This window comes from Salmo trutta, chromosome 13, assembly GCF_901001165.1.
Source record: "Salmo trutta chromosome 13, fSalTru1.1, whole genome shotgun sequence".
In the NCBI taxonomy this organism is placed as follows: Eukaryota; Metazoa; Chordata; class Actinopteri; order Salmoniformes; family Salmonidae; genus Salmo; species Salmo trutta.
Window position 1 is genome coordinate 61,684,235 of NC_042969.1, and position 144,179 is coordinate 61,828,413.

The 144,179-nt window shown below is 43.8% G+C and overlaps 3 protein-coding genes and 1 non-coding gene across 7 annotated transcripts in view; 2 read left to right on the top strand and 2 right to left on the bottom strand.

Moving 5' to 3' along the window:
* Positions 1-11,018: 11,018 nt before the first annotated feature.
* LOC115206252 (periostin-like) lies at positions 11,019-42,437 on the bottom strand. 3 transcript variants are annotated; one of them, XM_029772997.1, is made up of 23 exons: positions 42,240-42,437; positions 41,632-41,730; positions 30,060-30,124; positions 29,454-29,611; positions 29,018-29,182; positions 28,567-28,725; positions 28,208-28,349; positions 23,607-23,819; positions 23,126-23,260; positions 20,479-20,627; positions 19,869-20,005; positions 19,079-19,209; positions 18,672-18,802; positions 15,937-16,039; positions 14,451-14,518; positions 14,128-14,173; positions 13,991-14,023; positions 12,732-12,787; positions 12,479-12,575; positions 12,093-12,155; positions 11,708-11,794; positions 11,432-11,470; positions 11,019-11,235 (listed from the first exon to the last, which is right to left on the bottom strand). In XM_029772997.1, the coding sequence occupies exons 1-23, from the start codon at positions 42,356-42,358 to the stop codon at positions 11,192-11,194; spliced, it is 2,439 nt and encodes an 812-aa protein (XP_029628857.1). In that variant the 5' UTR covers positions 42,359-42,437; the 3' UTR covers positions 11,019-11,191. The 3 variants fall into 3 exon arrangements, with proteins under 3 accessions (XP_029628857.1, XP_029628855.1, XP_029628856.1); XM_029772995.1 differs by having other exon boundaries at positions 12,693-12,787; positions 42,240-42,435; XM_029772996.1 differs by having other exon boundaries at positions 12,693-12,787; positions 28,567-28,713; positions 42,240-42,432.
* A 9,349-nt stretch (positions 42,438-51,786) lies between these two features.
* On the bottom strand, positions 51,787-77,512 carry LOC115206808 (short transient receptor potential channel 4-like). The gene is made up of 16 exons (XM_029774001.1): positions 77,062-77,512; positions 74,170-74,357; positions 73,508-73,726; positions 66,888-67,028; positions 66,491-66,667; positions 65,900-66,100; positions 60,999-61,184; positions 60,698-60,848; positions 58,482-58,621; positions 56,447-56,590; positions 55,954-56,126; positions 55,306-55,501; positions 54,389-54,583; positions 53,546-53,587; positions 53,051-53,140; positions 51,787-52,859 (listed from the first exon to the last, which is right to left on the bottom strand). The coding sequence occupies exons 2-16, from the start codon at positions 74,326-74,328 to the stop codon at positions 52,266-52,268; spliced, it is 2,808 nt and encodes a 935-aa protein (XP_029629861.1). The 5' UTR covers positions 74,329-74,357; positions 77,062-77,512; the 3' UTR covers positions 51,787-52,265.
* Positions 77,513-113,352: 35,840 nt separating this feature from the next.
* Positions 113,353-144,179, top strand: part of LOC115206253 (FRAS1-related extracellular matrix protein 2) — a 120,510-nt gene continuing 89,683 nt past the window's right edge. For both annotated transcript variants that reach the window (XM_029772998.1, XM_029772999.1), the window contains exons 1-4: positions 113,353-117,581; positions 117,825-118,074; positions 118,178-118,877; positions 120,772-120,861. In XM_029772998.1, the coding sequence (XP_029628858.1) occupies positions 113,506-117,581; positions 117,825-118,074; positions 118,178-118,877; positions 120,772-120,861 (5,116 nt within the window). In that variant the 5' untranslated portion in view covers positions 113,353-113,505. The remainder of the gene's footprint in view (positions 117,582-117,824; positions 118,075-118,177; positions 118,878-120,771; positions 120,862-144,179) is intronic.
* Positions 120,387-120,461, top strand: trnaa-cgc (transfer RNA alanine (anticodon CGC)). The gene has a single exon. It is a non-coding gene; the product is annotated as a tRNA-Ala (tRNA).

Consider the following 144,179-nt stretch of genomic DNA (forward strand, 5'->3'; position numbering starts at 1 on the left):
GCTGTGCACACATTTTGACCAGGACCCATAAGGCTTTAGTCAAAAGTAGGGCACTATATAGGGAATAGAATGTAATTTGGGATGCAATCAGTGTCTCAGTGGGTGTGCATCTAAAGATCCTAGTGTCAGGACTCTAGTCTGGCATAGCAGTACACTCTTAGTTTCAACAGAGTTCTGTGGCAGTCCTCTAGAAGAACCATTTTTGGTTCCAAGTACAGTAGAAGCCTTTTTGATTCCAGGTAAAGCTATTTTGGGTTCCATGTGGAAAGGGTTCTACATCAGAGGAGGCTGGTGGAAGGAGCTATAGGAGGACAGGCTCATTGTATTGACATAAATGGAATAAATGGAATGGAGGCAAACAGGGTTTACAGTGGAGAGGGATGGGGGAAAGAGGGGAATAGTCCTGTCAGTGGAATAAGAAATACTGTAATACAACGGAAAAAGGCCTTTACTGCAGTACATATTATGACATGTGGTAGTTGCTGATGGTCTCCATTAAGACAACAAAGACTGAGACACTGAAATTATGGAAAAGATCCTGCCAATGATAGCTCTTGCAGGACGGTTCCATACGAGTATGGGCATATAGACCAGTTGACTCTGAGGTTATAATACAACACTTCAGTGGTACTGTAGTCCTCAGCTGCAGGGAGATGTAATCACGGAACTTGCCTCTGCAAGTGTGCATGTCAATCTGTTGTTAATTAACTTGAACTGAACTGAAACTCTTTTCAGGTTGATAAAAAAATAACTGTCTTAGAGTCAACATGAGAACCTGAAGAAGCTGTACAAGAAACGCATTGTTCCTTGATGCAGAGCAGAGGAAAAATGAAAGATAAATATACCTAAAGTAAACTATTTTCAGGTTGAGAAATAAACAACTGCTGTACAGTAAACAAACGAACCTGAAGAAGTGAAGCGAGTTGTTCATTGATGCACTGCAAATGAAAAAGAAATAGAATAAAGAATAGGAGATGGTCGGTTGTCTGTCTTGTGTCAGGTTTTTACACTTGTTTTTGGATGGGAGATTGTGTCAGGGCTCCTTCCTATTGTGACTTCCCTGTCTCTGTAATGTCAAATCAAATCAAATGTTATTAGTCAGATGTGCCGAATACAATACATTGAAATGCTTACTTACAAGCCCCTAACCAACAATGCAGTTTAAAAAATATGAATAAGAAAAATAAATAAAATAAAGAAATGGAACAAATACTTAAAGAGCAGCAGTCAGGCTATATACAGGGGGGGGGGCACCAGTTAGTCAAGGTAATTAAGGTAATATGTACGTGTAGGAAGAGTTATTAAAGTGACTATGCATAGATAATAACAGAGAGTAGCAGCAGCCTGAAAGGGGGGGGGGCGCAAGAGTCTCATGGCTTGGGGGTAGAAGCTGTTTAGAAGCCTCTTGGACCTAGACTTGGCGCTCCGGTATTGCTTGCCATGCGGTAGCAGAGAGAACAGTCTATGACTTGGGTGGCTGGAGTCTTTGACCATTTTTAGGGCTTTCCTCTGATACAGCCTGGTATAGAGGTCCTGGATGGCAGGAAGCTTGGCCCCAATGATGTACTGGGCCATACGCACTACCCTCTGTAGTGCCTTGCGGTCGGAGGCCAAGCAGTTGCCATACCAGTCAGTGATGCAACCAGTTAGGATGCTCTCGATGGTGCTGCTGTAGAACCTTTTGAGGATCTGAGGACCCATGCCAAATCTTTTCAGTCTCCTGAGGGGGAATAGGTGTTGTCGTGCCCTCTTCATGACTGTCTTGGTGTGCTTGAACCATGTTAGTTTGATGGTGATGTGGACACCAAGGAACTCGAAGCTCTCAATCTGCTCCACTACAGCTCCGTCGATGAGAATGGGGGCGTGCTCTGTCCTTCTTTTTCTGTAGTCCACAATCATCTCCTTTGTCTTGTTCACGTTGAGGGAGAGGTTGTTGTCCTGGCATCACACGGCTCCTCCCTATAGGCTGTCTCGTCATTGTCGGTGATCAGGCCTACCATTGTTGTGTCATCGGCAAACTTAATGATGGTGTTAGAGTTGTGCCTGGCCGTTCAGTCATGAGTAAACAGAGAATACAGGAGGGGACTGAGCACGCACCCCTGAGGGGCCCCTGTGTTGAGGATCAGCATGGCAGATGTGTTGTTACCTACCCTTACCACCTGGGGGCGGCCCGTCAGGAAGTCCAGGATCCAGTTGCAGAGGGAGGTGTTTAGTCCCAGGGTCCTTAGCTTATTGATGAGCTTTGAGGGCACTATGGTGTTGACCGCTGAGCTGTAGTCAATTAATAGCATTCTCACATAGTTGTGAAATGGCAATTTGTACTGCAATAGAGATTGCATCATCTGTGGATCTGTTAGGGCAGTATGCAAATTGGAGTGGGCCTAGGGTTTCTGGGATAATAGTGCTGATGTGAGCCATGACCAGCCTTTCAAAGCACTTCATGGCTACACACGTGAGTGCTACGTGTCGGTAGTCATTTAGGCAGGTTACCTTAGTGTTCTTGGGCTCAGGGACTACGGGGGTCTGCTTAAAACATGTTGGTATTACAGCCTCGGACAGGGAGAGGTTGAAAATGTCAGTGAAGACACTTACAAGTTGGTCAGCGCAAGCTTGCAGTACACACCCTGTTAATCCGTCTGGGCCCTGCATCCTTGTGAATGTTGACCTGTTTAAAGGTCTTACTCACATCGGCTGCGGAGAGCGTGATCACACAGTCGTCCGGAACAGCTGGTGCTCTTATGCATGTTTCAGTGTCATTTGCCTTGAAGCGAGATTTGAAGTAGTTTAGCTCGTCTGTTAGGCTCGTGTCACTGGGCAGCTCTCGGCTGTGCTTCCCATACCAGTCTCTGTGAGTCACACTGTCCTACAGCATAACTTTAAATATAAATGGTATCTTTTCAGCCCCAGTATGCAAAAGCAGGCCCAGACTTACCTTCTTCACTGACAGTTGAACAGTCTCTAAGATGGATGTGCTTATTTTCTGCAGTTGGAAATGAGGTGCTGCATCGTTTTCCTTGGTATGGGTTTAAAGATCATAATTCAAAATGAGAACCAGCACAAAGAAAAACAGATTACAGTTGGAAAGCAACCACTGTAAACAGAATTTTCTTTTTTCAAAGATGCGCTATGCAGAAATCGCTCAGCCATTTCCTGGTTGCGAAAATTCAGTTTATGCATTGTGTAGAGAATAATTGTACCATCTAAACTGTTCTAAAATATATTTTCCATAACCAAAAATATTGTCTTATCAGCTCTTTGAAGCTGGTGTACAAAACCGAAAGTAAAAGATGCAGAAACTAAACTTAAGACTGGGAAGCATAGAAATAGTGCACATAGAACAGCTCTACCGTTTCTTAGACTTGCTTTCAATGAGAATGACAGGGGGTGTGATATGGAATATGTAATTGCATTAGACTCGTAGAAAAAAACACTTTATCTAGGACTTGTGGGTACAGACGAAGAACCCTTTTCGAACCCCTTTTTATAAAAGAGTATAGGATCCAGTAAAATGAACTATTGGTGTGACTGTTGAACTTAACAGCCATAAACACTGGTTTATGGGGTTGTACACTATCACTGCAGCCAGATAAGAATATAAGAACCTCCTGATCTGATCTATATTTCTGCCAGATCAATGTATCTCCTTTTCTGGGATCAGATGGTTGTGGTTATAGTCTGGATGGAAGCAGATAGTTGACGTACCAATCATATAGCAAGTACACTATGACCCTTCAAACACTCACAAGGTAAATTTAATTCTGGACCTCGAGGCCAGTACTACTTCTGATTGTCATCCTTCACCTCTAATCAAGGACTGATTTAGAACTGGGACAGCAGGTGAGTGCAATTAATTATCATGTGGAATAGAAAACCCGCAGTAATCTGGACCTCCAGGCTTGGATTTAATTACCCCTGCTCTAAACCATACGTTTCACATCATTGTCTTATAATACCACCACCTTAAACCCCCATCATACCATCATATGTGTTTGTATAGTGTAATAACATCAAACTAATGTTGTATCATAGTATTTTAACTCCTGAATGGACTTCACTAGCTAAAGCTCTGGCCCTGTGTGTCTAGCTGTCATGTGTAACACTGTATTTTAACATGTACGTCATCGGATAATCTTTTGTGCATCCCAAATTGAACCCTACTCCCTACATAGTGCACTACTTTTGACCAGAGCCATTTGGGCCTTGGTCAAAAGTAGTGCACTATGTAGGGAATATTGTGCCATTTGGAATACAGATTTCTTCTCACTGTAGCGATTCCCAACATTTTGGTTTTGTTAAGCTAAGAACATATGGAGATACTTCCCATCCAGAGAATTGGAACATTCAGCAGAGTGCAAATTAGGGGGTGGGCGGCTGAATGAGTCATGAGTCCTCCTAAATGCAACAAAGTCAACATTTTGGGGGGTCTCTAAATAATGTTAATTTAACGATTCTCCTGTTTGTTTAAAATGCAATTTGTACTGCTACGTAGGTAAATATGAAAATAAAGTTTCTTCCAAATTAAACTAGCTCCCGTCCCGTCCCGTCCCGTCCCGTCCCGTCCCGTCCCGTCTACTCCCCTTCCTCCCCTCCGGCGTTCGACATCGCCGGTATACTAACCACCGGTCCTGGGATCCATCATTATATGCACACCTGGCATTAATCATTACGCGCACCTGCACATCATTAGGCACACCTGGACTCCATTACCTCATATATTACCTCCCTTATGTCTGGCACTCCCTTAGGTTCTTTCCCCAGTCAGTATTGTTTATGTGTTTCATGTCTATACGCTACTCATGTTTGTTATATTGTTCGATATTCTGTTTATTATTAAACTCACCACCTGCACTTGCTTTCCCGACTCCCAGTGTATACGTTACAGAATACTGACTCAAACAATGGAAGCAGCAGGAACACAGAATGTCTCCCAGACAGTCAACGAACAGGGATACCTTCTGCATCAACATCATGACCAGCTGGTACAACTGGGGACAGCTATGGAAGAGGTTCTTCGCAGTGTGCAACGTCTCGAACATACCCGGAAGGCGTAGCCGTCAACTAGCGGAGGATACTCTACAACCAGCCGACCCAGTGAGCCAGCACAACAGCCCATTCAGCAACCCGATGTGGTCAGAATGCCCGTTTGTCCCTCCCGGATAAATATGATGGTACCCCATCTAAATGCCGTGGCTTCCTACTTCAGTGCTCCCTCTACTTTACACACCAGATAGGAGCCCCCACCACCGAGAGGTCCAAGGTTGCCACAGTTAATTCTCTGCTGACTGGGCGGGCGTTGGAATGGGCCACGGCCGTCTGGGAGCGAGGAGAAGAACTAGATTCATATGAGGGGTTCATGGCTCTGTTCAAGTGCATCGATCATCCCCCAGAGGGCAGAGAGGGAGGTGAGAACTTACTTAATTACGACAGGGGGACCAGACGGTTGCCAAGTACACGTTCACCTGCTGGACAATAGCAGCATCCAGTGGATGGAATGAGCCGGTGCTTCGTACGCTATTCAGAAGAGGTCTGCGTAAGGAGGTCCAGACGGAATTGGCCTGTCAAGATGACAATCTCTCCTTGGACGCACTCATTGCGATGGCCATCTGTCTGGATAACCTACTTCGGGAGTGTCGGTATTCTCATCGCTTCTCTCCCTCAGTGAACACTCTGGCTCAAAGCCTGAACCCATGGAGGTAGGGGTCACACACCTCCCCGTGGCGGAGCGACACAGATAGTGACAGCTGAGGCTCTGTCTGTATTGTGGTCAAGGAGGGCTCCAGCGGTGTCCGGCACTTCCCAATCCGGGATTCACAAGAGCAGAGGGACGGTCACGTGTTTTTCCACCTCCTGGGGTAGGAGTGAGTATTCCATCTTCAACACTTTCTGCTAAACTCTTTTTGGTGTCCATTACACTAGTTGACTGTCCCTCATGTACTGTTTCTACAGCGTTAGTGGATTCCGGTGCCAAGGGGAACTTTATTGACCAGACCCTTGCCTCCTCTCTTAACATCATCTCATACCCGCTCTCTTCTCCTTTCCCAGTTCAACTCCTCGATAGTCGGCCATTAGGATCCGGAACCACCACACACATCACCCAACCCCTCACCCTCACCGTAGAATCCATTCATCAGGAGAACATACCCTTCATCACCAGTTCCCAAGATCATCCTCAGCCTTTCTAGGCTTCAACGCCATAACACCAAACCATCTTATGGTTGAGGATGAGAATCACAGACTGGTCACACGAATAACGGAGGACCTGCTTCCCCATCCCCTGTGGTTCCATGTCGGTTGAGAGTCCTATAGTTGCCCTTCAGCCCAACATCCCGGAGGTATACCAGGACCTGCAGGAGGTTTTCTTCAAGACCTGCGCCACCTGTCTTCCTCCTCATCGCCCCTGGGACTGTGCCATTGACCTGCTGGTAGGGTCTGCGCAGATGAATCTACCCTCTGTCGGTGGCCGAGACCCAGGCCATGGAGGATTACATCCAAGAGGCGCTCCAACAAGGTTTCATCCGCACGTCCACTTCTCCTGCATCGGCAGGAGGGATGGAGGGTTGCGTCCATGTATTGATTAGAAGACTCAATAAAATCACCACAAAGTACCGTTACCCTCTCCCGTTGGTGCCAGCAGCCATAAAACAGCTCCGCAGGGCCCATTTCTTTACCAAACTGGACCTGCGGAGTGCATACAATCTCATCCGCATCCGGGAAGGGGATGAATGGAAGACGGCTTTTAGCACAATGTCTGGTAACTACGAGCACTTGGTGATGCCGTTTGGTTTAGCCAATGCTCCGTCAGTATTCCAGGCATTCGTTAACGAGGTGTTCAGGGACACGCTCGGATGCCAGGTGGTCATGTATATCGATGACATCCTGGTCTACTCGGCTACCCTGGAGGATCACATCACTCACGTTCGAGCAATCCTGGAACGCTTCCTGGCTAACCACCTGTTTGTCAAGGCTGAGAAGTGTCAATTTCATCAGAAGGCCGTCTCCTTCTTAGGCTACCAAATTAGCCCGCAGGGAGTGAGGATAGACGACAAGAAGGTAGATGCGGTTAGGTCATGGCCAGTCCCAATCACCCTAAAGGGGTTACAATGGTTTTTGTGGTTTGCCAACTTCTACCGCCGTTTCATCAGGAACTTCAGCTCCGTCGCCGCCCCTCTCACCTCTCTCAAGGGTGGTCCCCGTAGGTTAGTATGGAGCCCAGCAGCTGGGGCCTTCCGTGTACTCAAGGGACATTTCACCTCCGCCCCATTGCTCAAACACCCAAATCCCACGATATCCTGGTGGAGGTGGAGGTGGAGGTGGAGGTGGACGCGGATGCTGGAGGTGGAGGTGGACGCTTCAGAGGTGGGCGGGGGGGGGGGGGCAGTTCTGTCTCAACGACAGGGTAATCCAAAGAACTTGTATCAGTGTGCATATTACTCTAAGAAACTGTCCCCTGCAGAGAAGAATTAAGATGTCGGTGATCAAGAGCTCCTGGCGGTGAAGTTGGAATTAGAGGAGTGGAGACACTGGCTGGAGGGTGCCAAGGAACCATTCGTCATCCTCGCTGACTATCGGAACATGGAGTACATACTGACAGCGAGGAGGCTGAATCCGCGCCAAGCAAGGTGGGCCCTTTTCTTCACAAGGTTTGAGTTCACGCTGACCTATTATCCAGGTTAAAAAAACACCAAGGCCAATGCCCTGTCCCGTCTCTACGATTCGGGTGATGGTCCTGTCCAGCATGCACCTATAATCCCATCCTCCCGAGTCGTAGCTTCTGTGGTCTGGGACGTTGATGTGGACATTTGTCAGGCTCTGGAGAGGGAGCCTGCACCCTCTAACTAGCTATTTCTCACACAACCCAATCCATCTCTGAGAAGTACTGGTGGCCCACCGTGGCACAGGATGTCACTCGCTAAGTCAACTCCTGTTCCATATATGCCCAAACCAAATCCTCCTGGAACGCTCCAGCAGGGAAACTCTTTCCCCTTCCCGTGCCTCAGCATCCCTGGTCCCACCTATACATTGACTTTGTTACTGATCACCCCTCCTCTGCTAGTTTCACAACCATTTTGGTGGTTGTGGATAGATTTTCAAAATCCTTTCGTTTTAATCTCTCTTTCTGGTCTCCCTGCTGCTCTCTAGGTGGCTGAGGCACTATTCCAGCAGGTCTTCCAGCATTATGGCCTTCCAGAGGACGTTGTCTCCGACAGTGGCCCCCAATTCACATCATGGGTATGGAGAGCCTTTATGGAGAAGCTCGGTGTCACGGTCAGCCTCATTTCCAGGTATAGGCCTCCAGTCCAACGGGCAGGTGGAGAGGATGAACCAGGAGGTGGGGAGGTTCCTGAGGAGTCACTGTCAAGACCTGCGGGGAGAGTGGGCTTGATTCCTTCCATGGGCGGAGTACGCCCAGAACTCGCTTCATCACTCCTCCACTGGGTTGATCCCCTTCCAGTGTGTTCTGGATTTCCAACCGGCCCTGGCTCCGTGGAACCCGAGCCAGACCGAAGCTCCTGCGGTTGATGAGTGGTTCAGGCGTGCAGAAGAAGTGTGGAGCGACTCTCACGTGAGACTCCAGCGCACCATCCACTGTCAAAAGGAGCAGGCAGACCGCCACCGCAGTGAGACCCCTGTGTACCACCCTGGGAATTGTGTCTGGCTTTCTACCAGGAACCTCCCACTCCGCCTGCCCTGCAAAAAGCTGAGTTCCCGGTTTGTGGGGCCGTTCAAGGTTCACAAGAGGGTCAACAAGGTGACGTATTGGTTACAGCTTCCCAGTGACTACTGTTACTCACCTTCTTTTCAGGTCTCCCTTCTCAGGTCGATGCTGTCCCCCACAACACGCCTCCAACCCCCCGGACATCGAGGGGGTCCGGCCTAAGCCGTCAGATCTCTACTGGACTCCCGAAGTCGTGGGGGTCAGCGCATGTACCTGATGGACTGGGAGGGGTATGGCCCAGAGTAGCAATGTTGGGTTCCAGTGGAGCACATTCTGGATCCCAACATCATCTGTGATTTCCACATTTGCCACCCGGACCGGCCCGCTCCTCGTCCTCGGGGTTTTCGACGTCGCCGGTATACTAATCACTGGTCCTGGGATCCATCATTACGCACAACTGGCATGAATTATTACATGCACCTGCACGTCATCATCAGGCACACCTGGACTCCATTTCCTCCCCTATATTTGGCAGTCCCCAGTCAATATTGTTTGTGTTTCATGTCTATACACTACTCGTGTTTGTTATATTGTTCGATGTTCCATTTATTATTAAACTCACCACCTGCACTTGCTCTCTGACTCCCAGCGTATACATTACAATAGTCCCCTATCTCAGGCCCTTTTTAGTTGCCCAACTTTTTTTCTACAAAAAAGGTCCTTTTGTCAGTCAGCAAGATACATCAATTGATTTAGTCTAGAAGAGTATAGACAATCGCTGAATGTCATTACATTTTTTGGTGTTTAGTAACCATGTCTATTTCCATTCATCAAATGGTGTGGAAAAAGTCTGACATTCTGGGATTTTTTTTGACTGGACCTCCTATGCATGGCATTTTTTAATGGACTTAAGAGTAAATATGTAATTTAACAGTATTTTTTATTTATTACATTTTAATTTGGGCATGAACACAACCAGTCATGATGTTTTAATCTTATAGTCAAACAAATCGCTTAAGGTAGTCTACCTGTGCATGTTTGTCCACTCCAAAAACATTACAGCATCCAAACAGTGCACGGTGATTTGTTTGACAATAAGATAAAATCATCACGACTGGTTGTGTTCATGACAAATTAAAAGGTAATAAAAAATAAATTACATGTCTTTACAATTAGGCCCATAAGAAATGTCATGCAAGCGCGTGCACACATAGGAGGTCAAGTGCCCCAAAAAATTGAGACCCCGACAATCATGGTATAATTCGCACTCTGACCTTTGACATTTACTTTAGATTTGACTTAATTCTCACTTTAGGAGTTTCTCTTTAGATGGAGCTAGGTTAAAGCGTAACAACTGACACATTTAAAAGGACACAGATTGACATTTGTAGCATTGTCAGACTCTTTTATAGATTTTAGGAGATCTTAAAAACAGACCCCCTCCCCAAACAACTAGCGTTATACAAAAACATTGAATTCATTAAGTTGGCAGGGAGCCAGTAGACACGTGCACAAATTAGATTGCTATCATACATCTTCTCCTCAAATTGGGTAAATGTGATTCTAAAATCTAACTTGAATTGAATTCCTTATATCGATGAACTACTAACAAGTTTTTCAACAAGTTTTTCTCATTTACATTTACGTCATTTAGCAGACACTCTTATCCAGAGCGGCTTACAAACTGGTGCATTCACCTTATGATATCCAGTGGAACAACCACTATACATCTATATCTTTTTTGGGGGGCGGGAGGGGGGGGGGGGGGGGAGTAGAAGGATTACTTTATCCTGGCGTATTATGCACTTCATATCCAAGAATATACTTTATTAAAAAAGGTTTGAAAACTGCAGTAAAAAAAGCTATTGAGAATATGTGAAAAGTTAAGTTTGTCAGAGTGTTGCACATTTGAAACTTCTAAAAGCAAAGACATGCTCAATATCTGAATGGTTAGCTAGGTAGAATAACAGACAGTCAGACAGAAAAAGAGAGCAAACACACTACTGTGAAATTCAGATCAGAGCTGAAATTACATCTGGTAGAAAAATATAAACATTTGCAGAAATTAAGTTACAGTCAGAAAACAGCAATCACATTTTATTTTTTATTATTTTAATTTTTATGTGAGCACCACAAACTCGATATCATGCAGAGGTAAATTACAAAATCTTCCTAAAAATCCTGTTGTATCACCTCAACCAATGATCAAGGCTTCCAATAGATTGGTTTCAAAGATAATTTTACTACCCCTGGCTAGCTTCTAATCTTTCATCTCTAATATACACCGAAAACCCACAAATATGCGTACCTTATTTACATATATTGATGGCTTTTAGTTATCTTTAGATACATGCATCAATGATTTTTGTTTTGTTTAGCAAATGGCTTTACTGGTCTCACTAAGTTCAAGTTCTGTATGTCTACACACTGCATCCTTTGGAGTGTAGAGCTTTTATGAGAGACCATTCATTGACATTATCTCTGTTGTTCCTCTCTGGTTGCCGGTGCATCTTCAGTCACCTGGTCTGTCCATGTTTATGCTCTTTGTTCCTCTGGTCTGACTCTCCTCCTGGCACCAGCTAGGAACAGAGACAACAGAAAGATCCTCATACACTCAAAATAATAGAAATAAAGTTCAAGTCAATGTTAAATGATAGGTGGTCATTCTATTTCTATGGTCGCAATTACAGCTCCTCATAGGATGACATTACCCATCATTTGAATCCCCCAACACGGTCAAACATTATGTTATGTTATCAAGGAATTATGTATTACCTGGAATTTTCCTGCCAGTTACTCGTCTCGGGCTTCCCTCTGTAAAGACAAATTTATACCTCAGTCATTATAGAACCTTATAGACCCAAATGTTGGTCACTACAGAACCTTAAAGAACCTAAACCATAGTCATTATAGAACCCTACAGAACCAAACCTCTGTCACAATAGAACCCTACAGAATCCAAACTCCAGTCACAACAGAAACCATATCTGAATCACTACAGATCCTTACAGAACCCAGTGAGGATGAGTAGGGTTTAGATGTGTCTCTTACCTTGGATGAACTTGGTGATTTTTTCAGAGTCCATGTCGAGCATTGAGGGGTTTCCCTCGATGGTGGTGATACGGGAGAAGTCAGCACCTACAGGACGGAGACAGGGATGTTACTGTATATGTCACAGATGGGATTATTATGTATTCTAACGAAACAAGCAATTATGTTGGACAATTGACTAATTCTGCCGACTATGCCAAATATCACAAGGTGGAAATGTAACAGTTAGTTTGAATCCTGTTTGTCAGTCTCTCAACCCAGATTCTAACAGAACCTGTCACATGTCTACCCAGTGACATGCATATATGTGATTTTCAATTAAACATTGCATTATTTCCTCTATATTACGTTGTCTATCTACAACCAAAGGGGTGATGTTACTGACCACCCAGCTCAATGTTGGAGACACCACTGCTGGAGCCACTGCTGCTGGCCGAGTACTGAGGACCTGTGGATGACAACATATTGAAACATTACATCAGTCTTCACATAGAAACATAATGTTTTCACAGAGTGGCAGATGTAAGAGTCATGATCCAGCGGTGACGTAGAGTAAAGGGAATTCAGTACAACACATTAACATCTGTAGACCTGTGTCTCACCTCAGCAACCCAAACATTCACTTCTTTGTTTCATATAGTGCATCATCACACCGTATAGCAACTATAGACCAAAACAGGTTGATTTTACTACATGTTAATATGTACCCAGAGTTCTTCAGACCTCATGGACAGGAGTCAAGAAAGACCCGTGTGCCTGTGAGGTACATACCTGAGACCACTCTGGTAACTTTGGTGACCTTGGGCTCTCCCTCGATGACTCTAGTGACCTTGGTGAACTTTGGCTCGCCTTCAATGACTCTAGTCACCTAATAATCATAATCGAATATTAGATTTATATGACGCTTTTCCCGATGCTCAACGTGATTTGGTGGTTACATGGGTGGATACAACAATTGAAACATGGTTTGTTACATTGGTGTTACCTTGGTGATGGTAGGCTGTCCCTCAATCACTCTGGTCACCTTGGTGATGGTAGGTTCCCTTTCAATAACCCTAGTCACATGGGTCACATCAGGCGCTTTAGAAAGAGAGAGAGGACAACAAGTTTGACAACTGGAATAAATAACAACAAAAGCATCATTGAAGAACATGACGTTTAAACGGCAAACTTGTAAGATCTGAAGGTCCAAATGAACGTAAAAACTCCAGACTCCATGAACTACAGACATGTAGTGTGTCAGTGGTTCCTCTACTCCTTGATTAAAATATTGTAGTTTATAGTTTTTATCAAATTAGACTGAAGCCCAACCTTTCACTGGCTTTAAAAGAATTCATATGACAGGAATATATTGCATAATCAAAGGACACGTGGATATGTGCTTTGCAGATACGTTCCGAGTAAAGGCTTTCTCCAAGACATCAGTTTTCCCCTTAGAGAAGCAAATTCCTCTTTCAGAATCTTGACTGGAGATAATTGCATAAACAGTAACTTGAACTTCTGTGCATATTTCTCTTTCACATCAAGAATTAACCTTATAAGTCAAATCCCAATAAAGAACGGTTATTTTAACCAGAACAGATAAAACCTTGCCAGGTGTCTGCTGCTATGGCAAGTCTTCTCTTGTTGCTGTCTGTACTGTAATTATCTGAACAACCACAATGGTTTTTCCTCTTGGACATGGATCAGAATCTCATTGAAGATAGAGATCCTCCTTATCTGAACTGTGCCAACTATTCTATCAACTCTTGTAGCACAATGTCTTCAAGTCTTTCCAAGACTACCCATCATATATCATGTAAAATGAATATACACTGAGTGTACAAAACAATAGGAACACCTGCTCTTTCCATGACATAGACGAACCAGGTGAATCCAGGTGAAACCTATGATCCCTTATTGATGTCACGTGTTAAATCCACTTCAATCAGTGTAGATGAAGGGGAGGAGACAGCCACCAATTTGAGTGTGTCAAGAACTGCAACGCTGCTGGGTTTTTCACGCTCAACAGTTTCCCATGTGTATCAAAAATGGTCCACCACCCAAAAGACATTCAGCCAAATTGATATAACTGTGGGAGTCACCATGGGCCAGCGTCCCTGTTGAATGCTTTCGACACCTTTTAAAGTTCATGCACTGATGAATTGAGGCTGTTCTGAGGGAAAAAGGGGTGCAACTCAATATTAGGATGGGTGTTCCTAATGTTTTGTACACTCAGTGTACTACGCAATGCTAAGATTTATGCATGAAGGATGTTGTTTTGATCCTTTAACTGTAACTTACCTGACTCAATGACGCGTGTGATGATCGTTCTCTCTGAAGGAAACAGAAAACACACAGCAGTTAACAAAGTTACAAATAGTTGCAACGCAAAAAGGTACAGCAGACATCTAGACTTGGACTGATACAGTTGTACTCACTCATGAATGTGAGGGGGATTTCCTTATAGCTGTATCCTGACACGAACTGTGAATGAATAGAAAGAAGGATTAGAGGCTGTAAACCATATTATTGTAGGTCTGTGTACACATCGTTCTGCTCAAGTCCAATGCAGACGGCAACTTTGAATCTTCAGATGCACTGCCTGGGGCTCATGAAGGAAGGAGACATATCTGCCTCTATTATGTGGTAGGTACTGTATTTGTTCAAGGCTTTACATAGTGTCTTGTCATCTTAAGGTCATTTTGTAACAAACACTTAGACGTTAATCTCATCTTGCTATCTCAGGGTTCTGGTACAGTACCTTGATCTCCATGTACTTGATGAGTCTTCTCAACAGCCCCAGAAGGTCAGAGTTTCCAGCAGGCAGCTCTACAGGACAATACAGTACAGGGTGTTAGACATACTGGTAACACTTTATACTAGGGTATATACTGTACAGTCCGGCACAGTACAGGGTGTTAAACATACTGGTAACACTTTATACTAGGGTACATACAGCACAGCACAGTACAGGGTGTTAAACATACTGGTAACACTTTATACTAGGGTACATAAAGGTTACTGCCAAAATAATGGAAACACTTTGAGGAAATGAGGGATACAAGATATATTGAAAGCAGGTGCTTATACGCAGGTGTGGTTCCTGAGTTAATTAAGAAATTAACATACCATCATGTATGTAGGGTCATGTATAAAAATGCTGGGCAGGCCATTATTTTGGCCAATATTTTGGCTACCATGGCTTTGCCCCCATAGGATGACAATGCCCCCATCCACAGGGCACAAGTGATCACTGAATTATTTGATGAGCATGAAAACAATGTAAACCATATGGTATGGTTTACATGGCATAAAACCATGTTTGGGCTCGTGGTGGCCTAGCACCCTACACTTTATGTTGGCGTTTCCTTTATTTTGGCTGTTACCTCTAAATACTGGTAACACTTTATGTTAGCGTATATACAGCACAGCACAGGGTGTTAGATGTACAGGTAACACTTTACATTAGCGTACATACAGCACAGCACAGGGTGTTAGATGTACAGGTAACACTTTACATTAGCGTACATACAGCACAGCACAGGGTGTTAGATGTACAGGTAACACTTTATGTTAGCGTATATATAGCACAGCACAGGGTGTTAGATGTACAGGTAACACTTTACATTAGCGTACATACAGCACAGCACAGGGTGTTAGATGTACAGGTAACACTTTACATTAGCGTACATACAGCACAGCACAGGGTGTTAGATGTACAGGTAACACTTTACATTAGCGTACATACAGCACAGCACAGGGTGTTAGATGTACAGGTAACACTTTACATTAGCGTACATACAGCACAGCACAGGGTGTTAGACGTACAGGTAACACTTTACATTAGCGTACATACAGCACAGCACAGGGTGTTAGACGTACAGGTAACACTTTACATTAGCGTACATACAGCACAGCACAGGGTGTTAGACGTACAGGTAACACTTTACATTAGCGTACATACAGCACAGCACAGGGTGTTAGATGTACAGGTAACACTTTACATTAGCGTACATACAGCACAGCACAGGGTGTTAGACGTACAGGTAACACTTTACATTAGCGTACATACAGCACAGCACAGGGTGTTAGACGTACTGAACCATTTAGCACTGCTAAATATATATAATATATCAAGAAATGATTCCCTGCACAGTGTGTCTCTCAACACATGACAATATAATCAGGGTATATTTTGTTTCTCCAACAGAGGAGCTGGCAGTCAGAGAGGTTTGAGTCAGTCTTACCTCCGGGGTAGAGGAGGGTTTTGACAAAGTGAATGACTCCGTTAGTGGCCATGATATCATTTTCAGGGACCTCAATAGTGTTCACTGTGATTGTGTTGTTAGCCTGGAGGAGAGGAGTAGAGAGGATTAAGATCCAAACACTGATGGGATGATTACACATAAGACAACCACAATGAGATGAGTTATGAGTACAAGCTGGTAATGCGCCATATGTTTCTCAATTAGGTTGGCATTTACTTTTTCCACATTTTGTTACGTTACAGTTTTCTAAAACGGATTAAAGGCATTTTTTTCCCTCATCAATCTACACAAAATACCCCATAATGACAGTGCGAAAACAGGTTTTTAGAAGTTTTTGCAAATGTATTTAAAATGAAAACAGAAATACCTTATTTACATAAGTATTCATTCAGACCCTTCGCTATGACACTCGAAATTGAGCTCAGGTTTATCCTGTTTCCATTGACCATCCTTGAGATGTTTCTATAACTTGATTGGAGCCCACCTGTGGTAAATTCAAGTGATTGGACATGATTTGGAAAGGCAATCACCTGTCTACAGTATTTCAGGTCCCACAGTTGACAACGCATGTCAGAGCAAAAACCAAGCCATGAAGTTGAAGAAATTGTCCGTAGAGCTTCGAGACAGGATGGTGTCGAGGCACAGATCTGGGGAAGGGTAGCAAAAACTGCAGCATTGAAGGTCCCCAAGAACACAGTGGCCTCCATCATTAAGTTTGGATCACCAAGACTCTACCTAGAGCTGGCCACTCTGCCAAACTGAGCATTTGGGGGAGAAGGGCCTTGGTCAGGAAGGTGACCAAGAACCTGATGGTCACTCTGACAGAGCTCCAGAGTTTCTCTGTGGACCTTCCAGAAGGACAACCATCCCTGCAGCACTCCACCAATCAGGCCTTTATGGTAGAGTGGCCAGACGGAAGCCACTCATCAGTAAAAGTCACATGACAGCCTGCTTGGAGTTTGCCAAAAAGCACCTAAAGGACTCTTAGGCGATGAGAAAGAAGATTCTCTGGTCTGATGAAAACAAGATTGAACTCTTTGGCCTGAATGCCAAGGGTCACGTCTGGAGGAAACCAGACACTGCTCAACACCTGGCCAATACCACCCCTACGGTGAAGCATGGTGGTGGCAGCATCATGCTGTGGGGATGTTTTTCAGCGGCAGGGATTGGGAGACTAGTCAGGATCGAGGGAAAGACGAACGGAGCAAAGTACAGAGAGATCCTTGATGAAAACCTGCTCCAGAGCACTCAGGAAATCAGACTGGGGCGAAGGTTCACCTTTCAACAGGACAACAACCCTAAGCACACAGCCAAGGCAATGCAGGAGTGGCTTTGGGACAAGTCTCTGAATGTCCTTGAGTGGCCCAGCCAGAGACCGGACTTGAACCCGATCGAACATCTCTGGAGAGACCTCAAAATAGCTGTGCAGCGACGCTCCCCATCCAATCTGACAGAGCTTGAGAAGATCGAGACTGTAATCGGCGCCAAAGGTACTTCAACAAAGTACTGAGTAAAGGGTCTGAATACTTACGTAAATGTGATATTTCCATTTTTTAATATAAATTTGAGGTATTGTTTGTGGACTGGTGTGGAAATAAAACAATTTAATCAATTTTAGAATAAGGCTTTAACCTAACAAAATGTTGAAAAAGTGAAGGGTTCTGAATACTTTCTAAATGTAGTTAAGCTACAGAACATTTGCAACACTTTGCAGTAACCTGGTGGTAGTTGAACTAAATTCAAATCTAGGTAGTGTTTTCAGTAGTTAATTACTTTTTCACCATGTAGCGGTGTAGCTAACTACTGGAACTACTAACACACTACTTTTTTGGCAAAAATAAAATATGGATGATGTAGGCAAGAATTTACTTACGTTTTTGCCATTAGACATGCCTAAATTAAGCATGCTGTTAACATAAGGTCAAAGTAATGTGTTCTTGCAATTTGTAGTCTATGACATTTCAGATTTACATATGATAATTTATCACAGAGAAGTTTGGATATAGTGAACTACTTTTACAAGGTAGCTTTAGTTCAGTAAACTATATTTCTTAAGGGTAGCTTTAGTGTAGCTTAACTCCTGTAAAGTAATTGGTAGCAGTGGAATGCAACTGTCTGTTGTTGGGTAAAATGTAATCTAAACTAAATCATGAATATTCTGCACTACAAACATCCAGGGACCTCACATGGCTTTCTGCTTTATTTTAAGAAAGGAAATGTTTTTATGATCTTAAAATATGACCCTAAGGACACTGCTGTAATACAACTTAAAAGCTAAGAATAAAATTAACCCAAAATTAAAATAGTAAATTCCTTTGCAAAATTCTAAGTCTTGTCAGAATGCTGAATTATGTTGGGGAAGTTGTCTCTGGGAAAGTTCATCCAACAAATATGGTTCCTGTTTCTTACTCATCAGATTAATGTTATTTTAGACATCCTCTTTTCCCAAACACGTTTAAGTGTTATATATGTGTTCCAAGAAGTAAAAGTTAGCCATAATTCCTAGTTTAAACGTTTGTTCACATTGTCGATGACAAAGGATTGCGGTAGTTAGTAATACTGAGTGGATCAGGATGAGAGTCTCTTGATTCACTGTAAAAACATTATATAATCTCTTCAGGATCTTTGTGATACTTGCTTGGTTTTGTTGCAGCCATGATGCCATGATTTCTTATATTTACAGCCCTGTTGAGTGTTGAGAGGTTTGGACTCACATGCAGCACTCGGAGGTTGTTTCCCTGCAGAGACTTGAGGAGGTTGGTCACCCCAGTCTCCAAACCTCCGCCGATGAACACTCCGTTACTGAAGTGGTAGAGCAAGATGGTACGCAGGGCGTTCATATTACCTGGCCAGAACAGACAGGGCTTTAGATGGAAGACTATGGATCCATAGTACATATCGTACATACATCTACCTACTCTAAGTCTTATGGATGTTCCTTTGACATTACAACCTTTAGGAGATAGCTTGTAGCTATGGTAGCTATGGTTAAGGTCAGCAGTTTTTCCTGACCACCACAATGTGGCCTGACAAGAAAACCTCTGGCTATGGTATTTGTTTGAGAGACTGAGACAGACTAACAGGGACGGAGAGAGAGGGAGAGTCTGAGAGATGAACCAACCTCTGAGCAGAGCCATGTCTCTGTCGCTGACACCAGCGAAGGCCTCATCACTGGGAGCGAACAGAGTGTATTCTCCTTCCTGTTTGAGCAGGTCAGTCAGACCAGCCATCTCCATCAGTGACAGGAAGATCCTACAACCAAAACATGATGAAGGAAACAGTTACCTGGCTCTCATGACAACCACTGAGGGTAGATATAACCGGTGCCAGTGTGATAGCTTAGCATATAGAACTCCTTCCTGAACTTGTCTCTGACTGGGCTTTAACCAGGGTTCTCTACCTTGCCAACACATGTGACCGCCCGTACGAACCGATTGAGCTATAGAAAAGGATCCTCTTCAGTGATGAGATCCTTGGTATTATTTAGATAAAAAGATCACTTGCAAGAGGTGTACATGATTTGGAAAGAAGTTGGCCCACTGGTCTGTATAAACTCTTAGAACATTTCCCAGCCTGCTCCCAGGTCTGTATAAATTTGATTGAACTCTGTCTGATTAGTGAGCTCTCTGACTCTCTGGCTATTGGGTTGGCTAAATAACATCCTTTCTCAAGCAGGAGTAGGGGTGAGACAGGATTGTACTCCAAATCCAACACTGTTTAATATACAGTATATTCATGAGTTGGCCACAAAATCGGAACAATCTTAATCTGCCCCTTGATCCTTCCACTAGTCTGATCTCAGCTCTGTATGAGCTTGAGCTAACTTATCTGACTATTTCATTGGCTGAAGCACATACAGATCTGGGACCAGGCTAAAGCGCACACAGTCTATATGTCCACAAGCAGCTTACTTGAATCCTCCGTTGTCAGTGAGGATCTGGAACATGGTGGTCTCAGCTGGCTTCATCAGAGTCCTCATCAGGTGGAGGGCTCCGTTACTGCCCTCCTTGCTGCCGCGCACCAGGCAGGAGTTCTCTATGCACACCGCCTACAGACAGACAGGACACAGGGTATACAGGTTAAAGAACCACTTAAGTGAAAACTTTTTTTATCCTAATAATGTAACTCTAGTCCTAATATCCTAATTTTAGCAAAATGAGAACCTATGTGGGCATTTTGGTATGCTAGCATAAGCACCTAACTAGTTAGCTAGCAAGATAGTTAGCTAGCTAGGCTAATTGGTTCTCCAGCCAGCTAACTTCTGTTTTGAGCATCTTTAAAACTGAAATTTGAGTTGGAACATCTGCTGAAGTCGCCCTTTATAAGACATGGAAATGAATAGTCTACTAGCTACTGAATTAACAGACTCTTAGTCAGTCCAGTAGATGATAGCCAAGTGAAAAGAATATGTGTTGTATGGCAGACATCCATTGTGTTTGACCAGCTGTTCAGAGACAAGAGATGGACTTGCACGCACACACACACACACTCAAACACACACACACACACACAGAGACTCACTGTGCGGTAGATGAAGACTCTGAGGAACTTCCCGGCGATAGTCTCCAGGCGCTGTCCGTTGTACAGCTGTCCCAGAGTGATCTTCTCCTTCAGGATGTGGTTCTCCAGAATCACCTTCAGAAAGCTCTGGTCAATGGCCATCACCTCATCTGGAGGATGAGATATTTCATATAGATACATTGTAAGAGATCAAAAGATGACATTAAATCTGTTTGTAAACAATACGTTTGTAGAAACTAGCCCCAATTCTGCAAAAATGGAGATACAAGTTTTTCCCAGGACCTTCACCTCCACTGGGTGGATGGTATACATGATAAATATATACATGGTAAACTTCTCTATTGAAGAAAACCCAGATGTGTAGGCACCTCGTCTGGAAGGGTGATATACATGGAATATATATATACAGTACAGTATATACTACATGGTTAATAGCATACTTAGATAAACAAAAAGACACAATAAACTACAGCCAAATGCAGGGGATCTTGTGGTATTGGGCAAAACTCAGACGTGTACAGATCAAAAGATTACAATAAATCTGTTTGTAAACAATAACTTTTCTAGGAGCTAGCCCAAATTCCGCAAAAAATGTAGATTAAAGGTTTCCCTAGGACAAAGACGATAAAAAAGTTTAATAGTGATTATTATCGTCATTATGAGTCATAATATAGGTTAATGATGCAGTCTGGTGGTCTAGTCAGTAATTGTAAAACGTCAACCTTATTTTCCAGGAAATCTCCCGGGTTCTGTAGCTTCCCTACAGACAGATTGATCAGCCACATTGTACTAGTATCTGTGTCACGAATTGCACCTTATTCCCTTATTCCCATAGGGCTCTGGTCAAAGGTAGTGCACTACTGTATATAGGGAATAGGGTGCCATTTGGGACACAGACAGTGACTGTTCCAGTCTGCATTACCCGTACCTAATCTACTGATATCCCGTCGGGAGAAGAGCTACCTCCTCCAGAGAGGAAACTATGGCTCTAATAAACGAGGACGTTTTAACAAGTGCTGAGCTGTCTGAGATACAGAGCTGTTCTGTTCTGTTCTGTACCGTACGTCGACAATGGACAAATCATGTAGAGTCTAAATTAGAGAACAATTTAGTGGAGGAATTTATAAGCCGTAACTAAACTATTCCAGCCTGGGACTCTTTCCTTTCCTGCAGCATGCAGCAGGCTAGTGTATCATACTACTGATTAATATACTTCGGTTCAGTTTATCACACATGCGTTACAAATGTTGGATTCAGGTAGGAGATATCTCTCCCCACGCCTTGTGAGGTCTAGAATGTTCCTATGCTGTGTATGTGTGTATGTGTGTGCGCAGTGGTAATTATGTATTCTTTGGGTTTGCACGGCATAAATCTCCAGCTATTAATCATTCCAGCACTCTTCCCTCAGGAGACCAGTTGTCACGTCCTGACCAGTATAAGGGGTTATTTGTTATTCTAGTTTGGTCAGGGCGTGGCAGGGGTGTGTTTGTTTTGTGTTATGGGGTTTTCGGGTATTGTTCTATGTTTTGTCTTTCTATGGTTTTTCTATGTTGTCTATTTCTTTGTTGACCTGGTATGGCTCTCAATCAGGAACAGCTATACATTGTTGTTGCCGATTGGGAGTCATACTTAGGTAGCCCTTTTTTCACCTGTCTTTTGTGGGAAGTTGTTTTTGCATAGCTGTGTTTAGCCTGCAATACTGTGCGTTCGTTCGTTTTCTTGTTTTTGTTGTTAAGTGTTCAATAAAAGTTTAAAATGAGCACTCAACCCGCTGCGCCTTGGTCTAATCCGTACGACACCCGTTACACCAGTATACAGTATGTATAGTATATTGCGCACTAGTGAGTCCGCATGACAGAAAGACTAATGTCACAGTTTGGAACTCAGTGTGCATTACCCACCTGTGAGAAAGAGAAAGAAGGAGAGGATTGATAAAGTGGTGACAGAGGAGCTAAAGAGAAGAAGAGGGGGACTGAAGAGGAGCTAGAGAGAAGAAGAGGGGGACAGAGAGAGGAGCTAGAGAGAGGAAGAGGGGGACAGAGAGAGGAGCTAGAGAGAGGAAGAGGGGAACAGAGAGAAGAGCTAGAGAGAGGAAGAGGGGGACAGAGAGAGGAGCTAGAGAGAGGAAGAGGGGGACAGAGAGAAGAGCTAGAGAGAGGAGCTAGAGAGAGGAAGAGGGGGACAGAGAGAGGAGCTAGAGAGAGGAAGAGGGGGACAGAGAGAAGAGCTAGAGAGAGGAAGAGGGGGACAGAGAGAAGAGCAAGAGAGAGGAAGAGGGGGACAGAGAGAAGAGCTAGAGAGAGGAGCTAGAGAGAAGAAAAGGGGGACAGAGAGAGGAGCTAGAGAGAGGAAGAGGGGGACAGAGAGAGGAGCTAGAGAGAGGAAGAGGGGGACAGAGAGAGGAGCTAGAGAGAGGAAGAGGGGGACAGAGAGAGGAGCTAGAGAGAGGAGCTAGAGAGAGGAAGAGGGGGACAGAGAGAGGAGCTAGAGAGAGGAAGAGGGGAACAGAGAGATAGAGAGGAAAAGGGAGAGACAGAGAGAGAGTTAAGGACCAAGAAAGGAAATAGTTCAGGACGTTCAAGAGTATTTAAGGGGAACGAGGGATGTGTTACAGACAGAATTGAGCGGGGCCATGATGTGTACTCACCAGTGAAGACAGAATTGAGTGGGGCCAGTAGTGTGTATTCTGCCTCAGCTGCCATGGCTGCAGACAGACCTAGTTCTGACACCATGTCACTGAAGGTGGACTGGGAAGGGGTGAGCAGCTCCATCACCTGCTTAGCTTAGAGGACACAGACAACACCATTAAAAGCTTCTCTACCACTGAAAGATCAACACTTCTACACTTATTCAGAGTTTTCAGATTTTATCTTAGTCTTGCCGTCATTGTGTCATTGTTTTCATATATTTGCCTATGTGTATGGTTGACTTGTATAACAGTGTAACAGCAAAGGGAGATTTAAATAAAGGTGTTGTGTATTTTGTGAAACAGTTCATGCCATTTACATTCCAACAAACAAATGCAAATGCAGAAACATAAACTGTGTGTTAGGAGCACAGCTCTGTAATGAAAGCACTATACAAATGACATGTATAATTATTAGGTGGGTCGAGATGGGGGAGCTAACCTGAGTCAGGCATGAGGACCTCGTCGATGAGGTGGATGACTCCATTGGCGGTGACAATGTCTTTCTTCAACACCATTTTGATGCCGTTGACCGTCAGGCTGTCCCCATCACAGCCAATCTCGATGTTGTGGCCTTCCAGGGTCTCAAAAGTCTGGCCGGACATGATGCCCTCTGAACACTGGACAGAGTTCAGCATGTGGAAGTTCAGCAGAGCTGGAGGGAGAGGAGAGGAGAGAGGAGAGGAGAGAGGAGAGGAGAGAGGAGAGGAGAGAGGAGAGGAAAGGAGAGGAGAGAAGAGGAGAGGAGAGGAGAGGAGAGGAGAGGAGAGGAGAGGAGAGGAGAAAAGTGTCAATCGGGCCCACACACTCAGATACTCCTACATACAGTATATCCTTATTGATTAACAGCATTTTCGTTTGGTTGGGTTACTACACTATGGACATGACTGGACCAGCATCCCGGGAAAAGTGATATGTGTTTGACATCATATACTGTACTAGCCAGGCGTCATTTTAATCCTAAATAACATAAAAATCCCCATCAAAACCTGTCAGTTTAAGCTAGAGACATTTTGCATGGGCTCAATCTACTGCATTGCATATATCGGCCATCCACATCTGAGGTGGAAGGTGGCCAAGCTACAGCGGTGTTTGTCAGAGCTACTCATGAGACATCCCGAAAATCGGTCTTCTCATGAATACGTCCCGCCGGACACGTCTGAAGTCGGTAACGCTGATCTGCCAACTTCTGTCTGTAGCGTCTGAACCGTTTGGGCTTCAAACTAGTTTGACCTCACTGTGGAAAGTGGAGACACTCGTTTTGCTCTACATCCTCCACAAGTGTCACAGGGTTCTTCTGAAGGTAACCGATACAAATTAATGGTAGTAGAGGTGCCTATGCATGGGATTATGTCATTTCTAGCATGGCTTCAGAATAGCAAATGAATCACAGGTTACGTCCCAAATGTCAACTTATTCTCCATTAAAGGTCCAATGCAGCCATTTTTATCTCAAAATCGAATAATTTCTGCATAACAATTAAGTAACTTAGTGTGATTGTTTTCAAGCAAGAACTTTGCTAGGACTGTCTGTGAGTGGTTTGAGTGGGGAGGGAAAAACTTAAAATTAGCTGTTATCGGCAGAGAGGTTTGGAACTCTCTTTCTTGTTGGTCTATTAGCTAATTTAGCTAATTTAGCTCTCACCAAAACTTGCAGAAATTTCAGGCGGTCGTTTCAAACAGCTCTAAAGGGTCAGATACATCGAGAAATCTGACTGCCGATAGGTACTTTGCACCTCTGCCCAGTGTCGGCAGTTAACTTTTTGTTGTTCACATAGAACAATTTGAACATCTTGGCCATGTTCTGTTATAATCTCCACCCGGCACAGCCAGAAGAGGACTGGCCATCCCTCATAGCCTGGTTCCTCTCTAGGTTTCTTCCTAGGTTCTGGCCATTCTAGGGAGTTTTTCCTAGACACCGTGCTTCTACACCTGCATTGCTTGCTGTTTGGGGTTTTAGGCTGGGTTTCTGTACAGCACTTTGTGACATCAGCTGATGTAAGAAGGGCTATATAAATAAATTTGATTGATTGATTGATTGAGTTTACCTCTGATTTGCTTCGTTTAAATACTCCAGGCCATAAGGTGGTAGAAGCTTCTTTGGCTTGTACCTGCTGTAAATAATGTAAGACAACTAGCAAGCTGTGCTAATGGGTCATCATTAGTTACCACAGCCACAAAGTCATAAACCCCACCTATTTCTACAATTTCTCTTCGTAAAATGTGATTTTAAACCTAACCCTAACCTTAACCACACTGCTAACCTTATGCCTAACCCTAAACTTAAATAAAGACCAAAAGCAAATGTTTGTTTTCATACATTTTTACAATATAGCCAACAGTAAGAACCGCGCTAATGTTGTTGCTAGCTAGAATTTGTAGTAAGCCCTTGTTGATACTAACCAGATGGCCACAAATAAATTACTAGTGTAGATAGCAACATTGTAAGTAAACCACAATGGATTCATTTTTGAATGAAGCAGCTGCCTGTTAGCTGTCTAGATTCGGTGGAGTAGCTACTGTATGTTGTGCTAAATGGAGATGCTAACCGTTTAGCTAACGTTAGCTAACAAGCGAACTGGCACTGGAAGTATGGGAAAATGGAGAGTGAATTAAAATGATTTCTTCATCATCTTGCTAGATAGCTAGTTTGGTAAAGCATTTAGCGTTGTGTGCATTGTGCTGCACTTACCACCCAATTTGTTTCATATGAAGTGTGTGTGACTGCCTGGCTCAGTTAACAAGCTAAAGCTACTAAGCTAGCTAACTAATGAGCAGGTGCACATTATCAAACTGAACCTAACAAAGGTAAAAGATGTAAAGATTAAAAGAGCATTATCATAATTTCCACATTTTCCAAAATACTGTATATGGAAGTATACAGTCAGTGGACAGTTTATTAGGTGCACCACCCCATTCACGGAAATAGTTTGTTCCTATGGCCGTGGCTTGCTATATGAAGGCATCCAGTTACTGTTCACATGGACATTAGAATGGGAAAAACAAGTGACCTAAGCGACTTGGAGCGTGGTATGATCGTCGGTGCCAGGTGCGCCGGTTCCAGTATCTCAGAAACGGTCTAGGGATTGGAGAGAATGGTGCGACAAACAAACACGCAAATAATGGCGCAGTACAACAGTGATGTGCAGAACGGTATCTCGGAACGCACAACTCGACGGTCCTTGTCACCGATGGGCTATTGCAGACCGAGTTCCACTTCTATCAGCTTAAAACAAGAAGAAGTGGCTCCAGTGGGCACGCGATCATCAACACTGGATAATTGAGGAGTGGAAAAGCATTGCCTGGTCCGGCGAATCCCGGTTCATGTTGCCTCATGCTGATGGCAAAGTCAGGATTTGGCATAAGCAGCATGAGTCCATGACCCCATCGTGCCTGATGTCAATGATACAGGCTGGTGGCGGTAGTGTAATGGTGTGGGGAATGTTTTCCTGGCACATGTTATGTCCCTTGATACAAATTGAACAACTTTTTAGACCCAGTACTAGATGGGTGTAGGTAATAAACTGGCCACTGAGTGTATATAAAACACAGGAAATATTTTTTGGGACTGCACTGGGCCTTTAGGTGCTCAACTTTTGACCAGATCCTTATGGGCCCTGGTCAAAATTAGTGCACTAAATAGGGAATCAAGTGCCATATGGGACGCAGACTATGAAACTCGGGAGACCTGGAGATCCCTTACATCCCTTGGGCCCTGGTGTTGGGAGACTAGTGAGTGCAGGGAGACTGTTTTACTGCTGTGTTTGACTCTGTTTGACTGTGTGTGAAGTGGTGGGATCTCACAGCTCAGGGACGTTAGGGATCATCACCCCACTGCCAACCCTCCTAATGCTCTGAACCTTCTGAACCTTTCCACTGCCAACCCTTCTAATGCTCCGAACCTTCTGAACCTTTCCACTGCCAACCCTTCTAATGCTCTGAACCTTCTGAACCTTTCCACTGCCAACCCTCCTAATGCTCTGAACCTTCTGAACCTTTCCACTGCAAACCCTCCTAATGCTCTGAACCTTCTGAACCTTTCCACTGCCAACCCTTCTAATGCTCTGAACCTTCTGAACCTTTCCACTGCCAACCCTCCTAATGCTCTGAACCTTCTGAACCTTTCCACTGCCAACCCTTCTAATGCTCTGAACCTTCTGAACCTTTCCACTGCCAACCCTCCTAATGCTCTGAACCTTCTGAACCTTTCCACTGCCAACCCTCCTAATCCTCTGAACCTTCTGAACCTTTCCACTGCCAACCCTTCTAATGCTCTCAACCTTCTGAACCTTTCCAGTCCCAACCCTCTGACTGGGATGTGTCCCAAAATGACACCCTATTCTCTATACAGTGCACTACTTTTGACCAGAGCCGTATGAGGTAGGGAATGTAGGGAATGGGTTGCTATTTCGGACACAGGCAGAGCCAGCTGCTTTCTGCTTCCTGCCCTGTGGTGTTTAGCACCATATGAACGACACCTCTTTGGAAATATTTTTGAACAAGTTAGAATATTTTATTATGGGAGTGCCACCCAGACATAAATTATAGTGTGACGGTAAATGTTTAGATTGTAAACTTGTCAAATTATCAAAAAGCTTCACCATATGAAAGTGTATGTCTGAATAGCCATTATTTCGTAGGCCATATGTGATCCAACATCTGAAACAAGAGCTCTTTTCTTTTTTATTACTCACTCCCACAACTGTGGTGAACGCTCAGTTTGCCAACTGCCTGAGGATTACATATCCACAGCACAGACTGTAACTAGTTGGCTCCATTTGTTTTTAGTAGGAAAAAGCGCTTACGTGTAAAAACTCTGCGGTTACTCAGCCCTGCAAACATGGCGAGCGGGAACCATTGAGTTACTTTTCCTGCACCTTCATCTCGTTACACATGGATATGGCCTGAGGTTGGAGATCTATATAAAGTCTCTATGTCTCCCCTCTGCTTTAAAGTACTCTCCTGTGAGCTGCTCTCTGTATTTCTAGAAGGAATTCCAGAGAAGTGATGGAGCTCTGAAGCCTGGCCCAGCGGTTTGGTTTACCTTGGAGGACACCCTTGTCACCCATCAGTCGTTGAAGCACGTCTGAGTCCAGCTTGGCGAAGGCATCGTTGGTGGGGGCGAACAGGGTGTACTGGCCGGGTTGTCCCAGCTTGTCCAGCAGGCCTGAGGCCAGAGCCACTTCCTGTAGGGAGAAAACACATCATATCCTCCATCATATGCTCCATTACTACTGTATGAATCGATAAATCGAAAAAAATAGAATGAAAAAGACGAGATGAGAAGAGAAAAGGAGAAAAGAGGAGAAAAGATATAGATGAAAAAGGTAGGAAAGGAAAGGTAGGAAAGGAAAGGTAGAAAAGGAAAGGTAGAAAAGGGCATAAAGAGAAGAGAAGACTTACACTGAGAGTGGTGAGGTCATCGTCAACCTCGATGACATCCTGGATGGTGTTGCCCACGGCAGTGATGACACGGTCGATGATATGCACCACTCCGTTGGTGGCAACCTGGTTGCCATGGATAATCCTGGCACAGTTCACCGTCACGATCTTCATACATAACAACACACCACATAGGACATGCACAGCACAGTCAGTATCTGCACACAACACACAACAGCATACTGTCCTTAACTCTCCAATGTGCACTCAACACAGCCTTCAACAACTAACTACCTGCACACAATAAAGCCTTAGCTTTCCATGATGGCAACTTTCCTATCTCATGGCATGGAAACCATCAGATTTCCAATACATTCCATGGGCGCTGGTCAAAATAGTGCACTAAAAATGGAGTAGGGTGCCATTTGGGATGCAGAAAGATGATGTTGTGTAGGTCTAGTGGGATGCTCACCCCGTTGGAGTAGTGGTTGATGTAGAGTCCCAGGTCGTTGTACATGGAGTCGACCACCAGGCCGTTCTTCAGGTCTTTGGTCAGCAGGCGTTTGTTAGCCATGTGGTAGTGCAGAGCATTGTACAGCTCAATGTTCACATTGCTCACCAACGCGCTACGCACTTCCTGTTAAAGAAATGCAGAATAGAAAGGCTTAAGATAACATAAATACTTAACATAAAGTGATGACAAAGACTTACAGCAACTGACTGTAGGGTTCAGGTCAATCAACCACACATTCTGGTGTTTATGTTGTAGCTCTTTTAAATGGTCACATTACAAGCACAGAATGGTTTTGGCACTGAAAAAAACTAAAACTATCACTGGTGGATTCAACTGATTATCTGACTTACCTGGAATTTTCCAGATGTAAGAGATAACACTTATCCTGACTTACCTCATCTAACAAGTCCCAGGCATCGTTGCTGGGAGCGAAGAAGGTGTATGACCCAGATCCCTCTATCTCCTCCCTCAGCTTGGAGATGTGAGCGTATTCCTGGGTGGAGATGGCCTTGACCAGGCCCAAGGTACCATACACATTGTCTATAGGGGCCACTGTGGAACAGGGAATAGAAGGTACCATGATGACTACATCCACCTACATACCGGGGATAATCCCAAATGGCATCCTATAACCTATACAATGCACTACTTTTGACCAGAGCCCTAAAGAAGTGCAGTACATAGGGAATAGGGGGCCATTTGGGATGCACACAAGTCTCCTTGAAACAACTCTAACAACCCTAAAGAACCCCCAAAACAGACGGATGAAGCTAAAAGGAAACATGCAGGGGTAGGACGATGTGCCAGCGGAATCTTTATGTTGGTGTGGCGTTGTGACTCGTGAATTTAATGAGAAAACGTAATACCCCTTGTTATGTCTTCGTTGAACCTCTTGTTTAACATTTGAAGTACACTATAACATTAAGTGCACTGCAAAAATACATTGCATATCTTGTACCCTATAACATTACATATACTGTAACCAACTGTAGCTACATACCTGCAGGGCATCCTTTCATTCCGTCCAGCTTCATGTACCCTGGACAGCACTCATACAGCACCGTCCTATAGACAGAGAGACCCAGATAGACTAAGTTCAGAGACATAGACAATGCATCACAGACAGATCACGCATAAACTCATACAGCACCGTCCTACAGACATAGTGACACAGACACGTCATGTTTAGGGACAGATCCCTCATACAGCACCGTCCTACAGACAACACAGGGACACACACGTTAGAGACAGAAAGGAGGGAGAGATGGAGACATCCCACACAGATCACGCTTTAGAGACAGAGACGACACACAGACACAGACACAGACAGACGGACAGGTCACATACCCTATCCTCTGTTTGAATATTCAGAGTCGGGGTACATAAACAGTGATTCCCCACATCCCATGTAATTACAGTGTTCTAGAAGGTCTTTCAGTACATCAGAGCACATCGTATATTTATCCTGGAGTTCATCCTAGTATATTTCAGCTGAATCATCACTAATGTCTTTATTAAAAGGCTGTTTCATGCTCCTGTGTGTGTGTATGTGTGTGTGTGTTCAGATGTTTCCACATGGTCCTCATTATCTGTTTTATTACCCATAAGGCCATGTAGTCCCAGGGCCCAGGCCAGCACGCCTCCAGGGTAACGCTACCACATTGTATGCATACATAAACTATGTCTGCCTCCAGAATGGCACCCTATTCCATATATAATGCACTTTGTAGGGAATAGGGTGCCATTTACCAAGGACCCTGCCCCTTTGCAACTAAACAATTAGTCTCGCCCTCTAGTCCATGATTCAGCCTTGGCTAAGCTCTAAGACATTATGTTTTGTCTCTTGAAGTAGCGCGTTGCAATCAAATCCATAAGCAGTCGGAAACCTTGGTTATGAAATATAACTTTTCAACTCTCGCATTTACCACAAACTATTGAATGGGCTATGTGGAAACTGTAACAGACTAGCTCATTAGAAATGACTTGGGGGGGAAATGATGGGAGGAAATGGCACTGTAATCTTTCATCTAAATCAAACAGCTTTTAAAAGCAATCGTAATCACAGAGACAAAAACACAGAACAGGCCTCATTAGGTTTTCAGAGGATCTTTAATTAAACTCCATGACATTACAACCCAGCTAACAACAAGCATTCCCACAACTTTAAGTCATTAACTAACATTTCCATAGGAACGTTACCATGATATACAAGGAATGTTTCCAAGAGACCATTGCCTTAACCCTCTAGAGCAGCGTTTCCCAAACTCGGTCCTCAGAACCCCAAAGGGAACACGTTTTGGTTTTTGCCCTAACAGTATACAGCTGATTCAAGTGATCAATGCCTGATGATTAGTTGATTATTTGAATCAGCTGTGTATTGCTAGGACAAAATCCTAAACGTGCACCCCTTGGGGTCCCAAGGAGAGAGTTTGTTCTGAAATGTCTGTCCTATATCTGAGAGATACAGTACAAAAAAGATCAGGAAACTATATATACATTTTTTGACCTGTATTCAACCCCTTATTTTAGGCACTAAACTATCTCCATATATATACTGAACAAAAATATAAATGCAAAATACAACTATTTCAAAGGTTTTACTGTTTCAGTTCATATAAAGAAATCAGTCAATTTAAATTAATTCATTAGGCCCTAATCTATGGATTGATTACACATGACTGGGAATATAGATATGCATCTGTTGGTCACAGATACCGTAAAAAAAAAAGGTAGGGGCGTGGATCAGAGCATCCCAAACAAGCTCAATGGGTGACAAGTCTGGTGAGTATACAGGCCATGGAAGAACTGGGACATTTTCAACTACCAGGAATTGTGTACAGATCCTTGCGACATAGGGCCATGCATTATCATGCTAAAACATGAGGTGATGGCGGCAGATGAATGTCACGACAACGTTAACATCAGCAAACCGCTCGCCCTCACGTCGCCATACACATGGTCTGCGGTTGTGAAGCCAGTTTTGTCGTGCCCTCTTCATGACTGTCTTGGTATGTTTGGACCATGATAGTTTGTTGGTGATGTGGAAACCAAGGAACTTGAAACTCACATCAACTTCACATGTTGATACATGTCTCAAAACATCTAACAGCTGTCTGGGTGGACGAGATTACAAAACATCAGAATTTGACACAGTCCATGTGCAGAGGTGTCATATGAATACATGGAATATGTCCCATTTGGCACCCTATTCCCTTTATAGTGCGCTACTTTTGAGCAGGGCCAATAGGGCTCAGGTCAAAAGTAAAGCGCTATGAAAGGAGTAGGGTGCCTTTTGTAATCTCGTCCACCCAGACAGCTGTTAGATGGTTTGAGACTTGTATCAACATGTGAAGTGAAGTTCTGTTATTCTAATTGAATGGGGACAGGACAGGACACAGTAGCTATACATTACTACAAAGAATTATTAAGATATAAAGAGGTGGAAATCCAACCTGCAGCTGTTAGCTATATAAAGGGCCTTACCCTGTAGATCAGCATGTCTGAGTGTGTGTGTGCGTGTTCATGGGTGTGTGTGTGCGAGAGTGAGTGTATCTGTGTGTGTGTGTGTGTGTGTGTGTGTGTGTGTGTGTGTGTTTGTGCACACTTTGAATGTGAGTGAGAGTTACAGTACAGTGAAAGTCTGATTTATCCACTCGGAGAAACCCCAGAGGCCCCGTAACTACTCTCCATCTCTCTCTTTAGTGGTAATCAGCTCCTATAAAGGTATTCAAACTGTAAACAGTACCACATGGGTACCAAGTAGGAATCAAAGTTAAATTAATTTATTATAAGCAGAGCCCTTCCTTGTTTTAATAGACAAAAACCACAGAAGGACACTACTCTGAGTCCTAAATGGCACCCTACTCTATATATTGTGCACTACTTTTGACCAGAGCCCTATGGGCACTGATCAAAAGTAGTGCACTATAAAGGAGAAAGGGTGCCATTTGGGACGCATTCTAGAACCACCTAGCTAGTCCATTTCATAATCCCACACCTCATAAACCATGACATGACTTGTTAAAGCAGAACAAGTATGATTCAATTTGTGCAGAGCCAGAGGTATTGTTGAGAGAGGAGAACTCACAGACATTGCCTTATGATATGCCAGTAAATGCCACAGGGTGTATTCCACTGTTTAAGAATAAGAAATGACTAAAATGTAAAATGTAAGTAAGCCTTTTCTGAGCCAGAGGCAGACGTGAGGCAGTGTGATGTACAAGTACACCATTGGACAGCACGCTATTCCACTGTTTTCAGCTGCAGAAATTCTAAACAGTACAACAAACCAGCAAATGCTGAATATACAAATACAATGATACATGAAGTAGGTTATAGTAGGAGATGGATGTCCAGTTTGAAGTGGACCAGACCTTACATGGTTGTGAAACTGAAATATCTATTGTGGGTTACAGATCTCTGTAGAAAGCTTTATGCTGTATGAACATACGCTGGGCACACACTGGTTGAATCAACGTTGTTTCCAGGATATTTTAACAAAATTAGAAGTTGAATTTACATCTGTGCCCAATGAGCTCACCCTGCATGATGCTGATCCTAGATAACTCACTAACTCCTTTTTGGATGATGGTAGTTGGAGGTTTAGTTTCTTTTTCCAGAGTAATGGTTTTTGAATAATGGTTGCTTGTTGTTCCGTCTTTGGTGGCTTGGAACTTAAGTCCAGCTGTGCTTCTTCATCAGCGGTCCTCCTGGGACGTCTGCAAACCAGAAAAACATTTCCACATGATCTCCAGTGTTCCAGTGGTAGCTGGGTCCATAACAGGACAAGACAGCCTTGTCTAAATCAACAGAGTTTGACTGGAGAGAGAAGGGGTCGAGGGCAGGATGGAGTGAGGTTTACAGTGGCTTGTTTCCTTCATAACGACAGAGAATGAAGCTACAGTGTGGCACCCTATTTTCTATATAATGCACCTCTTTGACCAGGACCCATAGGGACCCATAGGGCTCTGGTCAAAAGTATTGCACTATATAGGACAGATGTATTCAACTCTTACCCTAAGAGGTCTGGAGCCTGCTGGTTTTCTGTTCTACCTGATCATTAATTGCATCCACCTGGTGTCCCAGGTCTAAATCAGTCTCTGATTAGAGGGAAACTATGAAAAAACGCAGTGGAACTGACTTCGAGGTCCAGATTTGAGTTTGAGGGAATAGGGTATGATGCCAGATGAGGAGAGGTCATGGCTCATGGCTCATGGCTCATGGCTGACTGCCATAGTTGCCTTCTTTTGAACTTAGCCCCTGGAAACACAGAGAAGAGAAGAGGAAGAGTGGGGGGACGAGCCAGGCATGAGATCACACATGCCCTGATGAGGCACAGTCAGCAAAACCATCTCCACTCTCCCACGCACATACAGGAGAACCAAGACTCCCTCTGGCCTGGCCCCGGGGTCGGAAACTTCCCTCTGTCTGGTCAGCAGCTCTACTTTAGACTGGAGCTCTCTGTATGTCAGCTAGCCAAACCAATACTACTGTAGTGCTGGCATCTGGTCAATGGAGAAAACTGTGCTGTGTCCAATAAACAGATCATTACCAATGATGTGGCCTATCATTATGAGCAGGGCCAGTTGTTTTGGTTGTTTTTTGTGGGGGGGGGGGGGGGGGGGGTTCTATCCAGCATTATCCGTTAGGTTTGCTGCAGGTAGAAAATGCTAGGAAATGTTCCGCACCTCACATTGCTCAAGCTGATCGTCTCCAACAGACTCGGAGGTTGAAGCTTAAAATGGGTCAATTAGGGGCAGTTTAAGGGGAAAGTCAATGAAACCAACCATGGAAGAATGTTGTAGCGATTTCGGAAGGTAGTCCACACCGGGACTCGAATCCTGATCCAGCGAATGTCAAGCCAACACATTAACAGTTAGGCCAAGAGGTTTGGACCTGTTGGTGTAACAGTTAAGGTGTTGGCTTGACAGTTGCTGGACCCAGGTTCGACAAATACTATTATTTGTCAGGGAATACTATTTGTAGATCAGTGATACATCAGTGATACATCATTTTGCTCAAGCTGATCCTCTCCAAAAGACTCAGAAGTTGTTAAGGGCAGTTTAAGGGGAGAGTCAATGAAACCAACCATGGAAGTATGTTGTAGCGAACACTACTCAGCATCCAGGAGCATAGAACACTACTCAGCATCCAGGAGCATAGCTAGCATAGAACACTACTCAGCATTCAGCAGCATAGCTAGCATAGAACACTACTCAGCATTCAGCAGCATAGCTACATAGAACACTACTCAGCATCCAGGAACATAGAACACTACTCAGTATCCAGGAGCATAGAACACTGCTCAGTATCCAGGAGGATAGCTAGCATAGAACACTATTCAGCATCCAGGAGCATAGAACACTACTCAGTATCCAGGAGCATAGCTAGCATAGAATACTACTCAGCATCCAGGAGCATAGAACACTACTCAGCATCCAGGAGCATAGAACACTACTTAGTATCCAGGAGCATAGAACACTACTCAGCATCCAGGAGCATAGAACACTACTTAGTATCCAGGAGCATAGAACACTACTCAGCATCCAGGAGCATAGAACACTACTCAGCATCCAGGAGCATAGAACACTACTTAGTATCCAGGAGCATAGCACACTACTTAGTATCCAGGAGCATAGAACAGTACTCAGTATCCAGGAGCATAGAACACTACTCAGTATCCAGGAGCATAGAACACTACTCAGTATCCAGGAGCATAGCTAGCATAGAACACTACTCAGTATCCAGGAGCATAGCTAGCATAGAACACTACTCAGCATTCAGCAGCATAGCTACATAGAACACTACTCAGCATCCAGGAACATAGAACACTACTCAGTATCCAGGAGCATAGAACACGACTCAGTATCCAGGAGCATAGAACACTGCTCAGTATCCAGGAGGATAGCTAGCATAGAACACTATTCAGCATCCAGGAGCATAGAACACTACTCAGTATCCAGGAGCATAGCTAGCATAGAATACTACTCAGCATCCAGGAGCATAGCTACATAGAACACTACTCAGCATCCAGGAGCATAGAACACTGCTCAGCATCCAGCAGCATAGCTACATAGAACACTACTCAGCATCCAGCAGCATAGAACACTACTCAGTATCCAGGAGCATAGAACACTACTCAGTATCCAGGAGGATAGCTAGCATAGAACACTACTCAGCATCCAGGAGCATAGAACACTGCTCAGCATCCAGCAGCATAGCTACATAGAACACTACTCAGCATCCAGCAGCATAGAACACTACTCAGTATCCAGGAGCATAGAACACTACTCAGCATCCAGGAGCATAGAACACTGCTCAGCATCCAGGAGCATAGCTACATAGAACACTACTCAGCATCCAAGAGCATAGCACCACCGAACACTACTCAGTATCCAGGAGCATAGCTACATAGAACACTACTCAACATCCAGGAGCATAGCTACATAGAACACTACTCAGTATGCAGGAGTATAAGTACATAGAACACTACTCAGCATCCAGGAGCATAGCTACAGTCGTGGCCAAAAGTTTTGAGAATGACACAAATATACATTTTTACAAAGTCTGCTGCCTCAGTTTGTATGATGGCAATTTGCATATACTCCAGAATGTTATGAAGAATGATCAGATGAATTGCAATTAATTGCAAAGTCCCTATTTGCCATACAAATGAACTGAATCCCTAAAAAACATTTCCACTGCATTTCAGCCCTGCCACAAAAGGACCAGCTGACATCATGTCAATGATTCTCTCGTTAACACAGGTGTGAATGTTGACAAGGACTAGGCTGGAAATCACTCTGTCATGGTGATTGAGTTCGAATAACAGACTGGAAGCTTCAAAAGGAGGGTGGTGCTTGGAATCATTGTTCTTCCTCTGTCAAACATGGTTACCTGCAAGGAAACACGTGCCGTCATCATTGCTTTGCACAAAAAGGGTTTCACAGGCAAGGATATTGCTGCCAGTAAGATTGCACCTAAATCAACCATTTATCGGATCATCAAGAACTTCAAGGAGAGCGGTTCAATTGTTGTGAAGAAGGCTTCAGGGCGCCCAAGAAAGTCCAGCAAGCGCCAGGACCGTCTCCTAAAGTTGATTCAGCTGCGGGATCGGGGCACCACCAGTACAGAGCTTGCTCAGGAATGGCAGCAGGCAGGTGTGGGTGCATCTGTACGCACAGTGAGATGAAGACTTTTGGAGGATGGCCTGGTGTCAAGAATGGCAGCAAAGAAGCCACTTCTCTCCAGGAAAAACATCAGGGACAGACTGATATTCTGCAAAAGGTACAGGGATTGGACTGCTGAGGACTGGAGTAAAGTCATTTTCTCTGATGAATCCCCTTTCCGATTGTTTGGGGCACCCGGAAAAAAGCTTGTCCGGAGAAGACAAGGTGAGCGCTACCATCAGTTCTGTGTCATGCCAACAGTAAAGCATCCTGAGACCATTCATGTGTGGGGTTGCTTCTCAGCCAAGGGAGTGGGCTCACTCACAATTTTGCCTAAGAACACAGCCATGAATATAGAATGGTACCAACACATCCTCCGAGAGCAACTTCTCCCAACAGTTTGGTGACGAACAATGCCTTTTCCAGCATGAATGACACCTTGCCATAAGGCAAAAGTGATAACTAAGTGGCTCGGGGAAGAAAACATCAATATTTTGGGTACATGGCCAGGAAACTCCCCAGACCTTAACCCCATTGAGAACTTGTGGTCAATCCTCAAGAGGTGGGTGGAAAAACAAAACCCCACAAATTCTGACAAACTCCAAGAATTGATTATGCAAGAATGAGCTGCCATCAGTCAGGATGTGGCCCGGAGGTTAATTGACAGCATGCCAGGGCGGATTGCAGAGGTCTTGAAAAAGAAGGGTCAACATTGCAAATATTGACTCTATGCATCAACTTCACATAATTGTCAATAAAAGCCTTTGACAATTATGAAATGCTTGTAATCATACTTCAGGATTCCATAGTAACATCTGACTAAAATATCTAGACACTGAAGCAGCAAACTTTGTGAAAATTAATATTTGTGTCATTCTCAAAACTTTTGGCCACAACTGTACATAGAACACTGCGCAGCATCCAGGAGCATTGCTACATAGAACACTACTCAGCATCCAGGAACATAGCTACATAGAACACTACTCAGCATCCAGGAGCATAGCTACATAGAACACTGCGTAGTGTCCAGGAACATAGCTACATAGAACACTACTCAGCATCCAGGAACATAGCTACATAGAACACTATTACTGCTCATCATCTAATAGTGTAAGTGCATCACCTTGCAACACAACCCAGCAGCAGAGTCCATGCTGTCAAACTGATGATAGGGAACTAGGACATGACCTGAGTCCGGCATGGATCAGAACGTCAATAAGAGAGCTGGAACCATGGGAACCATTCTGTTCTATGATTAGATGTATTTTTTTTGGTAAAACAATCCATACAGTTTAAAACAGTTCAGAAGTAGAAAGAAATAATAGATTTCACATGAAAGTACATTGGAATACACTTTTTTCCAATGTGATCCTTGAAATACTATGTGGTTGTTATAATATGTGGTTGTACTGTGTCTGTTTCGTGTGAGCAGCACTATGTGGGAAACCTCTCTGTACTATGTGGGCTCTGTCTTTTCTGTCTGTACTCAAAGAGTTTCCACTGTTTCAACCTCCAACCAGTAAATATGGCTGACACATTACTGCCCTATCAGAGCCAGGAAACAGCGGTGCACCACTGTGGCGTCCCTACGGCGACCACGCTCACCATACCATAATAACCATCATAACCATAGTAACCAGGACCTTTATAATGTTTGGGATTGTTCATTGATGTAAGAGTTGAAGGCTTGCTTGGGTATAATCTTAAATCTTGTTCCTTTGACATTCATTACTAAACCCTCTGAACTCTCCTTCAGAGTAGTCTTTGTTTCCCAACATACACTAGATGAAGAGATGGTATTTGATGGTCCGTCATCCTCCTAGATTAATCTTGACTGCTGTTCATGTTTATGTTAATTAAACCTATCTTTCTCAACTACTCTCCCCTCTCAAGTTCAAGTTCAGGCATAGTACCATTAAAGGTCTCTTTGTTTCTCAACATGGATGAAGATGATGAGAGGGTATTTGATGGCAGGTCATCCTTATACAGTAGGGGAAAAAAGTATTTGATCCCCTGCTGATTTTGTACGTTTGCCCACTGACAAAGAGGATCAGTCTATAATTTTAATGGTAGGTTTATTTGAACAGTGAGAGACAGAATAACAACAAAAAAATTCAGAAAAACACATGTCAAAAATGTTGCAAAATTGATTTGCATTTTAATGAGGGAAATAAGTATTTGACCCCTCAGCAAAACATGACTTAGTCATTTTATAACATTTTTGACATGCGTTTTTCTGGATTTTTTTTTGTTATTCTGTCTCTCACTGTTAAAATAAACCTACTATTAAAGTTATAGACTGATCATTTCTTTGTAAGTGGGCAAACGTACAAAATCAGCAGGGGATCAACAACTTTTTTCCCCCACTGTACATTAGACCTTCCTCTGATGTTAGTGGCAAAATTAGTCAAAGATAACACAGACCTTTTGTTATCTTTCCTAAAACTCCCTTCTGCGTCCCAAATGGCACCCTGTCCCTATATAGTGGACTCCTTTTGGCTCTGGTCAAAAGTAGTGCACTATATAGGGAACTCCCTGACTGGTTCTAAAGGGTGATCGTAAATCTACACATACTCGTTTAACCCGTACCATAACACATACCCCGTATATCCGTACCATAACACATACCCCGTATAATCCGTACCATAACACATACCCCGTATAATCCGTACCATAACACATACCCCGTATAATCCGTACCATAACACATACCCCGTATAATCCATACCATAACACATCCCCCGTATAATCCGTACCATAACACATCCCCCGTATAATCCATACCATAACACATACCCCGTATAAACCATACCATAACACATCCCCCGTATAATCCGTACCATAACACATCCCCCGTATAATCCGTACCATAACACATCCCCCGTATAATCCATACCATAACACATACCCCGTATAAACCATACCATAACACATACCCCGTATAATCCGTACCATAATACATACCCCGTATAATCCATACCATAACACATACTCCGTATAATCCATTCCATAACACATCCCCCGTATAATCCATACCATAACACATCCTTCGTATAATCCGTACCATAACACATACCCCGTATAATCCGTACCATAACCCCCGTATAATCCATACCATAACACATACCCCATATAATCCATACCATAACACATACCCCGTATAATCCGTACCATAACACATACCCCGTATAATCCATACCATAACACATCCCCCGTATAATCCATACCATAACACATACCCCGTATAATCCATACCATAACACATCCCGCGTATAATCCATACCAAAACACATACCCCGTATAATCCATACCATAACACATACCCCGTATAACTGTACCATAACACATCCTCCGTATAATCCATACCATAACACATCCTCCGTATAATCCATACCATAACACATCCCCCGTATAATCCATACCATAACACATACCCCGTATAATCCATACCATAACACATACCCTGTATAATCCATACCATAACACATCCCCCGTATAATCCGTACCATACCACATACCCTGTATAAACCATACCATAACACATACCCTGTATAATCCATACCATAACACATACCCCGTATAATCCATACCATAACACATCCCCCGTATAATCCATACCATAACACATACCCCGTATAATCCGTACCATAACACATACCCCGTATAATCCGTACCATAACACATACCCCGTATAATCCATACCATAACACATACCCCGTATAATCCATACCATAACACATCCTCCGTATAATCCGTACCATAACACATACACTGTATAATCCGTACCATATCCAACTCTGGAACTGATTCAAAGCCTCACGAAAGGCACATAAATCTGTTACACTGACTTCCAAGTGAGGGAATGTTACCCTTGGCTGTGAACCCACTCTCTGAGGGTGTCTCAGAGGGAGTTGGTATATGGAAGAAAAAAACACATTACCAATTCACACGTGTATTAATACACACTTATACATGTGTGAAAAGGACAAATATAAGCACCCACCAAATTATTATTATTATTATTATTGTTATTATTAAGCTCTGCTCTGAAGTTATGTGGTCCATATGAGTTTCCATGGCACTAGGGATCACCCTGTGTCCATTTGGACATTTCTGTGTGGCGCATGAGACTACATCATTCCTGGGTCCATGTCTGTGTCCCTAATGGCACCCTATTCCTTGTATTGTGCACTACGTTTGACCAGAGCCTTATGACCCCCTATGGACCGAAACTAGTGCACTATATAGGTAATACGGAGCAATTTGGGACACATCCTCTGTGTTCCGTACAGAGGTCCCTAGCAAAGCTCTGACCCTAACCTAGCAGTGTCATATTATTAATCTTTCAACCCAAAGGAAAGAATGTGTCCTGGAGGAACCCCCAAAAAACTAAACGTCACTTACGCTTTCTTTCCACAGATGGCCCCTTGATACCAATTACGACACGTGCTGAAGTACTTCTTCTTGGTCCCCATGGCCTGCTGCAGAGCGCACACGTTGGGTCTAACGGTCGCCAGGGAAACAGAGGAGACAGATGGTTAAATTAACACATTTGGAATATCTAAAGTGTTCCGCACTCAGCATACCATGTAATAAATACTGTATGTCTGTTTGATTCGGACATAGCAATTTACATTAGCTCTTAAATGTTATTTAGTGAACTTTAAAGCATGATTAATTTAGCAATTATGAAATAATCATATTCAGAATTAAAGTCTCTGATATAATTTGTTTCCGTAAATGATCATAAAAGCAGAAAAAGAGTAGCGTTTCAACTCAGCAAAAGTTTGGATTAAAAACAACTTTTGCATGACACATTTATATAGACTGTGTATGCATCAGCATAAATCAGTGAATGCAGATCAAGTCCTTCAGATAATAATAACAGCAATAATAACAATAATAATAACAATAATAATTATACAAATAATGATAGCAATAATAATAATAATTCTACTACTACTACTAATGATAATAATAATAACAATACTAATATAAAATAATAAACTTACCCCTCTTTTCTTGCCCTGACTTTACTGTGGTAGACTATCTTATCATAAGAAGAGGAGTCCGCCACGTCAAAGTTAGACAGGACAAACACAGCAAGGAGAGCTGCAAACAGGATCTTCATGATGATATCCCAGGAAACTCCTCCAGGTACACAGAAACACTGAGAAATGGGAGCAGGCTGGGAGAGGGAACTTATATAGTAGGAGAGACTCACTAGGCTGGCTGGTTGAGGAACTAAGAGGGAGGAATGGAACACACCAAAGCCAGACTCACGCCTGGACCACCCAGCACCCCTCCAAGACCATGTTACGCACTCTACACTAATACTGTGTGGTGCGACACGCTACTATACGGGGAAATAGTTGTAAGATTAATGGAAGGTATTGTCATCATTGAGATTTTTTATTTAGTAATCATTTTGATACTGATAATTTGCTCCCACTTCAGATTTTATACTTTCTGATTCTGTTGAGATTACGTTTAAATGTAAGGAAAAATCAAACAAAAAAATCACAATACAAGCTCATACATATGATATTCATTTATGCCATGGAAAACACCTGTAGAAACCACACTGGCATGTAGAAGACAGAACATACATCCACCGTTCCTTTCTGAAAACAAGTAGCTAGACAGAGAGTTATCTTGTTCTAGTCAGACAAGGTCCAGACAGACATGGTACCATATTGCAGTGTTAGTCACCTCTGTGAACAGGCAGGCACCACTGGAGGCTGTAAGTCATTTTATTCAGAACAGAGCTGGCCTCCAGATTTAGAAAGCCACAAACACACTCTAGATGGGCCTACAGGAGCTGAGTCCTCCAGTGCCAGTCACTGATCTGTGTATCAATTCCTAATTATTAAACCACATAAACAAAACTCACACACTCAAGAGGTAGGAGTGAGAAGGAGTCTGTCAGAAGTAACAGTTTGTGTTTAGCCCCACCTAGTGGACTGAGGGGAGTGTGACATAGAGGAGTCCATGACTATTGGAGAGGATGGGAGAGTGTTGAGGAGAGGACAGGAGAATGTTATGGAGAGGAGATGAGGGGAGGGGAGGAGAAGTGAAGAGAGTGGAGGAGAGGAGAGGGTTCAGAGTGTGGCTGTAAATACCAGAGCCAGATGAACTCTTTAATACACTAAAGATGTTAGGGAAGGAAGCCTCGCTCAGACTCTCTGCCTACACGTGAGAGGAACAAACAATGCCACAAACACACGCCTGTGTCTCATATGTCCATAGAGCCTTTAAAAAATAGAATTCATAATTTAACAAACTCAATTGTTGTGGGAGGCAAATTGGAGAAAATCCCAGTGATGTGTTATCGGCATAAAAAATCCAGATAAACACAACACCCTTCTAAAAAGTTTTTGAGGAAGAGAACCCTCTAGACAATCATGCCAGTGTGTGTGGGTGATATGGGTCAGTTATCATCTAACTTCTAACAGAAGGGAATAAGATAATATATTTCTATGATCTGTTGATTGTTCGCATGTGATTGAAATTTCATTTTCAAATGCGTGAGCTGTGCAACTTTACTGTACCTTTGGAAATGGAGCAATCAAATCAAATTTCTTCTCTGAGCTAATTGAAGAGATGTGTCTGCACAACACAAACCAACTAACAAGTCAATCACTGTGTTGAGCTGCTCCACATGCGCTATGAGAGACAGAGATATGTGAGGTCGGCAGGACCATAGAGATAACCCTACCGTCAGGGAGGGCAGTGTCTCTCTCTCTCTGGTTAGAGGAACAGAACACTCCTACTGTTCACTAGATTCGGCACAAACACCAGAAACTACACAGTACACAGTACACACACCAGAAACTACACAGTAAATGTCCCCTGAACCCTAACTCTTACAGGTTATGACACATGCTGGAGAATGCAAGCAGTTATGTTCAGCCCATAGTCCAAAGTCAAGGTTTCCCAACTCCAATCGCTGTCATTGTCAAGCCAAACATAACAATGAGTGAAAAATAATTTGCATGAGAGCACCACAGACTGACAGTCAGGCTCAGGGTCCCACCACATCTATGGTGATTTGTTACAGTTTATAATCATATTAAACAATCTACAATCAATTCACTCTGCAATCCATAATTAAGTATTTCCATTAGCCAGAGGAACCAGGCAATCTCCCGGAGCAGCATGTCCCTGTTAGATGAGAGAGTAATGACAGTGTTTTAACACCCAGGCTGGTTAACTCATTTAACACATGCAGTGTGACTTTTCTCTGTAAAGGCCAGCAGACTGCTGGAACACTGAGTGCAGGCCAGGCAACAGGCTGTTAGCCAGCCTGCCAGCTTAGTGGAGTCTGCCACTAGCACAGTTAGCGTAGTCAGCTCAGCTTTCCCCATTGAGACCGTGTCTGTGCCTCGATCTTGGTTGGGCAAAATTAAAAATGGCGGTGTTCGCTTCAGTAATCTTACTAGTATAAAGACCTCCTCCATTCCTGCCATTATTGAAAGAGATTGTGATACTTCACATCTCAAAATTGGGTTACTTAATGTTAGATCCCTCACTTCCAAGGCAGTTATAGTCAATGAACTAATCACTGATCATAATCTTGATGTGATTGGCCTGACTGAAACATGGCTTAAGCCTGATGAATTTACTGTGTTAAATGAGGCCTCACCCCCTGGTTACACTAGTGACCAAACCCCCCGTGCATCCGGCAAAGGCGGAGGTGTTGCTAACATTTACGATAGCAAATTTCAATTTACAAAAAAAAATAAAAATGACGTTTTCGTCTTTTGAGCTTCTAGTCATGAAATCTATGCAGCCTACTCAATCACTTTTTATAGCTACTGTTTACAGGCCTCCTGGGCCATATGCAGTGTTCCTTACTGAGTTCCCTGAATTCCTATCGGATCTTGTAGTCATAGCAGATAATATTCTAATTTTTGGTGACTTTAACATTCACATGGAAAAGTCCACAGACCCACTCCAAAAGGCTTTCGGAGCCATCATCGACTCAGTGGGTTTTGTCCAACATGTCTCTGGACCTACTCACTGCCACAGTCATACTCTGGACCTAGTTTTGTCCCATGGAATAAATGTTGTGGATCTTAATGTTTTTCCTCATAATCCTGGATTATCGGACCACCATTTTATTGCGTTTACAATTGCAACAAATAATCTGCTCAGACCCCAACCAAGGAAGATTAAAAGTCGTGCTATAAATTCTCAGACAACCCAAAGATTCCTTGATGCCCTTCCAGACTCCCTCTGCCTACCCAAGGACGTCAGAGGACAAGAATCAGTTAACCACCTAACCGAGGAACTCAATTCAACCTTGCGCAATACCCTAGATGCAGTTGCACCCCTAAAAATTAAAAACATCTGTCATAAGAAACTAGCTCCCTGGTATACAGAAAATACACGAGCTCTGAAGCAAGCTTCCAGAAAATTGGAACGGAAATGGCGCCACACTAAACTGGAAGTCTTCCGACTAGCTTGGAAAGACAGTACCGTGCAGTATCGAAGAGCCCTCACTGCTGCACGATCATCCTATTTTTCCAACTTAATTGAGGAAAATAAGAACAATCCGAAATTTCTTTTTGACACTGTCGCAAAGCTAACTAAAAAGCAGCATTCGCAAATGGAGGATGGCTTTCACTTCAGCAGTAATAAATTTATGAACTTTTTTGAGGAAAAGATCATGATCATTAGAAAGCAAATTACGGACTCCTCTTTAAATCTGGGTATTCCTCCAGGGCTTCATTGTCCAGAGTCTGCACAACTCTGCCAGGACCTTGGCTCAAGGGAGATACTAAAGTGTTTTAGTACTATATCTCTTGACACAATGATGAAAATAATCATGGCCTCCAAACCCTCAAGCTGCATACTGGACCCTATTCCAACTAAACTACTGAAAGAGCTGCTTCCTGTGCTTGGCCCTCCTATGTTGAACATAATAAACGGCTCTCTATCCACCGGATGTGTACCAAGCTCACTAAAAGTGGCAGTAATAAAGCCTCTCTTGAAAAAGCCGAATCTTGACCCAGAAATTATAAAAAACTATCGGCCTATATCGAATCTTCCATTCCTCTCAAAAATTTTAGAAAAAGTTGTTGCGCAGCAACTCACTGCCTTCCTGAAGACAAACAATGTATACGAAACGCTTCAGTCTGGTTTTAGACCCCATCATAGCACTGAGACTGCACTTGTGAAGGTGGTAAATGACCTTTTAATGACGTCAGACCGAGGCTCTGCATCTGTCCTCATGCTCCTAGATCTTAGTGCCGCTTTTGATACCATCGATCACCACATTCTTTTGGAGAGATTGGAAACCCAAATTGGTCTACATGGACAAGTTCTGGCCTGGTTTAGATCTTATCTGTCGGAAAGATATCAGTTTGTCTCTGTGAATGGTTCGTCCTCTGACAAATCAATTGTAAATTTCGGTGTTCCTCAAGGTTCCGTTCTAGGACCACTATTGTTTTCACTATATATTTTACCTCTTGGGGATGTCATTCGAAAACATAATGTTAAATTTCACTGCTATGCGGACGACACACAGCTGTACATTTCAATGAAACATGGTGAAGCCCCAAAATTGCCCTCGCTAGAAGCCTGTGTTTCAGACATAAGGAAGTGGATGGCTGCAAATTTTCTACTTTTAAACTCGGACAAAACAGAGATGCTTGTCCTAGGTCCCAAGAAACAAAGAGATCTTCTGTCGAATCTGACAATTAATCTGGATGGTTGTACAGTCGTCTCAAATAAAACTGTGAAGGACCTCGGCGTTACTCTGGACCCTGATCTCTCTTTTGAAGAACATATCAAGACTGCTTCAAGGACAGCTTTTTTCCATCTACGTAACATTGCAAAAATCAGAAACTTTCTGTCCAAAAATGACGCAGAAAAATTAATCCATGCTTTTGTTACTTCTAGGCTCGACTACTGCAATGATCTACTTTCCGGCTACCCGGATAAAGCACTAAACAAACTTCAGTTAGTGCTAAATACGGCTGCTAGAATCCTGACTAGAACCAAAAAATGTGATCATATTACTCCAGTGCTAGCTTCCCTACACTGGCTTCCTGTTAAGGCAAGGGCTGATTTCAAGGTTTTACTGCTAACCTACAAAGCATTACATGGGCTTGCTCCTACCTATCTTTCCGATTTGGTCCTGCCGTACATACCTACACGTACGCTACGGTCACAAGACGCAGGCCTCCTAATTGTCCCTAGAATTTCTAAGCAAACGGCTGGAGGTAGGGCTTTCTCCTATAGAGCTCCATTTTTATGGAATGGTCTGCCTACCCATGTGAGAGACGCAGACTCAGTCTCAACCTTTAAGTCTTTACTGAAGACTTATCTCTTCAGTAGGTCCTATGATTAAGTATAGTCTGGCCCAGGAGTGTGAAGGTGAACGGAAAGGCTGGAGCAACGAACCGCCCTTGCTGTCTCTGCCTTGTCGGTTCCCCTCTTCCCACTGGGATTCTCTGCCTCTAACCCTTTTACAGGGGCTGAGTCACTGACTTACTGGTGTTCTTCCATGCCGTCCATGGGAGGGGTGCGTCACTTGAGTAGGTTGAGCCACTGACGTGGTCTTCCTGTCTGGGTTGGCGCCCCCCCCCCTTGGGTTGTGCCGTGGCGGACATCTTTGTGGGCTATACTCGGCCTTGTCTTCGGACGGTAAGTTGGTGGTTGTAGATATCCCTCTAGTGGTGTGGGGGCTGTGCTTTGGCAAAGTGGGTGGGGTTATATCCTGCCTGTTTGGCCCTGTCCGGGGGTATCATCGGATGGGGCCACAGTGTCTTCTGATCCCTCCTGTCTCAGCCTCCAGTATTTATGCTGCAGTAGTTTATGTGTCGGGGGGCTAGGGTCAGTCTGTTACATCTGGAGTATTCTCTTGTCTTATCCGGTGTCCTGTGTGAATGTAAATATGCTCTCTCTAATTCTCTCTTTCTTTCTTTCTTTCTTTCTTTCTTTCTCTCGGAGGACCTGAGCCCTAGGACTACCTGGCATGATGACTCCTTGCTGTCCCCAGTCCACCTGGCCATGCTGCTGCTCCAGTTTCAACTGTTCTGCCTGCGGCTACGGAACCCTGACCTGTTCACCGGACGTGCTTGTTGCACCCTCGACAATTACTATGATTATTATTATTTGACCATGCTGGTCATTTACGAACATTTTAACATCTTGACCATGTTCTGTTATAATATCCACCCGGCACAGCCAGAAGAGGACTGGCCACCCCTCATAGCCTGGTTCCTCTCTAGGTTTCTTCCTAGGTTTTTGGCCTTTCTCAGGAGTTTTTCCTAGGGAGTTTTTCCCAGCCACCGTGCTTCTTTCACATGCATTGCTTGCTGTTTGGGGTTTTAGGCTGGGTTTCTGTACAGCACTTTGAGATTTCAGCTGATGTACGAAGGGCTATATAAATAAATTTGATTTGATTTGAGTGACTGGGGAGAGGAGCAGCAGACACATGGGCTATGTCTGACTCTGAAATGGTACCCTATAAAGTGCACTACTTCTGCTCAGCCGTCTGTCTGTGCCCTTAAATCCTTTATGTCTGTCTCCCAAACTATTCCTATCTGTCCTATCATAAAAAACGATACAAAAATATATGTAAGAGGTTCGGGAATATTTTTTACAAAAAAAAGTTTGGTTTTACGACTTTCAACAGGTATCTCAGCCAAGCGAGTGTTCCTCTGTGTGACCTTAACAAGTCTGAAGTAACGAGTCTGAAGTAACCAGTCTGAAGTAGCAGTGAAGTACCTTCATATTAGAAAAGGATTCTTCCAATTCATGTTACCATGGAGACAGAGATCTAATGAGTAGATGAGACACTCCAGCAGGTCTGTAGGTGTGAAGCTGAGAATATCCATGGAAGTGCAAAAGGATGAATGAGGAACAGTGATATGGTGATATATATGTGAGAAAACGCTCACTGTCTGTTGAAAGGATGGTGATACTGACTTCAAATCATTCATGTTAAAAACATATTATGTTTCTTGATTCATGTTGTATAGCCCTCTGGAGCCTGAATGAATGCCAAAAATAAAACACAACATTAGCACTCCCTCAGAAAGTATACATATCTAATCAATTTGCATAATCAGAATAGCAGAACACAATGCAATACTTCACATGTGAATGCAGTAGTATGTCTTTAAGGTTAACAATGGGATGCTGAGAGTCCCAGTATCTTACCTTGAAGGGCAAATCTAGGATTCGAAAAACAACTGTCACACCCTGATCTGTTTCACCTTGTCTTGTGTCTCCCACCAGGCGTCTCCCATACATCCCCTGTGTATTTATACCTGCGTTTTCTGTTTGACTGTTGCCAGTTTGCCTTGTCCCGTTCCTCTTTCTTGTTTTTGTTCTAATCTCCCCGGTTACGACCTGTTTTGCCTGTCTTGACCCTGAGCCTGTGTACCGTCTACGTCTGCCAACTATTACCAGGATAACGAACCCCTGCCTGTCCTCGACCTGCCTTTTGCCTGCGCCTGTATATTCAATAAATCTCTGAGACTTGAACCATCTGCCTCTCGTGTCATCATCTGGATCTCATCCTGACATGATAACAACAAAGTGGTAACTCCACCACTTCTTTTGGTAAACGGCTGAGGGATGGGCCTAAAGAAGAAAACACTCTCAAATTCATAAACAGAGCTATAAAAAGCCCCCCAAAATATGCACAAATGGCTGTACCAATCTCAGATTGCCCCTTTGAGGGTTAACAATGGGATGCTGGGAGCTGAGTTAGTATGCAGTGTTACTGTCAGTACTGAGTCTAGCATCATATGGTAAGAATGTGGGGAATTCCTCACAAAAAGCTAATGAATTGTATTTCACAAGCTAAGCTATGTCAACATTCAGTTGTAGGGGAGAGTTGGGTAAGTTGAGCCATTTTTTCCATTCTGTATCACTCCGTAAAGGGAAATATAGTATTATTTCTAACAAAGATATCTACATATATTTCAGGATGTTGTGTATCCATGGGAATAATCAGAATTCATGTAAACATTACAGTTTTGAAAACATAGCTTGTCTAAAAAAAGTAGTCTCTTGGTACAACTGACACCGGGTATGGGGACTGTGGGACAGGCCTTCAAATGTCTGTACTGAATTAAATATTACCACTACCTTTTTAAACGATGTCTATCTTTAACACAATTACAATCACTTTTTGGTCTTTAAATAATGTTAAACATCTTTTAACACAGGCTTAACACCTAATAAACACTGTAAAGTTGGGACAGTCCCTGTTGTTACATCCTATCCCCGCGATAATGCCTTGGATTACACATGGGAAGAAAACATTTCAATTTGCTCAACTTGCCATTGACTCAACATACCTCATGGTCATTGGCTCAACATACCCCATGGTCATTGGCTCAACATACCCCATGGTATTTGGCTCAACATACCTCATGGTCATTGGCTCAACATACCCCATGGTATTTGGCTCAACATACCCCATGGTATTTGGCTCAACATACCTCATGGTCATTGGCTCAACATACCCCATGGTATTTGGCTCAACATACCTCATGGTCATTGGCTCAACATACCCCATGGTATTTGGCTCAACATACCTCATGGTCATTGGCTTAACATACCTCATGGTCATTGGCTCAACATACCCCATGGTATTTGGCTCAACATACCTCATGGTCATTGGCTCAACATACCTCATGGTCATTGGCTCAACATACCCCATGGTATTTGGCTCAACATACCCCATGGTATTTGGCTCAACATACCTCATGGTCATTGGCTCAACATACCCCATGGTATTTGGCTCAACATACCCCATGGTCATTGGCTCAACATACCCCATGGTATTTGGCTCAACATACCTCATGGTCATTGACTCAACATACCCCATGGTCATTGGCTCAACATACCCCATGGTCATTGGCTCAACATACCCCATGGTATTTGGCTCAACATAACCCATGGTATTTGGCTCAACATACCTCATGGTCATTGGCTCAACATACCTCATGGTCATTGGCTCAACATACCCCATGGTATTTGGCTCAACATACCTCATGGTCATTGGCTCAACATACCTCATGGTCATTGGCTCAACATACCCCATGGTCATTGGCTCAACATACCTCATGGTCATTGACTCAACATACCCCATGGTATTTGGCTCAACATACCTCATGGTCATTGGCTTAACATACCTCATGGTTATTGGCTCAACATACCCCATGGTAATTGGCTCAAACTACCCCAAGGCAAAGATTTTGACTATTAGCCCACACAGCTACTAGGATACACTTAACCTCAAATGATGTATAGAACAATCTTACTATTATCTACTTTGGTTTAGATACAAGCATCATGAAACCTCCAACACAATAAATTAATTTGACTTGGTCAAAAGTAGTGCACTATATAGGAAATAGGGTGCCATTTGGGACATTCCCGAGATGATAGACTAAACAGCATCATTCAAGCTAGTTTTGAATAATTCGCCAAGGTGTGACATTGTACAGATCTACCTGTAAGAATCATTAGTGTTTTCCGTTATGCATTATGACAAGGGATCGTTGTGAAATAGCAGGGGGTGGACTGGAGGAAGCAGCAGAGACAGGGCCTGTTAATAAAATACTGATAGTTCTATCACGTCTAGGGTTACAAAACTCAGGTAACTTTCCCCAAATTCCCAGGTTTTCCAGAAATCCTGATCAGAGAATTACGTCTTATATGCTTGTTTCATATGACACCCTATATCCCCTGGTTCCAGAGCCCTATGTCCCCTGGTTCCAGAGCCCTATGTCCCCTGGTCAAATGTAGTACACTATATAGAGAATAGGGTGCTATTTGGTACACAAACCAAGAAACAGACTTCTAGTCTCCAGGTCTCCGGCTTATACGTTCTAGACCAGAATATATTAAGTCTGAGAGCTGAATTGGTTCTGGAGTCGCAAGACAAGTTACTACACAGGCCTCCATGAAGACGTATCATAATGATACATTCAAGTCGCTTGTGGTCTTTTGAACAGTATTCACTCTATAGTCCTTCTACGTAGCAGTCTCATCCTCAACAGTCTGTTTTAACATGGACCCTTGTCTCTTCTCTCTCCCCTCTCTTCGTTTTCTTCCTTCTCTGTACACGTCCTCTCCCTCGCTCCACCCTGCTCCTCCTTCTCTCCATCACAGTCCAGCTCCTCCAGGTCAGTCTCCCCCATCTCCTCAGACACAGAGTAGAGCCCAAAGTCACAGATGTCTTTCCTGGTCAGTCCGTCTTTGATGGAGGGAGTGGAGGAGGGAGAGGAGATGGAAGTGGAGGAGGTGGGGATGGAGGAGGTGTCAGTGGAGGTCCAAGAGGGTACCACAGAGCCGTTGACCAGTCGGTTCAAGCCCTGAGAGGTGGAAGGGGATGTGGACGAGGAGGTGGAGGAGGGGGCTGACCTCTGCTGAAGCATGGATGTGGTGATGTGAAACATGTTGGTCTTAAGCGTGGCCGGGGGGAACTTGGGGGAGTACTTGAAGGAGTGGTCAGGGTAGACCAGACTGGAGGCCCCTGCCCCTTCACTGGGTTTACTTCCTGCTATAGCCACGCCCCCACCCCCACCCCCAGGCCCCACCTTCCCCTTCATCATCCCCAGGACCTCATACCTAAAGCTGGAGATGTCCTGCTTCAGCTCCTGGGGAAAGAAACATACACACATAAACCTTTTTATCTATATATGACATTTACAGTGGACATTGTACATCATCTATAATTCATTGCCGGAGATAGAAACAATGCTTATTTTTCGTTTGTAGTCCCTGTCTGGTGCTGAATTCAGATAATTTTTTAAAGAAATGTGGAATGTCAGAGGAAACCAAACCTTACCTTAAAGTTCTCCTCAGTCAATCCTTCCTCTGTCTTGGCATCTCTGATCATGGCTGCTACATATCTCTTCACCAGGTTCCTCAAAACCTCCTGAAAACAACACAGTCCACAGGTTGATAGAATCATATCAAATGCATCCACTCCTGGGTTACTAACAACTTCTGTAGATAATACGGAAAACATAATCCTGAGAGTGGACAGGTACAGGGATGCGTCCCAAATGGCATCCTATTCGCTATATGCTGTAGTGCACTACTTTTGACTGGGGCCATAGAGCTCTACTTTTTGATCAGGCCATACAGCTCTACTTTTTGACCGGGCCAGAGAGCTCTACTTTTTCACCGGGACTCTGGTCAAAAGTAGTGCATTATATAGAGAATAGGGTGCCATTTGGGAAACATCGAGTTCAAAATATGTGCATCTACAGAATAAAAAACATTGAAAACTGACACATAATGAATGAGAAATAATCAATTTAAATATAAACATAAATACCTGATACTGGTGGTTTATTCTTACATTTATAGCAGCCCGTCTCTACAAAAGAGGAACATTAACTTACTCCAAAAGCACACCAGGCAGCATGACTAATCAGTTCATGTGATTTCCTTCTTGGTGGAGAGTTGGCCAGCTAGCTCTGTCATCACCTGCCCATTCTCTGTTAAAGGGATAGTTTGGGAGTTGGGCAATGAAACCCTTTATCTTCTTCTCCAGAGTCAGATGAACTCGGGGATACCATTTTAATGTCTCTGGATCCAGTATGAAGGAAGGTAGAGGTTGTTTTGTGGGCCAATGCTAACTAACTGTACGTGAAGACTTGCAGTCTTTGCACTATTCTTTTTCGCCAAACTAGCGCATATACTAGTTAGCATTGGCTTGCGAAAGTACTAGTAACTCTCTTCATACTGGATGCAGAGACATAAAAATGGTTAATTGCCCAAATCCCGAACTATCCCTTTAACTTCTAACTGCTGATGCTATCAGAACAGTTATGTCTCATGACGCACGTCTAACCATTCTGGGAAGAACAGGTCATTTCATTCATGATCATTTGTTGAGAACAACCTTCTGAGGCTAGAGGAGAAGAGAAGAAGTAGAATATTCAACTGTGAACTGTTCAGTAGAGTTCCAGAATTCCGGTAACTTTCCCCAAATTCCCAGGTCTTCCAGAAATCCCAGCTGGATGATTCCCGGAATCAGAGGGGAATAAACATGAAATCCAGGAAATCCAACCAGGATTTCTGGAAAACCTGGGAATTTGGGGGAAATTACTGACATTTTACAACCCTACTGTTCAGTAAAATGATTGTTGATGTAGACTAGAGACTTCATCCTCACCCCTATGGTTCCAAATGTTTCTGTTTTCTTGGCCCTGGTGATCTTGAAGATGTGTTTCCTGATCCAGCAGATGAAGTACCAGATTGACTTGGGGCTAGGGATGATGTTGAACGGAGAAGGCAGAGTCCCTCCCTCTTCAAAGTAACTCATCCACAACTTGGTTCTTGCAAACTTCCACTCAATGTCTGCATGATCCTGAACAGAAACAACACATGATAAGCATCTGAACAAGTGATATGAACAAAACTGTGTGATATAAAATGACCGTAGACAGGTTGTTGGGCTCACAAACAAGTGAATGAATGAATGATTTTGCTTTCCAGTGATATCGTTAGACTCACAGCGATGTGTTGGTATGAGTTGTTCATCATGGCTAGGGTTAGCGTTTGGGTTAAGGTTAGGGTTTCACTCACAGCGATGTGTTGGTATGAGTTGTTCATCATGGCTAGGGTTAGCGTTAGGGTTAAGGTTAGGGTTTCATTCACAGCGATGTGTTGGTATGAGTTGTTCATCATGGCTAGGGTTAGCGTTTGGGTTAAGGTTAGGGTTTCACTCACAGCGATGTGTTGGTATGAGTTGTTCATCATGGCTAGGGTTAGCGTTAGGGTTAAGGTTAGGGTTTCACTCACAGCGATGTGTTGGTATGAGTTGTTCATCATGGCTAGGGTTAGCGTTTGGGTTAAGGTTAGGGTTTCACTCACAGCGATGTGTTGGTATGAGTTGTTCATCATGGCTAGGGTTAGCATTAGGGTTAAGGTTAGGGTTTCACTCACAGCGATGTGTTGGTATGAGTTGTTCATCATGGCTAGGGTTAGCATTAGGGTTAAGTTTAGGGTTTCACTCACAGCGATGTGTTGGTATGAGTTGTTCATCATGGCTAGGGTTAGCATTAGGGTTAAGTTTAGGGTTTCACTCACAGCGATGTGTTGGTATGAGTTGTTCATCATGGCGATCAGCATGTTGAGTAGAACCACCAGAGAGATGACATTATAGGTTCCGAACATGGTGGCCCCTACAAACTCTGTGAACTGGTGGTCTGCCTCCACGTTGGTCACATACAGACTGATCAACCCAAAGACAGACCAGAACAACGACTGGAGTGTCTCAAACAACCTAGAGGAGAGAGCGAGAGATGAGAGGGAGAGAGAGAGAAAGGGATGAAAGAGAGAGCAAGAGAAAGGGATGAAAGCGAGAGAGAGACAGATGAAAGAGAGAGTGAGAGAGAGTGCGAGAGAGAGAGAGAAAGGGATGAGAGAGGGGGGGTTATATTTCTAAATATATAAGGTAAGCAGGATCTACAAGAATAGTCAATATATCATAAAAGGCTGCCATTCCAGTTTTGCCCTAATCCAGCCAATTGGCAAAACATACATATCCATCTAAATTAAAAAAAATGTATGGTTGCAAAATTCCAGTAACTTTCCCCAAATTCCAGAAATTCCTGGTTTTCCTGCTAATTGCCTCCTGATTGCGGGCATTTTGGGAAAGTTACCAGAATTTTTTAACCCTACCAAAACTTAAACATGTTACAAATGAACACATTATAATGCATGGTCTTTACTAACGTTGAGAAAGCGTTGTTCTGTGTTTCGCAGCGGATGCCTTTGCATCCCTTCAGTCCCTCGTCTGTCTCGTAGTAGAAGTAGAGCTGGTTGAGCCCGTTAGCGAAGGCCAAGAGAACCAGGCAGTAGATAAACAGGAACTTAAGGATGTCCAGCAGCATCCTGCCCAGAGAGATCTGGAATAATGAGGATTATCGTCATACTCATCATCATAATCATCATCATAAACGAGAACCTTTCATACAATAAATTGCAGCTCGGTGCTTTACAGATCAGGGGCCATACTGTATGTATCAATCTTCTCAGAGTAGGAATACTGATCTAGGATCAGGTCCCCCCTGACCATGTAATATTATTAATTGTGAATTAAAAGGAACAACTGATCCTAAATCAGCAGTCCTACTCTAAGATGCTTAATACATACTGCTCCTGGACATAATGACAGAAACATAGTATTAAATTACAAATCATGTAAATGTAGTATGATCATCCTGACCTGTAGAGGTCCCAGGTGGGAGTTAGCTGTAAACAGAGAGATGAGGCGGAGGGAGCTGAAGATGTTAGCGATGGCAAACACAGCCTCTGCTACCAAGGTAGGATGCCACATCTGCCATTCGTTCCTGGCCCTGAAGCCACTGTACTGTGGGAGAGAGGGAGAGACAGAGGGGACAGGTCAGTCTACTGTGGGAGAGAGGGAGAGACGGAGGGGACAGGTCAGAGTCTACTGTGGGAGAGAGGGAGACACGGAGGGGACAGGTCAGAGTCTACTGTGGGAGAGAGGGAGACACGGAGGGGACAGGTCAGAGTCTACTGTGGGAGAGAGGGAGAGACGGAGGGGACAGGTCAGAGTCTACTGTGGGAGAGAGGGAGAGACGGAGGGGACAGGTCAGAGTCTACTGTGGGAGAGAGGGAGAGACGGAGGGGACAGGTCAGAGTCTACTGTGGGAGAGAAGGAGAGACACGGAGGGGACAGGTCAGAGTCTACTGTGGGAGAGAGGGAGACACGGAGGGGACAGGTCAGAGTCTACTGTGGGAGAGAGGGAGAGACGGAGGGGACAGGTCAGAGTCTACTGTGGGAGAGAGGGAGAGACAGAGAGGGGAGAGCTCAGAGTCTACTGTGGGAGAGAGGGAGAGACAGAGAGGGGACAGGTCAGAGTCTACTGTGGGAGAGAGGGAGAGACAGAGAGGGGACAGGTCAGAGTCTACTGTGGGAGAGAGGGAGAGACAGAGAGGGGAGAGGTCAGAGTCTACTGTGGGAGAAAGGGAGTGACAGAGAAGGGAGAGGTCAAACTCTACTGTGGGAGAAAGGGAGAGACAGAGAGGGGAGAGGTCAGAGTCTACTGTGGGAGAGAGGGAGAGACAGAGAGGGGAGAGGTCAGAGTCTACTGTGGGAGAGAGGGAGAGACAGAGAGGGGAGAGGTCAGAGTCTACTGTGAGAGAGAGGGAGTGACAGAGAGGGGAGAGGTCAGAGTCTACTGTGGGAGAGAGGGAGAGACGGAGGGGACAGGTCAGAGTCTACTGTGGGAGAGAGGGAGAGACGGAGGGGACAGGTCAGAGTCTACTGTGGGAGAGAGGGAGACACGGAGGGGACAGGTCAGAGTCTACTGTGGGAGAGAGGGAGAGACAGAGAGGGGAGAGGTCAGAGTCTACTGTGAGAGAGAGGGAGAGACAAAGAGGGGAGAGGTCAGAGTCTACTGTGGGAGAGAGAGAGAGACAGAGAGGGGAGAGGTCAGAGTCTACTGTGAGAGAGAGGGAGAGACAGAGAGGGGAGAGGTCAGAGTCTACTGTGGGAGAGAGGGAGAGACAGAGAGGGGAGAGGTCAGAGACTACTGTGGGAGAGAGGGAGAGACAGAGAGGGGAGAGGTCAGAGTCTACTGTGGGAGAGAGGGAGTGACAGAGACGGGAGAGGTCAGAGTCTACTGTGGGAGAGAGGGAGTGACAGAGAGGGGAGAGGTCAGAGTCTACTGTGGGAGAGAGGGAGTGACAGAGAGGGGACAGGTCAGAGTCTACTGTGGGAGAGAGGGAGAGACGGAGGGGACAGGTCAGAGTCTACTGTGGGAGAGAGGGAGACACGGAGGGGACAGGTCAGAGTCTACTGTGGGAGAGAGGGAGAGACGGAGGGGACAGGTCAGAGTCTACTGTGGGAGAGAGGGAGAGACGGAGGGGACAGGTCAGAGTCTACTGTGGGAGAGAGGGAGAGACAGAGAGGGGAGAGGTCAGAGTCTACTGTGAGAGAGAGGGAGAGACAAAGAGGGGAGAGGTCAGAGTCTACTGTGGGAGAGAGGGAGTGACAGAGAGAGGAGAGGTCAGAGTCTACTGTGGGAGAGAGGGAGTGACAGAGAGGGGAGAGGTCAGAGTCTACTGTGGGAGAGAGGGAGAGACAGAGAGGGGAGAGGTCAGAGTCTACTGTGGGAGAGAGGGAGTGACAGAGAGGGGAGAGGTCAGAGTCTACTGTGGGAGAGAGGGAGAGACAGAGAGGGGAGAGGTCAGAGTCTACTGTGAGAGAGTACACAACAACCATTATACAGTACCTTGACATAGGCAACGATCTTCAGAGAAATGGTAGCCAGGTACAGAGAGTTCATAACAAAGTCCATGAGATTCCACCAGTCATGGATATAGTCCTGGAATCCTCCATCCCACATCTGTTTAATCTCTGTCCAGATGAAGCCTATAGGACAGAGAACAGACCAGCAGGGTTAATTATGTCCCAAATGGCATCCTATCCATTGCAAAGTGCATTACTTTTGACCAGAGCCCTATGTAACTCACCCTATTCCCTAAATAGTGCACTACTTTTGACGAGGGTCAATTGAGGCCTGGTCTAAAGTAGTGATCTAAATAGGGAATATGGTGCCATTTGGGATGCCGTCCTAGAGTTAGGGTTAAGGTTGTCATGTCTGTCTGACGCCGGGCAGAACTAATCTATCATGTCTCTCTCACTTCTCTGACCTATGGCAACATTCCTCAGGTGAAGAGGGAGTGTTAAAATCAAATCTATCACGTCCTGACCAGTAAAAGGGGTTATTTGTCATTATAGTTGGTCAGGGCGTGGCAGGGGGGTGTTTGATTTGTGTGTTTGGGTATTTTGGGTTTAGGTTCTAGTTTTCCTATTTCTATGTTTATATCTAGCTTTTCTATTTCTATGTGAGTTTTGGCAATGACCTCCAATTAGAGACAGCTGGTTGTTGTTGTCTCAAATTGGAGGCCATATTTAGTTGTGTTTGTTTTCACTTGTGTTTGTGGGTGGTTGTTTCTAGTATAGTCTGTGCACCTTACTGGACTGTTTTGTCATTTGTTTATTTTGATTAAGTGTTTTCTTTAATAAAATAAGAAGATGAGCACTTTACCCGCTGCGTTTTGGTCCCCCTTCAATGACGCATGTGACAAAATCAGATCAAATTGTATTTGTCACATGCGCCGAATACAACAGGTGTAGACTTAACCGTGAAATGCTTACTTACAAGCCCTTCCCAACAATGCAGAGTTAAAGAATTATTTTTAAAAAGTAAAGAGAAAAGAATGGAGCTACTGTATATACAGAGTACCAGTACCAGATCAATGTGCAGGGGGAAGAGATATGTCAGGTAGATATGTACATGAAGGCCGGCTAAAGTGACTCTGCATGCATGTGTGTGTGTACATGTAGGATCTTAATTTGATCACTTTTATGTTGGTGAGAATTTTCCTGCATAGCAGGAAATGCAAACTTGTAGTGTATTTGAGTTTTAAAAAGGCTTCTGAAGTTTATAATTTCAGACTTGATTTACACTACCGAAAAATGTATCAACCCCTACCAAAATGTCCATTAATTATAATCCACATTATCATTTACATTTCCTGTTGCTGCAGGATTATTTTCCTGCTGCAGTAAACTGGCTCAAATTAAGATCCTGTGTGTGTGTGTGTGTGTGTGTGTGTGTGTGTGTGTGTGTGTGTATCTGAATATGTATGGGTTTTGTGTGAGAGTGTTGTTCTAGTTTGTGAGTGAGCGTGCATAGAGTCAGTGCAAGATAGGGTCAGTGTAAGTAGTCCGGGTAACCATTAATTAACTAATTAGCAGTCTTATGGCTTGGGGTAGAAGCTGTCTCGGAGCCTGTTAGTCCAAGAGCCGGCGTTCCGGTACCATTTGCCGGAGGTAGCAGAGTGAACTATGGCTTGGGTGGCTGCAGTCTTTGGCAATTATTCGGGCCTTCCTCTGACACCGCCTGATAGAGGTCCTGGATTGCAGGGAGCTTGGCCTCAGTGATGTACTGGGCTGACCACACCATCCTCTGTAGCACTTTGCGATTGAGGGTGGCGCATTTGCCATATCAAGCGGTGATACAGGACAGGTAGACAGGTATGAACAGGTAGACAGGAAGCAAGCCCATGCATCCTGCCATGCGGTTGCACTGAACAGAACACCGTAATGGGAGTTACATAGGAAACACATGGGCTGGGTTGTCTTACAATACAGTGTGCGTACAATGCATGAAAACCAGCTGTAAAAGGTAGATTGAGTATTTGTCTGAAATAACAAGCTTGGTTTCTACCATTTCCTGTCAGAATTGTCATCAACTAACATCATTAACACCAATAGCAGTCTACGTGGAATGTCTCGAAAGACGCTCTATATCAGCTGACCTTCTGTGGAGTTGACATCGTGTTATGTATCACTTTGGAGGGAGCAGCATGTGTCCGGGTCTTTCCTTTCTTGACCAACCATGTCGTGCACCTCTACGCGCGCACACACACACACTCTTACCCAGTACCCAGGGCAGTATCATCCATTCCACCACAGTAGGAGTCGGCCCCTGTCTGTTAGGGTCTGTAGAAACGATGTGTTGGGAGGCCAGCAGCAGCAGGAACAGGAAGGTGAGATATGACGTTGTGTGGCAGATAAACTTGATGAAGGGCTTCCTAAGGATGTAGAAGAAGATTACTTTATTTCCATTAGGTCTAACATAAATTCAACTTCAGCTTCCTGACAGTTTTTTCCCATCAGACCAGGGATTCAAACTGGCAACCCTTCAGTTGCTGGCCTGCCTCTCTAATGTCTAGGCTACTTGCCTGATGAAGTGTCCATAGCGGCTCTTAGGAGATACCAGGTAGCAGAGGGAGAAGAGGGGGAAGAGGAGGCCGATGAAGACACAGGTTAGGAACTTCCCTGCCCAGTGACGACGCCTCCACCCAGGGAACTCATCGTACCAACGAGACGCAAGCAGCTGCTGACAGTTGGGCTGGGCTACAAACTGGAGGAGGGAGATTGAGGGAGGGAGGAGGGGAGGGGAGAAAAGGAGAGAGAGAGAGGGAGGAGAAAGAGGCATGAGTGAGGGGGTATGAAGGGGGAGGGAGGGATGGATAGAAAGAGAGAGTGAGTCAGCCTTTATGATACATTACTGATTAGTTGTTATTGGAGACCTGTGTGTCTAATGCAACTTCACAATGTTAAATATTCTTTCTCACTTGCTTTCCACTCCACCTTGACAAACAACTGACACGAAAACAGGCACATCTTAAGCAAGCCTTGGCAGTTGGGTACAGCATACAGAATACTGACAGCAGTAAACATACTCAGCTAATGGAGGAGGTCAATTGACGTCCCAGATGACATTATGTGTGCATCCCAAATTACACCCTATGTGCTATTTGGGATGCGGTCAATGACTGTTTAGTCTGGTTTAGTCCAGCAGCACCTCCAGCTGTTAATGACCTTAATGTGCCTGATCATTCTGATGAGTGTTACCAGCTGTTCTTGGCCTGGTCCCAAGTGTCCCTCCCTGGCATCTCTGTTCCTCTCTAATATCCTCTTCACACACTGTACTGCGCTGTGTCGGATACATTCTCTTCATATTGTCCTTGTAGGCACATTTCCAGGAACTGTGGTGGGTGTGTAACCAGACCATTACAGTTCGGCTCAATTAGGCTCAGTAGAGTGAAAAGGGTATTTCTCTGCTTACAAGGTTTGATAAGGAACACTCTATCCGTCTCAGGCATTATCTAAAACACTTTCTGTCTCAGTCGCTCTCTGACTGATGACCTCACTAATGACCTCATCCCCCACAATGCCCTGCTCTAAGTGATGGGGATCCATTTGGTTGTAATTGTTCGTAATTCCATTAGACTGAGATTAACCTTACGTCACACAGAGCAGCGCAAATGTTCAGCAGATGGTTCTATCAAATCTCACAGAGACAAAAACATAATGATGTTTAATGACGAACAGATTTGACAGACAGGCACTCTTTCAAACAGGAACATGGAGTTCTTTATAAATGTCTTTCTATGGAGTCTTATCTCTGTTCTATCCCTAACCTTAAAGCGATATAGCATGTTGTGTATTTTCAGCAGTGTCATACTGTAAATGTCCATCTCATGGAAAGGGTTTAAAGTATTAAGCAATGAATTTGTGTTTTTTCTGCAGTTCTCAGACCTCTTCCCTCTCTACGTGAAAACAGATGCAGTATCCCATTCTACTCAGGAGGGGGCAACATTTCACAACTTCCATTTCATAACTGTACTGTACATGCTCATCTACAGTAAGTCTAGCAGCAACCAACTATAAATCAAACATTCACAATACCGTGCTATACACCTAACGTGAGACAATATTGACCACAAACTACTGACGGCATACCAGCCATGATAAGACCACAAATAGGGAATAGGGTGCCATATGCAATGTAGCCAAGGTTGTTGTTTTCCTGTGTAACATGTTGCTTTCTGTGTAATTTAGATGTATTGTGAGTCAGTATTCCAAGGAAACATTCAGTCAGAGCATTATCGTATTTGTAGCATCATTATTGCTGTATCATCATGTTTCATTGTGTTCCCATCAAGGGACTGGACAGCAGACAGACATACACTATACAGTGCATTCGGAAAGTATTCAGACCCCTTGACTTTTTCCACATTTTGTTACGTTACAGCCTTATTCGAAAATGTATTAAATCGCTTTTTTTCCCGCATCAATCTACACACAATACCCCGTAATGACAAAGCAAAAACAGTTTTTTTTAAATGTTTGCCAAATTTATAAAAAATAAAACACTGAAATATCACAGCGATTACAGCCTTGAGTCTTCTTGGGTATGACGCTACAAGCTTGGCCCACCTGTATTTGGGGAGTTTCTCCCATTCCTCTCTTCAGATCCTCTCAAGCTCTGTCAGGTTGGATGGGGAGTGTTGCTGCACAGCTAATTTCAGGTCTTTCCAGAGATTCGGTTCAAGTCCAGGCTCTGGCTGGGCCACTCAAGGACATTCGGAGACTTGTCCCAAAGCCACTCCTGCATTGTCTTGGCTGTGTGCTTAGTGTCTTTGACCTATTGGAAGGTGAACCTTTACCCCGGTCTGTCACGCCCTGACCTTAGAGAGACGTTTTATTTCCTCTAGTTTGGTTAGGTCAGGGTGTGATGTGGGGTGGGCAATCTAGTTTTTGTATTTCTTTGTGTTTGGCCGAGTATGGTTCCTAATCATAGGCAGCTGTATATCGTTGTCTCTGATTGGGAATCATACTTAGGCAGCCCTTTTTCCCTCCTTCAGACGTGGGATCTTGTTTTTGTACAGCTCTGTGTAAGCCTGCAGAACGTACCGTTCGTTTTCCTTTTCGTTATTTTGTTTAGTGTTCTGAGTTAAATAAAAGTAAACATGAGCACTTACCACGCTGCACCTTGGTCTCCTCCTTACGACGATCGTTACACAGTCTGAACTCTTGAGCAGGTTTACATCAAGGATCTCTTTGTACTTTGCTCCGTTCATCTTTGCCTCGTTCCTGACTAGTCTCCCAGTCGCTGCCACTGAAAAACATCCCCACAGCATGATGCTGCCACCACCATACTTCACCGTCAGGATAATGCCAGACGTTTCCTCCAGACGTGACGCTTGGCATTCAGGCCAAAGAGTTCAATCTTGGTTTCCTCAGACCAGAGAATCTTGATTCTCATTGTCTGAGAGTCTTTAGGTGCCTTTTTCAAACTACATGCGTGCTGTCAGGTGCCTTTTACTGAGGAGTGGCTTCCGTCTGGCCACTCAACCATAAAGGCCTGATTGGTGGAGTGATGCAGAGATGGTTGTCCTTCTGGAAGGTTCTCCCATCTCCACAGAGGAACTCTGGAGCTCTGTCAGAGTGACCAAGGCCCTTCTCCCCCGAATGCTCAGTTTGGCCGGGCAGCCAGCTCTAGGAAGAGTCTTGGTGGTTCCAAACTTCTTCCATTTAAGAATGAGGGAGGCCACTGGGTTCTTGGGGACCTTCAATGCTGCAGAATTTTTTTGGTAACCTTCCCCAGATCTATGCCTCGATACAATCCTGCCTCAGAGCTCTACGGATAATTCCTTCGACCTCGTGGCTTGGTTTTTGCTCTGACATGAGACCTTATATAACTGTGGGACCCTATATAGACAGGTGTGCCTTTCCAAATCATATCCAATCAATTGAATTTACAATCAAGTTGTAGAAACATCTCGAGGATCATCAATGGAAACATGATGCACCCGAGCTCAATTTCGAGTCTCATAGCAAAGGGTCTGAATACTTATGTAAATAAGGTATTTATGTTTCCATTGAATGCAAACTCCACAGACAAACATTGGCAGTAGAATGGCCTTACTGAAGAGCTCAGTGACTTTCAAAGTGGCACCTTCATAGGATGCCACCTTTCCAACAAATCAGTTCATCAAATTATTGCCTTGCTAGAGCTGCCCTGGTCAACTGTAAGTGCTGTTATTGTGAAGTGGAAACTTATTGTGAAGCAACAATGGCTCATCCACGAAGTGGTAAGGACCGCAGAACGGGACCGGAGAGTGCTGAAGAACGTAGCTTTTTAAAAATCGTATGTCCTCGGTTGCAACACACACTATCGAGTCCCAAACTGCATCTGGAAACAACATCAGCACAATAACTGTTCGCCAGGAGCTTCATGAAATGGGTTTCCATGGCAGAGCAGTCGCACACAAGCCTAGGATCACCATGCGCAATCCCAAGCGTCAGCTGGAGTGGTGTAAAGCTCGCATTTGGACTCTGGAGCAGTGGAAATGTGTTCTCTGGTGTGATGAATCACGCTTCACTATCTGGGACCAATTTGGGTTTGGCGAATGCCAGGAGAACGCTACCTGCCCAAATGCAGAGTACCAACTGTAAAGTTTGGTGGAGGAGGAATAATGGTCTGGGGCAAATTGTTTATGGTTCGGCTAGGCCCCTTAGTTCCAGTGAACAGAAATCTTAACGCTACAGCATACAATGACATTCTAGACAATTCTGTGCTTCCAACTTACTGCCAATAGTTTGGGGAAGGACCTTTACTGTTTCAGCATGACAATGCCCCCGTGCACAAAGCGAGGTCCATACAGAAATGGTTTGTTGAGATCGGTGTGGAAGAACTTGACTGGCCTGCACAGAGCCCTGACCTCAACCCCATCGAACACCTTTGGGATGAATTGGAATGCAGACTGCGAGCCATGTCTAATCGCCCAACATCAGCGCCCAACCTCACTAATGCTCTTGTGGCTGAATGGACGCAAGTCCCTGCAGCAATATTCAAACATTAGTGGAAAGCTTTCCCAAAAGAGTAGAGGCTGTTATAGCAGCAAATAGGGGACCAACTCTATATGAATGCCCATGATTTTGGAATGAGATGTTTGACGAGCAGGTGTCCACATTCTTTTGGTCATGTTGTGTAGCTCCAGTAATGTGTTGTTTTACTAAGGAAGGATGCCATTTTCAGACACAGCCTGGTGATTACCACAGAATTACAACTCCCATAGGAAGTCTCCACCCAAATCCGGCCATCTATTACTTCTCAATCCTATTTTAAAGATAACAGCAGACGTTAGCTTCATGCTTTATCCACTGAAATACAACATGTAAAACCCTCAGCTGTACAATGGGAGGGAGAGTCACCTGGCCAAGCTTCAACAAGCAGAAAAATGACAATAAACACATTTTCCTGAGGAAACATTGGTTATGTCTTACCTCTTTCTGTGTGTATTTGATAGCCAGTTTAAGTCTGGCCAGGTCATTGGTGTTCTCATCCAGTAGAGGGTTGATGTCATCTCTGTAGTTCAGGATCAGCTCAAGTTCTCTGGAACTCCTGGTTTGGTCCAAAAGGTCCTTGGCAAACTGTTTACACTGCTGAGATAACTCCTCATACTCCGACATAAACTCATTCTCCACCTGAAACAGTCGGGAACTGTTAGTTAACAGTCAATAAACTAGTTAAAAAATCTTTATAAAGTCTTTATACTGCTAGGAGAACTCCTTATACTTCGACATAAACTCTTTCCCCACCTGGAACAGGAATAAACTGTTAGTTAAAAGTCAAGCACAAATAAACACTGTCATGGAACACCGTCCATCTCCTAAAAGGCAGAAGATCGGCGTCTGTGGCTCTCTCTTGTGGAAGCCTTATGTTCCAAATAAGAATGAAGTATGTACATTAATAGTCCATAAACTGCTTATAAAGTACACTGTTGAGACAATTCCTCACTCTTTGATTCAAACTCATCCTCCAGCTCAATTTAATTAAATTCAATAAACTTAGCAAATATCTGTTAAAAACCCCACCTTGCTGAGTTCTTGTAGTTCCCAGGAGAGCTGGAAGGCTGTGAGGAAAGGGTCTTCACTGGAGAGGGCCAGTAGTGATGGGCTGGCCAAGGCCTTGTAGATGTTGAGACGTGAGCGGGAGTGACGCAGACTATCCACATCAGAGCTGGACACGCACTCCATGCAGTTACAGCGCACCTGGAACACACATATGTACTGGAGAGTTAGTGGAGGGAGGGCAGTATTGTAGCTATCATTCTGTACTCTACTATTGTATCATACTGTATAGTGTAGCGTAGCCTGCTGTGACTATTGTACTGTACTACATTACATACTATATCATACTGTAGCATGTAGTATTTGATAATTTACCATAGTACTAAACCATTGTGTAGCATATATCCTGATTCAGACCCACCTCATGTGGCTGGGGCACAGACACCCCCTTCTGCACCAGCAGTTTGATGATCTCATAGTTGTTGGTGTGAGCTGCTAGGATGATGGGTGTGATGTCAGGAGTGAAGTCAGAGAACTGCTTGTCCAATAGGATGGGAGGAACCTGGAGAGAGGGCGGGGAAGAGATAAATATGGGTCATAGTCAGATAGGGATGATGATGGGCAAGAGACAAAAGATGTGTTCAATCCAGATATCGATTGAAGAAGGAAAACTGAATTACACAAAACTGAATTCATAACAACATCGTAGTATAATCAATATCAATACTGCCATAATGTCTCCTTTATGAACCAATACAATAGAGGTACATGGTTTAGGATTTACTTGAGGAGAAGCTGTGTGTGTGTGTGTGTGTGTGTGTGTGTGTGTGTGTGTGTGTGTGTGTGTGTGTGTGTGTGTGTGTGTGTGTGTGTGTGTGTGTGTGTGTATGTGTGTGTGTGTGTGTGTGTTGATTACAGAGGACCAGCTATGCAAGGATCTGTTTCAGGATCACTATTGTTTTCTCTATATATACTACCTCTTGGTGATGTTATTCGGAAACATAACGTCAACATTAACTGCTATGCAGAAGATACACAGCTGTACATTTCGATGAACCCTGGTGAAGCCCCAAAATTGTTTCAGACATAAGGAATTTTTTAAACTTTTAAACACGAACTTTTAAAAACAGAGATGCTAGTTAAATGTTCCAAGAAACAAAGAGATCTGCTGTTTGATCTGACAATTAATATTGATGGTTGTACAGTCATCTCAAATAAAACTGTGAGGGATCTTGGTGTCACGTCCTGACCAGTATAAGGGGTTATTTGTTATTGTAGTTTGGTCAGGACGTGGCAGGGGTGTGTTTGTTTTGTGTTGTCGGGGTTTTTGGTTAGTGTTCTATGTTTTGTACTTCTATGTTCTATATTCTAGTTTAGTTTTTCTATTTCTATGTCTAGTTTATTGTTTTGACCTTCAATTGGAGGCAGCTGTTCCTCGTTGCCTCTAATTGAAGGTCCTATTTAGTAGGGGTGTTTTTCATGGGTTTTTTGTGGGTAGTTGTTTCTTGTTTAGCTGTGTGCCTGACAGGACTGTTTTCGTCGTTCTTTTTGTTCAGTGTTCATTTATTTAATAAAGAAGAAAATGAGCATACACATTCCCGCTGCATTTTGGTCCAATCCTTACGACGGCCGTGACACTTGGTGTTACTCTGTACCCTGATCTCTCTTTTGACGAACATATCAAAAATATTTCAAGAGCAGCTTTTTTCATCTTCGTATTACAGCAAAAATATGAAACTTTTAATCCAAAAATTATGCCGAAAAGCTAATCCGTGCTTTTGTCACTTCAAGATTAGACTACTGCAATACTCTACTCTCCGGCTACCCGGGTAAAGCACTAAACAAACTTCAGCTATTGCTGAATACGGCTGCTAAAATCTTGACTAGAACCAAAACATTTGATCATATTACTCCAGCACAAGCCTCTGGCTTCCTGTTAAGGCTAGGGCTAATTTCAAGGTTTTACTGATAACCTACAAAGCATTACATGGACTTGCTCCTAACTATCTCTCCAATTTGGTTCTGCCGTACATACCTACACGTAAGCTTACTAGACGCATGTCTCCTTATTGTTTCTAGAATTTCTAAGCAACAGCTAGAGGCAGGGCTTTCTCCTATAGAGCTACATTTTATGGAATGGTCTGCTGATCCATGTGAGAGATGCAGACTAGGTCTCAACCTTTAAGTCTTTAATTAATGAAGACTCATCTCTTCAGTAGGTCCTATGATTGAGTAAAAGTCTGGCCCAGGGGTTCGAACGTGAATGGCAAGGCACTGGAGTGACGAACCACCCTTGCTGTCTCTGCCTGGCTGGCTCCCCTCTCTCCAATAGGATTCTCTGCCTCTGACCCTATGAGTCATTCTCTTGCTAGTGCTCTCCCATGCTGTCCCTAGGAGGGGTGCATCACATTGAATATCGCTATACTCGACTTGAGTGGGTTGAGTCACTGACGTGATCTTCCTATCCGATTTTGCGCCCTCTCGAGTTCTTGCAGTGAGGGAAAACTTTGTGGGCTATACTCCACCTTGTCTCAGGGGTAATAAGTTGGTGGTTTATTTATATCCCTCTGGTAGTGTGGGGGCTGTGCTTTGGCAAAGTGGGTAGGGTTATATCTTGCCTGGTTAGCCCTGTCCCGGGGTATCGTCGGACGTGGCCTCAGTGCCCCCCCCCCTCCTGTCTTATCTGGTGTCCTTTTTTATCTTAAGTACTGTATGCTCCCTCTACTTGTTCCGTCTCTCTTTTGCTCTCTTTCGCTCTTCCCGGACCCTAGGACCATGCCTCAGGGTTACCTGGCTTGGCGACTCCTGGCTGTCCCCGTCCCCAGTTCATCTGGTCGTGCTGCTGATCCAGTTTTTGCTGTTCTACCTGCGGCTATGGAACCCTGACCGGTTCACTGGATGTGCTACCTTGTCCCTGACCTGCTGTTTAAACATTCTTTTCTCCCTCTCTCTCTCTCTCTACTGCACCTTCTGTGTCAACCTCTGAATGCTCAGCTATGAAAAGCCAACTAACATTTATTCCTCTATAACCACTGTGATTATTATTTGTACCTGCTGGTCATCTATGAACATTTGAACATCTTGAAGAATGATCTGGCCTTAATTACCATACTTAATTACCATGTAATCTTATAATCTCCACCGGACACAGCCAGAATAGGACTGGCCACCCCTCAGAGCCTCGTTCCTCTCTAGGTTTATTCCTAGGTTCCTGCCTTTCTAGGGAGTTTTTCTTAGCCACTATGCTTCTACATATCTGCATTGTTTTTTCTATGAGGTGTTTGGCTGAGTTTCTGTAAAAGCACTTCATGACATCTGCTTTATAAATCAATTTGATTGACTGATTGACAGGGTTTAATCATTTAAGGTGGGTCCCAAATGGCACCATCATAGGGCTCTGGTCAAAAGTAGTGCACTATATAGGGAATAGGGTGCCATTTGGGACACATACACAGTCTGATTGGTCTCCCTCTGGGAGGAGATGATAAGGAAGGAGGCACTTGAGTGACCACTTCACTTACAGTATGAGGAAATACTAGGTAACAGGATTACATTACTGTTCCCTTTACTGCAACAACTCAGATCTAAGTGATGTTCCCGTAAACCACAGGCCTTCTTGTCATTCATTTCTGATGTTCCTGATGGTGTGCGTGCATTCGTGTGTGGTCCAGATAATGTTTCTGCATAACAAAGTTATGTTGAAACAATTACTAGCATCGCTGCCAGTTAGGTCATGTTGTTGAGATGGAGTCTGACCTTACTATCATTATCTCTAAACTCCCTCAGAAGAGATGGAGAAAGATAGGTGAAGAAAGAGATGGAGAAAAATAGGTGGAGGTACAGTAGAGATGGAGAAAGAGATGTGGCGATACAGTAGAGATAGAGAAGAGAGGTGGAGAAAGAGAGATGGAGAAAGAGGGGTGGAGATACAGTAGAGATGAGAAAGAGATGTGGAGATACAGTAGAGATGGAGAAAGAGAGGTGGAGAAAGAGAGGTGGAGATACAGTAGAGATGGAGAGAGGTGGAGATACAGTAGAGATGGAGAAAGAGAGGTGGAGATACAGTAGATATAGAGAAAGAGAGTTGGAGATACAGTAGAGATGGAGAAAGTGAGGTGGAGATACAGTAGAGATGGAGAAAGAGAGATGGAGAAAGAGAGGTGGAGAAAGAGAGGTGGAGATACAGTAGAGATGGAGAAAGAGAGATGGAGAAAGAGAGGTGGAGAAAAATAGGTGGAGGTACAGTAGAGATGGAGAAAGAGATGTGGCGATACAGTAGAGATAGAGAAGAGAGTTGGAGAAAGAGAGATGGAGAAAGAGGGGTGGAGATACAGTAGAGATGAGAAAGAGATGTGGAGATACAGTAGAGATGGAGAAAGAGAGGTGGAGAAAGAGAGGTGGAGATACAGTAGAGATGGAGACAGGTGGAGATACAGTAGAGATGGAGAAAGAGAAGTGGAGATACAGTAGATATGGAGAAAGAGAGTTGGAGATACAGTAGAGATGGAGAAAGAGAGGTGGAGATACAGTAGAGATGGAGAAAGAGAGGTGGAGAAAGAGAGGTGGAGAAAGAGAGATGGCGATACAGTAGAGATGGAGAAAGAGAGATGGAGATACGGTAGAGATGGAGAAAGACAGGTGCAGATACAGTAGACCTGGAGAAAGAGAGGTGGAGATACAGTAGATATGGAGAAAGAGAGGTGGCGATACAGTAGAGATGGAGAAAGAGAGGTGGAGAAAGAGAGGTGGCGATACAGTAGAGATGGAGAAAGAGAGGTGGAGATACAGTAGAGATGGAGAAAGAGAGGTTGTCACGATCGTCGTAGGAACATTCAGACCAAAGCGCAGCGTGATATCGGTTCGACATATTTTTATTATAAGTCAACCGCACAAAAAGAAAAAAAAACAATAAAGAATAGACGAACACGTGACGCTACGGAGTGGTCACAGGCAACTACACAAACAAGATCTCACAAACACAGGTGGGAAAAATAACTACTTAAATATGATCCCCAATTAGAGACAACGATTACCAGCTGCCTCTAATTGGGAATCATACAAAACACCAACATAGAAAAAGAAACTAGAACACAACATAGACATAGATATACTAGATCACCCCCTAGTCACGCCCTGACCTACTACACCATAGAGAAACAATGGCTCTCTATGGTCAGGGCGTGACAGAGGTGGAGAAAGAGAGATGGAGAAAGAGAGTTGGAGATACAGTGGAGAGATGCCACAATCTCCTCTGAAAGAAAAATCAGGAAGTAAATACACTCTTCTATTACACTCCTCTCTCTCTCTCTATCTGATGGAGGGACTGAATCCTAATTCAGATGTAATACAGTATACAGTATGGTGTATGTAGACATTGTCTCAATAGCTAACCAAATGGGTGGCTCTATGCGTTCTTGTCCATCTAGTTAAAAGGGCCTCAGTTGAATCCAAAGTGTTTCAGAGCAGCTCTGGTGCTGTGGGAGTTTTCTTTGAAAATGTGTTTGAGAAGTGTTCAGCCCCCATAGACTTTCTCTGTAATGGTAGGTGTGTGTGTGTGTGTGTGTGTGTGTGTGTGTGTGTGTGTGTGTGTGTGTGTGTGTGTGTCAGACCTACTGTATTCTGTTCTATTTCTGTCCTTTGTTTAAAACTGGCTAAAACATAAATGTAACCTTGATAATGCATGCTGTAATTTGATTAAGTTGTTTGCATTTCAGGACTGTGTATGTCTTCCAGTTACATTTCATGTTGTATTTTTGGCCCTCTGCAAACGAGAGTAATAGCCACACTAAAATATATTTTTTCAAGACAAATGGTTGAGTTCAAATAGCCTAATATCATAATTCAATATATTGTATCATTTGTTGGGAAGAGTTTTGCCTGGTCGTTTCTGTGATGGCCACAGCCCCACTCTCACTTGTGCGCTCTTTAGTTAGGCCTAATTATGACATGCCAATATTGTTACTGTTTTAAACATGTGTACAGACGCTAAATACTTGTTCGCCCAAGTGCCCAATTATCTGTGTAATTCGAGTGACGCTATTTTCCTTCAGTTTGTGCCTTTATTTCTAATGCTTTGAGCGTGTCCTTGTGTGTTGCCGCTTCTTGGAGCTCCCTCGCTCCCAACCCACATATGTGTACTCTCCCCTTCAGAGCATACAGAACACTGGCTAAGCCAGTGTGGTGGAATATTCTAATGAAGTGAAAGAGACTTTGTCATTTCTTCAAACTTTATTTAATATCAATTAATTATTGCAATAATGAGACTAGTCAACCATTGGATAATGCTGTTTGTTATATAGCTGATACTAAGAATGCTTAGTCATGGCTGGTTCCACCCCTCCCATAAGCCACCTTGGTTCATCTCCTGGTTATCTGCACGGGATACCAGGCTGATTATGAGAAAATGAGGGATTGTTCTAAACTCTTCCAGGGAACTAGAGTAGGGAACTAGAGTGGAAACCATAAAAACACAGCATTAGTAGGACAGAAATGTCTTACTATTAGTTAAATATGAATTGTTAACCATTAATATCAAATAAATCAGGTAAATATGTAATTTTCTATCACACCAGATAGAAATACCTTGAGCTCCCTCACAGGTGGCTTTGCCAGTGTTCTATAAGTTCTGATGGGGAGAGTGTCCATATCTGTGTAGGCTGTAGGCCCATTTTGTTGTCATAGTAATCACAGCATGTTTCCTAACACCAATAGGAAAGTTCAGTTTGATTTCATTTTAGTACACTCTTATCCATAGCAACTGGGGTTAAGCACCTTGCTCAGGTACAAATCTAAAGATTTTTTCACCTAGTCAGCTCAGGGATTTGAACCAACAAGCTTTACAGTTACTGTCCCCAAGGCTCTTAACCACTAGGCTACCTGCCAACCCAGGAAATACATTTTTGGTAATGGTTTTTGTTTTTGTAAGTCATTTTGACTATCTTCCCGACATGTCTATTTATTATAGTCACCCCTCCACCAAGTGACTATAGCCAACACCCAACAACAGGGTGCCATTTGGGAAGCACGCTGTAACTATCCTACCTGTTTCTCCCCGCTGGGCTTCTTGTGGTTGAGCAGCAGTTCCACGGCCCCCACCACCTCTTTACGGATGGCGTGTAGGAGAGCATCACCGACGTACACGTTATAGGTGAGCAGCAGCTCTATAATCTCCAGGTTCTCATTCTCTATAGCGATCAGCAGAGCTGTGCGGCCCAACGGGTCTATACAGTTAATGTTGATCCGGAAGTAGATCTCTGCCTCCTACAAGCGGGAGGGGGAATGACAACGCATGATTACTTAGTTTTACGGTATCAAGATAGCAAATTGTATCATGTTTATTGATATTGTACTTGCACTGAGACTTATTTATCCCTCCCTCCTTTTCTCCCTTCTTTTCTCCCTCCCTCCCTCCCTCCCTCTTCCTGTCTCTCTCTCCACTCCTTCCTCCTTTCCCTTCTACTCCATCCCTACCTCTAGAGCTTGTTTGATGGAAGTATAGTATGCTTTCTCCTGCCTCTTTAATCTCCCCCTCCCTTCCTCCCTCTCTCCACCTCTTTCTCCCTCCCTCGCCACTTGCTCCTTCCCCCATCCCTCTCCTTCCTTATTCCCTACTTCCAGAGACCGTTTGACTGAAGCATAGTCTCCTTTCTCCACCATCCCCTCCCTTACTCCCTCCCCTTTTCCTCTCCACCCTGCATCCCTACCTCTAGAGCCTGTTTGACTGAGGCATAGTCTCCTTTCTCCACTGCTCCCAGGTAGTTCCTTTCCAGGCCAGACAGTTCAGACTCGGCCCTGACAATCCTCAGAGGGATCCGGTCCCTGTAGGAGGAGTTGTCTGTCCTCCGGTAGTACAGTTGAGACATCGCTGCTACTGCTAGGCAATCTCACTCACCTAGGCAGGTTAGATTAGATAACATTGATTACCTCTTATCTACATTTTGGGGAGGCAGTGGACAGAGATAGGGACACAGATCAGTAAACTGGACAGACGTTTGGTATTTTATTTACATCTTTGCACCTCCAATAAGTATAATATGTTTTTTTATGTGTCATTTGTATTTATGTTGTCATTTTTTCGTTGGTGGGGGGGTTCAATATACAAATTAATATAACTTAACTTGCATATTCAGTTCATATTGTATTTAATTGTGGGCTGCCACTCCAAAATAAAAATGTAACATTTAAAAAAGTACATAAATACAAAGTATTGATCATTATGATCATATTAAAAAGTTTTAAAAGTAATAATTAATTTAGCATGTAGAGGAATAGAAACAAAAGGAAGTGAGCCTCCACCCGCAACCACCCATTCCATTCCCCCAACCCCACCCAACCAACATGTCTCCATGTCTTTTACATAAATCATCAGTGTCAATATTCTCCTAACCATCCAGGCTATATCACATCCGGCAGTGATTGGGAGTACCATAGCGCAGCACACAATTGGCCCAGAGTCTTGGCCCAGAGGTTTGGCCGGCGTTGTAAATAAGAATTTGTTCTTAACTAACTTGCCTAGTTAAATAAAGGTAAAATACTTTATTTAAATTTTTATAACCACCAATGTAAATTCTCACTGTAATTCTCCTTTGTTGTTAGCAGGCACAAAGCAACCTGGTCTCAGAGAAAGACGTATAATATTAAACTCAGAAAAAAAGAAACGTCCTCTCACTGTCAACTATGTTAATTTTCAGCAAACTTAACATGTGTAAATATTTGTATGAACATAACAAGATTCAACAACTGAGATATAAACTGAACAAGTTCCACAGACATGTGACTAACAGAAATGTAATAATGTGTCCCTGAACTAAGGGGGGGTCAAAATCAAAAGTTACAGTCAGTATCTGGTGTGGCCACCAGCTGCATTAAGTACTGCAGTGCATCTCCTCCTCATGGACTGCACCAGATTTGCCAGATCTTGCTGTGAGATGTTACCCCACTCTTCCACCAAGGCACCTGCAAGTTCCCGGACATTTCTGGGGGGAATGGCCCTAGCCCTCACCCTCCGATCCAATAAGTCCCAAACATGCTCAAGGGGATTGAGACCCGGGCTCTTCGCTGGCCATGGCAGAACACTGACACTCCTGTCTTGCAGGAAATCACACACAGAACAAGCAGTATGGCTGGTGGCATTGTCATGCTGGAGGGTCATGTCAGGATGAGCCTGCAGGAAGGGTACCACATGAGGGAGGAGGAAGTCTTCCCTGTAACGCACAGCGTTGAAATTGCCTGCAATGACAACAAGCTCAGTCCGATGATGCTGTGACACATTGCCCAGACCATGACGGACGCTCCACCTCCAAATTGATCCCGCTCCAGAGTACAGGCCTCGGTATAAGGCTCATTCCTTCGACGATAAACGCGAATCCGACCATCACCCCTGGTGAGACAAAACCGCGACTCGTCAGTGAAGAGCACTTTTTGTCAGTCCTGTCTGGTCCAGCGACGGTGGGTTTGTGCCCATAGGCGACGTTGTTGTGATGTCTGGTGAGGACCTGCCTTACAATAGGCCTACAAGCCCTCAGTCCAGCCTCTCAGCCTATTGCGGACAGTCTGAGCACTGATGGAGGGATTGTGCGTTCCTGGTGTAACTCGGGCGGTTGTTGTTGCCATCCTGTACCTGTCCCGCAGGTGTGATGTTCAGATGTACTGATTCTGTGCAGGTGTTCTTACATGTGGTCTGCCACTGGGAGGACGATCAGCTGTCCGTTCTGTCTCCCTGTAGCGCTGTCTTAGACATTTCACAGTACGGACATTGCAATTTATTGCCCTGGCCACATCTGCAGTCCTCATGCCTCCATGCAGCGTGCCTAAGGCACGTTCATGCAGATGAGCAGGGACCCTGGGCATCTTTCTTTTGGTGTTTTTCAGAGTCAGTAGAAAGGCCTCTTTAGTGTCCTACGTTTTCATAACTGTGACCTTAAATGCCTAGCGTCTGTAAGCTGTTAGTGTCTTAACAGCCATTCCACAGGTGCATGTTCATTAATTGTTTATGGTTCATTGAACAAGCATGGGAAACAGTGTTTAAACCCTTTACAATGAAGATCTGTGAAGTTATTTGGATTTTTACAAATTATCGTTGAAAGACAGGGTCCTGAAAAAGGGACGTTTCTTTTTTTGCTGAGTTTATATGTCCTCCAAATATCATAACTTAAGTCATCCAATGTGTACATACTATACGTCCTGTAATTCATAGGATATTGTATGACTGCTATTCCATTCATTATGTAATGTGTAATACTAAATAGAGTGGGTCAGATCTACATATTATAAATCTTACTAATTGCCCTGAGGCCAGGTTGACTTATTCTGACGTTCATGGCAGTAAAGCAAAGATCCAGCGGAATCTAAATCGACAAAAATCCGGAGTATAACAACAAAGTCAGCAAAGCAATTATATACATTTTCTGGATAACATAATTATGTATTAGTTTATTATCAAATGAATATGACACCAACTGCTGGTAATAACTGAATTTGGCTAAAGCCATTAATTTCCTCAAACGTTCAATGTGGTTGTTCGCAGGGCATCCCATCGATGCCAATATACTCTTCAAATGCATTATACACGCAAGCAAAAACACAGCTGAACTTACCCTCTCAGTCCTGTACGTTTTGACTATGACATTTGATTGTCAAAAAATGAAACACCTCTCTTCCATTACTTGAAACACATAGGCCTACAACAGCAGGTCTTCTGTGGGTTGCAGAACAGAAATAGGACGAAGAAAAACTATTCCACCTTGTTCCTTTGTGTATTCCAGTTGACAGAAGTAGCCGATACTGAATAAGGAGCCTAAAGTAACAACGTTATAATTAAGCTAATAGTGTCTTCCTCTCTGGTCGCGATCAAAGATATTTGCAAAATAAATTATATTCCAGAATTGTCAACATAATTCCATCAGAATTATCGGGACTCGTAAACAATCAATTCAGTAGAAGGTGTGATCTTGGATGTTTTAAAGTGCAAGAAATCCACCCTCGTTGAAAACATTCGCAATCAAGCCCATTTGAGGAGACGCACACATCCTCTTCGCTGCCTCCAGCTTCGCGCGCTCTTCGGTTGATAGACTACAGGAGCATCCCCGTGACTCAGTAGGAGTGAGTATGTTTGCAAAAGAAAAGCATGCAGGGGTAACACAGACGCGCAATCCACTATCATCCTTTGAGATGCGTGTCCATGTGAATTGATTGATTGGTAAAAAATATATATATATATAATTACAAGTAAAAGCTTGTTCCAGCCAGAGACAACATTAAGTATGGCAACATTGCAGGGAATATCCAAACCACTGCAAATTTAACTCAGTGACCCTTTTCTAATTTAAGCAACACCTTTACCATTAAATGTAGTGGAGAAAAACATGAGGTTGAACAATTTCATGAGGTGTAACAGGTGGCATTGAATTTGTCATGGGATGTTGATGCAGCTGATGAAGTGAACAACCTTATTATGCTCCTCTAGACACTTCAATAACTTCATTAAGCTCCGTCTGAATAAAGTAGAACTAAGAGAATTGTGATGGCTTTCAATTTGGAGCCTCTGGATAGGGTTAGGAAGATTGAACAGAGGGGATGGAGAAGGCAGGACTATAGAATGTTCCTTAGGGAACTTAATATTGTAAATAATATTGTAAATTCCAATGTCAGCCAGGTGATGTTCATCCTGAAGCAAACAGAGAGACAGACAATAACCTCAGTGCAGGAGGACATGAGCTGAACATAGTAGTACATTTACCATGGCTCTGACAGTTTAACACATGTTCGTGCTGAACAGTTGTCTTTATCACATTAGAGGAGAACTGAAGAGGCGTAGTTGACTCTAATTGAATTAATATTAATAATCTGATTGAGTTACATTCAATTAGTTTAGTTAGGAGGACTGAAAAACAGAAGAAATTGCGTTAGGACTAATGAACTTCCTGATGTTGTAACTTTTAGTTGGGGACATGCAACATTTATGTTCTGTGCAGTGTCCTAAAATCTTCAGAATTATTTGTCAATTTTTATAATGCTTACAGCATTTACAATCAGCATGTACTGTAGATGTGCTCACAGTTTTAGTGAAAACCTAAGAGCAACTAATCAAGTCCCTACAAGATAAAACTGGACAAGCTTTTCTATAGAAACAACCTACATAAGATGAAACACTGTACAACCAATCCTTACAATAATTAAGAGGCTACTTTGTTTTACAAGCTCATGTAAACATATGGCAACATCAGGTTTTGTTCTCCTCACTATCAGCATGGACAGTGAGACAGAGCAGAGGCACGAGTTGTGAATATTTCCTATCAGCCCGGCAGCAGGGCCATGATTCTGCAGACTGCACATCTTCAAAAGATAAGGACAGTCAGGAGGACAGGACAGAGCACACCCAGAGTTGGTGAACATGTCCCAACGTCAAGACGATGCGTCACTTCTTTAAACAAGCTGACAGTTAAGAGAGGATAGGAGAGGACAGGATAGGGAAGTTGATGTGGCACATGCTCCATCTCTTAGACTGATTCTTTTATAAATTCCTCTCCCACAGCCATGTCAGAGGCAGTAGGAAACAGAGTGAGGAGGTCCTCTCCCACAGCCATGTCAGAGGCAGTAGGAGACAGAGTGAGGAGGTCCTCTCCCACAGCCATGTCAGAGGCAGTAGGAAACAGAGTGAGGAGGTCCTCTCCCACAGCCATGTCAGAGGCAGTAGGAGACAGAGTGAGGAGGTCCTCTCCCACAGCCATGTCAGAGGCAGTAGGAGACAGAGTCAGGAGGTCCTCCTCCACAGCCCTTCAGAGGCAGAGTTGAAGGATCCGTTTCCTTTGTTAGTAACGGTCAGGAACACCGACTGGGTATGACGGATTGGTTTACGTTAAGGTTGTATTATGTTCTGAAGCTTGATATGGATACTAATGCGTGACAGACATTTTTTGTGTGCTGTCTCTTACCCATCTCTCTCTCTCTCTCTCTCTCTCCAATCTTCATCAACCATATGACAGTCATCTCCCATTACCAGCCTGTTGACGTCCTGTCATGTGTTCCTACAGTAGAAATATCTTAGTGGCCAGTGCTTTGAGGTACTGTATACTTCCAGTACCATAATCATACAATTTAACTGGTATACTCATGGGAACATTCACTATGTCTGATCATCTTGTATTCTTATTCTATGATTATAATTCATGGTGATGTGCTGGTATATTTAGCCTGGGCACCAGCCTGTTTGTCCTGTCATGCCACTCCTTGCCACACCTTGTCATGTTTGGCATGGCAAGAAGTTCACATAAATCAAACTTTATTTGTCACATGTGCCGAATACAACAAGTGTAGACCTTATCGTGAAATGTTTACTTACAAGCCCTTAAAACTTCTCTGGCGCATGTGGGACGAACTCGTCCCACCTACGTAACAGCCACTGAAATCCAGTGGCGCGATTTTTGAATCGTTAGAAATACTATTACTTCAATTTCTCAAACATATGACTATTTTACAGCTATTTAAAGACACGAATCTCGTTAATCTAACCCCACTGTCCGATTTCAAAAAGGCTTTACAACGAAAGCAAAACATTAGATTATGTCAGCAGAGTGCCCAGCCAGAAAAAATCAGACACCCATTTTTCAAGCTAGCATATCATGTCACATAAACCCAAACCACAGCTAAATGCAGCACTAACCTTTTATGATCTTCATCAGATGACACACCTAGGACATTGTGTTATACAATACATGCATGTCTGTTCAATCAAGTTCATATTTATATCAAAAACCAGCTTTTTACATTAGCATGTGACGTTCAGAAAAAGCATAACCCCCGCAAACTTCCGGGGAATTTACTAACAGTTTGCTAAATTACTCACGATAAACGTTCACAAAAAGCATAACAATTATTTTAAGAATTATAGATACATTACTCCTCTATGCACTCGATATGTCCGATTTTAAAATAGCTTTTCGGATGAAGCACATTTTGCAATAATCTAAGTACATAGCCAGGCATCACAGGGCTAGCTATTTAGATACCCACCCAGGTCAGCCTCCACCAAAATCACATTTCCTATAAGAAAAATGTTCTTACCTTGCTTGTTCTTCGTCAGAATACACTGCCAGGACTTCTACTTCAATAACAAATGTAGGTTTGGTCCCAAATAATCCATCGTTATATCCAAACAGCGACGTTTTGTTCGCGAGTTCTAGACACTATCAGAATGCTTCTTCACGGTGTCGCGCATGGCGCATTGGCGTGACAAAAATGTCTAAATATTCCATTACCGTACTTCGAAGCATGTCAACCACTGTTTAAAACCAATTTTTATGCCATTTATCTCGTAGATAAGTGATAATATTCCGACCGGGAGTATGCATTGAGCCTAAACAGCCGAATAAAATTTCTCCTCAGGAGCGAATCGTGCACGCGCCTCATTCAAAGGTCCTCTGAGCAGCCACTTACAAAAGGTGATAATGTGTTTCAGCCTGAGGCTCCCTCGTAAACCTTCAGGTTTTTCGCGGGTTCTGAGAGCCTATTGGAGCCCTGGGAATTGTCACGTTACAGCTAAGATCCTTACTTTTCAATAAAAAGATGCAAGACGCACGACTCCTTGTCAGACAGGGTACTTCCTGCTTGAAACCTTATCAGGTTTTTGCCTGCCATAGGAGTTCTGTTATACTCACAGACACCATTCAAACAGTTTTAGAAAATTCAGAGTGTTTTCTATCCAAACCTGAACAATAATATGCATATTCTAGCTTCTGAGTTGGTGTAGGAGGCAGTTAAAAATGGGAACATATTTTTTCCAAAATTCTCAATACTGCCCCCTATCCCCAAAAGGTTCCAACAATGCAGTTACAGTTACGATGATGAGTTGGAGTCCTCTTTATACAACTGTCATTCTTACACATAATTTGATCAAATTATCATATGATCATTCAGAACTGATGTGAACTTGTTTTCTTCATTTCCATCACTGTCCCAGAACAACATTCTTAGGCTGTGTCCCATATGGCATCCTATTCCCTACATAATGGAGAATAGTAATGTCAAAAGTATTGCACTACATAGGGAATAGGGTCCCATTTGGGACGTGACTATAATTGACCTTATGTTTGAAAGAACAGAAATCTTTAAAACAGCCTCCTGACGTCTGTTCCCCCTTTGCATCTAAACCATGGAACTGACCTAAAAAAATACAAGACCTTGTGACGCACCACAGATAATGTCTAATAGGTTCTCCAATGAAATTGAGATAGATTGATTTAGCGGATCCTCTGTGTTCGAGGCATTCACTGAAGTAACTGGCCTCGATGTGCCCATTAAAGTCACAAAGCAGTTTTGTATATTTTATTATTTCATTTATAGGGAATAATAGAGGCCTAAAATACATCTACTCAGCCCAGTTTTGAACCACTCTTTCTTCCATAGCATTGGAGGCTGTGTACATATGTAAGCAGGATGACGGTTGTTTGGGCCTTGTGTTACTAAGCTCTGGGTTGTGTCTGTGTAGGCAGGGTATACCAAACCAAAACACACAGCCACTCCCGAGGAACTCCTACCCCATGACCAGATGATACGGCTTAGATAGCTTCAAGGTTTCCATCTCTGCATCCCAAATGGCACCCAGGCCATTTCTACACACTTTTATTCTGTATTGTCAGTCAGCATTCACTCAGTGCTATATTGACTTCTATCTTCTACTGCTACAACCACATTAGTATCATAATATCATGGCAGCTTTTAGCGGTTTGAGGACCACTCTGTACCCAGATAGGCTTTACCGGCTATGTAATATTTATTAAGCAACAATGCCCAAGGGGCTGTGATATATGGCCAATATACCACAGCTAAGGGTTGTTCTTCAGCACAACTCGAAGCATTGTTATTATGTCATTGTGGACAACATAACTGACTGACTAGGCTCTCTGCTGGAGAAACCATTATTGTCGTTTATAAACATAGCTGGTTATATTGTCCTGTGGCATCACCTGCAGTTGCCATGCCGATGCCATGTTCAGGAAACATCTTATTGATGCGGTTCAGTGCGTCTCATCTGCATATTCATTAATTCGAGGGGATTCATTGTTTCCTCTGTCAGTACAGATGGCAGACAGAACCATAGGATAGACCTCAGCAGAATGACACGTTAATCCCTTGCCTGCTAATCATCCGGTGATAGCTAGCGCCAATCACCATCTGACACCAAAAAAAATTGGAAAAGGTCCTCTCGGCAAGCCAGAACTTACTAAAAAAAAATCTAAAAAATAACATTTTATATATTACATGCGCCAAATACAACAGGTGTAGTGTTTACCCTGAAATGCTCACTTACAAGCCCTTAACTAACATCCAAAATGTGCTAAATAATCGAAAGGAAAAATAGTAACACAATAAAATAAGGGTATATACAAGGAACACCGGTACCAAGTCAATGTGCAGGGGTACAAGGTAGGTGAGGTAATTGAGTTAATAAGTACATGTAGGTAGGGGTAAAGTGATTATGCAGAGATAATAAACAGAGAGTAGCAGCAGTGTATGTGAAGATTGTGAAAGAATGTATGTGTGTGTGTGTGTGTGTGTGTGTGTGTGTGTATATATGTGTGTGTGTGTGTGTGTGTGTGTGGTTAGAGTCCAGTGAGTGTACATTGAGCCTGCGCAAGACAATCAGTACAAAAAATTATAATAAATAATAATAAATAAGGAGGTCAATGCAAATAGTCTGGGTAGTCATTTGATTAACAGACTTGGTGCTTGCCGTGCAGTAGCAGAGAGAACAGTCTATGACATCGGTGACTGGAGTCTTTGACAATTTTAGGGCCTTCCTCTGACACATCCTGGATGGCAGGAAGCTCGGCCCCAGTGATGTACTGGGCCGTTCGCACTACCCTCTGTAGCGCCCTGCAGTCGTATGCCGAGTAGTTGCCATACCAGGCGGTGATGCAACCAGTCAGGATGCTCCTGATGGTGCATCTGTAGAACTTTTTGAAGATCTGAGGTCCCATGCCAAATCTTTTCAGCCTCCTGAAGGGGAAAAGGCGTTGTCTTGCCCTCATCAGGACTGTGTTGGAGTGTTTGGATCATGATAGCGATGTGGACCACAAGGAACTTGAAGCTCTCGACCCGCTCCACTACAGCCCTGTCAATGTGAATGGGGGCATGCTCGGCCCTCCTTTTCCTCAAGTCCACAATTAGTTACTTTGTCTTGTTTACATTGAGGGAGAGGTTGTTGTCCTGGCACCACACTGCCAGGTCTCTGACATCCTCCCTATAGACTGTCTCATCATTGTCGGGGATCAGACCCACCACCATCGTGTCGTCGACAAACTTAATGATGGTGTTGAGTCGTGCGTGGCAGGGCAGTCATGGGTGAACAGGGAGTACAGGAGGGGACTGAGCACGCACCCCTGAGGGGCCACAGTGTTAAGGGTCAGCGTGGTGGATGTGTTGTTGTCTACCCTCCACACTTGGGGGTGGCCCGTCAGAAAGTACAGGATCCAGTTGCAGAAGAAGGTGTTCAGTTTCAGTGATGAGCTTGGAGGACACTGTGGTTATGAATGCTGAGCTGTAGTCAATGAACAGCATTCTCACGTGTTCTTTATTTCCGGGTGGGAAAGGGCAATGTGGAGTGCAATAGAGATTGCATCATCTGTGGATCTGTTGGGGCGGTATGCGAATTGGAATGGGTCCAGGGTGTCTGGATGATGTTGTTGATGTGAGCCATGACCAGCCTTTCAAATCATTTCATGGTTACAGATGTGAGTGCTATGAGGCGATAGTCATTTAGGCAAGTTACCTTGGCGTTCTTGGACACAGGGACTATGGTGGTCTGCTTGAAGCAGGTAGGTATTACAGACTGGGTCAGGGAGAGGTTGAAAATGTCAGTGAAGAAACTTGCCAGCTGGTCAGATCATGCTCTGAGTATACATACTGGTAATCGGTCTGGCCCTTCAGCCTTGTGAACGTTAACCTGTTTAAAGGTCTTACTCACATCGGCTATGGAAAGCGTAATCCCACAGTCATCCGGAACAGCTGGTGCTCTCATGCATGGTTCAGTGTTGCTTGCCTCGAAGCAAGCATAGAAGACATTTAGCTTGTCTGGTAGGCTTGCGTCACTGGGCAGCTCGCGGCTGGGTTTCCCTTTGTAATCCATGATAGTTTGCAAGCCCTGCCACATCCGACAATGTGGTTGTCTGGTTTTGTTGGTTCTCATTCAGCGGGGAATTTGATAAAAAATATCCACAGGAAAGTATTGTGAACCAACCTTTCAAAACGCTGGTAATGCCGTTGAGAATTATATCACCTCAAGCACTCTGAGACACTATAATTCATATATACCTGGAAACATTTCACAACGCTTTTGTACTAGTCGTCAACAATTTTGATTTTGGAACATTTTCTTTGATGTGAATTATATCATTATTATCTCCATGCATATCACTTTGTTAGTTACAGTGTAATAGAGATAATGATTTCAGGGTGTTTCATCAGTAGGATCCGCTAAAGCCACCCAGATGGAGCTCACACTGGTGGTGAGAATAATAATATCATTATTGAGAGATAGCTGTACATTCTCTACAGTAGACGGGTACATATCTCTCTCTCTCTCTCCCTCCATGTCTCTCCTGCACTCTCGCGCTCTCTCTCACTGCCCTGTCATGTTTCTCTCTTCAGGCAAGAATCAAACACCTCCATCCTCAACTCAGACATAGTGGGAGGACCTCCTGCCCAGCAGCCATCCTGTCTCCTGGGCCTGACACACACCAGAATAGAGAACCACATTTTTTTCATTTTGATACCAATGTTTAAAGTATGTTGTTCCTGTCTTGAAAGCACCCCTTTCACTTTCTGCAGGTTGGCAGCCGCATTACAGATCAGTCCTCACATTCTGTAGTGATCTAAAGAGAGTAAGAGGCATCTGGCAGCTTAAAGATGAAAGATACTGGCAAGATACTCCGACTGTTTTTGAGTTGATGGATCCTCACAGGGGAGGGAGACGTTTGGCAGCAGATTCCTGATGACGGCTCAAATCAAATCAAATAAAACGTTATTTATCTTGCACATTTCCTACATAAATGCAGTGTAAAGTGCTTCACATACATAAATAAATAATAACACGTAATAAAGATAAAAACATGACATATTTCTAAACAAGTGGATATGATACAGTAGAATAGAACAGTAAAACAACAGTGGACCTGAGAGACTAATGCAGCCAGTTATGCATGTTACCAATGTTCCCTATAAGACAACAACATAGCACGGCAGAAAAACATGACAACATAGCATGGTAGCAACACAACATGACAACAACATGGCAGCAACACAGCATGGCAGCAGCACAACATGGCAGCAGCACATAACATGGTACAAACATTATTGGGCACAGACAACAGCACAAAGGCAAGAAGGTAGAGGCAACAATACATCACGCAATGAAGCCACAACTGTCAGTAAGAGTGTCCATGATCGAGTCTTTGAATGAAGAAAAAACTGTCCAGTTTGAGTGTTTGTTGCAGCTCGTTCCAGTTGCTAGCTGCAGCGAATTGAAAAGACAAGCAACCCAGGGATGTGTGCGCTTTGGGGACTTTTAACAGAATATGACTGGCAGAACAGGTGTTGTATGTGGAGGATGAGGGCTGCAGTAGGTATCTCAGATAGGGAGGAGTGAGGCCTAAGAGGGTTTTATAAGTAAGCATTTGGGAGATGACCAGTTTACAGAGGAGTATAGAGTGCAGTGATGTGTCCTATAAGGAGCATTGGTGGCAAATCTGATGGCCGAATGGTAAAGAACATCTAGCTGCTCGAGAGCACTCTTACCTGCCGATCTATAAATTGCGTCTCCGTAATCTAGCATGGGTAGGATGGTCATCTGAATCAGGGTTAGTTTGGCAGCTGAGGTGAAAGAGGAGCGATTACGATAGAGGAAACCAAGTCAAATTTTGTATATATATTTTTTTATTTTACCCCTTTTCTCGCCCCAATTTCGTGGTATCCAATTGGTAGTTACAGTCTTGTACGGACTGGGAGAGGTGAAGCTCGAGAGCCGTGCGTCCTCCGAAACACCCAACCAAGCCGCACTGCTTCTTGCGAATAATAATGCATTTTATTTTGTAAAGTGGTTTCTTGCATCAAACACCACAACAAAAATGTTCAGTCACCTCCTTGTCTGAGGGACAAGTAGATAAACACATTAATGTCAAGCCCTGAATGTTTTTTCCAAAAGTCTCATGAAAGCCACACATTGGCTGCTATTGCTATTTCCATGTTAAAATGTTATGGGATGCATTTTCTACATTGTTTTTTATGGAAGGCCACTCTGGTAGGCCTACATTATGATAAAATAGCCACAGTAGTCTACTTGGCCACTGCTAAACAGTAAATGAAAGTAGGTACAGCCTCAGTGTTCACAGTAAACGCGTGCAACGCGTGCCAGAAGTTGCACAGAATTTTCACAACATTCAAGTTTGCGCTCAACAGACCAGAAATTTGCTCAGTTCCCAAAAAGAGGGAACATTGCTTGTTACTGACTGTTGTGTTCACTGCTTCTGGGTGTACTGTAACGACAGCTTGTTTCATTGAACTGAAGTGAAAACTTCATTTTTCCAGTGTTAAGTTTTATCTCCATCTCTACATTCAAAGACTCAATCATGGACACTTACTGACACTTGTGGCTCCTTCGCATGATGTATTGTTGTCTCTACCTTTTTGCCCTTCTTGCTGTTGTCTGTGCCTAATATTGATTGTACCATGTTGTGCTGCTGCCATGTTGTGTTTCTACTGGGTTGTTTTCATGTTGTGTTGCTACCATGCTGTGTTGTCATGTGTTGCTTTCATGTTGTGTTGTTGTCTTAGGTCTATCTTTATGTAGTGTTGTGGTGTCTCTCTTGTCGTGATGTGTGTTTTGTCCAACATTTTGATTTTAAATCCCAGCCCCCGTCCCCGCAGGAGGCCTTTTGCCTCTTGGTTGGCAGTCATTTTAAAAAGGAATTTGTTCTTAATTGACTTGCCTTGTTAAGTAAAGGTTAAATAAAAATAAACAAAAGAAAAGTATGTGATGCTTGTTCCATTTGACATACTTTTGTCCTTTTTGGTGATTTACATTTTCATATTGTGTTTGGATCTGACAGGTGAAAGAGTACGGTATGTTTGAGAGAGAGAGAGAGAAAGAGACAAAATGACAGAGACAGATTTTATTTGCTGATTAAGTGAGTTTGAAACCTGTACAGTACAGGGAATACCTACTGTTTTCTACAGTTTACATGAGACTTTATAGCTTCTTCTGAAGTTGTGTCTGCAGCAAACAGTACTGTATATGCAGAAACTTTTTCCAAGGGAAACACAACTCACAGACTCTAACAGTCTGGTATGGCAACTGCTCGGCATCCAACCGTATGGCGCTACAGAGGGTAGTGCGTATGGCCCAGTACATCACTGAGGCCAAGCTTCCTTCCATCATGAACCTACAGTCGTGGCCAAAAGTTTTGAGAATGACACAAATATCAATTTTCACAAAGTCTGCTGCCTCAGTTTGTATGATGGCAATTTGCATATACTCCAGAATGTTATGAAGAGTGATCAGATGAATTTCAGCCCTGCCACAAAAGGACCAGCTGACATCATGTCAGTGATTCAGTGATTCTCTCGTTAACACAGAGTGTTGACGAGGACAAAGCTGGAGATCACTCTGTCATGCTGATTGAGTTCGAAAAACAGACTGGAAGCTTCAAAAGGAGGGTGGTGCTTGGAATCATTGTTCTTCCTCTGTCAAACATGGTTACCTGCAAGGAAACACGTGCCGTCATCATTGCTTTGCACAAAAAGGGCTTCACAGGCAAGGATATTGCTGCCAGTAAGATTGCACCTAAATCAACCATTTATCAGATCATCAAGAACTTCAAGGAGAGAGGTTCAATTGTTGTGAAGAAGGCTTCAGGGCGCCCAAGAGAGTCCAGCAAGCGCCAAGACCGTCTCCTAAAGTTGATTCAGCTGCGGGATCGGGGCACCACCAGTACAGAGCTTGCTCAGGAATGGCAGCAGGCAGGTGTGAGTGCATCTGCACACACAGTGAGGCGAAGACTTTTGGAGGATGGCCTGGTGTCAAGAAAGGCAGCAAAGAAGCCACTTCTCTCCAGGAAAAACATCAGGGACAGACTGATATTCTGAAAAAGGTACAGGGATTGGACTACTGAGGACTGGGGTAAAGTCATTTTCTCTGGTGAATCCCCTTTCCGATTGTTTGGGGCACCTGGAAAAAAGCTTGTCCGAAGAAGACAAGGTGAGCGCTACCATCAGTCCTGTGTCATGCCAACAGTAAAGTATCCTGAGACCATTCATGTGTGGGGTTGCTTCTCAGCCAAGGGAGTGGGCTCACTCACAATTTTGCCTAAGAACACAGCCATGAATAAAGAATGGTACCAACACATCCTCCGAGAGCAACTTCTCCCAACCATCCAGGAACAGTTTGGTGATGAACAATGCCTTTTCCAGCATGATGGAGCACCTTGTCATAAGGCAAAAGTAATAGCTAAGTGGCTCGGGAAACAAAACATCGATATTTTGGGTCCATGGCCAGGAAGCTCCCCAGACCTTAATCCCATTGAGAATTTGTGGTCAATCCTCAAGAGGTGGGTGGACAAATAAAACCCCACAAATTCTGACAAACTCCAAGCATTGATTATGCAAGAATGGACTGCCATCAGTCAGGATGTGGCCCAGAAGTTAATTGACAGCATGCCAGGGCAGATCGCAGAGGTCTTGAAAAAGAAGGGTCAACACTGCAAATATTGACTCTTTGCATCAACTTCATGTAATTGTCAATAAAAGCCTTTGACACTTGTGAAATGCTTGTAATTATACTTCAGTATTCCATAGTAACATCTGACGAAAAATATCTAAAGACACTGAAGCAGCAAACTTTGTGGAAATTAATATTTGTGTCATTCTCAAAACTTTTGGCCAAGACTGTTTAAACCAGGCGGTGTCAAAGGAAGGCCCAATCAATTGTCAAAGACTCCAGCCACCCAAGTCATAGACTGTTCTCTCTGCTACCGCATGGTAAGCAGTACCGGAGCGCCAAGTCTAGATCCAAAAGACTCCTTCACAGATTCTACCCCTTAACAGCTTGGCCCTCCTTTTCCTGTAGTCCACGATCATCTCCTTTGTCTTGCTCACGTTGAGGGAAAGGTTGTTGGCACCACACTGCCAGGTCTCTGACCTCCTCCCTATAGGCCGTCTCATTGTTGTCAGTGATCAGGCCTACCACCGTTGTGTCATGAGCAAACTTAATGATGGTGTTGGAGTTGTGCTTGGCCACGCAGTCGTGGGTGAACAGGGAGTACAGTAGGGGACTAAGCACGCACTCCTGAGGGACTCCCGTATTGAGGCTCAGCGTGTACAGATGTGTTGTTGCCTACCCTTACCACCTGGGGTTGGCCAGTCAGGAAGTCCAGGATCCAGTCGCAGAGGGAGGTGTTTAGTTCCAGGGTCCTTAGCTTAGTGATGAGTTTTGTGGGCACTATGGTGTTGAATGCTGAGGTGTAGTCAATTAACAGCATTCTCACATAGGTGTTTTTCCAGCCTTTCAACGCTACGGGGCATTATTCATTTAGGCAGGTTACCTTCGCTTCCTTGGGCACAGGGACTATGGTGGTCTTCAAGAAACATGTTGGTATTACAGACTCGATCAGGGAAAGTTTGAAAATGTCAGTGAAGACACTTGCCAGTTGGTCCGTGCATGCTCTGAGTACACATCCTGGTAATCCGTCTGACCCCGCCGCCTTGCTCACATCGGCTACGGAGAGCGTGATCACACAGTCATCCGAAACAGCTAGTACTCTCATGCATGCTTCAGTGTTGCTTGCCTTGGAGCAAGCATAAAAGGCATTTAGCCCATCTGGTAGGCTCGCGGCTGTGCTTCCCTTTGTAGTTCGTGATAGTTTGCAAGCCCTGCCACATCCGACAAGCAACAGAGCCGGTGTAGTGGGATTCAATCTTAGTCCTGTATTGACGTTTTGCCTGTTTGATGGTTCATCTGAGGGCATAACAGGATTTGTTATAGGCGTCTGGATTAGTGTCTCGCTCCTTGAAAGCGGCAGCTCTAGCCTTTAGCCCGATGTGGATGTTGCCTGTAATCCATGGCTTCTGGTTGGGATATGTACGTACGGTCACTGTGGGGATGACGTCGTTGATGAAGCCGGTGACTGAGGTGGTATAGTCCTCAATGCCATTGGATGAATCACAGAACATATTCCAGTCTGTGCTAGCAAAACAGTCCTGAAGTGTTGCATCCGCGTCATCTGACCCCTTCCGTATTGAGTGAGTCACTGGTACTTCCTGCTTTTGTTTTTGCTTGTAAGCAGGAATCAGGAGTATAGAATTATGGTTTTCCAAATGGAGGGTGAGGGAGAGCTTTGTACACGTCTCTTTGTGTGGAGTTAAGGTGGTCTAGAGTTTTTTTCCCTTGTTGCACATGCTGGTAGAAATGACGTGAAACTGATTTAAGTTTGCCTGCGTTAAAGTCCCCAGCCACTTGGACCACCGCTTCTGGGTGAGCATTTTCTTGTTTGCTTATGGCCTTATACTGTCACACCCTGATCTGTTTCACCTGTCTTTGTGATTGTCTCCACCCCCCTCCAGGTGTCACCCATCTTCCACATTATCCCCTGTGTATTTATGCCTGTGTTCACTGTTTGTCTGTTGCCAGTTCGTCTTGTTTGTCAACCAGCATTTTTGTGTCTCAGCTCCTAATTTTCCCAGTCTCTTTTTCTCACCCTCCTGGTTTTGACCCTCACCTGTCCTGACTCTGAGCCCGCCTGCCTGACCACTGCATTTTCCTGACCCTCAGCCTGCCTGCCAACCTGTACTGTTGCCCCACCTCTGGATTATTGACCTCTGCCTACCCTGACCCTGAGCCTGCCTGCCGTCAAGTACCGTTGCACCACCTCTGGTTTACTGACCCCTGCCTGCCTTGACCTGTCTATTGCCTGCCCCTGTTGCATTATTAAACCATTGTTAATTCGACATTGTCTGCATCTGGGTCTTACCTTCATACCTGATATATACAGCTGGTTGAGTGCGGTCTTTGTGCCAGCGTTGGTTTGTGGTGGTAAATAGACGGCTATGAAAAATATAGATGAAAACTCTCTTGGTAGATAGTGTGGTCTACATCTTATCATGAGGTACTCTACCTCAGGCGAGCAATACCTTCTTTAATATTAGATATCGCACACCAGCTGTTATTGACAAATAGACGCACACCCCCACCCCTCGTCTTACCAGACGTAGCTATTCTGTCCTGCCGATGCATAAAAAACCCAGCCAACTGTATATTATCTGTGTCGTCATTCATCCATAACTCTGTGAAACATAAGATATTACAGTTTTTAATGCCCCGTTGGTAGGATTGTCTTGAACAAAGCTCATCCAATTTATTCTCCAGTAATTGCACGTTGGCTAATAGAATGGATGGTAGAGGCAGGTTGCCCACTCGCCGACTAATTTTCGCAAGGCATCCTGATCTCCGCCCCCTGTATTTCCTTATTTTCTTCATGTGAATGACAAGGATTTGGGCCTTGGCTGGGAGCAACATTATATCCTTTGCTTCAGACTCAATAAAGAAAGAATCTTTGTCCAGTTCGAGGTGAGTAATCCCTGTTCTGATATTGAGAAGCTCTTTTTGGTCATAAGAGACGATAGCATCAATATTATGTACAAAATAAGTTACAAACAATGCGGAAAAAACACACAAAATAGCACAATTGGTTAGCAGCCCGTAAAACAGCAGCCATCCCCTCTGACGCCATTCTTCTACCCACTTTACCCATACCTACATGTACAAATTACCTCGAATAACCTGTACATTGACTCAGTATCGTTACCCCCTGCCTCATTATTGTTCGTACATTTTTTTACTTTAGTTTAACTCTATTTTCTTAAAACTGCATTATTGGTTAACCTGTTTAGGATAGGGGGCAGTATTTTCACGGCCGGATAAAAAACGTACCTGATTTAATCTGGTTATTACTCCTGCCCAGAAACTAGAATATGCATATAAATATTTTATTTGGATAGAAAACACCCTAAAGTTTCTAAAACTGTTTGAATGGTGTCTGTGAGTATAACAGAACTCATATGGCAGGCCAAAACCTGAGAAGATTCCATACAGGAAGTGCCCTCTCTGACCATTTCTTGGCCTTCTATAGCCTCTTTATCAAAAATAGAGGATCTCTGCTGTAACGTGACATTTTCTAAGGCTCTCATAGGCTCTCAGAAGGCGCCAGAACGGGGAATGATGACTCTGCAGTCCCTGGGCGAAAAACAGTAGGGGTTTTGGAAAGTGGTCATTCTGAGAACAATGACACGGGTGCGAGCGTGCTTGTGAAGACTCCATTTTCTATTTTCAGTGTTTGAACGAAAACAAGGTCTCCCGGTCGGAATATTATCGCATAAAAATTGATTTTAAACAGCGTTTAACATGCTTCGAAGTACGGTAATGGAATATTTTGATTTTTTTTTGTCACGATATGCGCCGGCGCGTCACCCTTCGGATAGTGTCTTGAACGCAAGAACAAAACGCAGCTATTTGGATATAACTATGGATTATTTGGAACCAAAACAACATTGGGTGTTGAAGTAGAAGTCCTGGGAGTGCATTCTGACGAAGAATAGCAAAGGTAATCCAATTTTTCTTATACTAAATCTGAGTTTGGTGAGTGCCAAACTTGGTGGGTGTCAAAATAGCTAGCCATGATGGCCGGGCTATCTACTCAGAATATTGCAAAATGTGCTTTCACCGAAAATATATTTTAAAATCGGACACCGCGATTGCATAAAGGAGTTCTGTATCTATAATTCTTAAAATAATTGTTTTGTTTTTTGTGAACGTTTATCGTGAGTAATTTAGTAAATTCACCGGAAGTTTTCGGTGGGTATGCTAGTTCTGTAAAAAGCTGTTTTTTGATATAAATATGAACTTGATTGAACAAAACATGCATGTATTGTATAACATAATGTCCTAGGAGTGTCATCTGATGAAGATCATCAAAGATTAGTGCTGCATTTAGATGTGGTTTTGGTTTTTGTGACATTATATGCTAGCTTGAAAAATGGGTGTGTGATTATTTCTGGCTGGGTACTCTCCTGACACAATCTAATGTTTTGCTTTCGTTGTAAAGCCTTTTTGAAATCGGACAATGTGGTTAGATAAAGGAGAGTCTTGTCTTTAAAATGGTGTAAAATAGTCATATGTTTGAAAAATGGAAGTTTTGGGATTTTTGAGGTGTTTGTAATTCGCGCCACGCTCTATCATTGGATATTGGCGAGGCGTTCCGCTAGCGGAACATCTAGATGTAAGAGGTTTTAAGGGCTTGTAAGTAAGCATTTCACAGTAAGGTCTACACCTGTTGTATTCAGTGCATGCTGAAAATAAAATTTGATTTGAACTATGTCCCAGTCACTTGGTGGATTTCAAGTTTTATTGTCACGTGTGCTAGTACAGTGAAATCCAACTGGGTACAGACGTCAATTCAACATTTATTCCACATTTGTTCAATGTCATTTTATTGAAATGACGTTGATTCAACCAGTGTGTGTCCAGTGGAATGCCTTTCTTGCGAGCTCTTTTCTCAATAATGCAGTAATCAATATACTGCATAGTTGTATAAAATAAATTTAGGAGCCACATTACCACTTCTTGCTGTTTACGATTTACAGTATTAGAACTGAATGTATTTATTATTTCACTTTATATGGTCTATAATATATTCTCTCTATAATGGTTGATTCAAAGAACACATAGACCCAATAAATGATATGCAGTATTGTCACGTTCCTCGTATTCTCCCTCATCGGAAGATATGTCAAAATCACTCGATGACCAATACGCAGCGGGTTGACTGTTCCACATCATATTTATTATAGATGGAAACGACAAAACTAAATAAACACGCAAAGGAGAAAGGTGACAGTTTCACAGGTGAAACGAAACACAGTGCAAAATACAATTACCCACAAACACACAGACAAACACACCCTACTAATATAGGACTCCCAATCAAAGGCAACTCAACACACCTGCCTTCAATTGAGAGTCCAGCACCCAACCTACACATAGAAAACCTAACCTAGAACCTAAACCAACACTCACAACCCCACTATACCATAACCAAACATAACTCTGCCACGTCCAGACCAAATATAATACAAAAATACCTAAGTATATGGTCAGGACGTGACAAGTATATCATTCAATGGGGGGAAAAACTAATGAAATATAATATTGTAATGGTCAATGTATACACACCAGATTCCCCATTGAAACCATCTATTCTCAGACATCACAGAGGCTGCTTCCTCAGACCTAGTTGTGCACATAGAAATCCTATAATTCATGTTTCTATATGGAATTCTATACTCTAGGGTCCAGTCTTCCTTTCCATGGGGTTCTGTCCTGTGCTGTTTTACTCATCAGACTATTAGATATATTAAATGTACTGTGCAGCATGGAGAGGTTCTGTACTGCATTGAGAGACTCGACCCCCAGCTCTAAAAATGAACACTCAAAGTGCCCTGACGCAATACTCCAACTCAGAGCAGCAATTCAAACTTCACAAGGAATCGTTTTTAGCCAAGTTATGAAACTGAATATAGTTGGTCAGACATACTGCATTGCTGTGAAATTAACTCCTTGTGTGCACAGATAAGAAGCACAGAGGAGTCCAAGGCAGAATGAACCAAGTTCTTCTTGGCAGAAAGCTGATACAAGCAGAATGGTGGACTGTTGACATACTGAACTACAGAATAGAGCTGAACGAGAGAGAATGAGGTAAAGAGAGACAGAGTGAGATGATCTCACTCGGTTTACTCTATTTATCTCTCTCTCTCTTTACCTCATTCTCTCTCGTTCTGACTACCTCCTGTTAGACTGCAGACATTGATTAGTGGTTTGACTCGGACCAGACAAGAGACATTGATTAGTGAAAACCACAGAGCTCAGGGAGAGACTGGATCAGCTAGTCTGTAACATTCAGACTGTTAATCCTCTACTCTCAGAGTTGCTTTTAGGTTCCTCTGTAAAACCAACTAGTGATGACAAAGGAATGCGTCCCAAATGTCACCCTATTCCTTTTTCAGTACACTACTTTTGACCAGGACCCATAGGCTCTCAGGTCAAAAGTAGTGCACAATATAGAGAATAGGATGCCATTTGGGACACATCCAAATACTGATAACGCTTAAAGGTGTGTCTTACGGTTTCTCAGCGATTTGAACAGCTTGGTGCTCTATAGCTTTCCATTCTGACTCAGTTTCCCATTAGTCACCCTCTGCTAATAACAGATATCTCATATTGGATTTTACCGGAAATACATTTGAGTAAAATAGGCAATGAAGGCACTGGCTCATCACTTCTTATATTGAAATGCCAAGCAGATTGAAGCGAAAAACCTGTCACAACACAGATATAAAATGTTATATTGCCACCTTCTGGCATCAAGCATGAAGTACAAGTGTGTTAGCAGTTTGTATAGAAATGTCATGCCTCTCACAGGAGAGGGAGGTGGGATTCTGTCTCTGTGGCTGTTCTACCAAAACCAGTAAGATAAGAAATACCTCGTCCCTTGTCACAGCCCAAGAGTCAGAAAGTGTGAGCTGTCGGTGTGCATTAGGTGTGAAAGAATGTGTGTTATGTGGGTTTGTTTGTGTGTGAGTCTGTGTTAGCATACATGTGTGTGGTGTTTGTGCGTAGTGCATACATACCCAACAGTCCCAATTACATTGACTTGGCAAGGGGCAAAACACTGAAATTAAAAAACCAGGATAGATTATTATCAGGATCACTAAAAGCATGTCATTACTCCAATGAACTGATGAAAGGAGAAGCAAGTTGGCTCTGTTCCAAATGATACCCTATTCCCTCTGTAGTGCACTGCTTTTGACCAGGGCTAGTAGTGCACTGTTTTTGACCAGGGCCTATATATAATAGGGTGGCATTTGAGACACAGCCACTGATTGCCAGCCCCAGTGGGACCTGAGTGGGTCCTTAGTAGGTTGCTGCTGTCCACAGGTTGGGCTTGAATACATTCTCCCCTCTCAGCTGTAATTGTGTCCCAAGTAGCAACCGGTTCCCTATATAGTGCACTACTGTTTACCAGGGCAATAGTGCAGTACACAGGGCTCTGGTCAAAATTATTGCAGGAAATCGGGAATAGGGTCCCATTTGGGAAGCAGGCAGTGTCATCAATTGGGGTTAATTCTGGCATAATTTGCCAGTGTATTTTATCCTGATAGTCTGATAAAAAAATGTATAAGAGTACAATAACTGATAATAACCTCCTAAAAATGTGTGTCTGTTTGTCTTTCCCTCTGGTTTTACAGTAAAACTCACTGTCAGTTCAAATGATTCCCTGGTTTCAATCCATAGAGAAAAACAATGCACCATGAGAGCAGCATTGTCATAGAATAAAGAGAGAGAGAGAGCAAGAGAGCAAGAAAGAAAGAGAGACAGAAAGACTGAAAGACAGACAGACAGACTGACAAACAGACATACAGATAGATAGAGACAGCAATGAAGTGTCAACCTCATGCCATTATGCAATAGAATCATTGTTTATGGATATGAATGTCAAAGCCAGCAGCTCTCTCTGTACAGACCCAGAAACCACCACAGCTTGGATGCAGATATTCTATTGACAATTTTCTGACATAATCTCCAGAAGGCTATTGTTCTTGTTATAGTGTGTGACCCAGAAGTGTCAGGTTGTGAACAAAACACAGAACCATGTAATGCTGCTCAGACTGCTGCTGTCCTCCCACCAGGCATTATGAAACTATACTTTCACAACTAGAGGTGTAATTCTTAATGACAAAGAGAGTGTTTTCTGTTAATTGTATGACGTACAAGATTTTAATTTGTCCAGTTTCTCACAGCAGGAAAATAATCCTGCCGCAACAGGAAATGTGAATTATTGTGTGGAAGTATAATGTAAGGGTTGATACATTTTTTGTTACGGTAAATCAAGCTGAGACAACGGAGTTGAATGGCGATGAGTTGTGGCTGAGTGTACCTCTGACTACATAGAGTCGGTATCAGTTGATACTTTAAAACGGCATCATTGTCTTTGGGTGCTGCATTTTACGTGACCTCCGACAAGGGAGCTGTTGTTTGTTAATGGAGAAGGAGGAACACAGTCATTGCACAGCTTATTTCTTTATTTGGGCTAACTTCATACTCCATTCGAACAGTGGATTACGCAATGCAATTTGACAGTGGACACATTGAACAAAGTTTTCATCAAAACTACGGATTGCAGCAAGCAAAGGAAAGAAAGCCTTTAAACAAGACAAACATAGGTACAAGGTACGCATTAAAGAACGGATATGAAAGATAAGCATTGTCTGATACCGACTACATGTAGTCGGAGTTACACTACACCAAAACTCCATTGAGATGTGATGTACAGTTGTGGTCGGAAGTTTACATACACCTTAGCCAAATACATTTAAACTCCGTTTTTCACAATTCCTGACATTTAATCCTAGTATAAATTCCCTGTCTTAGGTCAGTTAGGATCACCACTTTATTTTAAGAATGTGAAATGTCAGAATAATATTCGAGAGAATGATTTATTTCAGCTTTTATTTCTTTCATCACATTCCCAGTGGGTCAGAAGTTTACATACACTCAATTAGTATTGGTAGCCTTGCCTTTAAATTGTTTAACTTGGGTCAAACATTTCAGGTAGCCTTCCACAAGCTTCCCACAATAAGTTGGGTGAATTTTGGCCCATTCTTCCTGACAGAGCTGGTATAACTGAGTCAGGTTTGTAGGCCTCCTTGCTCACACACGCTTTTTCAGTTCTGCCCACAAATTTTCTGTAGGATTGAGGTCAGGGCTTTGTGATGGCCACTCCAATACCTTGACTTTGATGTCCTTAAGCCATTTTGCCACAACTTTGGAAGTATGCTTGGGGTCATTGTCCATTTGGAAGACCCATTTGCGACCAAGCTTTAACTTCCTGACTGATGTCTTAAACTATTGCTTCAATAAATCCACATAATTTTCCTCATGATGCCATCTATTTTGTGAAGGGCACCAGTCCCTCCTGCAACAAAGCACCCCACAACATGATGCTGCCACCCCCGTGCTTCACGGTTGGGATGGTGTTCTTCGGCTTGCAAGCCTCCCCCTTTTTTCTCCAAACATAACGATGGTCATTATGGCCAAACAGTTTTGTTTCAACAGACCAGAGGACAAATCTCCAAAAAGTATGATCTTTGTCCCCATGTGCAGTTGCAAAACATCGGTTTTGGAGCAGTGGCTTCTTCCTTGCTGAGCGGCCTTTCAGGTTATGTCGATATAGGACTCATTTTACTGTGGATATAGATACTTTTGTACCTGTTTCCTCCAGCATCTTCACAAGGATTGATTTGCACTTTTCGCACCAAAGTACGTTTATCTCTAGGAGACAGAATGTGTCTCCTTCCTGAGCGGTATGATGGCTGCGTGGTCCCATGGTGTTTATACTTGCGTACTATTGTTTGTACAGATGAACGTGGTACCTTCAGGCATTTGAAATTTCTCCCAAGGATGAACCAGACTTGTGGAGGTCTACAATTTTTTTCTGAGGTCTTGGCTGATTTCTTTTGATTTTCCCATGATGTCAAGCAAAGAGGCACTGAGTTTAAAGGTAGGCCTTGAAATACATCACAGGTACACCTCCAATTGAATCAAATTATGTCAATTAGACTATCAGAAGCTTCTAAAGCCATGACATCATTTTCTGGAATTTTCCAAGCTGTTTAAAGGCACAGTCGACTTAGTGTATTTAAACTTCTGATCCACTGGAATTGTGATACAGTGAATTAGATTTAAGTGAAATAATCTGTAAACAGTTGTTGGATAAATTACTTGTGTCATGCACAAAGTCGATGTCCTAAACGACTTGCCCTAACTATTGTTTGTTAACAAGACATTTGTGGTGTTGTTGAAAAACGAGTTTTAATGACTCCAACCTAATTGTATTTAAACTTCCGACTTCAACAATATATCGTGGAGTTGAGAATTCTCAGCTAGGGCAAATCAAGTAAGACATTTTAAAGCGAAAATTGCAAACTTTAGTTGCCTTTTTAAACCTTGAATACACCACAAGCTCGCATTTCCTGCTGTGCAAATTTCCTGCAACAACAGGTGATTAAATGAAGATCCTGTAGTATGTTAAAGGGGTGGTCTGGGCTTGGTGCAGACATAAAGTGGGCCTGTGGGTTAAGTGCTTTGGGTTTAAAACTCATCAGCAGAGCTACAGCCTGTGGGGGATCTAGGCAGAACTTGCACAAACCGGATTAAACACTGTGACCTCTGAACTCTAGGTGACCACAACCCAGCAGGAAACCCTCAGGAACTTTTGAATAACTTCTGTAAAAGCTCACAGCTCTGGGCAAGAGTTAGACTGTTTTCTATTGTGGTTGAATAGTCACTGCAGTGATATTATTGATTCAGTCAGTCATTTAGACCCTACAGGGTCATTATTACCCTAACCCAGGCTGCATCCCAAATGGCACCCTATTCCCTATATAGTGCACTTCTTTTGACCAGAGCCCTATGGGCCCAGAGCCCTGGTCAAAAGTAGTGCACGACATTTGGGATGCACACCCAGCCTCTCAGCAACTAGTTAAACACCGGAATGTGAGGAGGGTAGTTGTGAAAGAACTCTATTCCCTGTCCTTGATGTTTTTAGTATGTGTTTTGGCTCAGAGGGATTTAATAGATGGTTAGGGGTGAATAAGGATGGGCAGCCAGTCAGCGGAAATAATTAGGATGTAGCTAACATGTTATTTTCAGGGGGAAAGCAGGTGTATTTGTTTGAGTCCAAAATGGCACCCTATGCCCTTTATAGTGCACTACTTTTCCCCAGGGCCTACAGTGGCTCTGGTCAAAATAAGTGCACTATATTGTGAATATGTTGCCATAAGGGATGCATCCTGTGTCTCTCACATTTTCACAACATCAGCAGTAATGGGTTCAGATCTATGTGAGTCATCAACAGGGCCTAGTCAAATGTAGCACACTACATACATAAGGCATAGGGTGCCATTTGGGAAACAAACACCTACGGAGCAGTCTGATTTGGAAGAGGAACTCTCCTACCATTTACCTATTCCCTGTTATTAAAGATATCAGAAGAAATAGTGTTCCATGTACTTGCCCTGGAAATGTCTAACGTCTGTGCTCATGTTGAAACGCCTCGGTTCCTAATAATAACCATTATACTCTCCTCTGTCTGTTTGATCTCACTGCCTTTACTTAAAGTCCCATGTCTTAACATTGCTGTGTGAGATCCTTATTTTACATACCATTAGTGGGGTAAAGAGATAGGATAAAGCGTAAAGAGACAGTAACATGGATAATTCCATCACAACAGAATAGAACACAACAGCTGTGTTGTTCCTTGCATGCCTCACATCTTTTACTTTACCAATTGTCCACTACATGCCTCACATCTTTTACTTTACCAATTGTCCACTACATGCCTCACACGTTTTATTTTACCAATTGTCCACTACATGCCTCACATCTTTTACTTTACCAATTGTCCACTACATTCCTGTCACGATTCCCACCGACGGTGGTGCCCCCTCCTGCTCGGGTGGCGCCCCCTCCTGCTCGGGTGGCGCTCGGCGGTCGTTGTCACCGGCCTATTAGCTGCCATCGATTCCCTTTTTGGTTTTCCCTTTTTTTGGTTTTGGGCACCTGTGTTCAGTTTAGTTAATTAGCGGGGCTATTTAATTTAGCTGGCCCGCTTCCGTATTGTGCGGGATTGTTTCTTGTCAGACGGCTTATGTTCGTGTCGGCGTTGTTTTACGCCGTATGTGTTTTCTCCCCTGTGTTTGGGAACATTTGTTTTTGTGTGAGTGTATATTAAAAACACCACTACCCTGTGTTCGCTGCTTCCTGCGCCTCATTCCTCCACCACGACTACCAAGCCTCACATCTTTTATTTGACCAATTGTCCACTACATGTCTCACATCTTTTCTTTTGTGAATTGTCCACTACATGCCTCACACCCAAACATTGTATATACTGTATACCATAAAAGGGTGAACACTTTATGTATGGTTTTTGGTGTGTGACCTTTTGTATAGTTTTACTGGCATTCTCAGCATTGTGTTTAACTGCAGAACTTACAAAAGCAGATCTTGTAAAAAAAATTCTGCCAGAGACACCTTGGGAATCTGCCATTTATATCAACACCCCCAGCATTTTAGCTAGATGGGAAGAACTTGTTACAGGGTTTTATTTTAGTGCAACTAATTTTCCGAACAATTGGTAAAGAAGGGTTTTAATCAACACAGTATTACACCCACTAGCAGGGAATCTATAAGAGTAGGTTACTACATGGTGTGTTATGACAGATCTACAACTATATACATCTGTCTCCCTCGACTCCATTTTCTTTTTTTCTGCTACAAATGAGTCTACAGACTGTCTATCTTGTGTTTCATGTATTGCATTGTGTTGGATAGTGTGTCAGTATGAACTCAGAAATATTAGTCCTGATGTACTACTAGGTATCTGAATAAACTAACGTATTTCCCTGGACAATGAAATGTCTGTAGGACCAAGCCTCAATATTATAGTACTGCACTGTTCAGGTCAATAGAACCACTTTTCCTTACCTACCCCTGTGTGCATCCCAAATGGCACACCCCTCTAACTCCTCAAGGGTCGTTGGATTCTGCCCCCTGTTTGTTATGGTATAGCTGTAGGTTACGTGTGTGTGCATGCCTGTGTGTGCGTGTGAGTGTGCATGCTTGTGTGTCAACCCCACCAGCATTAGCGATCAAAGCCTGGTCCCTGGCTGTGAAGTAATGAACTGAAATAGCCGTAATGAGCAGAGTGGGGCCCAGCCAGCCCTGTCTCTCTAACAACCCAGCAGCTAAAATAGACCTGATAAGCCCCAACTATTGTTCCACTGGAATCAACATGAATGACTTTTACACTGAGGCCAATGGGGGGCTGACGCCTGGGGGGCAATTAACAGGAATAGATTTCAGCAGAAAGATCTAGACCCCGTCCCAAATGGCACCCTGGTGTACTATATAGGTATTAGGGTGCCATTTGGGACACAGCCCTATGAGAGGGGAGACTGCTGTTATGTTGCTACAGCTTTCAACAAATCATGGATGGATCGATGGACAACACACAGACACATGCTTTCAACAATAGCACACACAACTCAGATTAAACATTCAACAATACCAAGGATGGAGAACACACACATGCTTTAAACAGTACCATAGGCAACACACATCTTTGTTTGTCTGTTATTATTGTGGATACACAATAACCAGTGCTTGAAGTGAAATGAAAAGGATGATACTTTAATTTGACTGTAACAGAGTTTGTGTTTTAGAGGTATTCTATAAGAGGTGCCAGCCGGTGCTTCTCTACCAGTCTGCAGTGACCCACTACACCTCAACTTTGACTAGATAATGACTTTAGTTAATATCAAGTCCAACATGTTCATGTCCAAGACCCGTAATCATAAAGAGTGCTGATCTAAGATCAGATTCCCCCTGTCCATTCATAATAATCTCAAAGGCAAAACTGATCCAAGATCAGCACTCATACTCTGAGGCGCTTTATAAATAGGGGCCCATGTATGTAGGTGGGTTGTGTGGTGCATTACGCCAACCCTCTCCTGGTTAAAACCTCTTCCTTATGGGGCTTTCCACTAACCATCCCCGTTGCATTCAGAGACAGAGCTGTATATTTACAGATAGCCTACAGATAGAGCATGTATAAACATAGTATACAGCATCTAATGGTTCCAAACATTCATGTTCATACTAGTGGAGTGATTACAGGGTGATGTAGCGTAGTCTTGTATGACCCACTTTGAACACAAACGTGTCTATTTTAAGGATATTTCCGAAAGATAAAAGACGCAATATTTTCTTATTGTAAATGTAGCCCATATGTGTGTTGTACATCCAGGATATTGGTGAACAAATAAGTAACCTGCTCTAAGTAACTAAGTAACTTTTTTAAATGTCATAAATGATGTAATTTTGGTCAGTAAAATGGAACAATATTCCTCTACAACCTCTGTCTGCACCGGGCACCAGTCCATATTTCTCCGTCTTTAGAACCTGTGAGTGCCCCAACATAGTACAATACAATACAGTTATTTACTCTTCTTCCCTCCCTCTCTTTCTCTCTCTGTCTATCTTTTTCCTCCAGGCCCTGTATGGCTGGGGGCTTCGCTCTGCAGTCAACCTCTTTTGATGTGTTTCTAATTGGGCCCTGATGGAAAGGCCTGAAGCACACATGGTTTGTTTCTTCCTAACATCCTGGTGTGTTCTGGTATACAGAATTCAACACGTGTTAGCTGGGAGAGGGTTTAACTGCTTTTTGTAAAGCAGTCAAATAGGTTTATAGATGTTGTAGGTTCTCCATGCCTGCATGCCATCGCACCCTACAGGTACAGGGGATAGGGTGCCATCTGTCATGCACATGTCTCTTTTGTAAAGCAGTAAAATATGTTGATAGACATAGCAGGTTCTCCATAATCCAGGATCACATTGTCTGAACGCCATGTCCATCTCTCCTGCCAGCCAGACAGAGAGGCTGAACCCAGGAGCCAGTGGATGGAATGATGGCAGTTCTCCAAATGGGAGGAGCCACTGTGGATCCCAGTGACAGCCCAGTGACAGCTCCTTCAGTGGTGGCATACTGTATGTCAAAATCTCTCAGCTCATCTAAAGCTCCAGTGACATTCCAACCGGAGGGAAACATAAGGTACACTACTGTTCAAAAGTTTAGGGTCACTTCAAAATGTCCTTTTTTTTTAAAGAAAAGCACATTTTTTGTCCATTAAAATAACATCAAATTGATCAGAAATACAGTGTAGACATTGTTAATGTTGTAAATGACTATTGTAGCTGGAAACGGCTGATTTTTAATGGAATATCTACAGCAACCCCCACTCCTGTGTTCCAATGGCACGTTGTGTTAGCTAATCCAAGTTTATCATAAAAGGCTAATTGATCATTAGAAAACCCTTTTGCAATTATGTTAGCGCGGCTGAAACGGTTGTGCTGATGAAAGAAGCAATAAAACTGTCCTTCTTTAGACTAGTTGAGTATCTGGAGCATCAGCATTTGTGGGTTCGATTACAGGCTCAAAATAGCAAGAAAAAAATAACTTTCTTCTGAAATTTGTCATTCTATTCTTGTTCTGAGAAATGAAGGCTATTCCATGCGAGAAATTGCCAAGAAACGGATCTCGTACAATGCTGTGTACTACACCCTCCACAGAACAAAGCAAACTGTCTCTAATCAGAATAGAAAGAGGAGTGGGAGGCCCCGGTGCACAACTGAGCAAGAGGACAAGTACATTAGAGTGTCTCGTTTGAGAAACAGATGCCTCACAAGTCCTCAACTGGCAGCTTCATTAAATAGTACATTAAATAGACTTGTGAGGCGTCTGTTTCTCAAACTAGACACTCTATTGTACTTGTCCTCTTGCTCAGTTGTGCACCTGGGCCTCCCACTCCTCTTTCTATTCTGATTAGAGACAGTTTGCGCTGTTCTGTGAAAGTTTGCGCTCTTCAGTTTCTTGGCAAGTATTATATACTGTATTCTATTCTACTGTATTTTGGTCAATGCCACTCCAACATTGCTCATCCTAATATTTATATATTTCTTTATTCCATTATTTTACTTTTAGATTTGTGTGTGTTGTGAATTGTTAGATGCTACTGCACTGTTGGAGCTAGGAACACAAATATTTCACTACACCCGCAATAACATCTGCTAAAATTGTGTATGTGACCAATAACATTTGATTTGATTTGATTTATATAGTGCACTACCTATGGGTCCTGGTCAAAAGTAGGGTACTATATAGGAGATAGGGTGCTATTTGGGGCAAGGCCCTCTCTACATGTACGGTAGAGCACAGTGGATGAGGTGATGAATTACAACCTAAGGGTCTGTATAGCTACTACTCATACAGTAAGTATACCGTCAAACTGACTGGAACACTATATCAATGTTCAGCTTTATTACTTTTAGCATCAGTTAGGGCGTTGCAAAGGACATCTATATTCTTCAGTCTCCTTTTCTTTGTTAAACAGAGTAATTATATGTAAAAGCCTCCATGTCTATGGACATGTCACAGCTTCTGCTCTGTTGGCTACACTACTCCGTCCTCAGGGTACACTTTAGTTTGAACATTTTGTCATTTTAAGACATTAATAGGACACCTGCTCATAGAGGAATGTACATGTTTTGTTTGAATCGCTGAATAGAAAAAGGTTATACCCATGTACTATACTGCATACTAAAACTAAACTGTAGAGTAAACATGACCATGAAAAACTGTGGGCCTATCTATAATATCTATATCTATAACCACCAGGTTCATTTCTGCGTGCACTGGGCTAATGAGCTAGCGGTATCAGTATCATATCATACTTTCCATTGTCTTTGACTGACTGATCAATATTCAGCTGCCAGCCGAAGGGTGTGGAGAGAGACAGCGAGAGAGCGAGAGAGAGGTGTTAGGACTGGGGGAGAATGGGGAGAGATGAGCAGAGAGTCAAATTAGCAGAGGGAAGAAAGAAAGGTGAGGGGTGTGGAACAGTGGAGGCTTCTGAGGGGAGGATGGCTCATAATAATGGCTGCAACGGCGCAAATGGAATGACATCAAACACATGGAAACCTTGTATTTGATACCATTCCACCTATTCCGCTCCAGTCATTACCATGAGCCTGTTCTCCTTAATTAAGGTGTCACCAACCTCCTGTTGTGTGGAGAGAGGTAGAGGCACCCTGACTGTGCCTGACAGCTGTTGGAGCAGGAATGCTCTGTTTAGGAAACATCTGACAGCTAGAAGACCTGGGTGATGAGCGTGACGGATGGAGGGAGGGAAGAGGGACACAGATTGAGGAAGTCACTGCATGGCTCTTAGCACCGCTAAACTCTGCAGGAAAGAGTAAATCAACCACAACTAAGACATAGGGCCCCGGGGAAAAGTAGTGCCCTATGTACAGTAGGGATAGAGACATTAATCAACTATGTGCGAGCAGTCTAGAATACTCAATACTTCCCTTTATGATGATGTTGACACCAGCCTGTTGTCCATGCACTCTCTCACATTCGTTATAAGCAGCTAGCTGCCTACTCCACTCAGATGTGATGTTGGCTCAATACAAAGCTATGCAATGCTATGCATGACATGTCAGTCAACGACACACATATCCCACATAATATATTTCGGATATTTGTCCTGGGCTAGACCCATTGGGTCATAATGTTAGCCTAGTATGTGGAATATGTAGAATGAGGATTATGTAGTGTCATAAACGTTGTATTGAGTGGACCAAAATGCAGCAGGTATGTGAATGCTCATCTTCTTATTTATTAAGAGGATACAAAACACTGAAACAAAACAACGATGAAAAACAGTCCTGTAAGGTACAATGACTATACATGGAAACATCCACCCACAAAACACAAGCTGAAAACCCCTACTTAAATATGGCCTCCAATTAGAGGCAACGAAGAACAGCTGCCTCCAATTGAAGGCCAAACCAAAACCCTGAACATAGAAATAGAACTAGAAATATAAACATAGAAATACATGACATAGAACAGCCTTCCCTGTAGCTCAGTTGGTAGAGCATGGTGTTTGCAATGCATGGTGTTTGCAATGCCAGGGTTGTGGGTTCGATTCCCACGGGGGGCCATGTATGAAATGTATGCATTCACTACTGTAAGTCGCTCTGGATAAGAGCGTCAGCTAAATGACAAAAAAAAAAAAAAAAAAAAAAAAAAAAAACAGTACCCAAAAATCCCAACAACACAAAACAAACACACCCCTGCCACGTCCTGACCATACTACCATAACAAAATGACCCCTTTACTGGTCAGGACGTGACAATGTGCATAAATTGGTCATAACATTTTATCTGATCTTCATCTAAGTCACAACAATAGACAAATACAGTGTGCTTAAACTAACAACACACAAATTATTATATATTATATTGAATACATAATTTTAACCTTCAGAGTGTAGGTTGGAAAAAGTATGTGAACCCCTAGGCTAATGACTTCTCCAAACGCTAATTGGAGTCAGGAACAAACTAACCTGGAGTCCAATCAATGAGACGAGATTGGAGATGTTGGTTAGAGCTGCCGAGCCCTATAAAAAGCACTCACAAAATTTGAGTTTGCTATTCACAAGAAGCATTGCCTGATGTGAACCATGTCTCGAACAAAAGAGCTCTCAGAAGAACTAAGATTAAGAATTGTTGACTTGCATGAAGCTGGAAAGGGTTACAAAAGTATCTCTAAAAGCCTTGATGTTCATCAGTCCACAGTAAGACAAATTGTCTATAAATTGAGAAAGTTCAGCACTGTTGCTACTCTCCCTAGGAGTGGTCGTCCTGCAAAGATGACTGCAAGAGCACAGAGCAGAATGCTCAATGAGGTTAAGAAGAATCCTAGAGTGTCAGCTAAAGACTTACAGAAATCTCTGGAACATGTTAACATGTCTGTTGACGAGTCTACGATACGTAAAACCCTAAACAAAAATGGTGTTCATGGCAGTGTCACGACTTCCGCCGAAGTCGGCTCCTCTCCTTGTTCGAGCGACGTTCGGCTTTCTAGCCATCGCCGCTCCATTTCTCATATGTCCATTTGTTTTGTCTTGTTCCATTACACACCTGGTTTTCATTCCATAATCACACTGCATGTATTTAGTCCTCTGTTCCCCTCCATGTCTTTGTGTGTAATTGTTTCGTGTTATGTGGTTATCGTTACGCGCCCGACTGGGTTTTCATGTTTCCGTGTTTTTTTGCACACGGTTTGTTTATTTTGTATTACAGTGTCTTGTATTGAATATTTATCGCGCCTTACACTTTTGCCTTGTGGGCTGGAGGTTTTCTAGAAGCTGCGTTCTTCTGTTATTTTCTCTACTGCCATAATAAAGTGTGCGCTTGTTCAATACTCCCTGCTCTCCTGCACCTGACTTCTCCACCAGCAGCACTCAGCCTTGACAGGAAGAAGTCACTGCTGTCCAAAAAAACATTGCTGGCACGTCTGAAGTTTGCAAATGTCCACCTGGATTTTCTACAGCGCTACTGGCAAAATATTCTGTGGACAGATGAAACTACAGTTGAGTTGTTTGCAAGGAACACACAACACTACGTGTGGAGAAAAAAATGCACAGCACACCAACATCAAAAACTTATCCCAACTGTAAATTATGGTGGAGGGAGAATCATGGTTTGGGGCTGCTTTCATGCCTCAGGACCTGGACAGCTTGCTATCATCGACGAAAAACAAATTCTGAAGTTTATCAAGACATTTTGCAGGCAAATGTAAGGCTGTCTGTCAATTGAAGCTCAACAGAAGTTGAGTGATGCAACAGGACAACGACCCAAACACAGAAGTAAATCACAACAGAACTACAGAAAATGTTTGGTTGAGGTTATTGCTGCCAAAGGAGGGCCAACCAGTTATTAAATCCAAGGGTTCACATACTTTTCCAACCCTGCAATGTGAATGTTTACACAGTGTATTCAATAAAGACATGAAAATTTATAATTGTTTGTGTGTAATTAGTTTAAACAGACTGTTTGTCTATTGTATGACCAATTTATGCAGAAATCCAGGTAATTCCAAAGGGTTCACATACTTTTTCTTGCCACTGTATGTGTATTGGTATTAGGAATATTTAGTATTATGAATTCGGCTGTGCAATATCTTTATACAGTATGTCTAGTTAGCATTGTCAGGGAGCTGTGAACTACATGTAGTTCAACTAGCAATTTAAATACATTTTTCAGTAGCTTGGTGGTAGTTTTAACTAAATTCAAATCTATGTAGTGTTTTCAGTAGTTCATATTTTTTTCTGCCATGTAACTAACAACTGGAACTACACACTACTTTCATTCTCACTTAAAAACGGTTGTGTTTAATAGGCTTAACCTGTTGGGGATAGGGGGCAGTATTTGCACGTCCGGATAAAAAACGTACCCGATTTAATCTGGTTATTACTACTGCCCAGAAACTAGAATATGCATATAATTATTGGCTTTGGATAGAAAACACCCTAAAGTTTCTAAAACTGTTTGAATGGTGTCTGTGAGTATAACAGAACTCATATGGCAGGCAAAAACCTGAGAAGATTCCTTACAGGAAGTGGCCTGTCTGACCATTTCTTGGGCTTCTACACTCTCTTTATTGAAAACTGAGGATCTCTGCTGTAACGTGACACTTCCTACGGCTCCCATAGGCTCTCAGAAGGCGGCAAACCGGTGAATGACGTCTTTGGAGCCCCTGGCTGAAAAACATTAGCGCATTTGGATAGTGGTCGATCAGAGGACAATGAGACTGAGGCGCGTGCACGAGGCGACACCATGTTTTTATTTTCTCTGTCTTTGAATGTAAACAGGGTTTCCCGGTTGGAATATTATCTCTTTTTTACGAGAAAAATAGCATAAAAAAAATATTTTAAACAGCGGTTGACATGCTTCGAAGTACGGTAATGGAATATTTAGAATTTTTTTGTCACGAAACGCGTCGGGCGCGTCACCCTTCGTCACCCTTCGGATAGTGTCTTGAACGCACGAACAAAACAGAGGATATTTGAACATAACTATGGATTATTTTGAACCAAACCAACATTTGTTATTGAAGTAGAAGTCCTGGGAGTGCATTCTGACGAAGAACAGCAAAGGTAATCCAATTTTTCTAATAGTAAATCGGAGTTTGGTGAGGGCCAAACTTGGTGGGGTTCAAAATAGCTAGCCATGATGGCTGGGCTATCTACTCAGAATATTGCAAAATGTGCTTTTGCCGAAAAGTTATTTTAAAATCGGACATAGCGATTTCATAAAGGAGTTCTGTATCTATAATTCTTAAAATAATTGTTGTGTTTTTTGTGAACGTTTATCGTGAGTAATTTAGTAAATTCACCGGAAGTGTTCGGTGGGAATGCTAGTTCTGAACGTCACATGCTAATGTAAAAAGCTGGTTTTTGATATAAATATGAACTTGATTGAACAAAACATGCATGTATTGTATAACATAATGTCCTAGGTGTGTCATCTGATGAAGATCATCAAAGGTTAGTGCTGCATTTAGCTGTGGTTTGGGTTTATGTGACATTATATGCTAGCTTGAAAAATGGGTGTCTATTTCTGGCTGGGTACTCTGCTGACATAATCTAATGTTTAGCTTTCGTTGTAAAGCCTTTTTGAAATCGGACAGTGTGGTTAGATTAACGAGAGTCTTGTCTTTAAAATGGTGTAAAATAGTCATATGTTTGAGAAATTGAAGTAATAGCATTTCTAAGGTATTTGAATAACGCGCCACGGGATTCCACTGGCTGTTGAGTAGGTGGGACGATTTCGTCCCACATGCCCTATTAACTAAACGTTCTGTTAACATCTGGCTCCAGACTGATGTGTTCTTGCAATTTGCAGTCTATGACATTTCAGATTTAGATATGATTGTTTTTTTTAGCTTTGTGAACTACTTTAGTTAAGTAAACGCCATACCGTCTGCCCGGTACAGTTGAAACCAGAATTAATCCGTGAAGAGCACACTTCTCCAGCGTGTTAGTGGCCATCGAAGGTGAGCATTTACCCACTGAAGTTGGTTACGACGCTGAACTGCAGTCAGGTCAAGACGACGAGCACGCAGATGAGCTTCCCTGAGACGATTTCTGACAGTTTGTGCAGAACTTCTTTGGTTGCGCAAACCCACAGTTTCATCAGTAGTCCGGGTGGCTGGTCTCAGACGATCCCTCAGGGGAAGAAGCCGGATGTGGAGGTCCTGGGCTGGCGTGGCTACACGTGGTCTGCGGTTGTGAGGCCAGTTGGACATACTGACAAATTCTCTAAAACGACGTTTGAGGCGACTTATGAACAGACAGACATTCCTGCAGACAGCATGCAAATTGCACGCTCCCTCAAAACTTGAGACTTCTGTGGCATTGTGTTGTGTGATAAAACTGCACATTTTAGAGTGGCCTTTTATTGTCCCCCAGCACAAGGTGCACCTGTGAAATGATCATGCTTTTTCATCAGTTTATTGATATGTCACACCTGTCAGGTGGATGGATTATCTGTTCAAAGGAGAAATGCTCACTAACAGGGATGTAAACAAATTTAGAGAAATAAGTGTTTTGTGCGTATGGAACATTTCTGGGATCTTTTATTTTATGAAACATGGGACCAACACTTTACACGTTGCATTTATGTTTTTGTTCAGTATATTCTGTATATAGCTCTAACCTGGACCAGAGCGACCCCAAAACGATACATTCTATTACACCACAAGAGGGAGTTTGAACATGTCACCTTAAACTCTACCCTGAACATGTCGCCTTAAACTCTACCCTCTATTGATTTTCATACACATTGTATCCTCTATTTTAGGGTATAGTGTGTAAACTACTTGATGCAAATCAAAATGTTTTGTTCAAATATCTTCATTAAATGTTGAAGGAGATTCGTTATAATGTAACGTAGTTATACCCAATTAATTGATATACTGTATAGACCTGTTATAGACAGTAGTGTAAATTACTTAAGTAAAAATACTTTAAAGTACTACTTAAGTAGTAAAGTAAAGTACTTTACTTTACTATTTATATATTTGACTTTGACTTTTACTTCACTATATTCCTAAAGAAAGTAATGTACTTTTTAGTCCATATATTTTCGCTGACACACAAAAGTATTTGTTACATTTTGAATGCTTAGCAGAACATGAAAATGGTGCAATTCACGCACTTATCAAGGGAATGTCCCTGGTCATCCCTACTGCCTCTGATCTGGTGGACTCACTAAACACACATGCTTCGTTTCTGAATGATGAGTGTGCAACTGGCTATCCGTAAAACAAATGAAAAAATAAATTATGCCATCTGGTTTGCTTAATATAAGTAATTTTAAATGATTTATACTTTTCAGTATATTTTAGCAATTACATGTACATTTAAAACCAAATACTTTTAGACTTTTACTCAAGTAGTATTTTACTGGGTGACTTTCACTTTTACTTGAGTCATTTTCTATTAAGGAATCTATACTTTTACTCAAGTATGACAATTGGGTAGTTTTTCCACCACTGGTTATAGATAGGCTTATTATCAAAATGTTTAAAATATTCGGGCAATAATAACCGATTTACCTACAGCTAAATGGAAAGGGGCAATTAAGCCTAATCTGTTTTGGACATTAGTGGTAATGCCCACTGTCAACTAATTACAAAAGAAAGAGATTAAAGGGGCAATCTGTGATTGCTACATCCAATTCTGGACTTTAAAATGAATGATATATGCCCATTGATTCTTGAAGAATTGAAATGATACATGCCTCATGAGCTTAGTTCAATTGTGTTCATATATAAACGTGTTTTACTCCTTTGTTTGTAAACAATATCATTGTAAACAAACACTGTGTAGCCTCAAAACATGGTTAAAACTATCATTTTGATCTCATGGATGGTCAGTCCTTGCATCCATAGCTCTGTATATGAATTTGAGTGGTTACATATCATCACGCATCTATTTACCATATCAGTGGCAGGGGTGCCTGACTGCTTTGTATTGTTTGAACTGCAGATTGGCCATTTAAGGTAAAGTGGTTACCTGACTGCACACATCACTCCATTTATTTTTCGGTAGAATTTCGCACTTTCTTCAACCTGCTTCTTCAAATCCAACCCATGCACTATCGTTTTCGGGTTTTGATTGACATCTTTCTCATCCAATCAAAATTAATAAACGCATTCCACCCTAAATATCCTCCAATCGACAGACAAGAGGGCGTATCTCTCACTCGGGGACTCTAAGTGTATGAAGTTTAACCTGAATAGAAGAGAGCAGCGGAGAGAGAGAGCATGGTACACCTCATCACGGATGCGTGTGAGATATTTATCGACACTCATTTTATATTCTCATAACTTTAGCTGCACTGCTCTTAGTTTTTTTCTGGATTTTATGTGCACAATTCAACGTGTCTTTGCAGTGGCTTCTCTCTCCAAATGGCTTGGATTATTTCCCCGCGGTGGCAATGCCAAGGGACTGGCGCTGTTTTTTTGCTCTCTGCTTTGATCGCGGTGATTGTGACAGGTGACTCCGCCTCGCAGGTTTTCGACAGTTATGGATTATCATATGCATTGAGATCGGAACTGTCAGAGGATGCTATATTGGTGGCCAACAATGGAATACGCGTGCCTTTCGGGAGAGCAGTGTTCATTGATCCTATCAATGATCTGGTAAGCCAAGTACAGCCGGGAGACAGATGTAGTATGACGGTTCTGGATAACGACCCGCTCTCCCAGAGGCCCGGGCAGCTCTCTCCCAAAAAGTTTCCCTGTGAGTTTGGACCCAATGACGTAAAGTATTCTCACTTCGGCTCCAGGAGCCCCCCGCGGGATAGGGTGAGGCTACAGCTCAGATATGACACTCATACCGACACCATAATCATCCCGTTTATGGTGGAAGTGGAGGTGATTTTCACACAGTTGGAAGTGTTAACCAGAAACATGCCTCTGACTGTTGACAAACTGCTTGGCACTAGTAACCCCATTGACAGGAAGATTCTAGAGTTCACCTATGATAGAAGTGAACATCAGTGTAAAATAACGTCTCTCTCCAGTGGCAGTGCATTACCCAGGTATGGAAAACTTGTGGATGAGGGAAAACATGGAGAAATGGTGGATTGTGATGAATTTATTAAAATGAATATCCGCTATCAGCACACTTCTGCACACAAATCACCCAATAGAGATTATTTCCCAATGATTGTGGAATTACAAGATAAAGAGGGTAATTTTCTGAAGCAGGAGTTTTTCCAGATGATGGTGCGTATAAAGGATGGAGAGGAGAACACGGCTCCTAAACCCAGCTTCGTGGCCATGATGATGATGGAGGTGGATCAGTTTGTGATGACAGCCATCACCCCCGACATGCTGGCTGCCGAGGACATTGAGTCTAACCCTGACAACCTTATCTTCAACATCACCACCCCCCTCTCCTTCGAGGAGGGGTACATAGTCAGTACAGATGACCGGAACCTGCCCATCACCTCTTTCTACCAGGGAGACCTCAAAGAACTAAAGATAGCCTACAAGCCTCCGTCTGTGGACTCTGAAACAGAACGTATCTTCCAGATAGAGTTTGAGGTGGTGGACACTGATGGGGCTGTGTCTGACCCATTCGCCTTCATGATTGTAGTGAAGCCTATGAACACGCTTGCTCCAGTAGTCACCAGGAATACTGGTCAGCTTCTCTACGAGGGTCAGTCCAGACCACTGTCCAGTTCTCATAACCTAGGGGTCAGTGACGAGGACGACCTGGATGTTGTCAGGATCACGGTGGTCGACGGGCTGCGGCATGGCCAGCTGACGGTGCTCGGGTCACTCAGGAAGTTCTTCACCCCGGCCGATCTGGATGGGGGCATGGTCATATACCAGCATGACGGCAGCGACACGTACAGCGATAACATCATCTTCCGGATGACGGACGGGAAGCACGAGGTGGAGTTCCTGTTTCCCCTAACGATCGTTCCCACGGACGACGAGCCGCCCATTATCAACGCTAACACGGGGTTAATCCTCTTCAAGAACCAGATTATGCTCATTTCGCCACTCACACTGAGCGCTGCAGATATCGACTCTGAGGACTCCACTATCAGGTTCACCGTAGAAGCCCCGTTCTCACCTATAGGGGAGGTGCTGCTGAGGCAGTCAGAGGCCCCAGCGGACCCATCCACCTGGAGGTTTAATGCTGAGGATGAGCTGTATGAGAAAGAGGTTACAGAGTGGTTGCAGCAGGATATCACAGACGGGAAACTGTTCTACAGACACACCGGGCCTCACAGCACTGACACAGTCATGGACCAGTTTGTTTTCCAGGTCCAGGATGATAACGACCCCCCTAACCAATCAGAACAGAGCTCGTTCATCATCAAGATTCTGCCAGTGGATGACATCCCCCCTGAGCTGTATCCTGGTACCACCCTCCAGATGACCGTACACGAGTACCAGCTCACCTACTTCCGTAAGAAGTTTCTCCGCTACACTGACCTGGACTCGGAGGACAGAGATCTGAAGTACACCGTCACCCAGCCCCCGACAGACACAGACGAGAACAGCCCTGTGGTACTGGGGTCTATTGTGTTAACAGAAAGTCCAAACACTGTAGTGACTGAGTTTACTCAGGCTCAGGTCAACCACCATAAGATATCATACAAACCACCTGACCTGGAGCTGGGGATCACAGCCCACGTTCTGCAGTTCCAGTACACGGTGGAGGATACGTCAGGGAATACTGTCACCGGAACATTCTCTATATTCCTGCAGCCTGTTGACAACAAGCCGCCTCAGATAACCAACACTGGCTTCACTATATTCGAGCGGGGAACGCACATAATCACCAGAGCTGAGCTGGATACTGTGGACTTAGACACGGACAGTAGCCAGATTTCCTTCACACTCACTCAGCCCCCTCAGCATGGCACGGTCCAGTACACCTTCACCGACCTGACCAAAGGGGACCAGTTCAACCTGTTGGACATTGCTAATGACAGGATCTCCTACATCCACAACGGAGACGAGTCCACCGGCGATTTCTTTCAGCTGGATGTCAGTGACGGCGTCCATGTTGTGACCATCACCATCAGGGTTACCGTGAAGCCCATTGATGACGAGACCCCGACCATCACCCTCCCGGCCGGAACCATTGGCTCCTACATCGACGTCCTGGAGAACGGAGCTACGGCGATCACGACTAATGTCATCCAGGGGCAGGACGAGGACACGGACGACCTCCGCTTGACCTTCATCCTGGAGGACCCACCGGTTTTCGGAGAGATCCTGGTGAACGGGGTTCAATCAGAGAGCTTCACCCAGGCTGACATCATCAACGGACTGGTGGTGTACACCCACACCAGCGGAGAGATCGGCCTCACCACTAAATACGACTACTTTAACCTGACGCTGACAGACATGTCTGATGAGTGGACGGTAGGGGGCAACAGGGTCACGGGGGTCAGGGTACAGATCACCATCCTCCCCATGGACAGCCAGGCTCCAGAGGTGTTCGTAGGCCCACAGTTCACTGTTGTAGAGGGAGAGAAGAATGTGATTGAGATTCTTCACATTAGTGCTGATGATATTGACACTCCTAATGATGACCTGCTTTGTACCATCATCGTACAGCCCACGTCAGGCTACGTGGAGAACATCTCCCCGGCCCCAGGCTCAGAGAAGTCCAGGTCTGGGACCGCGATCAGTGCATTCACCATCAAGGACATCAGACAGAACCACATCTACTATGTCCAAAGCATCCATAAGGGAGTGGAGCCGGTCGAGGACAGGTTCACGTTCAGATGTTCAGACGGCATCAACTTCTCCGAGAGACATTTCTTCCCCATCGCTATCATCCCGTTCAACGATGAGAAGCCGGAGATCTATATGAGGGAGTTTGTCGTTATGGAAGGGATGAATATTGTTATCGACACGCCCATCCTGAACGGAGCCGACGCGGACATCCCCTCGGACGAACTCACGTTCATCATCACCAAACCACCCAAGCACGGCTTCATCCTCAACCAGCTGACCACCGGCACTGTCACAGTCACCAACTTCACCCTGGACCAGATCAGGGAAGCCTCCAGTATAGTGTACGAACATGACGACTCGGAGACCAAGGAGGACAGCTTTGACTTAATCCTGACAGACGGTAAATATACCGTGGAGAAGACCATCATTGTTATGATCATTCCTGTAGATGACGAGACACCCAGGATGGCCATCAACGACGGTCTGGAGATAGAGATAGGAGACGTTAAAGTGATCGATAACAATGTTTTAAAAGCCACCGACCTGGATTCTGAGGATAGTACTTTGACGTACGTTGTTCGCTATGGGCCGGGCCAGGGGTTGTTACAGAGGAGAACCCCTTATGGGACGTTAGAGAACATCACAGTAGGGATGAACTTCACCCAGTACCAGGTGGACCAGGCTCTCATCGTCTATATCCACAACGGGCAGGAAGGAATCCGGGACCTTATCAAGTTTGACGTGACGGACGGCATCAACCCTCTGATCGACAGGTACTTAATTTTTACACGTGTTAAATACACTACACGTGTAAAATACACGTGTTAAGTACACTACAACAATAGAATAAACAACTTGAAAAAATTAAAAAATTCATTGAAAAAAATCTGTCATTCTGGATATAGCACTATGCTTATAGTACAATGATGATTCTTGTGTGTCAGGGTGTCTCCTAACGGATTGTCTGGCAGTTGTTTTTTTTGTTTATTTGTTATATTCTTTCTGTCAATTGATAGGTACCTCTATGTGACAGTGGGCGGCATCGACATGGTGTTCCCTGACGTGGTCAGTAAGGGGGTCTCTCTGAAAGAAGGCGGTAGAGTAACGTTGACCACAGACCTGCTCAGCACCAGCGACCTCAACAGTCCAGACGAACACTTGGTGTTCACCATCACCAGAGCCCCACAGAGAGGCCATCTGGAGTGTACCGACGGCCCTGGCATGCCCATCTCCTCCTTTACCCAGCTCCAGCTAGCTGGGAGCAAGGTACTTCTATGTAATTGTTTTAATACTCATGATTTTATTCTTTGTTTTTCTGTAAACATTTTAAAATGGCTTATTGTTTTGTATTTTTGTTATTATAATAAAGGTGTACTACATCCACACGGCTGATGATGAGGTCAAGATGGACAGCTTTGAGTTCGAGGTCACCGACGGTTACAACCCTGTGTTCCGCACGTTCCGTGTCTCCATCACCGATGTGGACAACAAGAAACCGGTTCTAACAGTTCACAGCCTGGTGGTTAACGAGGGAGAGAACAAACTCATCACGCCCTTCGAGCTGACCGCAGAGGACCGCGACACGGCTGACCGCCTCCTGAAGTTCACGGTCACCCAGGTCCCTGTCCACGGTCGCCTCCTCTTCAACAACACCCGCCCCGTCACCTCCTTCACCAAACAGGACCTGAACGAGAACCTCATCAGCTACAAACACGACGGTACGGAGTCCTCCAAGGATTCCTTCTCCTTTATCGTGACTGATGGGACGCACACCGACTTCTACGTGTTCCCAGACACCGTGTTCGAGACGCGGCGCCCCCAGATGATGAAGATCACGGTCCTGTCGGTGGATGACGGGGTGCCCCAGATCGTGGTGAATAAAGGGGGGCCCACCCTGAGGGTGTTAGAGACGGGTCACCTGGGGTTTCTCATCACCTCTAAAACTCTTAAGGCCGAGGACAGGGATAGTCTTCAGCTCTCTGTCACCTTTAAGATCACTGTGGGACCAGAGCATGGATACCTCATCAACTTGGGTACAGGCAACGCTACCGTCACCACATTCACTCAAGGTAAGACGGCCGATACTTTAAATAGAACATTATACTCTACTATACTTTAGTCTTTTACAATACAACTTTATTGTCCAATGTTTTTTTTTTCTTCATTCTTCTTAAGCTGTTGAGCAATTTTCACTTAGAGCTGTAGCGCTGTTGCTCTTATAATGGCTTAAGAACTTACTATAGTGCTAACCTTTATAATGGTACTATGTAACTAGTATGGCCATTGGCTGCAACTGCACCGAGGTGTAGAGAAATCTTTTGTATTTCTAGAGAGTCCATGAATGGAGTTCCACAAGTTCCTCAGACAGACAGAAAGATAGGGTTTCACAAGGTAGGGGTTTCTCCTATCCCAGACATCATCTAGTAAACTTCTACAGAGTATTCGAGCTCTTGAGTAAATACCAACAGATTTTACCTTACACGAAGGCAGGGGGCCACAGACATGAAGAATTGAGAGTGAGGACATGAATACTCTGTCTGAGAGGGAGGGAGGCAGAGAGAGAGAGAGAGAGAGAGATACAGTAGAGAGAGAGTGGGGGAGAGGGAGAGAGAGAGCGGTAGGGAGAGAGAGGGTGTGTGTGTGAGAGAGAGAGGTGTGTTCGCTTCACTCACAGTAAAAGCAGGCCAACATTTGTTTAAGCCACAGAAATAGCTACAGTGTAGAACAACTACATACATACAGCCCTGTCTACAGTACAAATGAAAAGGTGGGGTTAGCGAACAGTAACAGTCAGTAAGGAATGTATGAACAAGGCCCCAATCGATCTCTGTATGGGTGCATCCCAAATGGCACCTTATTCCCTATATAGTGCACTTCTATGGGCTCTGGTAAAAAGTTGTGCACTAAACAGTATAGGAAAAAGGCTGCCATTTGGGTGGGATGCATTCTCTCCTTTATTTACTGACCCCCATTCATCCCCATTCTCTTCCCACTGCTTTCTCCTTCTGCAGACCTGTTAAATATTTCTGGCAGATCCATCGCTGCTAAACAGACAGTAAATAACGCTAGCTAATTCGGCATAGCCGGCGGCAGTGTCCCAAAACTGGCTTTCCATTTTAATGAGCCGGCCGCTTTGAAGGGAAATGTTTTGACATCAGATATAGAAGATAGCAGGGGCAGTATTACACCCCACTTCCTCCTCCCTGATATCAGTCTCCCGGCCTATCAAGAAGTCACTCCAGAACCAACCCTCCTCCTAGAGAGTATCAGTCTTAAGAACCCACTCCAGCATAGCGTTGTTAGTGGATGCAGCAGACAGACGTGATGTGGTGTAGCTCCTGCAGTCTAATTCTTCTTTATGCTCCCTGTCTTTTAGCAGACTAATATATAGCTAGACACTAAACAGCCTGAGTTAAATCTGCTCTCCTCTCCTGCATCTCAAAAACACTTTCTTCTTTTGTTTTCTTCTTCATTTTTTACTGGTGAGGCTTCATCCAAATAAGTTGTCAAACAGTGTATAAATAGGTTGTAGTAGTTAGTTAGTTTTAAGCCACATCAGAAAGCTATAATTGAGAAATGCCTCCCTGTGGCTCAGTTGGTAGAGCATGGTGTTCGCAACACCAGGGTTGTGGGTTCGATTCCCACGGGGGGCCAGTACGTGGGAAAAAATGTATGAAAATAATTGAAATGTATGCATTCACTACTGTAAGTCGCTCTGGATAAGAGCGTCTGCTAAATGATGTAAATGTAAATGCCTTACAACTGTTCATCACAGATATGCATATCAAATGTTGTAATAATGTATTGTATTATACCCTGCCTACCATATCAGCATTATACATTTTCTTAGAGTCTATTAGGAAACATGCAAGGCATGGCAATGGCATGAATTATACATATAAGGCCGATATGTTTCAAGACGAGTAAAAGAGTAAATTACATCAATATGATTTTATTTTTCAGCTGAAATTGATGACATGAAGATTTGCTATGTACTAAGAGATGATGACAATGCTACGAGTGACATCTTCTATTTCTCCATTGAGGACAATGGTAAGTCATTCTATAAATGTTTTACTGATGGCTTACATCAAATAATACCACATCTAACTATTTGAATAGTTGAGAGGTGTTTTGTGTACCAACATTGTGGATGCAGGCTTTTCCAGCTGTAACCTCATCTTTTCAGTGAAGGAGAAAATCTAAGCTGCAGTGGATGAGTGCATTGATGTGAATGGGGCTTTAGATATATCATAGTGATATAGAACTGAGCAGCAGGTAATCCCTTTAAACAACATCAGCAGTATACAAAACAACGTTGACCCCCCCCCCCCCCCCCCCTGAAGTTCTGCTTGAGTGATGCCAGAGAGCGGATACTGATGGAAATCTGTTTAAAACGTGTCGACAGGAAGGAAGGAATCTTCAGCTGCTCCATCAGCTTGTTGGGGCATGATTTTATCACGTTTATCATGTAGTCCTACAGTACTGTGAGGTTTCTCTAAGGGGGATGTGGAAGCAGGCTGGAATTGTATACGTACTCTTTGTTGGATCATTATATAGCACAAGTCCAATTCAGAAGTCCCCTGTTGAACATCTCTCAGCAATGTAATAAAAGTAACATTAATTGATTCACAGAGGAAACTAGTGTTGTGTCTCAAATGGCACCCTATTCCCTATGTAGTGCACTTCTTTTGAACAGGGCCCATAAGCTATGGAATAGGGTGCCATTTGGTATGCAACCTAGTTGACTGTCTTCAGGGCAAATACTGTAAGTCATGTTTTGGAAACATCATAGTATTGAAGTTTGGGAAGAGTTGCTGAAAACAGACTAATAGCTGGCAGCGGACGGAATTAGAATTTTGATCATTCTTCTTCTTGTGTACGGTGTTCCAACCAGTCATTCCCTCATCTAGCCAGTCAGTCAGCCAGCCAATCACTCACTCACTCAATCATTCAGGAAAGACAGTCAGTCAATTAGCCAGTCTGGCTGCCTGTCAGTCTGGCTGCCTGTCTGTTTGCCTGCCTGCCCGCATGTCTGTCTGTCGGCTAGACAAAGAGATGCTCTGTGAAGTCTGCATTACACCATCCTACTTCACCAGCCTACCCAGGGCCTCCAACAGACACCCCGACATGATTGGCCAATTCAGTTTCTCCATGTATGGAATGGGCCACTAGCGGAAAAATACTCTCACTTTGAGCTCTGTCTGCGATGAGAGGCAGTGTCTACGTCCCAAATGGCACCCTATTTCCCAGATGGCACCCTATTCCCTACATAGGGCACTACTTTCGATTAAAGCCCTATGGGCCCTGGTGAAAGTGGTGCACTATATAGAGATTAGGGTCCCGTTCAGGATGCAGTTGCAGTGTGAGGCGTGTGAATGGTGGTGGATGCGGCTGGTGCTTCGTGATTAGTTTAAGTAGAGTGGCTGACAGTGTGTCCTTTCTTCTGCTCTTCCACGGCGGTGACAGTCTGACGGAATACAAAGGGGTCCTCAGACAAGGGCCTCTTTTCCCACAGGCACCTCTCTGACCCTCTAAACACCTCCTGTACACCTCCCCCCAACCTGACCCACCCTTACTCTCGACCTGGGAGTAATCTGGGGGTTCAGTGAGGTAATACACAGGTTATTGCAGCAAGGGGTTCAGTTAGGTAATATACAGGTTATTGCAGCAGGGGGGTTCACTGAGGTAATACACAGGTTATTACAGCAGGGGGTTCAGTGAGGTAATACACAGGTTATTACAGCAGGGGGTTCAGTGAGGTAATACACAGGTTATTACAGCAGGGGGTTCAGTGAGGTAATACACAGGTTATTATAGCAGGGGGTTCAGTGAGGTAATACACAGATTATTATAGCAGGGGGTTCAGTGAGGTAATACACAGGTTATTACAGCAGGTGGTTCAGTGAGGTAATACACAGGTTATTACAGCAGGTGGTTCAGTGAGGTAATACACAGGTTATTACAGCAGGGGGTTCAGTGAGGTAATACACAGGTTATTACAGCAGGGGGTTCAGTGAGGTAATACACAGGTCATTACAGCAGGGGGTTCAGTGAGGTAATACACAGGTCATTACAGAAATCTGCTACTCTGTGTGTAGCTGAATGAGGAGCTAATGGGGATGTTAACTGGTGTGAGCCATTCAATCTTTCTATGATAAAACCTACTAGGCATCCCAAATGGCACCCCATTCCCTGTAAAGCTCAATACTTTTGAGGCTTTATCATGGAGAAGATTTAATGGGTTTTTATCATGCTGGTGACGCTCAAGCTGATTCAGAGACCTTCCTGTTGCTGTGGAGTCAAGTTCAGTCAATACCTGTATTATCCTCTCAGTTGGATTATTTGTCATGGGTCTACTTCTCTCTTTTTCTTCTGAATCTCCCCTACATTTCCCTCTCGCTCGGTCCCCTCTGTCTCTCTACCCTCTCCTCTCTTTCTTCCTCCCTCACTATCTCTCACTCTATTTCTCTCCCTTCCATTTTGCCTCTCTCTCTCTCTCGCTCTCTCTCTCTCTCTCTCTCTCTCTCTCTCTCTCTCTCTCTCTCTCTCTCTCCTCTCTCTCTCTCTCTCTCTCTCTCTCTCTCTCTCTCTCTCTCTCTCTCTCTCTCTCTCTCTCTCTCTCTCTCTCTCTCTCTCCTCTCTCTCTCCTCTCTTCTCTCTCTCTCTCTCTCTCTCTCTCTCTCTCTCTCTCTCTCTCTCTCTCTCTCTCTCTCTCTCTCTCTCTCTCCCTCTCTCTCTCCCTCTCTCTCTCTCTCTCTCTCTCTCTCTCTCTCTCTCTCTATCTCCTCTTATAAACCATGAAGGTGCTTCTCTATTCCCTCAAAACACTGCAGGAGTTTCTCTGTCGGTTCTCTGTCTTTGACTCATTCATTAGCTGAGCTTGTTTCATCAGTCATTTGGTAGTCAGACAGGCACATCACAAGGAGTAGGTGAATGTCAAATGCAGTCAATAATTGTCCTCTTGCTGCTTATCTTTCATGAGTTGTTTTAGTAATGATCTGAGCAGTGCTGGAGGCTGCCTCCCATGTATGTGTGTGTGTGGTGTGTGTGTGTGTGGTGTGTGTGTGTGTGTGTGTGTGTGTGTGTGTGTGTGTGTGTGTGTGTGTGTGTGTGTGTGTGTGTGTGTGTGTGTGTGTGTGTGTATGTTACGGCTTTCACAGCTAACATAAACCTCTACATAAAGCATGCAGCTGCCACAACCCACTCACACACAGCACTCATTACAAGGCATGAGTGCTCTCATTTGCTTCACGTCGATTCCTTCCTCCCCGCTGTGGTAGAATGTTTATGAAATTCCAAGCTTTCCATAATGCTGTATTACAAGACCGATGTTCGTTTTATCAATGTTGGCATGAAGCCACAGGGCTATTCATTGTGTCGAAGTTGAAATCTTTAGTTCCATTAATGCATTAACTTGATAAATGACGCCACTTTACGCTGGGAGTTGACTACATATTTTAACTGGCAGAGATGAGCTGACTACTGACGAGTTGTGTGATATAGAATGTGCTGGGAGTTCCTGTCAGATTTTTTTATTTATTTATTTCACCTTTATTTAACCAGGTAGGCACGTTGAGAACAAGTTCTCATTTACAATTGCGACCTGGCCAAGATAAAGCAATGCAGTTCGACACATACAACAACACAGAGTTACACATGGAGTAAAACAAACATACAGTCAATAATACAGTAGAAAAATAAGTCTATATACAATGTGAGCAAATGAGGTGAGATAAGGGAGGTAAAGGCTAATAAAAGGCCATGGTGGCAAAGTAAATACAATATAGCTGTCACGGTTGTCGTCGGGAAAGGAGGACCAAAATGCAGCAGGAATGTGGATGCTCATCTTGACGTTTATTAACTCAAAATATGAACACCAAAATAACAAACAACGAACTCACGATCAACACAACAGTCTTGAAAGGCTTACTCACGCTAAACAAGAAACAGGCAAAACAAGAAACAATCTCCCACAAAATACAAACCCAAACACACCCTAATATATAGGACTCTCAATCAAAGGCAAAGAGACAACACCTGCCTTCAATTGAGAGTCCCAACCTCAATTAACTAAACATAGAAACAGATACACTAGACTAAACATAGAAATACATGAATATGACACAGTGCCCAAAAACCCCGGAATACATAAATCAAATGCCCTTCTACAACAACCACCACCCCGAACCACATAAAACAAATACCCTCTGCCACGTCCTGACCAAACTACAATAACAATTAACCCTTATACTGGTCAGGACGTGACAATAGCAAGTAAAACACTGGAATGGTAGATATGTAGTGGAAGAAAGTGCAAAGTAGAAATAGAAATAATGGGGTGCAAAGGAGGAAAATAAATAAATAAATACAGTAGGGTAAGAGGTAATTGTTTAGGCAAAATTATAGATGGGCTATGTACAGGTGCAGTGATCTGTGAGCTGCTCTGACAGCTGGTGCTTAAAGCTAGTGAGGGAGATAAGTGTTTCCAGTTTCAGAGATTTTTGTAGTTCGTTCCAGTCATTGGCAGCAGAGAACTGGAAGGAGAGACGGCCACAGGAGGAATTGGCTTTGGGGGTGACCAGAGAGATATACCTGCTGGAGCGCGTGCTACATGTGGGTGCTGCAATGGTGACCAGTGAGCTGAGATAAGGGGGGACTTTACCTAGCAGGGTCTTGTAGATGACCTGGAGCCACTGGGTTTGGCGACGAGTATGAAGCGAGGGCCAGCCAACGAGAGCGTACAGGTCGCAGTGGTGGGTAGTATATGGGGCTTTGGTGACAAAACGGATGGCACTGTGATAGACTGCATCCAGTTTATTGAGTAGGGTTTTGGAGGCTATTTTGTAAATGACATCGCCGAAGTCGAGGATCGGTAAGATGGTCAGTTTTACGAGAGTGTGTTTGGCAGCATGAGTGAAGGATGCTTTGTAGCGAAATAGGAAGCCAATTCTAAATTTAACTTTGGATTGGAGATGTTTGATGTGAGTCTGGAAGGAGAGTTTATAGTCTAATCAGACACCTAGGTATTTGTAGTTGTCCACATATTCTATGTCAGAACCATCCAGAGTAGTGATGCTAGGTGGGCGTGCAGGTGCGGGCAGCGATCGGTTGAAGAGCATGCATTTAGTTTTACTTGTATTTAAGAGGAGTTGGAGGTCATGGAAGGAGAGTTGTATGGCATTGAAGCTCGTCTGGAGGGTAGTTAACACAGTGTCCAAAGAAGGGCCAGAAGTACATAGAATGGTATTGTCTGCATAGAGGTGGATCAGAGACTCACCAGTAGCAAGAGCGACATCATTGATGTATACAGAGAAAGGATTTGGCCCAAAAATGGAACCCTGTGGCACCCCCATAGAGACTACCAGAGGCCCGGACAACAGGCCATCCGATTTGACACATTGAACTCTATCAGAGAAGTAGTTGGTGAACCAGGCGAGGCAATCATTTGAGAAACCAAGGCTATTGAGTCTGCTGATGAGGATGTGGTGATTGACAGAGTCGAAAGCCTTGGCCAGGTCAATGAATACGGCAGCACAGTATTGTTTCTTATCAATGGCGGTTACGATATCGTTTAGGACCTTGAGCGTGGCTGAGGTGCACCCATGACCAGCTCTGAAACTAGATTGCATAGCGGAGAAGGTGCGGTGGGATTCGAAATGGTTGGTAATCTGTTTGTTGACTTGGCTTTCGAAGACCTTAGAATGGCAGGGTAGGATAGATATAGGTCTGTAGCAGTTTGGGTCAAGAGTGTCCCCCCCTTTGAAGAGGGGGATGACTGCAGCTGCTTTCCAATCTTTGGGAATCTCAGACGACACGAAAGAGAGGTTGAACAGGCTAGTAATAGGGGTTGCAACAATTTCGGCAGATCATTTTAAAAAGAAAGGGTCCAGATTGTCTAGCCTGGCTGATTTGTAGGGGTCCAGATTTTGCAGCTCTTTCAGAACATCAGCTGACTGGATTTGGGAGAAAGAGAAATGGGGAAGGCTTGGGCGAATAGCTGTGGGGGGTGCAGTGCTGTTGACCGCGGTAGGGGTAGCCAGGTGGAAAGCATGGCCAGCCGTATAAAAATGGTTATTGAAATTCTCAATTATAGTGGATTTATTGGTGGTGACAGAGTTTCCTATCCTCAGTGCAGTGGGCAGCTGGGAGGAGGTGTTCTTATTCTCCATGGACTTTACAGTGTCCCAGAACTTTTTAGAATTTGTGTTGCAGAAAGCAAATTTCTGCTTGAAAAAGCTAGCCTTGGCTTTTCTAACTGACGGTGTGTATTGGTTTCTAACTTCCCGGAAAAGTTGCATATCACGGGGGCTGTTCGATGCTAATGCAGAACGCCACAGGATGTTTTTGTGTTGGTTAAGGGCAGTCAGGTCTGGAGAGAACCAAGGGCTATATCTGTTTCTGGTTCTAAATTTCATGAATGGGGCATGCTTATTTAAGATGGTGAGGAAGGCATTTTTTTAAATACCAGGCATCCTCTACTGACGGGATGAGCGCCTGGGGAATAGGAGTGGAGCTAGGCACTGCAGGGCCTGGATTCACCTCTACATCACCAGAGGAACAGAGGAGGAGTAGGATAAGGGTACTGCTAAAAGCTATGAGAATTGGTCATCTATGACGTCTGGAATAGAGAGTAAAAGGAGCAGGGTTCTGGGGGCGATAAAATAGCTTCAAGGTATAATGTACAGACAAGGGTATGGTAGGATGTGAATACAGTGGGGGTAAACCTAGGCATTGAGTGATGATGAGAGAAATATTGTCTCTAGAAACATCATTGAAACCAGGTGATGTCATCTCATGTGTGGGTGGTGGAACTGAAAGGTTGGATAAGGTATAATGAGCAGGGCTAGAGGCTCTACAGTGAAATAAGCCAATAAACACTAACCAGAACAGCAATGGACAAGGCATATTGACATTAAGGAGAGGCATGCTTAGCCGAGTGATCATAAGGGTCCAGTGAGATTCAGACAGCTAGCCGGGCCATAGGTAGCAAGCTGGTGGAAGATGGGAGGGAGGTCTGTTTTTAGCCACCTCGTGCGTTTCCGTCTGTAGATTAGTGGGGTTCCGTGTGGTAGAGGGGACCAATCCAATTGGCAAAATAGTTGATGCATGCACAAGTATGCTGGCAAAAATGTCTGCCCTGCTAAAGCTGCTCTGGTCAGCTGTAAGTGCTGTTATTGTGAAGCGGAAACGTCTAGGAGCAACAACGGCTCAGCCGTAATGTGGTAGGCCACACACGCTCACAGAACAGGACCGCCGAGTGCTGATGCGCCGTAGCGCGTAAAAATCGTCTGTCCTCGGTTGTAACACTCATACCGAGATTCAGACTGCCTCTGGAAGCAACCTCAGCACAAGAACTGTTCGATGGGAGGTTCATGAAATGGGTTTCCATGGCCGAATAGCCGCACACAAGCCTAAGATCACCATGCGCAATGCCAAGGGTGGGCTGGAGTGGTGTAAAGCTCGCCGCCTTTGGACTCTGGAGCAGCGAAAACGCGTTCTCTGAAAACGCAATCTTTGGTCATGTAGTTGGTGTGTGTGTGTGTGTGTGTGTGTGTGTGTGTTTATCCATGTAAAGCTGCTAATAACTTTTGTCCTGGTTAGATTTGGGTCGCTGCCAGATGCTGTTCCTGCTGAGTGATTGATGCCATTCCGAAAGGCGATGTACACTTCCCAACCTGTGAAGGAGATTTTGCTGGATTGGGGCTATAGATAACCTAAATATGTGTGGTTGTTTTACCTAACTTAGTTGAATGCACTGACTGTAAGTCACTGCTAAATCGCCTAAATGTAAATATCACCATGCTGTAATGCATTATAAGGTTGTAATAACCTTGGTCTTGACATAAAGATAATAACATATCATCACTATTGCCTCTTTTACCTCTATTACCTTGATTAACTTCTGGGTGAGTGTGTGTGTGTGTGTGTGTGTGTGTGTGTGTGTGTGTGTGTGTGTGTGTGTGTGTGTGTGTGTGTGTATCTGTGTGTGTGTGCGCGTGTGTGTGTGTGTCAGAGAAACTGTTTGTGGATAATCTATTGGTGTTCTTAACCCCATTGACAAGAACAAACCTCAGAGGTTTACAAACACATCCTTCACCTCATTGCTGTGCTTGACATATAATCAGAACATAGTGAAAAGAATAGGAGCTTAGCCATTCATCATCTGAACTTTTCATCGGAAACCATTTCCTTTAGTATTATGAAATAAAGGAAGCACAGCCTGTCTTTAGTCTTGGTTTTGCGGTGGATGAATCCTGCACTAAAAGAGATGACAGAGGTCACAGTCACAGAGGCATGTGTGTGTCTTGCTACTTGTCAGGCTTGTCAAGGTTTTGAATGAATAATCACTGAGGATTGAAGTTACACACATTCGTTTGTGGCTTCATGTTTTTTTATGTTTGGAGACACTTCTCAGCTGTTTTCCTCTCCTCTAAAGGAAATGCATGGGCACACACACACACACACAGAAACGACGCCCTGCAATTTGAAACTGCTTTAATTACAGAAAGTGTCATAACTGTTTTTAGACCACGACATGACAGGGGTAGAGAGGAGAGGAGAGGGGGATAAGCACCTGTCATGTTTAAGCCGGTTAATTGCTGTGTTTTGGAGCTCCTTCACCTCTTCATCAGTTGGGGTATTCATGTGGGTTTACCTGAGCACACACAGGCCCTGGCGGCATCTCTCATTCCCAGACAGGAGGGTGTTAGTGGAAGTGAGCTGAATTGAAATGGCTCCCTGTTTGTCCCTGTCTGTCCCAGACACACACCCTTGTAACGGTCGTCGTATGTAATGGACCAAGGCGCAGCGGGTTGAGTGCTCATTTTAACATTTATTAGAACACTGACAAGACAAAACAAAACAAGAAAACGAACGAACGAACAGTAATGTAGGCTACACACAGCTATGCAGAAACAACTTCCCACCAAAGACAGGTGAAAAAAGGGCTACCTAAGTATGACTCCCAATCAGCAACAACGATGTACAGCTGTTCCTGATTGAGAGCCATACCAGGCCAACAAAGAAATACACAACATAGAAAAACCATAGAAATACAAAACATAGAACAATACCCAAAAACCCCGGAACACATAAAACAAACACCCCTCTTACATAAGAACATATCCCAATAAACCCCAAACCACATAAAACAAACACCCCCTGCCACGTTCTGACCAAACTACAATAACAAATAACCCCTTTACTGGTCAGGACGTGACAACCCTGCCCTGGCTTCTGGTTTATTCCAGTGCTTCTTTCTCTCTCTATGTTTCTCTCTTTCTCATTCATTTTCCCTCTATTCGGCAAAAAATGTCTCTCTCTCCCTCTCTTCAGAGCATACCCTACATGTTAACCTGCTGTTCCAGGACTCAGCTGACAGGTCTTGGAGATGTTTCACTCACTTCCTAACTAGTACCTGCCTGAAAAACTCAATCAGAAGTATGCTCATCTTATCCCAGTTGTAGCTAAAAGTCTTCAAGTGAGCTATCAGAATACAGTGTTACAGTGAGTTTGTAACTAAGGATTTTGAGTTGTCTAATAGAGTAGGGCTGTTGGGTAGAGCAGTACATTCCAGACTAGGCCATTGATTCTGAGTACCTGTACCATCGCTTGACTGTCTGCAACACCAGACCCAGCAGGCCAGTTTTAGGTGTTACTTAGTTCTGCCTTGTGAAACTGGATAAGATCAGGTCACTACTGTAAACACCTTGATGTTCCTCCCCAGGTTCTCAGAACCATCCAGGAGCTGATGTCTGTAGCAACGTCTGCCAAGACCTTGTTTACGTCCCAAATGGCACCCTATTCCCTACGTAGTGCACTACTTTTGACCAGGAAAGCAATTTGGGAAGCTGTCATTGGTACTGTATGATAATATTAATCACTGTTGACTCACTTTGGACCGTCTCCCTTGTCACCCTTTGTCTGTCTCTGGCTGTGTAATCTCAGGGTATTTTGGCTGTAGCTGGTTGAATGCCGTGGCTATAGGGAACAAGCACTCACACTCCAGCAGGAGGTCAGGGAGTGTGTGTGGGATGGGGGAATACTAGGTATGTGTGTTTGTGTGTGTGTGTGAGTGTAATCCCCTCCCCTCAGCCAAGGAGAACGATGACTCTGCATTTCCGCTGATGTTTTTCATCCCATAATTAAACCATCACACACACACACGCACGCACACACGCACGCACGCACGCACGCACGCAAACACACACACACACACACACGCACACACACACACACGCACTTACACCAATGGAGCGTGTATGCGTCCTCAGGAAATAAGACTTCTATAAGCATCACTTTTGGCCTTCACAGTTACACAGTAAGGATTATTCTACATGTTTTACGAGGTTCCAGACAGGATTCTGTTTTAAGATGTCAGCATCTCCTCACACCCAACCTCCTCACACCCCATCTCCTCACACTCCACCTCCTCACACCCCATCTCCTCACACCCCACCTATGCTGCTGTCTATCTGTCTGTCTGTCTCTCTTTAAACATTTGGTTAGTGATCCTGTGTTGTGGAACAGTGTGTTGATTACAGACTGATGCTCACAGTTTACCCTGCCTTTACATGATTCTCAGTCCCTCCACTTCCTCTTCTCTTCTCTCACAAGCATTTCGCTACACCTGCAATAACATCTGCTAAATATACACTACCATTCAAAAGTTTGTTTCACTTAGAAATGTCCTTGCTTTTGGAAAGAAAAGCACATTTTTTGTCCATTAAAATAACATCAAATTGATCAGAAATCCAGTGTAGACATTGTTAATGTTGTAAATGACTATTGTAGCTGGAAACGGCAGATTTTTAATGGAATGTCTACATAGGCTTACAGAGGCCCATTATCTGCAACCATCACTCCTGTGTTCCAATGGCACATTGTGTTAGCTAATCCTTCTGATTCCTGCTTACAAGCAAAAACTAAAGCAGGAAGTACCAGTGACTCGCTCAATACGGCAGTGGTCAGATGACGCGGATGCTACTCTATAGGACTGTTTTGCTAGCACAGATTGAAATATGTTCCGTGATTCATCCAATGGCACTGAGGAGTATACCACCTCAGTCAACGGCTTCATCAATAAGTGCATTGACGACGTCGTCCCCACATTGACATACGTACATATCCCAACCAGAAGCCATGGATTACAGGTAACATCCGCATCGAGCTAAAGGCTAGAGCTGCCGCTTTCAAGGAGCGGTACACTAATCCGGATGCTTATAAGAAATCCCTCTATGCCCTCAGACGCACCATCAAACAAGCAAAGCGTCAATACAGGATTAAGATTGAATCCTATTTCACCGGCTCTGATGCTCGTCGGATGTGGTAGGGCTTCCAAACTATTACGGACTACAAAGGGAAACCCAAATGCGAGCTGCCCAGTGACGCAAGCCTACCAGACAAGCTAAATGCCTTTATGCTGGCTTCAAGGCAAGCAACACTGAAGCATGCACAAGAGCACCAGCTGTTCTGGATGACTGTGTGATAACGCTCTCGGTAGCCGATGTGAGCAAGATCTTTAAACAGGTCAACATTCTTAAAGCCGCGGGGCCAGACGGATTACCAGGACGTGTACTCAAAGCATGCGCGGACCATCTGGCAAGTGACTGACATTTTGAACCTCTCCCTGACCGAGTCAGTAATACCTGCATGTTTCAAGCAGACCACCATAGTCCGTGTGCCCAAGGAAGCGAAGGTAACCTGCCTAAATGATTACCGCCCCGTAGCACTCACGTCGGTAGACATGAAGTGCTTTGTAAGGCTGGTCATGGCTCACATCAACTGCATCCTCCCGGATACCCTAGACCAGTGGTTCCCAAACCTTTTATTGTCCCGTACCCCTTCAAACATTCAACCTCCAGCTACATACCCCCTCTAGCACCAGGGTCAGCGCACTCTCAAATGTTGTTTTTTGCCATCATTGTAAGCCTGTCACACACACACTATACAATACATATATTAAACATAAGAATTGGCGAGAAAAAAACTCACCCAAAAGAATAGCCCCGTTGGAAATATAAATGTACTGTTTGAAAATGTGAAAAAAAAGTTTGAAAAAAAACAACATATGATTCTCATTTTTATTTGGCGTACCTCCAACGGCATTGCGTGTATCCTTGTGGCACGTACCCCCAGTTTGGGAATACTTGCCCTAGACCCACTCCAATTCGCATACCGCCCCAACAGATCGCACTCCACACTGCCCCTTCCCACCTGTACAAAAGGAACACCTATGTGAGAATGCTGTTCATTGACTACAGCTCAGCGTTCAAGACCATAGTGCCCACGAAGCTCATCACTAAGCTAAGGACCCTGGGACTAAACACCTCCCTCTGCAACTGGGTCCTGGACTTCCTGACAGACCACCCCCAGGTGGTAAAGGTAGGCAACAACACGTCTGCCACGACAACACCTTTTCCCCCTCAGGAGACTGAAAAGATTTTGCATGGGTCCCCAGATCCTCAAGAAGTTCTACAGCTGCACCATCGAGAGCATCCTGACCGGTTGCGTCACCGCCTGGTATGTCATCTGCTCGGCATCTGACCGTAAGTCGCTACAGAGGGTAGTGTGTACGGCCCAGTACATCACTGGGGCCAAGTTTCCTGCCATCCAGGACCTATATACTAGGCGGTGTCAGAGGAAAGCCCAAAAAATTGTCAGAGACTCCAGTCACCCAAGTCACAGACTGTTTTCTCTGCTACCGCACGGCAAGCGGTACCGGCACACCAAGTCTAGGACCAAAAGACTCCTTAACAGCTTCTACCCACAAGCCATAAGACTGCTGAACAATTAATCAAATGGCCACCGGTCTATTTACATTGACCCCCCCCCCACCCCATTTGTTTTTACACTGCTGCTACTCGCTGTTTATTATCTATGCATAGTCACTTCACCCCACCTACATGTACAAATGACCTAGACTGACCTGTACCCCCGCACACTGACCGGTACTGATACCTCCTGTATAGCCTCGTTATTGTTATTTTATTGTGTTAATTTTTATAATTTTTTACTTTAATTTATTTGGTAAATATATTCTTAACTCTTTCTTGAACTGCATTGTTGGTTAAGGGCTTGTAAGCGTGCATTTCACGGTAAGGTCTGCACTTGTTGTATTCGGCGCATGTGACAAAGTTTGATTTGATTTTGACCAATAAAATTTGATTTGATTTTGTTTTGATTTGACTATCAAAGACACAGATTAAGACGCAGATGAATAAATATCCTGTTGGATAAAAAATCTGTTTGTAGTAGAATGATCGGCTATGAAAAGCCAACGGACATTTACTCCTGAGGTGCTGACCTGTTGCACCCTCTACAACCACTGTGATTATTATTATCTGACCCTGCTGGTCATCTATGAACATTTGAACATCTTGGCCATATTCTGTTATAATCTCCACCCGGCACAGCCAGAAGAGGACTGGCCACCCCTCAGAGCCTGGTTCCTCTCTAGGTTTCTTCCTAGGTTCTTCCTATGATGAGTTAATGCTGATCATACTCCTCCAGCCAAGCAGAGTTTAAAGGCCTCTAATTGATTTAATTTGTAGATCAGTATAGCTCCTCAGTTAGAGGTGAGTTGCTGTCTGAGAGTTAAATATCTGTTCTCTTTGCTTCTGCTGTTTCCTAAACATTCAATCCTCTCTACATGTAACTGTTACTTTCTGTACAGTGAAACACTCAACCCTTCTGTCTTCTCTGCTTCCACTGTTTCCTAAACAATATCCTCTCTTCGACTTGAACATAAACACACATCAATGACCAGGACAGATGAAGGATAGTAAGTAGTTCAGCAGGGTGAAACGTTCCAGATGGCTTCCAGAGCTGGCTGTACCTGTAGTGTCTGGCAATAAGAAAGAGTTGATCTGGCACAGAGGGCATGGCTGTCTGTTTCTCTCTCTCTCTCGTTCTTCCTCAGGTCAACACTCCTCTTTTCTACTCTCTTGTCATCTGTCCGACCACAGGGCTCTCCATGCCCAGCTGGAGAGAGTTAGATCCGATTAAACGTTTGTTTCCCTGCACTGTATTTTCCCTCGCCCTCCTCCCCTTTCCAGAGTGCCTATAATTTTTGTATTTTATTTAACTAGGCAAGTCAGTTAAGAACAAATTCTTATTTACAATGACGGCCTACCCCGGCCAAACCCTAACCCAGACGACGCTGAGCCAATTGTGTGCCGCCCTATGGGACTCCCAATCACGGACGGTTGTGATACAGCCTGGAATCAAACCAGGGTCTGTAGTGACGCTTTTAGCACTGAGATGCAGTGCCTTAGACCGTTGTGCCACTCGGGAGCCTCGAGGGACAGAGGCAGAGTGAGACATGAGTGTGTGAATATGGATTAAGTAAGTGAGAGAGGGAGACTGGCCTGTTGTGTTATAACCTGGGATGCATGTTTCTGCATCCCCTATATGGTGCACTACTTTGACCAGAGCCCTGTGGGCCTTGATGAAAGTAGAGCACTATATAGGGAGTAGGGTGCCATTTGGGATGCAACAACTGTGTTCATCTGACCCAGTTATCTGGAGAGCAGAGAGACAGGTCCTGGGAGCTGCCTAGTACAGTACCCCTATTAGGGAGGGCAACCCCATCCATGTGTGTGTGTGTATCAGGATTGTGTGTTTGTATGTGTGTGTGTGTGTATGTCAGGAGTGTGTGTCTGCGCGTGCTTCAGGAGTGTGTGTGTGTGTGTGTGTGTGTGTGTGTGTGTGTGTGTGTGTGTGTGTGTGTGTGTGTGTGTGTGTGTGCGGAATGTGTGTGTGTGAGCACATAGAGAGAGAGAGAGCTACCAGAGAGAGACGTGAGGGACTGGAGCCAGCTAGGGTTCACATGTAGGGAGGCCAAATTCCCTAGAGGATGGAAGGCCCAGTCCAGGCTTGTTCTGTTCTGGGGAGGATGACGTGTGTTGTCATCCAGCCTTAGGATGTCGCTCTAGCAGAACACAGGCTGTTCTGGACTGTTCAGACAGCACAGTTAAGCTCTGTAGCATTCCTTTGTCCTTGGATTAAAACAGTTAAAAAAGAGACACTGATAGAATGTCAAGGTCAAAAAGTAGTGTACTAAATAGGGAATAGACTGCCATTTGGGACACTAACCCTCTCCATCTCAGGCTGTTTCTGAGAGCCTCTGTGAAGGGCCCAGACATTCACCCTCTTTCACGGTTCGTGACTGAAACTGGCGACGATCAATTTCTAGCGGGTCCTGTGTGGTTGGTGCTTTCTGACATTTCTGTCTTCACAGCGGCAGGGCTTTGGCTCCCTAAATCAGCAAGGATAATGTGTTTAGGGCCCTGGCTCCTCGCGTTGCAGCTTGGTGGCTGCGGTTGGGCTGGACAGGCCTCTTTGAAAAGCCGTTGACAGCTGGGTTGGTCGGTCGGCAGTCCCATCTTCTTCCGCTGGGCCTCACTGCCATGACTGGTGCCTGACTGACCCTCCCCTCCACAGAGATATTAGTCCACAAACTACACTTTAGTTTGATAACATCAAGGTCTTTGATATTAAATAGTCACAGTGCTTGATCTGTGTCCTATAATGTGGTCTACTTAGCTGTTCCTAACTAGACTACATCATTAAGGGATTTTAATATGATGGGCTGAAGGCCACGATAATGAAAGGTGTGAAGGGAATCTTTGTAGTCTTTTGAGGATGGCATCTTTAACTCCCCGCTTCCACCCCAAATGGCACCCTATTCTCCATGGGCTCTGGTCAAATGTAGTATGTTACATGGGGGACAGTGGGGGAAAAAGTACTCAATTGTCATATAATTGTGAATGTCACCCAGTAAAATACTACTTGAGTAAAAGTCCAAAGTATATGGTTTAAAAGTACTTAAGTACAGTTGTGAAAAAAGTAATCAATTGCCATACTTGAGTAAAAGTACAAAGTAAAAGTGCTATGCATCAGTATTCCTTATATTAAGCAAACTAGATGGCCGAATCTTTTTGTTTCTTAAGTTTACGGACAGACAACGGTACACTCCAATACTGAATTTACAATCGCAGTATTTGTGTTTAGTGATTCCGCCAGATCAGAGGCAGTAGGGATGACAACGCATTATATTGATAGGTGTGAATTGGACCATATTGCTGTCCAGCCTGAGCATTTGAAATGTAACGAGTACTTTTGGGTGCCAGGAAAAATGTAATGGAGTAAAAAATACATAGTTTCTGTAGGAATGTAGTGGAGTTGTTACGTTCGTCGTAATGATCAGACCAAGGTGCAGCGTGGTAGGCGAACATTTTACTTTTATTAAAATTAACCCAGACAAAACAACAAAATACAAAAACGAACGTAAAGTTCTGCAGGCTATACAGCAGCTATACAAAATCAAGATCCCACAAACAAAGGTGGGGAAAAAGGCTGCCTAAGTATGATCCCCAATCAGAGACAACGATAGACAGCTGCCTCTGATTGAGAACCATACCCGGCCAACAATGAAATAGAAAATATAGATTTTCCCATCCTAGTCACACCCTGACCTAACCAAATAGAGAATAAAAGGGATCTCGAAGGTCAGGGCATGACAGGAGTAAAAGTAAAAGTTGTCTAAAATATAAATATTAAAGTAAAGTACAGATACCTCAAAAAACGACTTAAGTTGTACAAAGTATTTTTACTTAACTATTTGCATTTTTTTAACTGCATTGTTGGTTTGGGGCTCGTAAGTAAGCATTTCACTGCAAGGTCTATACCTGTTGTATTCGGCGCATGTGACTAATATAATTGTATTTGATTTGAGTACTTTACACCACCATCAGTTGGTAGAGCATGGTGTTTGCAACGCCAGGATTGTGGGTTCGATTCCCACGGGGGACCAGTACGGGGGAAAAAATGTATGAAATTAAATGTATGCATTCACTACTGTAAGTCTCTCTGGATAAGAGCGTCTGCTAAATGACTAAAATGTCAAATGTAATGATAGGGAATAGGGTGCCATTTGTGATGCAGTCCTAAATTTCGTGCCTGTTCCAGCTTCCTCCTCTTCCTGTTGTCCCCCTTTCCTTCTCTCCTCCTCAAGTGGAGACCAGTAGGCAGGATGTGGCGATTGATCTAGTAGGGAAATGAATCGAAAGGGAGAAGCAGACGGTAGGAAATGAAAGGTGCAGACTGGACTGGTGTGTGTGTGTATTCTGAAGCCTGCAGCCATGCTCTACTCTCTTAACAGGCTTGTAGAGGCACGTTCTCAGGGATCCTCCAGAGCTCATGGAGGCTGAATGAAACGCACCAACACAGGCCTTAAATGAAGACCAATCTTGAGTCCCAAATGGCACCCTATTCCCTATATAGTGCACCACTTTAGACCAGGGCTCACATACAATGGTTTTCTCTAGCTTGTAGGGAGCAAATCTTGTGTACCAGACTCATAGGTTTCCCTTCCTACTGCGTAGATTATAATATACTGTGTCTGTTTTAAGAGGTGAGGAGAGGACAGAACATGTAACATGTTTTCCTCCTGACTTGCTGATAGTTTGCTTGCTGTTATAGCTCTCACTTAATGACCGGAGACCTCAGGTTTTTACAAGCAGCTAAACAGAGATGTGGAGTCTCCAGAGTCAGACCCTGACAGACAGAGCCATCACCCTGTGACCCAGATAGAGGAAGTGTGAAAACCAATCATGTCTGCCTGTAAATGTAGACACCTCTGTGTAAATCAGTCCAGCTAACCCTGACACCTTTCATAGGGCTGTAGGCAGTACAGACTCACGTCTGAACACTGACTGACTGTGTGGACGTTCCATTTTATCTCCACCACCAGAGAACTTCTACAGCCGTGCTCTTACAGCAGAATCATCAGATGTGGGTCCTAGTAATGCACTATAAAGGGAATAGGGTGTCATTTGGGACACAGACATGTCTTTATTTTCAAGACGAATGCATCAGTGTTCCATAAACTGAGTTACTGAAGAGATCCGTTTCTTGCTGGAAGGCATCACTTTCTCTGTGAATGCTGATTTGCAAATTAAATTAAATTCAAACAACATAATTTGTCCCCTTAGGGCTATTCTATATGCTATACTTAAGTTAACTGGCTAATCCCGGCCCAGAGCCATGGTTTACCCCTCCCTCTATAGAGGTATGTGTCTCAGGAGGAATCTCTTGCTCTCTCTCTGTGTGTGTCTGAAGGGAACCCGTCAGTCCGTGTCTGGGCTTATCTCTCTACCCGGCAGTTACCCAGCAGCACCTAAGGCTGTAGAGAGGGAAAGGGAGAGGAGTTACATTGGCAAGTGGAGGGAAATAACACAAAAGAAAAGAGAGAGAAAGAAACAATGAGGGAAAAGGACTTGAAGCTGAAGCAATTTAATATACATCTGTTTCATTTTGCTTCCTAAACCCCTCTGTAATCTGTTAGAGCTCAGACTCTTTAGCAGATAATTGGTCTGTAACCCCTCTTTGGTTATTATTAGTGACTCATCTTCAAGGTTATAAAGTAATGTTACTCACAAACCCGACTACAAACCCACCTTTTCAGTCTGGCTTTCTCCTCAGCATAACTCCGACCCCTCACTCAGCCCCTAGCTCAGCGAAGACGCTTTCATCGTTCTATCCTTAGGTTTTTTCCCTTTTGTTGTACAGTGTGGATTATCATTCATTCAGAATGTTTTATTGTATGATTAAGGAATCTGACAATTTGACATGGTACATAGAGGTATTCTGGCCTTATTCTTGAACAGTGTAATTGTCACCAGTTTGGGGCCATTCGAGTTGCTAAGACTGTTTTCTCTGCAGTAACTAACTATCTAAAAGGAGATTGGCCATTCTGTAAAGGGCATTCCACAGCATGAGTGCTTCTCAGTTAACATGTCACAGGCATCAATGTGGGTGACAGTGCAGATAGATTGTCTTTCTCTGATACATCTTTTAATATTTAATATGAATATTTAGCTACAATCACATAGACCTGTTTTAGTCTATTCCTACATGTAACTAAAATACTGCATTGTTGGATATCTGAAATGTACACTGCTCAAAAAAATAAAGGGAACACTAAAATAACACATCCTAGATCTGAATGAATGAAATAATCTTATTAAATACTTTTTTCTTTACATAGTTGAATGTGCTGACAACAAAATCACACAAAAATAATCAATGGAAATCCAATTTATCAACCCATGGAGGTCTGGATTTGGAGTCACACTCAAAATTAAAGTGGAAAACCACACTACAGGCTGATCCAACTTTGATGTAATGTCATTAAAACAAGTCAAAATGAGGCTCAGTAGTGTGTGTGGCCTCCACGTGCCCTTTATGACCTCCCTACAACGCCTGGGCATGCTCCTGATGAGGTGGCGGATGGTCTCCTGAGGGATCTCCTCCCAGACCTGGACTAAAGCATCCGCCAACTCCTGGACAGTCTGTGGTGCAACGTGGCGTTGGTGGATGGAGCGAGACATGATGTCCCAGATGTGCTCAATTGGATTCAGGTCTGGGGAACGGGCGGGCCAGTCCATAGCATCAATGCCTTCCTCTTGCAGGAATTAGTGACACACTCCAGCCACATGAGGTCTAGCATTGTCTTGCATTAGGAGGAACCCAGGGCCAACCGCACCAGCATATGGTCTCACAAGGGGTCTGAGGATCTCATCTCGGTACCTAATGGCAGTCAGGCTACCTCTGGCGAGCACATGGAGGGCTGTGCGGCCCCCCAAAGAAATGCCACCCCACACCATGACTGACCCACCGCCAAACCGGTCATGCTGGAGGATGTTGCAGGCAGCAGAACGTTCTCCACGGCTTCTCCAGACTCTGTCACGTCTGTCACGTGCTCAGTGTGAACCTGCTTTCATCTGTGAAGAGCACAGGGCGCCAGTGGCGAATTTGCCAATCTTGGTGTTCTCTGGCAAATGCCAAACGTCCTGCACGGTGTTGGGCTGTAAGCACAACCCCCACCTGTGGACGTCGGGCCCTCATACCACCCTCATGGAGTCTGTTTCTGACCGTTTGAGCAGACACATGCACATTTGTGGCCTGCTGGAGATCATTTTGCAGGGCTCTGGCAGTGCTTCTCCTGCTCCTCCTTGCACAAAGACGGAGGTAGCGGTCCTGCTGCTGGGTTGTTGCCCTCCTACGGCCTCCTCCACGTCTCCTGATGTACTGGCCTGTCTCCTGGTAGCGCCTCCATGCTCTGGACACTACGCTGACAGACACAGCAAACATTCTTGCCACAGCTCGCATTGATGTGCCATCCTGGATGAGCTGCACTACCTGAGCCACTTGTGTGGGTTGTAGACTCCGTCTCATGCTACCACTAGAGTGAAAGCACCGCCAGCATTCAAAAGTGACCAAAACATCAGCCAGGAAGCATAGGAACTGAGAAGTGGTCTGTGGTTACCACCTGCAGAACCACTCCTTTATTGGGGGTGTCTTGCTAATTGCCTATCATTTCCACCTGTTGTCTATTCCATTTGCACAACAGCATGTGAAATGTATTGTCAATCAGTGTTGCTTCCTAAGTGGACAGTTTGATTTCACAGAAGTGTGATTGACTTGGAGTTACATTGTGTTGTTTAAGTGTTCCCTTTATTTTTTTGAGCAGTATATTTTTACACTCATTGAAGAATTCTCATTATTGAAACATACTGAAAGTATAATATTAGTGAAAATAGTTAATCACGAATCAACATACCATTCATTATAATTAGTCAGTACTGTATAGCTGCCTGATAAGTATTTCTATAGCTAGCTAGAGTAGTGGTGGAGGATCAGTAGTGGAAGGCTGACCCTGACTCCTCTCAGTCTCTGGGTGTTCTCTGTTGCTGTTCAATAAATGGGAGTGTTGAGGTCATTATGGTGGAGGGAGAGGGGGGGGAAGGAGAGAGAGAGAGGATTCAGAAGGAGAGAGAGGAAGGAGGGAGAGAGGGAGAGAGAGGATTCAAAGGGAAAGAGAGGAGGGAGAGAGAGAGAGAGATAAAGAAAGCGAGAGAGAGAGTGGCTCCCCCCTGAACTCCCCCTCACTTCTCTGCATTATGGCACCAGCATTCCCAAAAATGTGGCCTAGTGCAGACAGACATCTCCATACAGACCAGTTGCTCCTCTAGCATAAAGAGACATCAAATCAAATTTATTTATATAGCCCTTCGTACATCAGCTGATATCTCAAAGTGCTGTACAGAAACCCAGCCTAAAACCCCAAACAGCAAGCAATGCATGTGAAAGAAGCACGGTGGCTAGGAAAAACTCCCTAGGAAAAACTCCCTAGAAAGGCCAAAAACCTAGGAAGAAACCTAGAGAGGAACCAGGCTATGAGGGGTGGCCAGTCCTCTTCTGTCTGTGCCGAGTGGATATTATAACAGAACATGGTCAAGATGTTAAAATGTTCATAAATGACCAGCATGGTCAAATAATAATAATCATAGTAGTTGTCGAGGGTGCAACAAGCACGTCCGGTGAACAGGTCAGGGTTCCATAGCCGCAGGCAGAACATTTGAAACTGGAGCAGCAGCATGGCCAGGTGGACTGGGGACAGCAAGGAGTCATCATGCCAGGTAGTCCTGAGGCATGGTCCTAGGGCTCAGGTCCTCCGAGAGAAGAAAGAAAGAGAGAAAGAGAGAATTAGAGAGAGCATATTTAAATTCACACAGGACACCGGATAAGACAAGATAAATACTCCAGATGTAACAGACTGACCCTAGCCCCCCGACACATAAACTACTGCAGCATAAATACTGGAGGCTGAGACAGGAGGGATCAGAATACACTGTGGCCCCATCCGATGATACCCCCGGACAGGGCCAAACAGGCAGGATATAACCCCACCCACTTTGCCAAAGCACAGCCCCCACACCACTAGAGGGATGTCTCCAACCACCAACTTACCGTCCTAAGACAAGGCCGAGTATAGCCCACAAAGATCTCCACCACGGCACAACCCAAGGGGGGGGGCGCCAACCCAGACAGGAAGACCACGTCAGTGACTCAACCCACTCAAGTGACGCACCCCTCCCATGGACGGCATGGAAGAACACCAATAAGCCAGTGACTCAGCCCCTGTAGTAGGGTTAGAGGCAGAGAATCCCAGTGGAGAGAGGGGAACCGGCAAGGCAGAGACAGCAAGGGCGGTTCGTTGCTCCAGTCTTTCCGTTCACCTTCACACTCCTGGGCCAGACTATACTTAATCATAGGACCTACTGAAGAGATAAGTCTTCAGTAAAGACTTAAAGGTTGAGACTGAGTCTGCGTCTCTCACATGGGTAGGCAGACCATTCCATAAAAATGGAGCTCTATAGGAGAAAGCCCTACCTCCAGCCGTTTGCTTAGAAATTCTAGGGACAATTAGGAGGCCTGCGTCTTGTGACCGTAGCATACGTGTAGGTATGTACGGCAGGACCAAATCGGAAAGATAGGTAGGAGCTAGCCCATGTAATGCTTTGTCGGTTAGCAGTAAAACCTTGAAATCAGCCCTTGCCTTAACAGGAAGCCAGTGTAGGGAGGCTAGCACTGGAGTAATATGATCAAATTTTTTGGTTCTAGTCAGGATTCTAGCAGCCGTATTTAGCACTAACTGAAGTTTGTTTAGTGCTTTATCCGGGTAGCCGGAAAGTAGAGCATTGCAGTAGTCCAGCCTAGAAGTAACAAAAGCATGGATTAATTTTTCTGCATCATTTTTGGACAGAAAGTTTCTGATTTTTGCAATGTTACGTAGATGGAAAAAAGCTGTCCTTGAAACAGTCTTGATATGTTCTTCAAAAGAGAGATCAGGGTCCAGAGTAACGCCGAGGTCCTTCACAGTTTTATTTGATACATGCAGACAGAAAGATCTTGCTATTGGGAGAGCCCTGGATGTATCCCAAATAGCGTACTACAGTATTCCCTATAGAGTGCACTACTTTTGACCAGGGCCCATATAGCTTTTATCAATAGTAGTGCACTATGTAGGGAATAGGGTGCCGTTTGGGATGCACTTCTGCAGAGCCCAGGCCACTTGTCAGGAGGGGTGGCTAGGAGAGGGAGACTGTGGATGGGAGAGGGAGGCTGAGGGAGATGGAGGCTGAGGGAGAGGGGTGGGAAGTCTGGGGGAGAGCAGGGAGCAGTGGACCTCATAGTCCTAGTCCATTAGAATAAACAGAGGCCTGCGTACATGGAGCTAGTACATAGATGGCTGACCTCAAAGACCCAGTCTATAATACACAGAATAACCCAGAGAGACAGAGAGGGGCCTGAGCTCCCATCATTGTGTTCCCAGAGCTAACATGGTAGGTCTCTGGGGAGGTGCTAAATGGACAATGTGCAACTATAGTGAGGGGATTTGGTTCCTACATGATGATGTTTACACATCTTTGGTATATTTGAATGATCATATGAGATGCCTATAGATGACCTTGTCATCAATCTGTCAGGGGCTACGTCCCAGATGGCACCGTATAGGCCCC

Bases quoted from the DNA above. Each gene is read 5' to 3' on its own strand.
- LOC115206252 (XM_029772995.1), bottom strand. From the start codon at position 42,358: ATGAAGATCCTGTTTGCAGCTCTCCTTGCTGTGTTTGTCCTGTCTAAC. The intron at 14,024-14,127 runs GTGAGTACAACT...TGTTTCCTTCAG, and splicing joins AATCCCCCTCACATTCATGA to AGAGAACGATCATCACACGC. The intron at 12,156-12,478 runs GTATGTACCTCA...TGTCATCCACAG, and splicing joins AGTTACCAGAGTGGTCTCAG to GTCCTCAGTACTCGGCCAGC.
- LOC115206808 (XM_029774001.1), bottom strand. From the start codon at position 74,328: ATGTCTCAACTGTACTACCGGAGGACAGACAACTCCTCCTACAGGGAC. The intron at 73,727-74,169 runs GTAGGGATGCAG...TCCCGCTTGTAG, and splicing joins CAGTCAAACAGGCTCTAGAG to GAGGCAGAGATCTACTTCCG. The intron at 52,860-53,050 runs GTAAGGTTTGGT...TTCTTTCCCCAG, and splicing joins TGACTGAGGAGAACTTTAAG to GAGCTGAAGCAGGACATCTC.